This window comes from Pleurodeles waltl, chromosome 5, assembly GCF_031143425.1.
Source record: "Pleurodeles waltl isolate 20211129_DDA chromosome 5, aPleWal1.hap1.20221129, whole genome shotgun sequence".
NCBI classification, from domain to species: Eukaryota; Metazoa; Chordata; class Amphibia; order Caudata; family Salamandridae; genus Pleurodeles; species Pleurodeles waltl.
Window position 1 is genome coordinate 621,265,216 of NC_090444.1, and position 144,179 is coordinate 621,409,394.

The 144,179-nt window shown below is 44.0% G+C and overlaps 1 protein-coding gene across 2 annotated transcripts; it reads left to right on the plus strand.

The window, feature by feature from the left end:
- Positions 1 to 16,068: 16,068 nt before the first annotated feature.
- CYP1B1 (cytochrome P450 family 1 subfamily B member 1) lies at positions 16,069 to 85,431 on the plus strand. 2 transcript variants are annotated; one of them, XM_069234472.1, is made up of 3 exons: positions 16,069 to 16,806; positions 27,975 to 28,981; positions 80,687 to 85,431. In XM_069234472.1, the coding sequence occupies exons 2-3, from the start codon at positions 27,990 to 27,992 to the stop codon at positions 81,273 to 81,275; spliced, it is 1,581 nt and encodes a 526-aa protein (XP_069090573.1). In that variant the 5' UTR covers positions 16,069 to 16,806; positions 27,975 to 27,989; the 3' UTR covers positions 81,276 to 85,431. The 2 variants fall into 2 exon arrangements, with proteins under 2 accessions (XP_069090573.1, XP_069090574.1); XM_069234473.1 differs by lacking the exon at positions 16,069 to 16,806 and adding an exon at positions 17,927 to 19,361.
- Positions 85,432 to 144,179: the final 58,748 nt, after the last annotated feature.

Below are 144,179 nucleotides of genomic sequence, written 5' to 3' on the forward strand. Positions count from 1 at the left end.
TGATTCCGATGCATTGTCCTATGTGGATGATATCTATCTCACTGACGACTCCCTCGACATACATCTAGTGAGAGTCGATCGGATCATTTTGGGATTTGCAGACCTCGGTTATAAATTTAATTTTAAGAAAAGCAAGATAGCCTTTCTTAGTGTATTGTTCCTGGGATATGAGCTATCAAACGAGGGAAAGAGCCTGGCCCCGCACTTCCTAGAAAAGTGTGCTCAACTACAGCCTCCGAACACACTTAAGAAATTACAGTCATTACTGGATTTCTTCAATTTTGGCAGACCATACATTCCGGATTATGAAGAACGCATCAAACCACTTTATGATTTGATTCAGCCCAATTTTTCAAGCAGACGATGGACGATCAAACACACACACATCCTTAGGGACATGCAACGAGACATGCTAGAAGCTAAACACTTACACACACGAGACAATCAAACAAATTTGGTCATCAGAATAGTTGCTGGTGCCCTTGGGTTTACCTACGTCACCTTTAATGAGGGTGACACAGTGCCGATAGCATACAAATCACACTTATACTCAAATGCTGAAAAACGTTTTGCACCTGCAGAAAAGATTCTGACAGCAGTTCAGATGGCCATCATAAAAGAAAGGCCACTTGCCCAGGGGAAACGCATTATTGTTGTCTCCCCGGTGCCGGCCTTAGAGGCTGTCACTAAAGCAAGCGTTCCGAACGCTAAGGCATTACATCCACACTGGATTCAATGGGCAACGTCTCTGACCGCCACTGATGTTGATTATGTATTTGACCCCAGACTTCAGACACAAGAATTTCTCCAGTATTAACAGGAGTACCCCGCTCCTCTAAATATTTTGCCTCTAGACAGTTATAATACTATAATTTATACTGACGGGTCAGCACAACAGTCTGTAGGTACTAAACATCAATACTCGGCAGCTTGCGCAGCCGTGTGCGGAGTGACGGAAGATGGAGTTTTCCACCCTCACAATACCTACACGCAGACCTTAGGGGACTGCACAGCCCAGTTGACTGAGCTTAAGGCTCTTCTTCTGGCACTTGAACATACTGAGGCAGGGAGCCAGACTTTGATAGTCTGTGATTCATATTACTGCGTCCAGTCATACAATGAATATCTCAATCATTGGAAACTGAACGGGTTTAGGGATTCTAAAGGGAACACCATTAAACACAAAATATTGTGGGGGAGGGTGGCTGATCTTAAGGATAAGCTACCATGTGTTCATGTAGTTCATACATTGGGACACCAACGTGTAGGGATACATGTTGCCGGCAATACATTGGCTGATGAAGCGGCCAAAGCATCAGTAGCAATGGCTTCTGTGGCTGCAGTGACTCGTTCTCGGACGAGGTTGGATAATGAAATACTGATTTCCGTTAAAGCTTCGGCTGCAGGCAAGACCCTTCCGAAAGGTTACCCTACAAACTATACTTACCATATCAGTGCACAGAATGTTGCTTATACAACAATTCCTGGGGTTGGGGCTCGAGTGATCCCCAATGAAGACCGGAGATTAGAGCTGATTACAGCTGCACATGAGGGTGTCGCTTCTGCACATGCTGGTATACAGGCAACAATAACAATTCTACAGCAACGATACTGGTGGCCTGGTCTATGCAGATGAACTAAACAGTATGTCCTTTGCTGTGATATTTGTCAGCAGATTGAGGGCTCTAATATCAAACGCCCTCCGCAGACATCCCTCTTAGTGTCAGACAAGCCACTCCAGTGTGTGTACCTAGACCATTGTGGTCCCTTACAGCCTGATGGTGCATACAAATACATTTTAGTGGCTGTGGATTCCTGTTCTAGATTCCTGTGGGTATGGCCACAGCGGACGGCTGACGCCCGGAGTGTTATAAAAGATTTGCTGATCTTTATCGGTACATATGCGGTTGCAGCATTCCATTCGGACCAGGGCCCTGCATTTGCCTCTAAGGCATTCAGGGACACCATGGGGACGATGGGTGTTGAACTCCATTACTCCTCACCATACCATCCCAAGGGAAATTCAGTTGTGGAGAGGCGGAATTGTGATCTAAAGCAGTCCTTAACAGCTCGAGTATTAGGTTCAGGCGGCAGTTGGTTACACCACCTATATGGAGTCCAGAGAGCACTGAATAATCTGCCAAGATTAGCCTTGGGGGGAAGGTCTCCATATGAGGTTCTCTTTGGGATACCTATGTATGTCCCCGATCTTGATGCCCCTGGTATGGTGGCAGCAGAAACACCATTTGACATAAAAGAACGTCTCAGTGTTTTACAGGAGCTTCAACAATTTTGTGATGATAAATCATCTGCAAGTGCTGCCACCTTAGGAATAAGGGAATTGGCGAAAACTTCGACTGGCTGGATTCCTAACGTTGGGGATCTGGTTCGTGAGAAGATCGGTGTGAAAAAAGAGTTCGGTCCATCATACAGTGCACCTGTACCGGTCTTGGGAATAAAAGGCACCAGGACTGTCATCTTACCACAATTGTCCGGTTCTAAATTGAATAGATCCATCACCATTGATGACATCAAATTACACCATGTGGCCGATGCTTCACAGTAGACCAGGAGGTCCCTTGGGTGGTTCCCGATCCCCTCTCACTACCCAACAGGACATCCATCTACATAGTAGGATGAACATCACTGCTACTGACTGTGCAACTATGTTAACTGCTGTTCCAGACACTTCCTCGACCATGGGGAGGGCGGAAAATGAACTTTGGTTGGTTCCAGTCACATCTTCTGTGACCACCCCGCTTCAAGATTTGGCTGTATTTTATACAAACACTTCCGCGGCTAATGACGTTGTCTATCAAGAACCTCCACGAGTGGTTCAAAGTTCAGCGGGTCCTGTGTTTGCAGAGACTTCCTCTGGCTATTTCGTAGACATTGATGATTTTTCTTCGGATTCATCCTCAACTGTGACTAACGAACTTTCAAAGACTAGTAAGCTGGATCGATGGCTTAAAAATAACTATTTGATCTACCCTTGGAACTATCTATGGTTCTGATTGACATTTATTGCATTTTTTTTTAATCTTTTTTTCTTTTTGCTGATTAATGGTCACTATATTCCTGATCGCTCCTCTGTGGAGTCTGTTGATGAAATTTTAACACCACATCATTCTTCCCATTAGGTCTGACGAGATTTGTCCCCTGTAAATATCACAGCTATACCAATTACTGATGGGATTGTGTGGGACAAAGTTCCATTTGCTATATATGGGCCTACAGAAATTATTCAAATACCATACGTGTTCAAAATTTCAATGTCTGATGTTATTACACCTAATGTTGTCTCTGATGATTGGGATGTCCAAACAGTTGATTACATGCTAGCTGAAATGAAGGACTATTCCACTTTTGGAAGTGATGCTGTATACCATTATACAATGAATTATGGGGAAATGTTCTGCTACAACAATTAGGGACATCACTACCTACACCGTGCAACTAGATATAGGCCTCTCTTGAACTACACACAATGGGAACACTGTTCAACACCACAGGTGGGGAGTCCAAAGTATTACAGCAATAAATTTACATACTTTTCTGGGCATGATACAAAGAAAGCAGAGTCGTATTATTTTAAAATACCTCCGGCACAAATTAGAAAACTTTTGCTAACAGATACGAAATTGATTTATTCAGATCCCTTTGTTTCCCGGCTCTCGCTTGAGGGTTACGAATATTGGAAAGATACTATTGACTTGAAAAGTGTATGGGGGACACAAGATTGGCAGATACAGGGTAGGGAGGCTTTGTTTCGAGCATGCCTGATTCCTGTGCAAATGATTTTCTTAAATGACACTATTAAGCAGACATCCTGTCTGGGGTTAGCAAAAATTAAAGAGCTGAACACGCCCAGTATCCCTACTCCGACTAAATTTAAAGATTGGCAACACTTTCTTAATGTCTCAGAAGACAAGCTAGATGCAATGGTTAAGGCTGGTACCTATAATTCTTCACTTTCCCGTCCTGGCGGGCGGTTGGTATGGCCCACCGACACTGATGAGTGTCAAAGGCGTTTCTTGAACTCTTCAGGGGGTTTTTCCATTCACAGGCCAGACCCTCGCTTTCTATCAGGTCAACATACAGGTATAATTACGACATACAGTGTGGGTAAGCTGTGCCAGCAATGGGTGCAGACAAACACGTTGACAGCGGTTAAAAAACACCTGACCACTCTTTCTGACAGTATAGACTTACAGGATTTCCTGTTAGGTCCCAGGAAACAATGCTCGAAACGGTTCTTATATGCTATGTACAATGAGATTTGGAAACTTTCCCACATTGAGGCTGCTGCATGTTTAAGGCAACTAGATAAGGAGAATTTGGAAAAAACATTAGCTGTTGTTGACAATGGCATGAACACGCTGTCCAACAGGATTTATTCACTATCAAATATAGTGTCGTCTGCTATTGATATCACTCAGACTGACTTGTCCCGGTTATATCATGGGCAAACACAGCTACGTTCCATCATGCAGCTGAGTTGGACATTACAGACACTGAAAAGTGGCCACATTCCATGGAGGTATATTAATGGGAGTGAACTATTCACTGCTTTTAATTTTTCCAGGGAACAAGAGACAATGGCTAAAAGGGAGGCTCGTTTCACCCTGCTTCAAGTAGAGAAATTAGATAAGTTGCCCTTCACGGTAGCAGAGAGTCCTTCAACTATCTGGCTCTTGCACGGCATTATTAATTTACCGATTTCGACCTTTCGTTTCTCGAGCTGCCTGAAACATCTTGCAGTGGGACGATATGAGCAGCTAGGAGATAGATTTATTAAGGAAGAGTGGGGGTTGCCCTTTGACTATAGATGTCTGAATGGTGAACAGGAGGTCTTTCTTAGCGGAAGTGAATGTGAGACTGCTGTTCGTCATTCTATGATATGCAAACAGGTGTCTCTTCGCGGTCTTTGCAATGCGGGGGTCGCGAATTTGGCCTGTTTTCTGAAGGGTACTCCAGTCCCCTTGATTCATCCAGTGTTTCATGTACTTTCCAATGGAAGTTATGTTCTACTGAACGATGAAAGCTGTTGCGGCTTGCGACCTGGAATTGCCTACGCAATCTCAGTCACGAAGGTCGTTACGTGTTGTGGACATGTTTTGGTTCCCCCCACACGAGAGATAAAAGTATCTGAAATGTGGTCCCACATAGATACTATTAATATGAACTATGACAAGTTGAGTAGACTAAAGGCGCTATTGTTTCAGAAACAAGTCGCCTTGACATCCGCAAAGGAGACGTATGCTCTTCAGATTGCGAGATCATCAGCCGAGATACAATCCCTTTTAAATACCGATTTCCCTAAACACTTTGGAGAGTTGGTATCCAGAATATTCAATGCTTCAAGCACCACTGGGATTGTTCATTTCTTTAAGGCTGTTGGGTCTGGTTTCGTGTCCATCTTTCAGACCGTCTTTGGAATCATCCCATCGGCCATCCATTCTCTCTTTTCAAGTGTGTTTGGTGGCTTTCCAATTATTTTGGCTTTGATTGGCGGACTACTACTGCTCTTTCTTCTGATTAGCGGTGGTTGTTTCTTTCCAGCAACGCAGAGCAATGGAGCCGCTCCCGCCAACTCCACTGTGCCGTGAGCGCATGGCTCGGATCTTCGGTACACCTTTGCTGGTGGAACTGGAGCTTGACTGGTCGTTGTCATTCCGGCCACTTCTCTGGTGTGTACAACTGGTCTTCCACTGCATATGGTGTCTCTTTGAGCATCTGCCTATGGTCTGTCTTGCTGTTGCACCGACATCTCCTGTGGACCACGTACTGCTGATGTCCTCGATGAGGGTTCATACACGGTCATGCCCCTTGAGACTAAGGTTGCTCCGCGAGGCCACCTATGAGCCTTCTGTTATAAGATCTAACATGGATGAGGACACTGCAGCAAGTATGGATGTACCGATGAATATGGTTCACTTCTGCTCTGTGGATCCGTTTGTCCGCCCAGCACTAGACTTCACTTCGGACGATGTTGGCTCATTTTTGAGGTCCTTGACTGGTGACTTCGATGACATTCTTCAAGATCCTGTGTATAACACATAATTTGATGAATTTGCTTACCATTCCAGATTCCAAATTATGCAATTATAATAGATGTTTGCTATACTTGTCATGGTTGATATTAACATCTCTGTATATGTTTTTTGGACAGCCTTGTTTTAAGGTGTTTTCACACACAGCGATTTTTTGTTATTAGCTTCTTTTATTGACTTGTTTTTGCCTTTGGCTTTTTAGTTCAGAAGAAGCTTTTTTAGCATTTTGGGTTCCTGTACCTTCATCATACCTGTTACGGCAATGGGGAGGGTGTAGTGAATCCTAGTTTGTTTTAATGGGATAGCAGGAGTTAGCTTAGCCGTAGGCTTGTAAACTCGTGCCCCCGTCACCTAGTGACTTTTAACCTACTTAACTTGCTCTGTCTTAGCTCATTTAATTATTTATTTCCACTAAGATGGCTGCCTTGTTTATAGTTAAGCCACTTGTTATGAGTGTTATTATCAGTGTCACTGCGCCAAGGCGTCAAGATCAAGCGCGAAAGACAAACAAACAGTAGGTGTTCACACTTAGGGATTTTCCCTCTCTATACTTTCGAGGGATTGTTGATATTAATTGCCGTCCCAAACATGCCTGTTATCTATTGTTTTAGAATACACCTACGTCAGGAGACCTTGTAGATCTGTATAAATACATCACACTTTAGACAGATAATCAGAGGGATTCCGACCAGAGGGCATCGCCACCATCGCTGATACCGATGCTGCAGTCATCTTGACACTGACCCAGTCTTCGTGTCCCTGCGGAGTCTGAGATAGAGACCTCATTCCAAGGTAACGAGGGTTGGGGGCTCCTCTCATGGACACGGCTTTGGCAGATTAGGTTTAACAAACCCAGCTCTCCTTTAGGTAGGAGGTTAGGCATATTCTCATTAGGGTATTAGGGCATATTCCATCTTATATATACATATATATATATTTCTTTCATATATTGCAAAATGGTGGGGGTCTTCATAACAATGACTCTCTTCTTCACAATACTGTTGCTTGGTATATTCATTATCCTAATCATTGCAGTTCATGCAACCTATTGCAAATTGCAGTTATGTTAAATAAAAACTATTATAACTTCACTGCATCTGTGTTATTGCCTTTTGTTTGTATGAGACATAATATATCTGTGAGAAAAGGGTAATTTCCGTTTAACCACGACAACCCTGATATATCTTACTTTGAGTCCATGCGTAAGCGACTGCCACAAATCACCTTGTACTATTGTGTTTCTGGTGAGGTACTGCTAGTGAGCCGGTAAGGTTTGGACAACAGTCGCAACTAGTTGTGGGAAAAGACTTAGTCACCTACAAACGAAAGTACTGTCATCCTGAGACCAGCAGTCTTGCTCAGAGCAAGAGTCCAAACTACGACAATAGCACACAACTGTCACAAGTGTAGCCTTGTAGCACTCTGAGGACACCAGAATGATGACAAGTGTACTGTACATTTGGTTGGAGTGTATGTAGTTGTAATGTGTTGGAAATGGGAAGAGTTGGGTGTGGTACATGAGTCCCTATCATGTGGTCTGGCCTTGATGCAGGGAACATGTCACTACTAGTATTCATGCTAATATTGTTAGGGTATATAAAAGGTAACAGTATGCTTAAGGCATCATTTATTGAACATATTTGAATCACGAGCCACTACATGGAGAGGATAGCTTGTTCATATATAGATTTCTCAACAGACTCTCCTATATGTACCGATCTTTCTTTAGTTATTTGACATCGCTAGCATTTTGCAATGAATTGGGCTGCAGGCTATAGGGCTGTTTTCAGTGCAGGATAGCTTACAATGATCGAACCATGCCTCCGAGGACCTTTCTAGCAATAGCCACCTGCATAGTAGGGCTGTTGTAAAAGTTTTTACTAGGTCTGATTTTGGTTTACAGCATGGTCCTTCTTGCGTCACTGGCAAATGTTCACATCTGAATATTTCTTTTTTGTCCATATTGAGGTTAAGATGCTTAGCAGTCATGAAGTCTTTTATGGTGATCAACCAGGGAGCCAGCCTTGAGGTGTGATTAACTCCTGAAACTTAAAAATGAATTGTATATAATCTGTTAAACTGATGAGAGTAAGACGTCAAGATTGAAACAAGGTTGAATCAATAAGGTCAGAAGATAGAGGTAGATGTTAAGGAGGGGGTTGGATATGGCTGAAATGTGAGGGACCCAGCATCAAGGTGATAGCTTTCTGAGGTGTATGGCAGCGGCTAGATCATGTAGTTACAGCTTGCCAAAAAATGTCAATCCAATCCAAGTTTTTGTCATGAATACTCATATTGTGGAGTCTAGTCAGTATTGTTCACTGACTGAAAACGTTGAAGGCAGCAGTGTGCTCCATCCACATCTATAGTAAGTACTAGGAAGGTTTCAGTCCCTCTGCGGGTGCAGAGGGCGGACTCTGCATCAGAGATTTGTTTTCTCATAAAGTCCATTGTCTTATTAAAGGCCACCTTTTCTATCAGAATATAAACCTCATTTTCTATCTGTTTTGCCAAGAAGCATCCATTTCGTATTGATCTATAGTTATCAGGGTTGTGTCCAGAGCTGGCTTTTAATTTTAGGAAAGATATGATAAATGAGCATTTAAGGTCAAATGGCATACTACCAGTGGGGAATGGCATTTGTTATTGTCCGTACAGTGTTTACAATGGTTTTGATCACCAGCACATCCTTGAAAATTGCTCTGGGCATGAGTCATTTGGAGCTCTGTTTTATTTGCTGCTTACTTATATTTATTTAAAAGAATGTTCCAGCATGGGAGCTCTAAGGGTCCTTGTTTCAGCCTTCAAAGCTTGTGGACCTAGTTGAGAATGTAGGTTGTTTGATGGCACCTTGAAGCTCAGTTATGTGTGGTCCTTTAACCTTTGACATGGCATGACCCTAAAGCATCAAAATGTGTTAGCAAGGGTTCCCTTTAATCTGTAAATTCTTAAGTATTTCTGAAATCCCCTTTACAACTCAGGAGACAAAAGCGAGGCAGTGATTTTTTGTAGGTATGAAATTGGTGGGCACATGCATGTTTTCTATTCTTCGGTTTTGCCTTCATATTTCGTCAAGTGTGGTGCTGGGGGCTTTGAGGGATGCAAGCTCCTCGGTAAACCATTTCGAATCCCAGGGATAAGTCAAGTGGTGATGTATTTCCAGAGGGTGACTGCGTCGAATGGTTTAGAAGGCTACGAACTGAGCTTTGGAACTGCTGATTCTAAGCAGAAGGTGCTGTTAGGAGCAGGTCTTGAGCTGGTCACAACAAATTCCAGACTACTCAAGAAAATATATTTTTTTAAATGATCTTGTATTGTTGCAGAAAAGAGGCAATTGGAGTTGTGGAATTTCAGTGCTGTCCTGTTGAAAGAAATACCCAGACAGCCACTCCAATTCAGAGTTGAGGTTTAAAAGCAGTTAAAATGCTGCTAGAAATTGTGACATTTTAGTGCTGTGATTTATTTATTTATTTTGCAAAAGGTATGTGTTTATAATTAAGCAGAATGCTGAAGCACCCTTGCATAATGAAATGCCCGTCCAATTGTATAAAGACAGCAGGAGAAACAACCGGAGGGTGATTCCCGGTTTCCTTTCAGAGGTTATAGTAATAAGATGTTAATGGTAATAAACAAGCTTTTCGTCTGAGGCTCTCAGTATGGGCACCCAGCAAAAAACTATCCATTGGATCAGAAAGAAAGTGGAGCCTGGAAATGATGTAGTACAGATGGAACAACTAGGGGTGGAAGATCCGGGGAGGGTGGATCAGCGTGGGGTGTGGAGACATGGGGCAGACATGTAAGCTCATGGTGCAGATGGTTTAACTAACAATGTGGCAGATGACATTTACTTTTACAGTGGAGCACGTCATGGTGTCTGGAGTCTAGGAGGTTCAAACAGATGGTCTCCTGTGGCAGTCACTTTATGATTTTTTAGAAAGGACTCCATACCACTTTGAATACGTGCACTTTGTTGTTACGTTCATAGGTGGTCTGTTAATAGCTAGCCACTCTATGGATTTCACCCAACCATTCAGTGCACTTCAGTGTAGTAGACTGTCAACAATGACGAAGTATGCATAGCTTGGCTACAGTGAGTGAAGCCATGAACCATTGATGCTTACGCATCTCCAGCTCAAGGAGGTCAGATACATCATGAAGAACAGCACGTTGGAGGGAATGAAGGAATCAGAAAAGAACTATTTTGGCCGAGGTGGCTCCAGACATTCACCCAATAATTGGGGAGGGATGGACAAGCCCAGAGCATATGAAAGAGATTACAGCAGTCTACAATGCACTGCAACTCTGGTAATAGGGCAGGAGGTTTGCCCTGCGAAGTTTCCAGGGAGACCAGAACCAGTCATTCAGAATTGTGAAATAAATAAATTTCAATCTGTACTCCTTCAGAACACAGAAGAGCACAGCCGCTAAATCCTCTGATGAGTAGACCTAAACTAGAAGCACTTGCCATGCAAGCCTTGTCACGTTAAGGGCGGGGCCCGAGTGTGGAGTTTTAATGGGGAGCTCATATATTCTAAAAAACCTGCTCCAGCACTGGCCTACCTTGTGTAAATATTGAAGGATGGGTGATCGGGGTAACTCTTCGGATGGTGTTCCATATGTGGTACATAAATAGTGTTATCTGGAGCCAAAATTCTTGTTGTAACACACAGAATTGCTTGAGTAGCCCACCATAAAACAATTGATCTCTTCATTTGAGGCACCTATTGTACCAGGATACCCAGTAAAGTGGTGTCCACCAATATGAAGTGTTGTGTTATGCAATAGTGGGGCCTTGTAGTGCAGAATGTAGGGTTATCCATAAGCTTGTGGGCCTCACCCCAGGCTGTCACTGTGGCCATCAGCATTGGAATCGAAGTGACCGCAGGATTAGCAATGGAGAAATATGTAGGTAGGAAAAGGATACAGCAGTTACGGAGATGGCTTTTCAAGCACACCCATATTGAAGTTTTCAACCAGAGCTAAACAATGTGGCTAGTTGGAACAAATGAAAGGCCAGGCTGTGCAACATTGTGTAAGAGTCATCGGCCATCATCAGCACCTCCTGCCCTACCTGCCAACAGGCAGGATGCTCTGAGCCTAGGTTGGAATCCACTAATAGGATCTAATATCCATCTCTATATGTGCTAGGAGCTGTATGGGGACCCGGAGGGTTATGGTACCCAATCGATAGTCGAATCGTAGCATCACTGTCATCTTCACTGCCTGCACTTTCCCAACAGCAAAAGGCTAAGATGTGTCCACTGAAAGTCCTGCTTAGCATGTTCTATCAGAGGGAGGAGGTTATCCTCTACCATGCGAAAGAGACCCTTATTCATGCGGATTCCCACGTAGTGAAACCCCTTCGATACACATTTGATCTTATAGCCATGTATGCAGACATTGGTGGTAGCTATGGACATGGGGAAGGCCTTGCACTTAGACCAACTGATTTTGTAGCCGAGAGGCAAGATAAATCATTAAGAGGGAGAGTAATGGCAGCCCTCCTGGAGATCGCTCAGTGGTACCATTAACCTCACCCTCCTGGAATGCACAGGTGTACTGGGGTGCAGCTGAAAGTGGGAGGTCCTTTCCCACTTTATAGAACTCCCTGGGAAACCCATCTTCTCTTGGGAACTTGCACTTTGAACGTGAGAATATTGCTCCCTCCCTCTCGTGAATTCCCCTGAGAGGGCGTCGCGACTCTCTTCATTTGGGAAAGGTAAGAGTAGCGGCGCCAAGAAGTACTCAATCTGTGCAAACGTGGTTGCTAGTTCAGAGTTTGCAGGAAAGAGAAAGCCACCCGGTTGACGATGTTGATGTCTCTAGCAGTATTTAATTACTGGGGCACCAGGACTTATTTTTGAAGGCCAGGTCAGCACTTATTTTTCTGCCTCAGGTATTTAACGGGAGCAAATGACACATACGAGAAAGACTGAAGAAGAGAAAAACGAAAAAGCCTCACAAAGGGTGATGGCAGAAAACTGCAGGAGTGAGCTGAAGGGTCGGGGAGTGGCTGTGCATTGATTAAAGGGGCCCGAGATGGCTTCAGGATTACGATGCCTCAGTATTCCCTGCTCGCACATTTAACTGGAGCAGCCACATGTTTCAGAGTAAAGCTTTGGGCGCCGGCACCTTTTAATTTACAAGTTAAGCACTGGTCTCTAGGGTGTAGTGGCTGATGTCTCGGTGCCTCATGGATGGTGGGGGTGACTAGTTGAGATCCCTGTTGCTGCAGTTGAGCGGCAATTAACCCCCAGCCCCCATCTCCTTATCATCATATTAACGCCTTTGGAGTTTGAACAGCGCTTTATTAGCTGCCATGGTGAAAAACGATTTAGGCGCATTCTGCGAGTTCCAGCTGCTTCGGCGCAGCAGGCATGGATGTTGCAGTGTAGCTCTCTATAAGGGAATGGGCAATCGATTTCAGAGTCTCACCCTAGTGCTTTGATGTTGAAGAGATTGGGGCTCCATTTGTTCCAATAAAGAAGGCACCTGGGCTTGACTGTTCCTTTTGGAACAGGATTTAGGCTAATTTCCATGAATTTCACCGCCTGTAGTTGCAAATTGAGCAAAACAAATGATGGATTAGAATGTTGCTTACTTCTCTAATCTTAAAACATTTCTCAAGATCTGGCTGCTTTTCTGTCTTTCTCCAGTCATCTGACATGAAGGCATAAATTCAGCGTTCGCAAGTTTCTTCCGCTAATTCCTTGCCAGGTTTATCATGTACAAAGTCTTTTGTGACGAATATTTATTATCATAAACAGGCGTGTGAAGTTGCAAACTGTTTCTTTCGTCAGGTTTCCGTAATTCCTGCGAACGCGACACTAACGGCTCACAGTCCACAAAGTTTTATGCGTGTGAGTTTTTACATAAAAATCAAAACGTGACATCCCTCTTAAACAGTTGCGAAAAAACATAAGGATCGCCAAAAACATACCTCAATTTTCAAAGTTGCGGTAGAAACAGTTTTAAAATTAACTCGCAAGAACAATTGCACATTATTTAGAGCATCAACCAGCGCTGTTAGGAAATGTTGCTGTTTATGGAAAAACTATGCCACGACTTAAACATAAGCAGGAAAAGCAGTAAACACTGTGAATTACAGGTAAGTTAAAATCAGGGTCCGCATGAACCTTTGTTTGCATAATAAAAACTTTTCTCACCCACCACCTACCAAGTCTTATTTATATATACATTTATATAGCGCCTACTACCCATGTGTGGAGCTCTGAAGCGCGGAGGGGCTAAATAATGATGCAAAGCTTGCTTTGCACCATTATTTAACGCCTGGGTCAGACCAGGCATTAAGGGACCTGTGGACCCATTTCCATGGTTAAACACCATGGAATGGGTCCACAGGAGCGCTCCTCAAGACCCAGGAACACCCCCACCCACACCAGAGGGACACTGGAGGATGGGGGACCCCCATCCCAGATAAGTAGGGTAAGTATAGGTAATTATTTTTTTATTTTTAATTAAAGTGCCATCGGGACCCAACTTGGGGCCCCCTGCACGGCACAGGGTGCAATGGCCTTCCCAAGGGGACACTGGTCCCCTGTGCTGGCCATTGGGGTGGTGGGCATGACTCCTGTCTTTTCAGACAGGAGTCATGTGGTATGGATGGTTTTGTGTCAGAAAATGACACTAGGCTGGTTAGAGTCATCTTTTTTTACTCTAACCAGCCTAATGTAATTTTTGGTGAAAAACCCCCTTCTCCCATACCGCCAGCCCCACCCGGCTAACGTCATTTTTTTTTTAAGCTAGCCCACCCTTTGCACCGGCTTGCACCATTACATAAATATGGTGCCCGGGTGGTGCTAAGAAATGGCTCAAGCCGGTGGTAAACTTTTTGGTGCAAAACTGCATTAGTGCAGTTTTGCACCAAAAAGTGTCAATATGCCCCCTAGTGTTTAACTTATTAGAGAAAGGCTCCACACAGTGTCACGGCAACACCCAGCATGCATTCCCCAGTGGGTGCATGCTGTTGGGTCTATACGAGCAAAGTGCATCAGTAAGTTCTCAAGAGTCCTGATTCACAAAGATTTTGCTTTTACTTACTTGTTCCAGGAGTACTTACTTGTTCTGAAAAAAATTGTAAACCAGGATTAGTCAGGGGTGTAGTTTGGGCAGTATAACAGGGGAGGTGGGGTGGTTGGCAGGGGATCTTCAGATTTTCCAAGAACATGCTGGAATATCTTGTTAAAACACAGTTGCTGCTCATATCACTAATGCATATGACCAGGCAGTGGTGTAGGGAACCCACCCCCCCAGTTTTAGCAGCTTAAGCAGGGGATGCCACTGTTCTTGGTAATCTGGTGACCACATGAACATTAATTGTTTGTTTATGTGATTCTTGTGTCAGCAGGGCAGCAGACAAATGCTAATAAATGAAACTGCTAGGAAATACCATCAGAGAGTGTTGTGGGCTTTCACCTGAGGTACACAAGAAAGGAAACACCTACAGAAATAATAAATACAGGAAAACGCAGCGAGAGGAACACATTTTAAACCAATGAGAACGAGAGAGAAAGACATGGAAGAAAAAGTAAGAATTGGTGGAAAAAATGGGTAGATAGAAAGGGGAAGAAATGAACCGTAGGAGAATGGAAGGGTGTCAGGAAGGTAGGACACGTGAAAGGAAAGATGGAAGAAAAGTGGAAAGAAGAGTGAAAGAATGACTGGGTGGAACTGTGAAAGGATTGAAAGCGTGACACATGAAAGGTTGGATGGAAGAGCTAAATGATTGACTGGTGAACATTTGAATGGATGGAAGGATGGACAGATGGAGAAGAGTGACTGGATGGTTAGAAGATAGACATATACATGAACATATGGACAAAAGGGTGGGCGAAAAGATGGATAGAGGCATGGATGGATGGGGTATTGTGTAGGTAGATGGAAAGGTGAAGGGAAGTACAGATGGTTGGATGAATCGATGGAAGGGTAACTAGATGGATGACGAGTGAAAGCAACTCTTCTAAGAAGCCTTGCATTGGCTCGCTTCGCATGCTCGATCTGATTAGAGATATGTTTCAAGAGGGAGGTATTTTAATTTTCTGGCTACGCCCTTGTGACCAGGCCAAAGACACTGTTAAAGCCAGTGGTGAAACAATTCAGATTCTCTCTCCTATTGATTTGTTTCAGTTGCTTCTTTCACCCCCTCTTACTTTCTTCCCTATCACCGTTCTTTTTCTTCTTGGTGTCTACTTATTCTTCACTTTTATGACATATCTCACTTTCGTTCTCTTACTCTTTGCTTCCCTTCTTTCTATTCACTCCTACTTTCTTATTTTTGCTATGGATTATTCTCTTAGACTCATATCTCAATTTTATTAACATCTCCCTCTCGTTCTCTCTTCTTCCCTTATATCTCTTTCCCTCTTTTTCTCTGCTATCCCCTTCTCTGTTCCCTTCTCCCGCCTTCTCAACTCGTTCTAAGCCACATTCTCCCCATCATGGCATTTGTTCTGTGTGTCCCATTCTCCTTCCCACCTGTCTGTTAGATCGTTTTACATTGCTTTCTATTTTCTCTTTTAATTGGTTTAATTGCTTCATCTCACAACCCCTCCTCTCTCTCTTTGGCAGTTTATTCTACATGGCACTACTGGAAGATTGTTTGCTGCTGCGTTTCGCTCTTGTTGTCCTTTCTAAGTCGTTTTTTTTCTTTCTCTTTGGTTGCTATCCTTTGTATCTTCTTTCATCTTTTTCTAGGCCAGTACTCAGTTTCCTGTATGCCTCTCTTTCGATGTATGTCCTTCTCTTCCAGCCACTAATAACTTATTTTAACTTTTATTTATGTTGCTCATCCTTTCACCCACCTATGCCTGTTGCTCCCTCGCCCGCCCTCCCCTCCCTCACAGTCTCATCTGCTTCTCAAGAGCTGGCGCGCGTGTGTTTAGGCTCCCCCTCCGCTGACGGACCGTTGTCAGGTACTGTTGCGAGAAGGAATGAAAGGGCAGGCCAGGGGGAGCGGACAGACACGCAGATGACTGGATTTTCGTTTCAGCATTAGCACGCAGTCTCTGCATCCTCCGCACGCAAGGGGGAGGTGACTAGCTGCACGTACTAAAGGTTCCTTTTTCTCACTTTTCTCCAGATCATCTTGGACGCTTCCGGCAAAGCATCCCACGTAGATTTATTACTAGCAAGCTGCCCGCGCGGATGGACGAGGAAATAATAAATACAAACAGCCTGGGACGGCGCGCGAGGAGTCGGCTGCAGCCAATGCACACAGAGGGGCCCAGCTGTGACGAGCCGGGCGGGGATTTGTCCAGCCCGGGAGGAAGCTCCCTCGCGCGCTGGCAGCAGGGGGGCGCTATTTAAGTATTTAAGGCCCGGGCACGGTGCGGCGTGAAAAATGTATTCTGAGGGTTGAGTGCAGTTAACTACTAGCATCTACAGACCACCTCCTCAGACAGGACTGTAGACCTCCTCAGGCAGGACTGTAGAACCACGGTGCAGTTACCTGACAGTACACCGGTAGTACCTGCACGGGTCCGGTGGTCTCTCCTGGGGGAAGTGTCCACACGCAGGGTGGTCTGTGTGCGGAGCCTGGCATGCAGGACCCGCTGGAGCAGATCTTCTACCTGCCACAGGCGTGAGCGGCGACTACCTGTGTGGTTCGTGTAATGGACTTCTGCACCTTCTGAGCACATCCAGCGCATTGTGTCTTCTTGCTGCTGCGAAGCGCTGCTCATCCTAGGTCCAACCGTCCAAGACAGCAAAGAGCGCTCCGAACTTTAAACAACAGGTCAGCCTGCAATTATATGAATTAACACCCAACCCCCAACACCCCCGCCATCCTGCAAAATACACTGTTGGTGGGGAAACCACACTGCAATCAAGCACAGGCAGGAAACACTGTCGGATCCCTCTGTTGATAGAACCTCTCGCTTCTTGCACTTTATGGTACCCCTGAGTGAGAAGCAGTAAAAGCGGTACCTTATTTGGATGAGTGAACGAATGATATAGCGCTTTGGTCAGATTTCCATCTCTCGCAACATTTTTTTAAGAAACACTTTGTGTGCAGTTGTTAACTTTAAATAATGCGTTGATACTTTTACAATTGTGTATGCTTTGATGGGTAAAGTGTAATTATTTTGCATTATATTTTCATTTGTGTTTTGGCAAGGAAAGCTTCGCGTAGAGTTTGTCACTATACTGTTTGTTTCTTACCTTCGTAGGTGCACTCTTTGCCCCGGAGTAAGCCAGTGAAACCTCCCCACAGTTAAACTATACCTTGCATGGCTGATATTAGGAGAGCCACATTGTATGTCTAGTTACTGTTGCATGTGTTTTCCTTCCGAGAGAGAGCGCGCACATTGATATATTTCCATTATAATAACTCTTGAGTTGAGCTGGTATGGACGCACTGAGTGCACAGCTGATATTGACTTGCTCTTAAAATACTGTTGTGGAAATAAGCTTTGTAATAATTCTATGATGAGTTTGTGCGATATTGTGGGCATGTCGCCAACTTCAGACTCTGGAGGGGCCAGGATACAAACATTTGCACCACTGCCGAGGAAGTTTGTACCGATTTTTGCACCGACTGACCAGTGCAAGAACGACACTTGTCGACCAGCCAGTGCATAAACATAGGCTTTTGATTCCTATGATGACTGCAGGCGCTTTTGGGGTGGCGAACCTGGGCTAATTCTTAAGTGCACTGGGCAGGGCAAAAGTCAGCACATCATTTTTCGTCACGCAACACTCATTACTTCCTTTCTTGCCTGTTGTTCGGGGCCGGTGATAGGGCGGTGCGAGCGGTGAGGCCGCACCGGGTGCTGACCTGGTTTGGGGGGTGGTGACCTGGGAGGGGGGGTTGCGGTGGGGGGGGGGGGCGCTCTGTTTAGGAAAAGCTTACGAAACTTGCCATCTAAAAGCACCTGCTGAAAAGTTCCTTGTGCGTCCAACCTTCAGGAAGGGGTTAAAATGATAAGGCACCTCTTGTGATTAATGTTCCTGCGAGGGAGCGAGATGGAAGTTTTGTCTAGCAGCAGCTTTGGCTCACCATAAAGTAGCTAGAGGGTTAATGTGCATGCTGCAAAGAACAGAACTATATTTTGTGTGGATTAGTAAAGTCAACCTTCACAAGCCCTTTAAAACAAACGAATGCATGTGGAAGGTGGGATACGGAGATATGAGGGGCACATTTGCTGAGTGGTAGTGAGTGAATCTGAGGAGGTGGTAATGGGGTAGGGGGGCCAAAAGGACTGTTGCACAGGGCGCCACCAGTGCTAGAGCCGACCCTGCTGTTGTTATAGTATCCCAAAGTTATTTGGCCCTCTAACTTGCTTTGCAACTACTTCAGAGCGTTATCTTAACAATCAATTGTGTGATCTCAGTCAAAACACTTTCTCTTTCCTAGTCAATGAGCATATCTGACTCACTTGTGATTATTATCCAAATGCACACATGACAAGGTACACAAGTAACATTTTTACTGTAACTTTGTAGAAAGTGTGTATTTAATTAATTGAGGTCATTTCTGGACAGTTTATTTTTTAAGATGAAGAGCATTTGATTGGGTACTTTGCTGGAGTAGTCAACAATAAAATTAATTGAGCGTATACTTTGCATAGCGCACTACTCACCCATTAGGGTCTCAAGGCGCTGTACACATACCCTGTGAAACCCCCCTCCTGGCTTTTCCCTGTGAGAGCCCACTCCTAGACAGCCCCAGGGTGAATCCAGGCATCCAAGCACCTTTGTGGAGATTAAGCAAGTTATTGCCCAGAGTTACAGAGTGGGACCCATTAATTAGATTAGGCACCTAGGCAAGAATTATCTGGTCCAAGGGAATTGAGCCCAAGACCCACCAAGGTGGAAATTGAACCCGGTCCTGGGCCACTCTAATCATTGTGCCACACTTCTCCACTTGTATTCCTAGCTCCACTAGCTTTCCTTGCAAAACTAAACTTGTTGATTTAATTTATTGCAGTGAAGAGGGCAGGCGGTCACTTTTATTCACAGAGGAGGCAGCATGTTTAGAGGCTTAAATGTGTACGTGTGTTGAATTCTGCTGCTTTTCTGACCATTCAACTACCCCATTTTCCACGTATGATATCATAAATTCATTTATGTAGGGCTACAACCTCGACGAGGAATGAAAGCGTTTTCATAGCGTAGAGGGTGCAGGTAATGTAGTATGCACAGCCCCCAAGGGTTAAGACAGGAACCCCCTCTTGCGCTGGAAGGTGGAGTCAATACCTTGGAGCTATCCCTCTGTCACCGTCATGGAGGGGTCAGTGAGGAGCCGGAAGGCGCGCTCGTTGTGCTGCGCTCTGAGCACATTTACTTCAGGTAACAGCGCGGAGCAGAGCGTAACCTGACGTGTTTTTCTCAGAGGCAGGAAAATTGCTCCCCGGTGGGTGTGTGTGTGGGCTGGGAGGTGTAGTGAATCAACTTATTGTCCGAGAAAGAGGACTACGTGCTTGACCAGTGCACCAGTGCTTAACTTGCAAAAAAAAACAAAAAACGAAGAAACTGCAGGGCAGTGCGGGGGGTGAGGAGGGGGTGGGAGAGGAGGTGTAGTGAATCAACTTATTGTCCGAGAAAGAGGACTACGTGCTTGACCAGTGCACCAGTGCTTAACTTGCAAAAAAAAAAAACGAAGAAACTGCAGGGCAGGGCGCCGCAAAATACCAGTGTTGACGAATGCCAAGTCAGGCCAGTGGCGTAGCTTTCATAGTGCAGCAGGTGCATTGGCACCGGGCGCTTATTTTACCCCCACAGATTGGATGATTTTCTATAAAACTAGGGTATGGTGGAGCAAATTCTTTGCTTGCATTATTGCCCTGGGGACTCCTGCTAAATCAGTGAGCTGCCTAATCTTCATCCTACCCGATACCCCTTTTTTCCACTACCCAACACTTTCTGTCTCCTTATCTCACTCGCACAGGTTCTTTTTTCAAACCCCTTTTCCCCACGTTGGCACTGTATTCATATATTTCGCTTCCTCACGCTTTCCCTCCTTTTGCTGTTCAATCCCTTGATAGCTTCCTTGTGAATGGGCACGTTTTGCAGGACAGCCTACTGTCTTCAGAGCGAAAGAGAGTGCACTGAGGTCATGGTTCTAAAAGCGCTTCAACGCCTTGTCAGGGACAGTAAACGTTGCAAACATGCAATTACGGTACAAAACAATAAATACACATTGACTTCTCATCAGTGAGAGGAAGCCGACCATGGAGTGCTCTTATCACGAGGCAGCGAACATTGACCACTTCCCCTCGCCCCCCCCCCCAAAAAAGCGGTCATTAGGAGAGAGGCGCACCCCACAAACAATATGTTTTAGATAACAAGAACGATTATAGTACGTTATCTGGCGAGAGAAAGGAAATATGTTGTCTCATTGCTGACAGCAAGGAGCGCATTTGAAACCACTGCTTTGGAAGAGAGCAGACATTATTTATACATGTGAAATGGACACAGGACCGGGAGACTAGGAGAGTTTCCAGTGAAGTGGATTAATGAAGATCAGGTATGCGCGCGCCTAGTGATACGCCCACTGCTTAATTTGTATATAAAAAAGTGCCGGTGCCCAAAGCCCTCCTCTTAAACACGCGGCTGCTGCAATTAAATGTGTGAGTACAGAATACCAGGCAGCTAATCCTGAAGCCATTTCAGTCCTCCTCAATCCATTTGCAGCCACTCCCTGCCCCTTCATCTCACTCTTGCAACTTTTTGCTTTCTCCCATTGTGACGCTTTTTTGTTTTTCGCTTCCTCCTTTTTTCCCATACTACTCGCAGTAAATGCTTGGGGCAGAAAAATAAGTGCTGGTGCCCCGCACCGGAAACAACAAGCACAAATTAAGCACTGGATACGCCTCGATTGAGGAGAGACAGTGCAATGTGACCCCCATTAGCGATATAATATATATATAAAACTGAATAACACAGACGAATGGCTAAAGAGGGATGGCTGACAGTATCTATATATAAGTATAATAATTGCTCCTTTTTAATACAACAAAAGGTCTTGGCTAACAATAGACAAAAATTGCAAAAAAATGGGGGAGGAGATTTGGGGGGGGGCAATATATACTGAATTAGCCTGGTGCAGAATTACATTACATTTAACAGTTACTGTCTATATAGTGCATAGAGAGAGGTTTGACTGTAGAGGGAAATTAACACTGCTCCATCCATGTGAGAAACTAGTGGTGTTGTAGTAGAAAGAGAGAGAGGCCAAGTGCATCACGCTTCTAAAGATTGCGCATTAGGGCAATCCTAAAAGGAGTGAGATCATTTACAGAGGCAATCATATGCAGTGAAAACATAAATTAAACACCAAAGAGAGAGCAGGAATCTCTGTGACCTTGTAACGAAAGTTAATGCATCAAGAAGAATCATGCATGCACTAGGTAGCCCTGCATACAGATCATGCATATAGTAATGAAACAGAGAGGTCAAATCCATTTAATACGAAAGAGACTGTCTACATCAAAGCCATACTACAGGCAAAGCATGCATCTGTTAACTGTAGTGGACGAGCATGCATCCAAGTACCCCACAGACAGACCTTACATTGGGTAACCCTATAGAATAGTGGTTCCCAACTGGTGGTCCGGGGACTCTTGGGGGTCCACAAAGCATCCTCAGGGGTCCGCGACTACATAGAAAATTAAATAATATTAACAGATTAGGTACCCAGCTATCAGGAATGACTCAGTGGGGATCCCCGGATTCCAGTAATGCTTCAGTGGGGGTCCCCAGAAGTCAAAAGGTTGGGAATCACTACTATAGAAGGCACACATTAACGTAACACTAAATAGAAAGCATACATCGAAGTTACCTAGCAGACAAAGAGCACACTTCAGTTATCATTAAAGAGAACATTGGCCAAGTATCCACTAAGTGAAAGGATACATTAACCAAATATTGTATACTAAAAATATACATCTGTCTTATCATGTACAAGAGACATACAAAGAGTTAACCCAGTGGTCTCCAACCTTTTGTCTATTGATAGCTACCTATGTTCAGTGAAAATCACCCTGAGCTACTAATAGTATCAGTGTTGTATGTAAGATTGCGTTAGTGCCCATCTTTTGCAAGATTACCAGCAGTGATTACCTCAGTGCATCAAGCAGGGTTGCCTGTAATAATGTGAGTGATGTGCGGTGCCTCACAAATCCTTGATTGATAGATTGATTGAAAGTGATGTTATAGTTAGGTCTGGTAATAATATCTTACTTTGCACAAAAAAAACAACAGAAATTCACTGAAAAAAAGGTTAAAGCCACGTCATAGTTAGGTTAAAATATCAGTTAAAACATAAAGGTTTAAACAAAAAAAAAACTGAAATTCACTAGTAATAGCTAACTGAAGTAACTATAACTCACACTCTTGTCATGCACTGCTTATGACCTTACATATTAAAACACTCATGACATGTTTTATGACATCATTGGTAATATCAATGTGACATCTGAAATCACATTATTGATGAAAACACTGTGCTTTCCAGGGGGTGCACAAATTATAGTTACTCCAGTTATCCATAACTAGTGAATTTCAGTGTTTCATTTGGCGTACGGTGTCAGTCTCACCAACACTGACAAAGGCTGAGTGCCGAACCAAGTCTGATCTTTAGTGCAGAAATAAATTATTTTATTAATATTTACCCCCAAGAGTGCCTATCTTTGGTTCCTGGCAAGGAAAATGTGAAATTACATACAAATATATGATTGTGTATAAAAACACACACACACACACACACACACATTTTTTCACTGAAAAATAAACCAAAGATAAAAGGGACATCATAGTTAGGTGAAAATGTCAGTTAAGCATACCATTTTAAACTAACAAAACTACTGAAATTCCCTAGTTATAGTTATCTCAAGTAACTATAACTCATGCTCTAAAGTAGCTATAACTCAGGGTCCCTGCCATGCAGTGATGTTATCAATGATTTCATAGAATATGTATTGAGTGATGTAATATTGGAGGTAATTAGCTCTGTATGGTGTAGGAGCGAGTTATAGTTATTTTAGAGTATGAGTGCAGAATGTGCACACTTGGAAAAAGGTAAATGCCTCTGAAGATTGTTTTTGTTCAGAAAGTTGCCCTTCCTGGACAAAAACAACCCTACCTACAGCCAGGCAGACATCCAGCACGGCCAAGGGTGCCTGCATTGGTGCAAGGCAGCAGATTGTGCACCAATGCAGGCAGAGAGCAGGAACGCACATATATTGATAAATATGGCAAATTTCTACCCTTTTCCGTTCATGCAGCACAGCAATTTGCCTTACTGTGTTACATTGCGTGAAAGTATAATAAATGTCTTTCACCCCTTGCGCTCACTTGGATAAAATTCCTCAAGTCACATAGCAGATTCCTTTGCGTGTTTTAGTTTCTCATTCCAGTTGCAAGCTACGTCGTGCTTTTACCTGCTGGATGGCATTACATTTAAAGCAATGCTGTGGGTGCAGTTTGCATACCATCGTCACAGTGGCATCTTCACTTATGAGTCTGCATTGGCAGCCTCATGTTGGAACAGGGCCTGATGGACTGAGGTAGCATGGCTGAAAAGTGCAGACGCCCAGTCTTTAGTCTTGCTGGGTGCAAAGAGGTACTCTGGTTTTGAAGTTGCATCCTCTGGGAAGAGTTGTAGTTGATGGTGTGTCTTCAGAAAGTGAGGCCTCTGGGCCAAGCAGTGTTTCTGTTTCATGGCACCTGCAACAGCACCACCAGTCTCTCAGGCTCTCAATGGATTGCAAGACAACAAGTTGATGCTTGCTTGTGCTTAAAAAGTTTTGGTGCAGTTCACAGCACAAACCATGCAGAGCCCTAAGAATCCCCTCACAGCACAAGTCACTCAAGTCAGTCTGCTGTAGCCAGCTTTATGACAGCAACATGATGGGCATCTCCTGCTGGACCTTATCTCCTCCTGCAGGCACTCTTCCCTTTCTCTGAGCAGACAGTCAGGCTTCCAGGCACTAGGCTGACCCTCAGCTCCTTGAGCAGAAAGTGCAGACTTCAGGGGCTATTCCCTCACCTTAGGTAGACAGGCAGTCAAGCAGACACCAGGTCTGATCACACAGCAAGTCTTTGAATACCCTGCAGAGCATTTCACTGCTTGTTCAAAAATAACCTAGAACTAGAACAAAGTGAGGTGGTTTGGATCCTACCTTTCAAACTTTTTCCAGACATGAGATGTGAATCCATTGTGTAAGGCTTTGGAACCAGTTTGGATGGATCCTCTTTCAAATGTAATTTTTATCTGTTCCTCAGAGACAAACTTTGTATAATGTGATGGCTCTCTCAGAAGGTAACAATGGAACTGGCTCCAAGCAGATCTATCCATATCACAACCACAATGACGATATTTAAAACATTTATTCTGCATTTTAATGGTATATTGATGGTAAAAAAGGATTTTAGCATGTATACGATCAGGGAACAAACTTCCAGTAAATCTAAGTATAAGTGGATTACATTTCAGTATGTAAAGTATGTTGATAACTATGGTCATTTGCACAGAGTTTTTTATGTATTATTTTAATCATGAATGATCTTATGAGTTTATAGTAGATGGTATTTATTAGTATGAAATTATTTATTTATATTGCACTGTGTATTGGTTTTGATTAACTATGCATTTAATAAATAAACTTGAACTTGAACAACCACAATGGAGTGTAAGATTTCTGCTTTTAGCTGTCATTAGCCTTCCTAAAAATCAGGGATGGCCAAAAGCTCAAGCCCTACCCAGAAACTTCCTCACCTTGAATATTGAAAACTATAGCTCTGCCCTTTATCTCTACTATCTGGAAATGGTCAGGAAGAACTAAATACCAGCCCTTTGCTTAAAACGTCCTTCAGTGAATTTGTAAAGGAAGCCCTGTCTCCATCTTCTCTCACTTTAGTTTGTGGGTCTCTATCCTTCAGCCACACAATTGCTCGTAATACACTTCCACTGTAGGAGTGTTGCCCTTATCCTCAATCTTGGGCCATACTAAACCAGGGATATCCAAATAGATCCCACTGGCCTCAGTACCCTGACTCATACCACATGAAGAGTCCCACCACCATACCTGCGCTACACTTTCACTGTACCCTTACGCACTTGACATGCACACAAAATGTCAGCAGAAGGTTCTGGATTTCACATAACAGCAGAATTTTACACAAGAGGGATCAGTAGACTGTATTCTTTCTGACCATTAGAAGAAGGCCTGGTCACACTAAACAGCCACAAAACAAGTGCTCTTCCACTGCTGCTTTATGTGATGCACCAAGACCAGGCTCAATGGAACAATGCCCATTATATTGGTACTATTGGTGTATCCCTCCATGTCAGTAATCTGATCCTAGATCTTTCCTTACCAGGGACAGTCCTCTCTGCACTTGCTAAGTGGCTGTGCTTTCAGGGCCAAAGTAATAGCCAGGATTCTAGTTTCACATGCAGTTGGGTACTCAGCAGATGGGTACACACCATTACCTATGCAGGGAACATTCCCATTCCAACAAAACGCAACCTTTTTTATTTTGTAGCTTATACCATACCGCTACCATTGCTAAGGTGTGTAAATAAGACATTTTACTATTACTCATCCTGAAGTAACAAAAGGTGACACAAAATTATCTAATATTTTAGTAGGCATATAGCATGCTTCACACTATTTAGTAAGGTTCATTTATTTATCCATCCCCATAGTGTTTTACCAGTTCAACAGAAGTGACCACGCATTGTGATTTTCATGCAGGATGCATGAGTTCAGAATATCTCCTTTGCTGCATTGAATTTTTCCTGCTGTTAGAATGAGTCCAATTAACGGGAAAAAATAGATTTACTCCCATAGGTTTCCTCATAAAGGGCCTGATTTAGAGTTTGAAGGAGGGGTTACTCCACCACAAAAGTGACGGATATCCTGTCCACCGTATTACAAGTTCCGTAGGCTATAATGGAATTGTAATACTGTGGGTGGGATATTCATCACGTTTGTGACGAGTAACCCCCTCCATCAAACTACAATCAGGCCCAAAGTTTCGTACACATTTCTGATTTTTTAGGAATTCACATAAGTTTCTCAGAGTTAACCTGGGTAGTTGAGACTTTCACAGATTCCCAGGAGTACACCTGGAAAGCTTTTGAGAATTCCAACGTACAAACCATGTCTGCATTGTACCCAGTGTTCAATTGCACATTCAAAAATGCTTTGTGTCACAGCGGTTGCACATAACACGTTTTTCACGATAGAATTTTTTTATTCTTGGAAAAATGATCTCCTTATGCCCCCACCACTTTCAGGAGGGGTTCTTTACTTAATTTAATCTTGAAATGGATTACTCCTGCCTTTGACAGGAGTAAATCTCCTACCGTTTATAGCGTGGGAATGTGAAAATGTAAGTAAATATGCACAAACAGGTACGTTTGTGGTTGTTCTCCAGTGTCCGCTCGGAAATTCCACTCTCCAAGCGAAATTGTACTCACAGGAAAGTGTATAGATGAGCAATTCATTTTACCAGTATAAACTCATGTTTGTGAGTAGCAAACGTGGTTTGACACTCTTAAAAAAGCTTTTGATGCATGAGTTGAATTTCCATAGCAAAATAGCTTCCTGGTAACGAGGGCACATTATGTTAATAAATTATCTCCACACAGTGAGCCATTGCAATAGGGTGTACTCAAAGCACTTTTCCAGTAGGGACCATAAAATGTACTTTCATATTATGTTGCTTGCAGGGGTCCGCCTAAGTAGAAAGCATGGGTTGTGTTATTTAACAAGAATTCTTACATTTTAGGTACCAAGGGCCATATTTATACTCCGTTTGCGCCGAAATTGCGTCGGTTTTTTTGACGCAATTTCGACGCAAAACTAACGCCAACTAACGCCATATTTATACTATGGCGTTAGAGGCGAATAGCGCCAAAGTTCCCGGAATGTGCGTCATTTTTTAGCGTGAACCCCTTCCTTGCGTTAATGATATGCAAGGGAGGCGTTCCCGTCTAAAAAATGACTCCCAGGCCTTTACGTGGTATTTATACTCCCGGGCAAAAGAGACGCCCGGGAGTTGGCGTGGCAAAAAACGGCGCATTTGCGCCACTTTTTAACGCCTGCTCAGGGCAGGCGTTAAGGGGCCTGTGGGCTCAAAATGAGCCCACAGGTGCCCTCCCATGCCCCCAGGGACCCCCCCTGCCACCCTTGCCCACCCCAGGAGGACCCCCAAGGATGGAGGGACCCACCCCAGGGACATTCAGGTAAGTTCAGGTAAGTATAATTTTTTATTTTTTATATTTTTTTTTGGTGGCATAGGGGGGCCTTATTTGTGCCCCCCTACATGCCACTATGCCCAATGACCATGCCCAGGGGACAGAAGTCCCCTGGGCATGGCCATTGGGCAAGGGGGCATGACTCCTATCTTTACAATGATAGGAGTCATGTTGATGGGGGATGGGCGTCGTTAAAAAATGGCGCAAGTCGGGTTAAGACGATTTTTTCGACGTAACCTGACTTGCCCCATTTTAAGACGCCCATGCGCCATTTTCCCCCTACGCCGGCGCTGTCTGGTCTACGTGGTTTTTTCCCACGCAAACCAGGCAGCGCCGGTCTGATTGCGCCGTCTAACGCCATTCCATAAATACGGCGCCCGCATGGCGCTTCAGAATGGCGTTAGACGGCGCAAAACTTTTTGACGCTAAACTGCGTTAGCGCAGTTTAGCGTCAAAAAGTATAAATATGGGCCCAAGAATACATCAATATTTTTCTTGTAGGGATCTTTCTTTTATGAATGTATTGTGATATAACTTCAGAAAAGCTAGTTCTGGTCATTCATTTTATTTTTCTACCTGAAAAGAGCTACTTTTGTGTTACTGGGGACGCTGCATAAAGTTGGAGCAACAGAGAGAATTGATTCCTTTATTTGTTTACAAAGAACTGGTAAAGTGATTTCATCTATTGCTTACAGGTCAGCCCTGCAAGAATGTATGAGGAACTCTCCACCCACTGCCTGGCGCTACTGCTCTCTGCCCTGCTAACCATCTACCTGTGGAAGTGGCTGAGAAGGAAAGATCTGAAAGGTGGGACAGCTCTCCCGGGTCCCTTCCCCTGGCCGGTGATTGGGAATGCAATTCAGTTAGGGAAAGCTCCACACATCGCCTTCGCTGGTCTTGCTAAGAAGTATGGTGATGTTTTCCAGATTAAGCTGGGCAGCCACACAGTGGTTGTGCTGAATGGCGAGCATGCAATCCACGAGGCCTTGATCAAGAAAGGCAAGGATTTTGCTGGACGGCCTGATTTTCTCTCCTTTCATGTGGTTTCAGGAGGCAGGAGTCTGGCTTTCAGTGACTACTGTGAGCGCTGGAAGGTGCACCGCCGGATGGCACAGTCCACCGTGCGTGCCTTCTCCACAGTCAACTTGAGCACAAAGAAGGACTTTGAGCGGCATGTGTTGGCTGAGGTACGTGAACTAATTAAGGTGTTTGCTGCCCAGAGTGTCAATGGTGCCCACTTTCACCCCTCACGCAATGCAGTAGTTGCTGTAGCCAATGTTATGAGTGCTCTCTGCTTTGGTGCCCGCTATAGCCACAATGATACAGAATTCCGCTCTTTACTGAGCCACAATGACCAGTTTGGCAAGACTGTGGGTGCGGGAAGCCTGGTAGATGTCATGCCTTGGTTGCGACTTTTTCCCAATCCTGTGCGCACCGTCTACAGCAATTTCCTTGCTGTCAATCACCGCTTCTACAGTTTTGTTTACCACAAATTCATGCAGCACCAGAGCACAGTATCCAAGGGGATCACACGAGACATGATGGACGCCTTCATCCATATTCTGGGAGGAGGACAAGAACAGACCAATGGTCTGAAGCTGCTGAATAGTGAATACATCCCATCCACCATCACTGATATATTTGGGGCCAGTCAAGACACACTATCCGTTGCCCTGCAGTGGCTCATCCTCTACCTGGTCAGGTAAGGATTTTGTGGTTTATTAACATTTTTAAGTAACACACTTACAGAGACACCTGTAGTGGTCTTGTTGCTATCTAAGACATGCTTCTTACATTCAAGCAAAAAGGCTACATGTATGGTTGATATCAGCAGGGCATGAATCAATATTCGAATATTCATAACCAGAGCAGTATATTTTAACTGTCTGTATGCAAGGCCGTGTGTGGTCACGGCCTTGCATACAGACCTGCAGAGGCCTGGGGAGAGAGCAGGGTGATTATTGACAATGGCTCCATTCCTTAAATTTTCGCCCAAAAACCATTGTCCTCTGGTGGGTTAATCCCCTGGGGAGGGGGCATCAAGAGGGGAGGGGGAGGAAGAAGAGCAGAGGAGCAGGAGGTGAGAGGAGAGGAAAGAGGAGGTTAGGAGAGGGGCAGGGGGAGGGGAGTGGAGAGAGGGAAAAGGAGAGGAGAGGAAAGTAAAGGAAATGAAAGGAAAGGAAAGGAGAGCAGAGGAGAGGAAAGGAAAGGAGAAGAGAGGAGAGGACAGGAGAGGAGACCAGACCAGGCTAGAGAGAGGGGTAAAGGCCGAGGCAAAATGGAGTAGAAGTAGGAAAAGGGGGACAGAGTATTTGAATGTCTTCCTAAATCTCTGTTGAATCAAGTCTCCTGATTTAACTCTCAGGCCCAGTAGAGTCTTTTGTTTATGCAATGTCTGAAACTTGGAGTATGCCTCTCAAATTTAGGAATGGTGGTAGCTGGAAGGTCACTTCTTCATGTGTTTTTCCTTGAACTGTGCCCACAGGGCAGCAGTAGGTGTGATGGACACTGGAAAGTCAAATTCACTAATCTAACTCCAGTCCTAGAATATTTAGGGAAAGAACAAAATTCTCCCAAATGTTCCAGGAGGCATATTTAGTATTCTTACTCCAGTCCCAGAATATTTAGGGTAACTTATAGATTTCCCAACTATTTTTAGGAAGAGCTGAAATGTAGTTATTTTAAATGGAATAAAGTGCTGCCCTGAAGGCACAACCCAGGGCACAACACTAGGAATGCTTGGAAGGTCCCAAACATTGAATCATCACATTGTGTTCCTTATGGTCTAGGGGATTGTTGGTGGCAGAAAGGGGAGGGGTTGCAGGTCAAGGTATAGCAGAACAGTAGAGTCAAGGGGCAAAGCCAGGAGTGAGCCAGGGAGCAGATGTTTGCAGAGTTTATCACCTGGAGTCTCCCCTGGTATGCACTTTACCTATGATTTATACTGTGCACTGTCTAGCAAACCCTAAATGGTCTCCTAAATCTATCTATTTTTTTAGAACAGGGGCACACCAGTGCTATGGTGCAAAACCCATGTTTGTGTATCATCCACACGCTTTGGATGAATGTACATGCAGTATTACAAGGAAGAGGCTTCAAATTTAAGACACAATACATTTTAAAAAATACAATACAACTGAAAAAAGTAGTATAATCAGCATTGATTGTTTTGCACATGGTACATTTTGTGTTTCAGTGCAGTAAATACGTCAAAGTCACAATGACAAGATTAGTAATGCAATACATTTTATAATGACATGATATCCAATTTACCTTGGCCCAGCTTATATGGAACAAGAATTTTAAATCATGCCAAGTACATGCAGGACGTTGTGCAAATTATGTTCCTTTCTACCTCTTGAAAATTGTCCTTCCTCCATAGCCCACTTTGAATAAGAAGAGGCTAATGAAAAAAACGAAACTAATCTGCTATGGACTGATGTCATGTAGAATTGTAGATGAATACCAATAAGAGGGTTGTTTTCCAAGTATCGGTTTCAAGTGGGAGAAGGAGAGAAGCCTGAGTTCTCTATAATGTCACTTTCTAATCCTGAGGTGGGAAATGCCCCACTATTGATTACTACCACCTACAATTTTATGCTATGTTTGCCACCTTCAAGAGCACTGTTTGTAAGCTGATCCCATGGATTAGCTGTGCAGGTGGACAGAAGACTTGGAGCACCACAAACAATGTACAGTTCTTCAGCCCACTACCATCTGCTATAGGTGGTTTCCCTGTAAATTGCATACTAGCACCCTCAGAAATTCTCTATGTAGATAAAATAATTCCTAGCATCATGTATCTCACCCACATCCATCAGCAACACCCAACCTTGCTCTCCCAAATAAAGGAAAAAGTGCCTGAATACCAGCCACCCTCCTCAGCTATTCTCATGATCTTCCTTTTATTCCTAACCTAGTTGCCCATTCACAAAGACATCTATGAGTATGGGAAGTAGTACCACGGAAGCACTCTTATAATACTCTTATGCGTCCTTTTGGATCAGCCCTAAAATGTCCAACTCCATACTAGTAAAAGAGCAAAAAGGCCACTATCCTTTCAATTTGTACTATATGTTTAAGAATATTCCCACTTTAGATTTTTTGGAGGGGAGGGATTAACAAAGGCATGTTTAGAGTACATAAAAGAGTACTATAGGAGTACTGATTCTAAACATTCCAAAATGCCCTTTGTGAGTGGCTCACCCTAATGATTGAGAAAAACTGCTAGCATGTTGCATCATGCCCCATCACCTCTGGTGATCACTTCACACTGTTCAAATATAGAAAGAATACCTGATGTCCTGCAACTGTCGACCATCACCCTATGAGCCTTTGCTCCACTCGCCCACACAAAAGCAATGCTCTGTGCTGTCAATGCAGTAGTTGAGAAAATTTTCCATGCTGACTGTGTCTCAGGCCAAGCCAGTATCAGAGGAGATTGAAAGCCTCTGTCGGCCATAGAGGTGCAGAGATCCATAGCTGGCAAAGGAAAGAGTGGTTGGTGGTGCAAGATTACTTTCATCAGCTCCCTATGCTTCTGGACACTAAATGGGAAGCCAGGAGAGACATCGGACCATCATATGCCATTCCACCAGCTCTCTTGGGTGCCTGGAGACCTGGTAATGATGGCAGATTAGTGTCTGTCATAAATATAGCTTCAGTGTTGCTAGATTTGACTACAGACAGCTTTAGCACTCTGGGACAAAAGCTCATTTCCTAAAAAAAAACAAAAACATAATGAGTATTCAAATAGTGTGGGCAATCCAGTGGTGTCTCTTCTGTCTCTTTGTTGGTCCAGTTAATCTTTTTAGGAGTCCAGAGGGGCAAGAATAAACACCTTCACTCATGGTACTAAATGACAGTGTAACCCATTTGGTTGCACATTAAATCTCAGAGACAAACTTGAAGTTTAGAAAGGGATTTATTACAGACTCAAAGTGAAACTTACATAAATGAGCCTCTGAAACATGGTATGTATGATTATGATCACCATAGGAGAATCAAAACATCGCATATTGTTAAATTTCACTAACATATAAATGACAGATAATTCAATAGCGACAATGCAGAAAACAAGGAAAAGCATATGGTGCTTCGAATTCAGACTCAGAGTTTCCTGCCTAACCATTGAATCTAAGCTCCCTACTATTCTAATAAACTAAAGATGAATATAGAGGAAAGAGTAAGCATGACAGAAAACTTTGGTAGAAGTACTGTTGAGAGATGTGAGTAGCATAAAGCCACTTAGTCTAGGAAAAGAAAGGAGATCTGTCTCTCTCTTAAGGGTCCACTTTAGTCAAGGGGCAAAGGGAATCTGAAGCACTCGCTAACTAAACAACCCTTTAATCATCCTCAGAACCTTCCAGTAGCTGACATCAAACTCAAGGAAGTTTCCACTAGCAACGTATCATTGTGAATTATATCCAATTAACTTTTATCCTATTCTGAACACATATACTTGACCTTGTATTACATCCATGCTGAGGAATTTGGAAGGGGAGTTGCTTCTTACAGCTCCTTGGCAAACCAGCTCACACTTCCTTATCTGTCACCTACAGAGGAAAGAAAAATAAAGCACAAAGAAAACAAGCTTCATGTCGAAATAAAACACAGGAAGCGTTAAGGCCTTAACTCCAGCCTGAACAATGAAGAGGTGCACAGTTTAGTTGTACACTTACAATGCAGATCTCTTAAACATAATAAATGAGTGATTGTAAAATATATAATTTGTTAAAATACTAAGGTATAAATGCATTTGGTGAACATTGTATAAAGACATTTTACATATAACGTCCAATATCTTTACCGAGTCAGGCACTATGATGTTGTGGTCTTTTAATATATGTGTCAGATTAAATGCCTAATTATTCTTCATTCGACAAAGTATAATGGCACGGTCAAGGTTTGCTGTATCAAGCCACCCTCTGATGACGTATCACGTCACCACAAACTATTTTCTTTCTGAAATGAGACTCTCTAGAACCTTAGTGGGTTTTACCAATTTTCGCCTAGATTCTTCCAAAAGCTTCATATCATTGTAATATTTCCAATGTCGATCCTCTAATTCAACATCAGCTCTCTTCCTCATCTTTCCCTTCTGAACCTTCACTCTCTGGAAAACTTTATATCCCAACACCAGAACCACCACCCATGTGAAAATAACCAAGAAAGGCTTCAAGACTAGGCCCACAAATCCACTTCCTAATTTCTCAAGCCACCTACCTATATCAGAAAATCCATCCCCAGTTGCTTCCCGTGCACCTGTTGCTTCCAGTTCCTTCAAGTCTTTCATCAAGCCTGAAATATTCTGTATGTACTGCTCCAAATCTTTACTATTTTCCATGATGTAAGTGCAGCACTTCTGAGCTTTTTGCATCCAACAGACTCCGCCTTCTTTTGTGGGTAACTTATCTAATGCAAGTCTATTTTGCAAAACCATAGATCTGATCTCTGTCATTTCAGAGTTTACAACTAATAAAGCTGCTGCTGAGCTGGTATATAATGTATCCACAGTGGTAGACAGCCTTTCAATCTTTAAGTTATTCAAGATCACTCACACAGATTAAATGAAAGCACGTAATATGTTACCCACCATTTCTCCAGCAGTACAACACATTTGGGTATTAAACCTTTAGTCCAGACAGGATCATTAAGATATTCTACATGATAAATCTTGGAAAAACTACCTTCAAATAACACATACCATACCATCCCTTGGATAGTTTAAAATAGGCACACTTTCCACAAATACAATAAACTCCAGGTGTACCAGTGTCTTCTCCATCCAGTTACAATTTATTAATCCCTCGAACTTCGAAAGTATGTTCACATTCACTCTTTCCCACAAATACATTGTCAGAATCAGATCTTTCCATCCAAATACGTAATCTTCCCTTATGTTTCCAGTCTAAGGCTAATGCAGCTACATTTCCAGCTAACTGATGTTCAATCTCTTCCCTAGTCCATTTATTCTGATTTTGAAAACTCTCATCCAGTTTTGAGCTAGCCTCTAATTCCCTTCTTCAATCTTCAACCGAATTTAGAAACTCCTTCTCAACTTCTGATAACATACATGTTAAATTGTGTCTTTGTGCATAAACTGTGTCTAATGTTATAACAGTTTTGAAGAACCTTGCAATTATTTTTAACTACCAGGGAGCTAGATGTCTGTTCAAATGATAAATTATAGGGATCTCTGAAAGAATCAAACTACAATTTGTTAAATAATATTGATAATGACCTGTACCACAAAACAGACTCAACATAAGGCTACATGAAATCCCATAAGTCACAGGAATGTGATGATAGGTGATACCTTCTGACACAAAGACAGGCAGTTGTGTACATACATAGCAGTCCCTTCCCTTCAATGTGTTGACATATGCATATATTAAATGAAAGTAAATATTTGCAGAATAATCTCTTCTAGATGCATCTAAGTGTAAAGCTTTATCATCTAAATTATGACATTTGCCACTCGTAGGGGATGTCATGGACTGAGGAGCATTAAGGATAGATGGGTTATCTATAGACAAATGCAGTAGGGCTACTAGCACAGTAAGAAGAATAAACAATATTATACCTACTGTGCACCTACATCTATTTCTCAGATTTGGCTACATTACGTCTCTAAATTCAGATCTAAAATTGGGTGGAATGCAGCAGCAACAGAATATCTCTCCATTAATTCCATCTCTGCAAATAGCAAACAAAGTTCAATTTTTATTTTAGAATATTCACAAATCTTCACAAATCTTCATGAGAATTCCCTACCCCTAGTCGGTGTTCTTCTAAAAGGGGCAACCCTTTTTCTTCTTCTGCTTGGGCCTAGGTATTCTAATTTGCCTATCCCAGTCAATATAAATGCCTCTATGGATTACACAGTTCAAACTGATTGATGGAAATGAAAGGTCAAGGTATAGTTCATGCAAAATGTTCAGATCATGGAGGTTCAGTTAAACTCAAACTGTGACCCCAATAACCCCAGAACTCTTTATCTGTGTCATTTGAAAAATAGGTCCACTTAGATGACGAGTACCTCTGACAGGGTACTCTCGTTCTCCTCACAGCCACACTTTCACCTTCACTTTTGCTTAGATCAGAGTACCCAGTATCCCCAGGTATTGTCTGTGGCACCTGTTCTCAAGGCAACATCACATTTCCTCTTTCTTGTCTTCTGGGCCATCGATCTCCAGCTTCAACTCATTTTCTGACATCACTGGGTCCTTCATCAAGGTCTTACTCCAAGCTTGTCTCATTCACCACCATGGGACAAGAACCAGGCTGCTCAACTTCAGGTTCTGCTTCACCAATAACTTGTTCCTGACCTCTCTCAGACCAATCAAGTGCTGTGTCAGGCTCTGTTTACCCCCCACAGCTTGGATAACCAGTTCCGATTGTCTCTCTGAAACCACAGGCGCTTCTGGAACACATGCTATTGTATCAAGGGCACTTCCAACTCTGCGAGTATGGGAAGCATGAATCCAGTTGGGGAGACCTCCACACTTTACAGCAGTCTGGTGACTAAAATCACCTGATATGACCCACACCATTGTGGTTCCAGGCATCTTTACCAGACGTGTTTCTTCACCAAGACCCAGTTGCCTCGACTGAGTTCATGGCACTGTTCCTGATGTGAGGAAGATGTAGATGTTCAAACCTGATGTGACACAGAAGTCACCACATCAGCCAGGCCTTTGCAATAACCAAGGACCATATCATTGGTAATGTTCACTAGCACACTCACAGGACTCACTGGCTGTCTTATCACCCTCCCCATTAGGATCTTTTGTGGAGATAATCTGGTCCTTCAATCGGGTATACTCTGAAGACTTATCAATACAGGAGGCAATGAATCAGGCCATTTCAAAGATGTTAAAGCACACACTTTTGCCAATCTGGATTTCAGCGTGCCATTCACCTGTTCCACAAGACCCGAACCCTCAGGTCTATAGCTGCAACGTAGCTTCTGTTCAACCTGTAATGCTGTACATATTAACCTCAAAACTCATTATTGAAATGAGTACCTCAATCTGATTCCAAAGAAGTTGAGAATCCAAATGTAGGTATTAGCTCTCTTAGCAACAGTTTAGCTATTTTGAGGCTATAATTTCTTCAGGTTGGAAATGCTTTGACCCAATGCAAGAAGATGCACACATTCACCAGGACATATTTCAGCCTGTTACACACAGGCATTTCCATAAATTCCAACTGCTTCCTATTGAAATGTCCTCCTGACCTCCCTGTATGACTCAGTGTAACTGCAGTTCTCTTTCCAGCATTGCTCTATTGATACACATCGGTGTAACTGCAGTTGTCTTTCCAGCATTGTTCTGTTGATACACAACACTCCTGTGACACAGAGCCTCCATCATCAATCTGAATTTCATATTAAACCAGATCTGTCTGAATAACCCCACCATGGCACCCCTACCAACATGAGGAGAACCATGGAAATGTCTAGCCATTGGAGGCAACAAACTATGTGGCAACACTGGTCTACCATCCATCGTAACCCAAATATCATCATCTCTCTTGACGCAACCTCCTCTGACCCAACCTTGCTGTTCCTCCTCTGACACTTCCTCTTGCAACTTCTTGACTTTCTCCCAGGTATCAGTGGTAGTCAACAAAAGGTTGTAGTTAGTGTCATCCATTCCCTCGTTGGTGTATTCCCCATTTAGGGTACAAACATTATGTGCACAATATCTTGCAACCCTGTCAGCGTAGTTATTGCCCAAAGTCACGTGATCGGTGCTAGTACAATGTGCAGGGCGCTTGACCACTGCAACTTGCTCAGGCAATTGTAATACTTAAAGGAGGTATCTTACCTGTTCGCCATTCCGAATCGAGGATCCAGAAGACATCATAAATCCCCTTTGGGACCATAGTTGTCCGAGGCCATGATCAACACCAAAGCCATACTGACTGTCGGTAAAGATTGTCACTTTCAACTGGTTTGAAACACAGCATGCCCTAGTAAGAGCAATCAATTCAGCCACTTGGGCAGAGAATACTCCTTGAAGCCAAGTAGCCTCAACAGCTCCTGAAAGAGTGCAAATAGCATAAGATGCTCTCAGGATAAACATGAACCATCTAAATAGAATAGAGCACAAAAGCAGATTCAGACAATGGTTCATCTCATGTATATGGTCTTGGTTTGGTACACAGTTCAGTGACATCGAGACAGTCATGGTACACTTCACATTCTACATGACTTTCAACATCTGGCACAGGCAACAAAGTGTAAGAGTTCAGGGGGCCACAACATTTGACAGTTACATTCTCCGCTGCCAATATGACTCATTTATACTTGGTCAGACGGCTGCTAATCATATGTTGAGTTTTCATTTTGGTCAACCACAATTCAACTGAGTGAGGCACATACACGGTTAAAGGGTGTCCCATTACAATATTCTCACATCTCTTGACACTTGTGCTGACGGAGGCTGCCTCCTTAAGACAGCCGGGCAATGCAGAGGCAACTGGATCTAATGTGGCTGAAAAATATGCCCTGGGCCTCCTGGCATTTCCATGACATTATGTGAGCACCGAAAGAGCGCAGCCCTCTCTCTCACTACCAAAAAGTTGAAAAGATTTGTCTGGCAACCCTAGAACTGGGTCATGACAGCGACTTTCTCTGAGCTCTAGAAAATAAATCAAGCAATTGTTTTACCAAGGTACCAGATCTGACACATCCATGTGTGTCAGCCTCTGTAAAGGCTTAGCCACAAGGGAAGAGTTGGGGATCCACTGCCGACAGTAGCCCACCGTTCCTAAAAACATCTCTTTTCATGATGTCTGCGGATTCATTGTCAAGATTGCTAAAATTCTTACTTATGACACTTCCCTCACACCTTTTTTTAATGTGATGACCAAGATATTGTACTTCTTTCTGACAGTATTGAAACTTTCCTTGGGAAACCTTATGCTTATTCTCAGCCGGGTTGTTCAACAAAGCAGTGGTATCCTATTTACATGCTTCATGGATATTCAACACCGGCAAAAGGTTGTCGATATACTGTATTAAGACTGAATTACAAAGCTTAACCAAAGATTCTAGATTTTTCTTAAGAATCTGGTTTAAATGGATGGGCTTTCAGGATATCCCTGTGGGACTCAGCACCATGCCAAAATCCTAAACTCAAACCGAAAGGCGAAGAGAAACTGACTATCCTCATACAACATTTTTGAAAAGAACACTTGACACAAAATCGATGACAGGGAACCACTCAGCATCACATGGAATCTTAAACAATGTCACAGCTGGATTTGGTACAGGACAACAAGGGATGACTATATTGTTCAACTTATGCAAATCCTGTACTTCCCACTCAACTTCTACAAGACCATGATAGGGGAATTAGAAGGACTGCCTATGATCTCCTTCAGGATTACCTACTGAATCATAGAATCAATTATGGGATAAACCCCTATAATCATCTCCGGTATCAGATTGTATTGTCGTGTTCTTGGAAATTCAAAATTGGGTTTGACTGTTTTATGGACATACTCAACCTCTTTAATCAGTCCGATATCTTTTCCTGAAAAATCCCACACTTCTATCCTGTCTGTGTCCCCAAATCTGTGGGTAAATCATTAACATTCAACAAAGTGAATATAATAAAATAGAGCCGTCATTTGCCACTTTGAAGGTAGCATCTTCACAATATGTTTGCATCTCAATACCTGCTGGGGGTACAATGGAAGGTACAGTTGAGTTTGCAGAGTAAATCCCTTCCAAAGAGATTCACTGGTCTGAAATCACACAACACAAATCTGTGTCTGTCTTCAAAGGATCCAATTCTCACCTAAACTGATTCAGTTTTCTGGGTTGTGATCTGTTTGTTTGCTACTCCGAGAACTTGGACAAATTTTCCCAAGAGTGGTAGGTTTGGAACCTATACTGTTCTTAAAGTAGAGTAGGTCTAGCACTCATCGCATTTTGTTGTGGCCTTGGAGGTTGGGAAGCCCGCATCATCGGAGCTTGGGCATGTAAAATTTTTGATTTCTTTGTCTCAATGCATTTTGCATCTGTGCTGTGTTAGCATTATGTGATGGTACAACTCTTGAATTTTTAAGTTGGTCAGCCGGATTAAAATGACATTCCCGTTTCCAGTGCCCCATCCGGGTCCAGATGTGGCAAAGGGTTGTCCTTTTCAGACTACTGACATCCATTCCAGTATTAGAGTCAATCGGCATTCCTCAACCCCTACCTTGCGTGGAACTTAGTCCTTGCTGGTATACACCTTGCATAGCACCCACATTGGTCACCACTGGCTGAATCTGACTTGTTCTCTGAGCTTCTTTCATTTCTGCAACCATGACTTTTCCTTCAATTTCTTCCGCTTCATCTCAATCTCATCATAGCAGTACTTGGTATACAGCAAAATTTCATCACTTGACTTATTCTGCCAACAAATCAGATGTTGCTGGATTATCAGACTGATTTCTGGCCTCAACTCAGTGACAAACCTCGACACAAGATGTCCCATTTCCTTAGCTTCCAATATCTAAATCCACTGTACTGTTTGAATGCCTGCACCAACCTTTCATAATAAGCATGGATGGACTCCTTTAACTCTTGAGTCATTCTGTCAATTTTAACTCAATCAACATCTTGGGGAGGCACCTTCCCCTTCAAAAATGTCATACCTGTTGATGTCAGCAATATCTTTTTCACTGAAACACACCTGAGAACGTCTCTGTAAGGCCTTAGCTTTGTTTAAATCCACTTCATATTTTTTTTACAAATTCTGCCAATTTATCGTGAACTTGGCTGCTCACTTGGTAATATCCCTACATATAAATGCAAGCTCATCTTCATAATAGGTCTCTAATTGTTCCAACCTAAAATATCCAACAATCATTGCATCCAATTCTATTGTAAGCTTTGCTACATCTAAATTTCTTTCTTTTGCTGTTGATAGAATTGCTCCCTGACTCATCTCTGTACTCGTATTCTCTCTAGATGGAGGACCTTCATTAAAAAATGTCACCCAATCATCTATCTCCTTCGCACTAATGGATTGGATCACCACATGAATCTTAGCTATAGTATCATTTCCTTGAGCATATTTAAAGACGGGTACCATACGGGAGTCTTATGAGTAGTCACTTTCTGCTAAGTACCTATTTATGTGTATCTTAACAGGTTTAAAGTTGTATCTACACTTACGCCACATGGGGTACTAGCACGTGTGGGAACCAAAGGAACAAACTCCTTAACATCTAGGCTATTTGGAACTCCACCCTGCCCTCTAACAGATTTTGGCACAGTCAGATTGTAAATATTTTACCTGGAGCATTCTGATTTATATATAGGAACTACCAGGCCGATAGTAACTGGGACTGTAATAACCAACAGTACTTGCAGAAGGATTAACTTGCACTCACTCTCTCAAACCTCCACTTCTGGGTTCACAATGCATGTTAGCTGAAATGACTCCCCCGAGACTAGGAGTCTTCTTCGACGGGGCAGTAGAAAAATAATTGGACAATTACCACCAGTATCCTGATTTCCACTCTTGTTTCTGATCTCATTATATGGGGATGGGCGTTCGAATAATAACACATCCAGGAGACTGTCTCCAGAGTCGTCATCACTTTCTTCCGTCTTGTCATCGGGCTCTTTTTGTATCTTCTTCTGTTTTCTAATTGTTTTCCTTACCCCTCTCCCTCAACTACATTGATGGTCAAAGCTGGATACAATCAAACGCATTTTGTTATGTCTGTTCTCCATCTTTTCTGCTCAGCGTCCCACCTAGCAGCCGCATAAGTACGTGTAGCTTCCTTCACCTTACCCAGGTATTTCTCCTTTTCCCTGGCATGAGCAACACATTCCCAAGCATTAAGTGCTTCAAATTGTGCAGGTCTAGGAGGTATTTTAATCTTGTACAATGCCCTCCTCAAGTTTCAATAATTCTCTAATTTAATGTGCCATAATGTGGAAACCTCAATGCACCCTAATTTTCTGTAATCTTGTGCCATTGACCAGGCCACACACATGAGTGAAATCCTACATTAATTACCATATAGTGACCTGGGGTATCTTCTATAGGCTTCTCTTAGCCCTCTATACTGGGGATATGAACATCACCTCTAAATAAATCTTGCATAACTTTAAAGCATTTCATTCTCCACAATTAAATGTCAATAATTACATTTGAATTTCAACTCCGAAACAGTGTTGTATCCACAATCCTTTGCTCCATAACAACTACCAATCACAGCGTGTTAGAAATAGGGTTTATGGTTGGGTAGGGTATGTACCTAAACCAGGCAGAACCCACCACTCTAGTCAGGGCGAGAGAGTTGCACACCCAAGATAACCCCTGCTCACCCCCTTGGTCTCTTGGCATGAGCTGTCAGGCTTATCCCAGGGGTCATGTGTAAAATGTTTGTACAACACACACAACACATGTGACACAAATAAAACACCACAAAAGAAACCCAAGAAGTTAAATTTAAAATAACTCCATTACATAAAACATCATTAGACCACAAATAACTTGTATCAGTACTACTCTGCTAGCACACACAGTTGTCAGAACAGTATACAGGTTACTAGTACTCTACAAAAATAAGCAGTAGTCAGGTAAACATACAGATTGCTGGTGCCCTGCAACACGAGCGGTAGTCAGGTTGTCATTACCACCAAGAATGCACCTGTCAGAATAAATATGATAAGACATCAGCATGAACGCACCTAACGTGAAAATATTTCTGACAGGCATATGTCATTACCAGCAAGGTATTTTAAAACATTTCTATAGCATGTAAAAGCTAGGCATCCGCTCCCCTACAGGCAAATCAGCCCCCGGCACATGCTGGTTACCCCAACAGGATGATCTGGTGCACTTGCACCATTAGAGAGTAGGTAGTAATCTCTCTCCGTGATAACAGAGTATCCAGATGGGAGCCTCCAATGAGGATTCTTCCCCACCTGGGTGGTAGTCCTAGGAGGCTGAGGCTTCTAATTCAACTGATGGGCCCAAAGGAGTAGTGTAGGGGCTCATAGGGATAACACGGACACAGGGAGAACTCTCTGGGTTCCCGTGTCCAAAGTGGAGCAAGGCTGTAATGGCTGTCGCAGGCTCCCCTACTAGGGGAAATGCGGTGTCTGCCAACTTCTTCTCTCACATGGAGGGGACACAGCAAGGCAGCCGCCCATGTCTGCGCGGCGTGGCTGCTGTCCTCCACAATCTGCCACATCCCAACCTCCTTCTCAGATAATTACGATAAGCACGATGAGCCTCCCGGCTCTTGGCATAAGTTGACTTGGGGGGGCAGAGAGCTCCCCCCCCACGTGCAGGTGACGCAAGGGCAGCCACCGCATGTATGCTGCGTAGGTGCTCTTTTCCCAAATTCCAAATGCAGTCTGTAGGAGAGGCATGAGATATGCCACATTCAACTCCTCAGAGCCGGCACCCCTCAGGCAAGCATGTCTTCGCATGGCAGCTTCCCTCAGGAGGGGCGGCACTGGACTGCCCCAGACTGCCCCACAAGATGCTGTTGCTGAAAGGAGGAGGGGGAGGGCCAAACGCTCACCACTTGCGCCCTCAGTAGTGTTCTCGGCTCGAGCCTGCACCTCAGGCCTGGGTAGAGAGGTCCTGCAACAAACAAAAGTCCCACAGTGTTTGGGGCCCTTGGTTCACCAGAAGCTGGCTGTGTCCATAGGATCTGGAGGGTAGACTGTGGCTCCTGTAGATAATGTCCAGCAAGTGCAAACAAGAAAGAAAGTGAACACTTCCACGGGCCTCACAACAGCGCTCGCCAAGCACTAGGATACTAGAGAGGGCCACAGGCTGTGCCCTCCGTGCACGGGGGAGAATAAAAAAAAAAGGAAGCACTTTCAATATGCGGCTGATAGGGACCAGGGGCTCACATCGAACCAGGGAGTTACAAGGCAACTTTGACCCCGTGTTGGTCCCACAAAACCTTGACAATCCAGAGTAGGAAGCAGGCTGACAACAGGACGACATACAGAAAAGCAATCCAGATGAGTCTTTTGGTCCACCCAGCAGACACCAGGCAGCAGGCCAACAAAAGAAAAGCATTCCAGATGAGTCCTTTGTGTGGTCCAGCAGTTCCTCTGGCAGAGTTTCAGTCCCAGTTCCAAAAGTGCTCTGAAAATGTAGGGGACAGCTCCTGTACTTATACTCATTTTGCGCAGCTTCCACAAAGGGACATTAGGGGTTCAAACAAGCACTAACTGGTTCCAGGAGTGCCCCCTTTCTCCTCCAGCACAGTCTCCAGACATCAGTAGGGGTAATCAAGGCCTTTGTGTGAGGCCAGGACACAGTCTTTACAAATGCAGGTGTGCCCCGCTTTACCTCTCCCAGCCCAGGAGGACCTTTCAATATGTGGATGCATTCTAATTACACCCCCACCCACCCTGTGTAGAGGATGTCTGGAAAGTATGCACAATGCCCAGCTGTCACCCTGCCTCAGACGTGGATTGGAGTTGAGCTGCAAAACACCACTCATAAGCACAGAGAAATGCTCACTTTCTAAAAGTGGCATTTCTATAATGGTAATAAAAATTCCACTTACACCAGTAAGAAGCATTTCTCACTACCATTACAACCATACCAAAAATGCCTATGCCACCCTTCATAGATCAGACTATACCACTTAGACATATTTTAGGGCATTTCTGATGCGGCCCTATCACAGAGGCAGCACTCACAGTACTGAGAAAACAAAAAGGCTGTTTGTCACTACTAGGACATGTAGTACATGAAGACATATATACTACCTTTTACGTACACAGCACCCTGCCCATAGGGCTAGCTAGGGCCTACCTTAGGGGTGACTTATGTGTAGTAAAAGAGGAGTTTCAGGCCTGGCAAGAGAATTTAGAAGTCAGGTCCCCGTGGCAGTAAACTATGCATGCAGCCTCTGCGGTAGCAGGACTGAAACAGGTTTGAAAGGCTAGTTCTGTGGGTGGCACAAGCTGTGCTGCAGGCCCACTAGTAGCATTTAATTTACAGGCCCTGGATATAGAGATACCACTGTACAAGGGTCTTACAGGTAAATTGAATGTGCCAATCAGATATAAGCCAATCATACCAAGTTTAGAAGGGAGAGCACATGCACTTTAGCACTTATGAGCAGTGGTAAAGTGCTCAGAATTCTAACATCAACAAAAAAAGGTGAAAAAAATAGGAGAAGGAAGACAAAACATTTGGGGATGACCTTGTAAAAAGGGCCAGGTACAACATAGCGTGACTCCTTATGGCGTTGTCAACCAGTAACAGCACAGCACCAAACCAACCGATCTATACCAGTGCGGCGCACTGTGACGTAGATCTCGCTCCTCGCAGCAGTTCCCCTCTCTCACAATCTGCACACTGACTCTCTTCGCAATATCATACACATGCAGTAAATACAATACAAATAACATTTGTCTGCTCAACTAAAGAATTAATAGTTTCCAAGCACACAAGAAAGTTTCCAAACACTTTGAATGAAACATCAACCTGCAGGGTAGCATCCAGATCAGTACAGCTTCACTCTCCGCATTAAGATTCACTACACCAATCACATCATAGTCACACAGAGTGAGTCCCTATCTTAACTGTGCCGTTGATGACATCTCTCAGCGAGCACAACCTCATAGGAGACAATTTGATTTGGTGTTTTCTGAACCTTTTAAAATTATCTTGGGATATTAGGTCATGTCAGATCCATTAACCTCTTCAACCTCTTTTACAAATCACACTCTCAACACAATCAAGCATCTCCGCAGGACATCATCCAGACTCACAAACGCTGCAAGCTAAATCCAAGCCACTACAATTCGTAATCCAAGCAATACTTACACCTCCTTCTCAAATACAACACTCTTCCACGCTTCCACAGATTTGGCGATCTTCTGCTTTTTGGACATTTGCTCCAGGGACTGGGCTCTAAGCAATAGCTAATCTAGAAGACAGGATTCTAGCTCTCAATACTTCGGTAACCTAACCATCATCACTCTGCTACCATCTGGTCCAGCGGCCTCCTTTCTTTCTCTTTCTAGGGCTGATGAATCTTTTTAGGAGTCCCGAAGGGCAAGGAGAAACACCTTTACTCACAACACTAAATAAAAGTGTAATCCATTTGGTTGCTCATTAAATCTCAGAGACGAACTCAAAGTTTAGAAAGGGGTTTCTTACATACTCAAGCCAAACTTACAAATGAGTTTCAGAAACTTCTTATATATGTATATCCTCACCAAAGGGGTATGATAGCGTCGCACAATGTTACATTTCCTAACATATAAAAGACAGATAATTCAACAACGACAATGCAGAAAACAAGGATAAGCATATGGTGCTTTGAATTCAGACTCAAAGTTTCCTGCCTAACCCTTGAATCTAAGCTCCTAACTATTCTAATAAACTAAAGATGAATATAGAGGAAAGAGTAAGCATGAAAGAAAAATTTGGTAGAAGTCCTGTTGAGAGATGTGAGTAGCATAAAGCCACTTAGTCTAGGAAAAGAAAGGAGATCTGTCTCTCCCTCAAGGGTCCACTCTAGTCAAGGGTCAAAGGAATCAATAGCACTGATTAACTAAACAACAATGTAATCAACCTCAGAACCTTCCAGTAGCTGACATCACACTCAAGGAAATTTCCACTTACAAGGTACCATTGTGAATTATATCCAATTAACTTTTATCCTTTTCTGAACACATCTACTCAACCCTGGATTACATCCAACCTCACGAATTTGGAAGGGGAGTCTGTTCTTAGTGCTCCTTGCTAATGATTCTTGTCCTTGGCAACCCAGTTCATGGTACCTTATCACCTGCAGAGGAAAGAAAAATAATGCACAAAGAAAACAGGCTTCATGTCGAAATTTAACACAGGAATCATGTAGGCCTTAATTTCAGCCTGAACTATAAGAAGAACACTATTTAGTTGTACACTTACAAGGCAGTTCTCGTAAACACAATAAAGAAAGAGTATTGTAAAATATATAATTTGTTAAAATAATAAGGTATAAATGCATTTGGTTAACATTGTAAAAAGACAGTTTACATATACATTCTTCTATCTTTACTCATAAAGGCACTTAGATATTATGGACTTTTAATGCAGCACATTTACATGGATATAGTTTACATGAGATATATCGTATCTATGTAAATGTGCCACATTAAAAGTCCACGATATCTAAGTGCCTTTATGAGTAAAGATAATGTACACACACACACACATATATATATATATATATATATATATATAAATGCTTCATTATGCTTCTTCCTAAAAGCATAATGGCACACCCAAATTATGCTCTATCATGGGCTTTGGATTACTATCTTTCAACCATTGAGTTTCCTGTTTTGTCTTTTTCCATTTTAGGTGCTACGTTGATGGGCTGTCAATCAAGCCAGTGGCATTTTATGGATGTATACCTTCTGCCATTTAGTTTGCATTGTGACTTTATTGCTGGGCTTAAAATTATTTTTTTACTCACCAGCTATTTTTTAAGATGCAGAGTGCTTGGCGACTACCGCACAGTTGCTTCTGGGTGCTTAGTTCCCATTGTCCTCCATTGCCTTGACCAGAATCATGGAACTTCTGACAATCATTTTAACACCTGGCAACAGAGAGGCATTTGAAGCATACTCCATGCCGAGGACCACTCGGACTGCACTATTCTCGTTTTTTTTACATATTTATGTTGGCAGACTACTGCCCCTGGACCACCGCAAAAATATAAATTCACCCTGCTCATTAGCTCATGCCGTCCCGCGATAGGGCTGCTGCTGTGTTTGACACACGCAGTGGCTTGCTGTCATCTGTCGCAGGGTCACTAGGGACTTCTGCATGCCCAAGAGCTTCCTGTCATCTGACACTGATCCACGGAAAGCATTGGGAAAACCAGTTGGCCTGGCTTATTTAGCTGAAAATCCACTGATTTATTTTACATGTGTGTTTTTAGCTGCTTTGACATAAGAGCAGCGAATAACTTGGTTGGAAAATTGATAGTATACACAGGGGCGCCATCCAATGGAAGCCACACACAAACATAGCAGTGCTTCACATTCTACTGCTAAGGTGGTGAAAACCTAATTAATGTGCTTGTGTAAGAAAACATGCTTAATTTTATATGTCAGTCAACCGTTTCTGGCAGCTTATTTGTCTAGGCTTGGCACAGCCTGGAGCCACTGGGCACGGTTTCTGAAGGCAGGGATTCTGTCACGCACTCCAGTCGGCTAAGTTGTTTATGCATGTTGAAGGCAAAATGTAGCTGTGCCTCTCAGAAGGGGCACAGCTACCAATGATGCTGAAGGTGCAGTAGAACTGGGGCCCAAGCCCTGGGGGAACCACTGAACCCTGATAATTGCTATATTTACTACCCCAACAGCAGTCAAAGAGACTATTATCTTTGCTTCTACTGCCACTCAGTAGACAGGTTTGTCTTAAGACTACCATCGTGCATAGAGAAGAAAGCACCGCCATGCTTACTCGCGTTGAGCTATCTCCTCTTAGAGTTTCAATGAGATACGCTCAAGCATTGGGTTCAGTGCATAAAGGTATGGGGCTGTGCACTCAGGGGCATGAGTAGTGATGGCTAGTGCAGATGTGCCTTCCCAATAATAGCAGAGGACTATGATATGTTCATGACTGACTCCAAAATATGAGTGTTGAAAGTTGAAACAACACATACTGCACTTGATGAGTGTACTGCTGATGAAATTAGCAATGTGTACCTGACTCCCTAAAAAAAATAGTGACACTGTGTAAAGAAATGGCTCCCTGTTGCAGTTACCCCCACTTTTTGCCTGATACTGATGCTGACTTGACTGAGAAGTGTGCTGGGACCCTGCTAACCAGGCCCCAGCACCAGTGTTCTTTCACCTAAAATGTACCATTGTTTCCACAATTGGCACAACCCTGGCACCTAGGTTTAAGTCCCTTGTAACTGGTACCCCTGGTACCAAGGGCCCTGATGCCAGGGAAGGTCTCTAAGGGCTGCAGCATGTCTTATGCCACCCTAGGGACCCCTCACTCAGCACAGACACACTGCTTGCCAGCTTGTGTGTGCTGGTGGGGAGAAAATGACTAAGTCAACATGGCACTCCCCTCAGGGTGCCATGCCAACCTCACACTGCTTGTGGCATAGGTAAGTCACCCCTCTAGCAGGCCTTACAGCCCTAAGGCAGGGTGCACTATACCACAGGTGAGGGCATATGTGCATGAGCACTATGCCCCTACAGTGTCTAAGCAAAACCTTAGACATTGTAAGTGCAGGGTATCCATAAGAGTATATGGTCTGGGAGTCTGTCAAAAACGAACTCCACAGCTCCATAATGGCTACACTGAATACTGGGAAGTTTAGAATCAAACTTCTCAGAATAATAAACCCACACTGATGCCAGTGTTGGATTTATTAAAAAATGCACACAGAGGGCATTTTAGAGATACCCCCTGTATTTTACCCAATTGTTCAGTGCAGGACTGACTGGTCTCTGCCAGCCTGCTGCTGAGAGACGAGTGTCTGACCTCATGCGGTGAGAGCCTTTGTGCTCTCTGAGGACAGAAACAAAGCCTGCTCTGGGTGGAGGTGCTTCACACCTCCCCCCTGCAGGAACTGTAACACCTAGCAGTGAGCTTCAAAGGCTCAAGCTTCGTGTTACAATGCCCCAGGGCACTTCAGCTAGTGGAGATGCCCGCCCCCTGGACACAGCCCCCACTTTTGGCGGCAAGTCCAGGAGAGATAATGAGAAAAACAAGGAGGAGTCACTGGCCAGTCAGGACAGCCCCTAAGGTGTCCTGAGCTGAGGTGACTCTGACTTTTAGAAATCCTCCATCTTGTAGAAGGAGGATTCCCCCAATAGGGATAGGAATGTGTCCCCCTCCCCTTGGGAGGAGGCACAAAGAGGGTGTACTCACCCTCAGGGCTAGTAGCCATTGGCTACTAACCCCCCAGACTAAACACGCCCTTAAATTTAGTATTTAAGGGCTCTCCCTGAACCTAGAAATGAGATTCCTGCAACTACAAGAAGAAGGACTGCCGAGCTGACAAACCCCTGCAGAGGAAGAACAGAAGACACCAACTGCCTTGGCCCCAGACTTACCGGCCTGTCTCCTGCCTTCCAAAGAAACCTGCTCCAGCGACGCTTTCCAAGGGACCAGCGACCTCTGAATCCTCTGAGGACTGCCCTGCTTCGAAAAAGACAAGAAACTCCCGAGGACAGCGGCACTGCTCCAAAAGGACTGCAACTTTGTTACAAGGAGCAGATTTAAAGACCCCTGCAACTCCCCGCAAGAAGCTTGAGACTTGCAACACTGCACCCGGCGACCCCGACTCGACTGGTGGAGAACAACCAACTCAGGGAGGACCCTCCGGCGACTCTACGACTGTGAGTAACCAAAGTTGTCCCCCCTGAGCCCCCACAGCGACGCCTGCAGAGGGAATCCCTAGGCTCCCCCTGACCGCGACTGTCTGAACTCCATTTCCCGACAGCTGGAAAAGACCCTGCACCCGCAGCCCCCAGCCCCTAAAGAAACGGAACTTCTGTGCAGGAGTGACCCCCAGGAGGCCCTCTCCCTTGCCCAGGTGGTGGCTACCCCGAGGAGCCCCCCCCTTGCCTGCCTGCATCGCTGAAGAGACCCCTTGGTCTCCCATTGAAAACTGAAGGAAACCCGACGCGTGTTTGCACACTGCACCCGGCCGCCCCCGCGCTGCTGAGGGTGTACTTTCTGTGCTACTTTGTGTCCCCCCCGGTGCCCTACAAAACCCCCCTGGTCTGCCCTCCGAAGACGCGGGTACTTACCTGCTGGCAGACTGGAACCGGGGCACCCCCTTCTCTCCATTATAGCCTATGTGTTTTGGGCACCTCTTTGACCTTTGCACCTGACCGGCCCTGAGCTGCTGGTGTGATAACTTTGGGGTTGCTCTGAACCCCCAACGGTGGGCTACCTTGGACCAAAAACTGAAACCTGTAAGTGCCTTACTTACCTGTTGAAACTAACAATAACTTACCTCCCCCAGGAACTGTGAAAATTGCAGTGTCCACTTTTAAAACAGCTTATTGTGTTTTATGTAAAAAGTATACATGCTAAAGTAATGATTCAAAGTTCCTAGAGTACTTACCTGCAATACCTTTCAAAAGAGCTATTACATGTAAAATTTGAACCTGTGGTTCTTAAAATAAACTAAGAAAAGATATTTTTCTATAACAAAACCTATTGGCTGGATTTGTCTCTGAGTGTGTGTACCTCATTTATTGTCTATGTGTATGTACAACAAATGCTTAACACTACTCCTTGGATAAGCCTACTGCTCGACCACACTACCACAAAATAGAGCATTAGTATTATCTCTTTTTACCACTATTTTACCTCTAAGGGGAACCCTTGGACTCTGTGCATGCTATTCCTTACTTTGAAATAGCACATACAGAGCCAACTTCCTACACACTGGATCTGGACTGTGGTAGGCGCCATAAGCATTTAGCAAATTTCAGCAGCATGCTGAGGCAGTTATGTTTTATTTCCCGCTGTGCAGAGTGATTTTTAAATCAGTCAGTAGTATTCCAGCTAATTAGTACTGCAAATGCACAATACGCCATTAACCTTAAAAAAAGACACTCAAACTTCACTGAAAAGTAGTCTTTAAGCCCTACACTTTTTCAGAGGTGTAACTGATCTATTGAGCTTATAAACTTCCCCTTTGTGATTTATTTAGCCCCAAACGCTAACTGCACATGCCCTGGGGGCATAGATGCAAAGCCCACCCCAGCACCAATAACTGTTCTATAATACATGAAATTCTGCAATCCCTATATAAAAACCCTTCTCAGTTGTTTTTATAATTAGGACTTGTGATGTAACTAGTCACCGATTATAAAGTGAAGACATCAGAATGCAGTTGTAATAACTTATTACAGTGGAGTTCTGAGGTCACAATGCCTGCTGCCTGAGTTGGCAGTGAGGAGAAAGGCAGGTCATGTCACAGAGCATAATTAAACATGGCATTGCTTTTATTTCTTCTGCTCAAGCAAAAAGGAAGTATTTATGGCAACATGTTTATATTTTGCACGTCTTAGGTAATTATAGAAAAGAGAAAATCTTTTTGGATGTCTACACATTCTGAGTTACTGCAGCTTTTGGCATTTTTTAACTGACTTGTTTCAAACTGATTCTGAAATCGTTTTGCAATACAAATCTAAGAGCTTATTTGATTTTGCACTAAAGATTCTATTTTTCATTGCTCATATTTCCAAACATGCTGTCTCTTTCATATGAAAGAGCTACACAGCAAGGATTTAAGTGGTTTGTGAGAAACGTGATGGTGACACCTTTTATTATATGAGGTAAAGTACTCCTTGCCGTACTTGATAAGGATATTGCAAGAGACCTCGGAATTCCATAACATTATAAAGGAACTCGGCCTTCGAGCTTGTTCCTCTATATGGTTATGGAACTCCTCTTTCACTTGCAATGTCCTTATAATATGAGGGGGGGCACTTTATCCCACATGTAGTTACATTGCCATGCCTTCTTTCGTACTGCCAGTGGCTGTCAACACTGGCACTGAACCACGTTAACCAAATCACCAAAAAAGTGCACCTGCATAAGGGATTTGTCTTCTGCTTCCCTTTACACTGTATGGACAAGGAGTGTGGCTAAAAGTGCAGCAGGTGTAGTGGCACTAGAACAGAGAGGCGAAAGGGGCCTGCTGCGTCTTAATATTAGCTGTATTTTACTACCAAAGAGAAGGTAAGGGGGCCAATGTCTTGCTTTTATTAGAGGCCATGACAACCTATCTACATCACGGTTTCAACACTAAACTTTCCAAATAGATTTTGCCAAATTTGCTTCTTGTGTTGTTGCTGTAGCACTATCTGAACTGGCAACCAAATGTTATAAAGAGATGCTCAGACTTCAGAGCGAATATTAACGTGATTCCACACTTCCACTCATATCAACCGACGTACAAAAGTCGGCAAACAGAAAGCTCACGTTTTCCACACATGCCTGAGGAGCTCACCCAATCCAGGTTTGTGTTTGCATCTTGGGACTTCTAGTCACGATTTCTTAACTGGCTCAACCGGCAACAAATCTCAAAATGCAAAGTATAGAAACCTGGATTGTCTGACCTGGAAAACTGCAGAGCTCGGAACAGGTGCTGTTTAGGTTTAAGACTTATGTTTGGTATTGCTTTTGGATTTCCTCACTCGTTTAGCAACGGCTTAAGTAATCCACTCTTCTGCATAAACAACACCGCAGACAATGATCCGCCTTCACAGACAAGTTTTAAATGTTCAGAGTTATATTGGAACCTTGAACACCCACAAACCCCTTCTTGAGGCGTGCTGTAGGCCAAAGAATAACATGGCCAGTGTATCACGGTAGTTTAGAATTAACTTGAGCCATGACCCTGGGAACACCTCCACAGACATTCATGACTAAACTGAAGAGCAATAAAAAAAACGCGTTGTGAAGAAAAGAGTTGGAGAGAAAATACAGGTATTGAAGGAAACATATCCACTAACACAAGTTCATGGGGAACGCTCAGCGGGAGTGGGGTAGAAGTTCAAGAGTGTTGAAAAAGAGCCCGCGCAGCACATTAGAAACGCATGTTATTTTTCCCCTTATGTGACTGCTTCGTGTATTTGCGTGACAGTGAAAAACAACTTGGAACTTGCTCGGAATGGGCGTTACCAGGTGAGCAGCCGTCAGATAGCAGGCCGCTGCTTACCTTGCATGCTTGACTCAATCAAGCCTGTGCCTCTGCACAAACCTTTTGTTGATTCAGGAGTCGAAGTGCCTTTTCAACCCCGAGAGTTGAATAACATGCACATGCCTGGCACGACAATTTCCTTTTCATCCTTTGTTTGCATTTTCTCGAACGGATATGGCTTATCTTTGCATGTTAATCATTTTCACTTGTATTGATTTTCAGAAAGCGGTTATACGCATTAGTACCTTTTGTCTGCGCCAGCCGTCCACTTTTGCACAGGGGTCTCGTGCCCAGACAGGTACAGCAGTTAAGGGTAAAATATCAACCTATAGGATTAGGGGAATAGTAGGCAAAAGGATTTCGTTTGCTTGGTCACTGAGTATGCGCAGAAATAACCACTGTCTGGGTGTGCCTGTGATGTTTTTATGTCTTGTGCAATTACGATGTGCAAAAACTGCTCGCCCACGTCTGGGGTTATTCTGTCCGATGGAGAAGACTGACACGAGCCTCACCCTAATACTTGCTCGGGCATTATAAGTGCATAACAGTAACCACTGTCCTGGTGTGTCTGCACTATTCCAATGTGTTCTGGGGTTATTGTGTGGAATAAGTGCTCACCCATATCGGGAGTTACTCTGTCCGGCGAAAATAATTGGCATGAGTCTCGCCTCAATTCTGACTCCGTCGCTGTGTGCATGACAGTAACCACTCTCCAGGCGTAGCTGTGCATGGCTTTCATGGCTCCTGCGGTTATGTAAGAAGAGCTCATCCATACATGGTTTTGTTCTGTTCAGCGGTGGTAGTTTCCATGAGGTTCACCTCAATCCTTGCTCGGTCACTGTGCGTGCATAGTTTTATCTGCTGTCTAGGTTTCTCCCCGGGCATAATTTTGATGTCTCCTAGGATTAGGTTGCACAACATGTGCAAACCCATGGCAAGAGTTACTCTGTCCAGTGGTGGCAGATGGCATGAGGCTTACCCCTATCCTTGCTCAGTCACTGTGTATGCATAGCATAACCACTACCCAGGTGTGTCTGTGCCTGACTCTAACATGATCTGGGATCATGGCATACACGTGGTCACCAATGCCTGGGCTACGCTAGTCAGTGGAGGTGGATAGCACGAGGCTCACCCAAAACCTTGGCCTGTCAGTGTTTGTGCATACCTATAACCACTGTCCAGCTGTGTCTGTGAGTGATTTTAATGTCTTCCGAGCTTATGCTGTCCAGCACGCGGTAATTCATGCTTGGGTTTGTTCGGTTCCATGGCGGTAGATGACATAAGGTTCACTCTATCATTGCTCAGTCACCCTGTGTGCATATTATTAACCAATGTCAAGTTGTGTCTGTGAATGGCTATGATATCTTCTGGAATTGTGAAATGCAACAAACTCAGTCACTCATGGGATGCCGTGTACATGGAGGTAAATGGCTAAGCTTGGGAATTACCGCTAGGTTTGGTCGATCATTGCCTACCATTAGTATTAGCAAATGTTCAGGTGTGTCTATACATGGTTCCGATGTCTTCTAGGATTACAGTGCGGAACAAGTATGAATGGGCCATAGATTGGACTGTATTACTAAAGCAGTCTTTAAAGTGCTTTGAAGTAGTATTGTGATCATTCCTTTCTGATATAGCTGAATGATTTTGTGAATAAGCAGCTTACCAGGACCCTGAAGTTTCTATGTCTGTTCATGAATTGAAACGTAGTGTTTAGCTGATTTTGGAGTCTTTATGAAATGGACATCTGAGAGTATGTGCAAAGGTGGCTCATATACACAATCATACAGGGTGAGCTGGGAAGAGCTGTGCCACCCTGCCCGGTTTCTCTTTTTTCCATGCTCTCCTGAGTTTTTCTCAGTGGCCTTGACAGTTAAGTTGGTGGCGGTGCTTGCCCAAAATGTTGGCTTCCTTTCAGTTCCCGCAGATATGGCAACCTGTACTACTGTTGTTCCCTGGGTCCAAGCCATGACCTCTGTGCCTGTCTGTGAACTTGGGTTAGTCTACAACTGCTCCATGCCAAATCAATGGATTTCACTCCAAGTTCCTCTTTCTATGTTGAGCTGGGTATTGCCGAGGAGTTAGAGGACTTTGGCACAGTGGTGTAACAAAACTTGAGGTGGGCCCCCAGCAAAGTACCTAGGGGGGACCCCTGCCGGCTGGACCCAGGCAGGGGCCTTTCACCAGTGAACTGTGTACTATGCTGAGGGCCCCCCCTCCAGAGCCCGGTCCCCACCCGCACCGCTGCTGGGGTCTTTGTTACACAAGTGTTTTGGCAGATGATATCTCGATGCAATCCACAATTTAAGGGTCTAGCTGGAAAGAAACCTTAATAGCCTAAGAAGGAGGGAGAGCCCAGAAAACACACTCCAAGCACATTAGAAAAGAGTTAGCTTCGTATACAAAGCTTGTGCTCTGGTTTCCTTTTCATTCCTCCAGTGACCCCCAAAGTAAGCACATAAAGGTCACATCCAGACAGAGGTTGTGCTTCACCTGGACTTGTACGAGGCATTATTCTGCTATGACCTCAAAAGAGGTAGGTTGTGCTGCCTGGGTAAAAAATGATAAGCTTACCTATGACTAAGAAGTCCAGTACAATACTCCAGTAACTGAAGTTGCATGAAGAATACTTACGGGAATTCAGCCATCTAGGAACTTTGAGGGCCATGTAGCTCAGTTGTCCAGAAACAACCAAAAAGCAGCTAAGTGACCAGAAATCAAGGACCTACAGAGACACACTATAGTACAACAAGAGCTGTGAGCTTGAATTATCCCCTACTCATCTGGTACTGTATCTGAGACCAGGAGCATCACCACAGTACCAGCACTAGAGGAATAATAAGATTTTTCCTCTTTACCTCAGCCCTTGTGGTATTTTGACATTGGTTGATTACAAAGTCATTCAAATAATTTCTCTAGACCACATCATCCAAGAGGTTTTTACTTATAAAATAGTGGTTGACTCGTGACTCAAAATTATCTCCTATAACTCAAGTCCTTACTTACAGGATGTTGGAAACAGCCCTTTTGGCAGGGTTATCCCCTAACCTTTTGCCTCTGACCTCCTGCTTTTGACTGTGTGCTGCATTGAGGTTTTGCTGGCTTTAGGACTCTTGGCACTCTACCAGTGCTGACCCGAGCTATAGTGCAAGTGCCCTCTGTCTAAATTTTGTATTGGTGTTTGGCTTATACATGATTGGCATATTCGATTTACTAGCAAGTCCCTAGTATAGTACATCATGTGTGCCCAGGGCCTGTAAATCAAATGCTACCAGTGGGCCTGCAGCACTGATTGTGCCACCCGCATGGGTAGCCCTGGAAACATGTCTCAGACCTGCTGCAGTGTCTGTGTGTGCAGTTTTAAACTGTCATTTCTACCTGGCAAGTGCACCCACCTGCCAGGCCTAAACCTTTCCTTTTACTACTAAGGTAGCCCCATGGGCAGGATGGGGTGTATTTAAAAGGTAGGGCATGGATTTGTGTGTTTTACTTGTCCTGATAGTGAAATACTGCTAAATTTGGGTTTCACTATGGGAAAGGGTAGCCATAGGGTAGCATGGGGATTGCCTTGAAATATCTTTTAAGTGTAATTTCCCACTGGGAGCAGATAAAGATGTGGAGCTTCGGGTCTCTGACCTCACAATTTAAAGTGCATCTTTTGGTGAAGTTGGTTTTTAAGATGTAAGTTTGAAAATGCCACTTTTAGAAAGTGGGCATTTTCTTGCTTAACCACTCTGTGCCTCTGCCTGTCTATGGAATACATGTTTGGGTCAGGATGACAGTTGTGTTGTTTGTGAATTCACTCTAGAAAGGGTGAAAGGGAGCTGCGGTGGTCCCTGCATATCTTGATCAGTCTTCCTGAGCTAGAGTGCTGGGAGGAGCTGACACTTGCATCTGAATATGGCTGTGCCTGTCCTTACACAAAGCAGTCTCCAACCCCCTGTAGTCTGTCTGGGGCCAGGGTAGGAAAGGCAGCATCTTGTGCACTACAAATACTTCTGTTTAAAGGTTGCCTACTTCAAAGACAGAAATGGGTATAAGACCAGGACCTCTGACACCAATCTTTGCACCATTATTAAGCCCCTCCTTCCACCCGTGCGTCATTTTAGCACAGGATGATAAATATGTGGCTATGGGAACAACACCATTTTTTAGATAGGCACGCTTACCTTGCATCTTATTGACGCAAGGTAGGTGCGCGCATCCAAAAAATGGGTTAAACTCCTATATTTTGACATTAGATGTGTCTAACGGCAAAATATAAATATGGAGTTAGGTTTGCGCCTAATTTGCGTAAACAAATGACACAAATTTGGCACAAACAGAATATAAATATGCCTCACTGTGAATACTGTCTCTGCTTTTAACAACAAGGCACCCTACCCTTGAGCCACCTAGGGGTGACTTAAATGTAATAAAAAGATAGTTTAAACTTTGGAAGTACTTTTAATTCTAAAATTAAATTTGGACACAGATTCATTTTAAAACCAGCCTGGCTGACAGGTCTGGCTTTAAAATGACACATTGCACCACAGCAGTGCACACACACATGTATTAAGTCCACTGGGGTCTCTAAACCTACATGTCCCACCATATACTAGGGACTAACAGGTAGGTTGTCTTGGCCAATTAGGATTATACCAATTAGCATATACCTTTAGAGGACATAGCACTGGCCCTGGGTTGGTTAGCAGAGCCCAGGTCACTTTCAGAGTCAGTAACCACCAGTATCAGTCAAAAAAATGGGGGTGATCAGAGAAAAAAGGATGACTTTCCTACACAGAGTATCCGGTATTCATAAGCCTGACAGAGATCCATTACAGTGTGCCAACTACAGGGCAAGTTTGCTGATTATTGTCATCTTTATTACTCTGACTGGTGAGCAACGGTCCTGATGAAACAATTGGCCATATCAGTAGACAAGGAAAAATACTTTTGTCGAATGGGGTGGCTTATTTAAAAATCCAGTTAGGATGGGCTTGAGGCAGGACTTTATTGGGAATAAGCAATGTCTTTATGATGAATCCATGACTAGATTGATCTGCGGAGGATTTATTTCGGACTTTTTAAAAAAATTTTGAGCTGTTCCTGCACTCCAATCTTTTTACTATTAATGCTGGAACCATTGACTGGCACTGTTAGGCAGAACCAAACCATCCATGGCATTACCACACAAGTGGACACGCATAAGGTGAAGTTATACACTTATGATGCATTTGTTACACAAGGTGACCTTAACTCATCCATTCCTGCGCTTATGTCTCAGGTAGCTGTCTTTTCTACATTCTCAAGAAACAAGATTAATTGGTCCAAATGTGAGGCATTGATGATGACCTTCTAAAACTCTACGATGATCACTTCTTTGCAAAATGTACCTTTTAAGTGGCTGCTTAGCCTTATGAAATCTATGAATATTAATAGGAGCTTGGAGAACATTTATGGTAAGAGACAACTTTAGTGTACTGTAGGAGGCTGGACTGGCTTGTAGTGAGTACCAAGGGGTACTTGCACCTTGCACCAGGCCCAGTTATCCCTTATTAGTGTATAGGGTGTCTAGCAGCTTAGGCTGATAGATAATGGTAGCTTAGCAGAGCAGCTTAGGCTGAACTAGGAGACGTGTGAAGCTACTACAGTACCACTTAGTGTCATATGCACAATATCATAAGAAAACACAATACACAGTTATACTAAAAATAAAGGTACTTTATTTTTATGACAATATGCCAAAGTATCTTAGAGTGTACCCTCAGTGAGAGGATAGGAAATATACACAAGATATATATACACAATAGCAAAAATATGCAGTATAGTCTTAGAAAACAGTGCAAACAATGTATAGTTACAATAGGATGCAATGGGGAAACATAGGGATAGGGGCAACACAAACCATATACTCCAGAAGTGGAATGCGAACCACGAATGGACCCCAAACCTATGTGACCTTGTAGAGGGTCGCTGGGACTATTAGAAAATAGTGAGAGTTAGAAAAATAACCCTCCCCAAGACCCTGAAAAGTGAGTGCAAAGTGCACCAAAGTTCCCCTAAGGACAAAATAGTCGTGTTAGAGGGAAAATGTAAGGAAAACACAAATCAGCAATGCAACAACGATGGATTCCTGACTGAGGGTACCTGTGGAACAAGGGGACCAAGTCCAAAAGTCACAAGCAGCTCGGAGATGGGCAGATGCCCAAGAAATGCCAGCGGTTGGTGCAAAGAAGCTCTTACTAGGCTGAAGAACTGTGAATACTGCAGGAACGACAAGGGCTAGAGACTTCCCCTTTGGAGGATGGATCCCCCACGTCTTGGAGAGTCGTGCAGAAGTGTTTTCCCGCCGGATGGACGCCAACAAGCCTTGCTACACGCAAATCGTGCGTTTGGCGTTTTTGGACGCTGCTGGGGCCCAGGAGGGACCAGAAGGTCGCAAATTGGACCTGCAGAGAGAGGGGACGTCGAGCAAGACAAAGAGCCCTCACTGAAGCAGGTAGCACCCGGAGAAGTGCCAGAAACAGGCACTACGAGGATGCGTGAAACGGTGCTCGCCGAAGTTGCACAAAGGAGTCCCACGTCGCCGGAGACCAACTTAGAAAGTCGTGCAATGCAGGTTAGAGTGCCGTGGACCCAGGCTTGGCTGTGCACGAAGGATTTCCGCCGGAAGTGCACAGGGGCCGGAGTAGTTTGCAAAGTCGCGGTTCCCAGCAATGCAGCCCAGCGAGGTGAGGCAAGGACTTACCTCCACCAAACTTGGGCTGAAGAGTCACTGGACTGTGGGGGTCACTTGGACGGTGTCGCTGGATTCGAGGGACCTCGCTCGTTGTGCTGAGAGGAGACCCAAGGGACCGGTAATGCAGCTTTTTGGTGCCTGCGGTTGCAGGGGGAAGATTCCGTCGACCCACAGGAGATTTCTTCGGAGCTTCTGGTGCAGAGAGGAGGCAGACTACCCCCACAGCATGCACAAGCAGGAAAACAGTCGAGAAGGCGGCAGGATCAGCGTTACAGAGTTGCAGTAGTCGTCTTTGCTACTATGTTGCAGGTTTGCAGGCTTCCAGCGCGGTCAGCGGTCGATTCCTTATCAGAAGGTGAAGAGGGAGATGCAGAGGAACTCGGCTGAGCTCATGCATTCGTTATCTAAAGTTTCCCCAGAGACAGAGACCCTAAATAGCCAGAAAAGAGGGTTTGGCTACCTAGGAGAGAGGAAAGGCTACTAACACCTGAAGGAGCCTATCAGCAGGAGTCTCTGACGTCACCTGGTGGCACTGGCCACTCAGAGCAGTCCAGTGTGCCAGCAGCACCTCTGTTTCCAAGATGGCAGAGGTCTGGAGCACACTGGAGGAGCTCTGGACACCTCCCAGGGGAGGTGCAGGTCAGGGGAGTGGTCACTCCCCTTTCCTTTGTCCAGTTTCGCGCCAGAGCAGGGGCTAAGGGGTCCCTGAACCGGTGTAGACTGGCTTATGCAGAATTGGGCACATCTGTGCCCATCAAAGCATTTCCAGAGGCTGGGGGAGGCTACTCCTCCCCTGCCTTCACACCATTTTCCAAAGGGAGAGGGTGTCACACCCTCTCTCAGAGGAAGTTCTTTGTTCTGCCATCCTGGGCCAGGCCTGGCTGGACCCCAGGAGGGCAGCTGCCTGTCTGAGGGGTTGGCAGCAGCAGCAGCTGCAGTGAAACCCCAGGAAGGGCAGTTTGGCAGTACCAGGGTCTGTGCTACAGACCACTGGGATCATGGGATTGTGCCAACTATGCCAGGATGGTATAGAGGGGGCAATTCCATGATCATAGACATGTTACATGGCCATATTCGGAGTTACCATGGTGAAGCTACATATAGGTAGTGACCTATATGTAGTGCACGCGTGTAATGGTGTCCCCGCACTCACAAAGTTCAGGGAATTGGCTCTGAACAATGTGGGGGCACCTTGGCTAGTGCAAGGGTGCCCTCACACTAAGTAACTTTGCACCTAACCTTTACCAGGTAAAGGTTAGACATATAGGTGACTTATAAGTTACTTAAGTGCAGTGTAAAATGGCTGTGAAATAACGTGGACGTTATTTCACTCAGGCTGCAGTGGCAGGCCTGTGTAAGAATTGTCAGAGCTCCCTATGGGTGGCAAAAGAAATGCTGCAGCCCATAGGGATCTCCTGGAACCCCAATACCCTGGGTACCTCAGTACCATATACTAGGGAATTATAAGGGTGTTCCAGTAAGCCAATGTAAATTGGTAAAATTGGTCACTAGCCTGTTAGTGACAATTTGAAAGTAATGAGAGAGCATAACCACTGAGGTTCTGGTTAGCAGAGCCTCAGTGAGACAGTTAGGCACCACACAGGGAACATATACATGCACACCTATGAGCACTGGGGCCCTGTGTGACAGGGTCCCAGTGACACATACATATAGGCCACAAACCTATGAGCACTGGGGTCCTGACCAGCAGGATCCCAGTGACACATAACAAACATACTGAAAACATAGTGTTTTCACTATGAGCACTGAGGCCTGGCTATCAGGATCCCAGTGAGACAGTGAAAACAGTGACAAACACCCTGACATACACTCACAAACAGGCCAAAAGTGGGGGTAACAAGGCTAGAAAGAGGCTACCTTCTCACACAACCCCCCCCCAAACGAAGGACAATAAGGCTAACCTTGGCCAGTTGAGACTTTATTGTCTAAGTGGTGATAAGTAGAGAGTAGCTCTGCAATAGACTGGTTACTCCCTTTATCATCCACTATATGGTTACTTCCCTGTGGGGATGTAAACCACCCTGTTTGAAGTTTTTTAGCTAAGCAACAATGTGAAGATGTATTTTCAGAGTTTCTATCAGTAAGTTTTAGTTTAGAGCAGTGGGAATTGTCCACTGAACCTATTTGTAGTGATGGAAATGCCAGACAGGGATGCTGTCTCAGAAAAGCCATAGCTGGGCAAAAACTTTGTCCATATGGCTGGAAGAGAGAACAGGGATGCTGTTTCTCTTGGGTTGGAGCAGGGCAGGGATGCTGTCCTATCAGCTCCACACTAGGGCAGGGATGCTGTCCTAAGTGTTGTGAGGCAGTGCAGAGTTTCTGCACTAAAGTTTCTCTGGGAGGGTTGGAGGGATGCTCCATGTTAACTAAAATGGTGTTCTTTTTCTCACCAATGTTAGTTATCCCACAGAGAGGTACTTCCACCTCAGGGAGTACAGTTTTGCTAACTGATGATTCCCTTGGAACAGGTGCCACCCCAGGAGAGGTGTCTCCCACCACAGGAATAGTATCCTGAATGGTAGGGTGGTTAGGGGATACTGTGATACCCTTTTTACCTGTTGATGGAGAGGGATCCTGAGTTTTCAGGCCTTCTCTCCTTTGCTTTTTCATTTCACTTGAAATGAGAGGGAACAATTCCTCAGGGATGCCCAGCAAGGCTGCATGGGCATAAAACTCTACATCAGCCCAACCTGAGGCCTCTAGGTCATTACCTAAGAGACAGTCTACAGGTAAGCTAGGTGATACCACCACCTGCTTAGGGCCAGTAACTCCACCCCAACTAAACTGAATTATAGCTAAGGGAAGAAACTTAGTGGAGTTATGGACATCAATCATTTTATACTGTTGTCCAATGATGTGTTGATCAGGGTGCACTAGGTTTTCAGTCACCAAAGTGAAACTGGCCCCTGTGTCCCTGTAGGCCAAGGCCTCAACACCATTTATTGAAACTGTCTGCCTGTACTTATCCATTGTAAGGGGACAAGCAGCCAGTGTGGCAAGGCCAATGCCACTAGGTGTGACAGAAACTGTCTTGGGACTGACTACCCCAGTTTCTACTATGGACCCATAAGTGAACCCAACTACACCCTTTGCTTGACTGTTGCCAGCAGTCCCACCACTAGTACCACTACTGCTAGGGGCACTAGAGCTTGATGTATTAGTGGTGGTAGGCTCAGGGGGTTTACCTGGACAGGACTTATCCCCTGGCCTATGGCCTCTATTTTTACACACAAAGCACCAAGGCTTTTTAATGTGTGCAGGTTGGGAAGAAGAGGAAGAATTTGTTTTATCCCCACCCTCTGAAGAGTGTTTAAGATTTGAAGTGGGATCTTTGGTTTTACCCTTATCCCCATGCTTATCTTGAGATTTTTCACCATCTTTCTTCTTATTGCCATCTTTGTCACCCCCTGTATGAACTTTTCTGTTCACCCTTGTTCTGACCCATTTGTCTGCCTTCTTTCCCAATTCTTGGGGAGAGGTCAGATCAGAGTCTACCAGGTACTGGTGCAACAAATCAGACACACAATTATTAAGTATATGCTCTCTCAGGATTGTGTTATACAGGCTTTCATAATCAGTAACTTTACTGCCATGTAACCACCCCTCCAAGGCCTTCACTGAATGGTCAATGAAATCAACCCAGTCTTGTGAAGACTCCTTTTTGGTCTCTCTGAACTTTATCCTGTATTGTTCAGTGGTTAAGCCATAACCATCCAGGAGTGCATTCTTAAGACCTGTAAAATTATTGGCATCATTTTCTTTCACTGTAAGGAGCCTATCCCTACCTTTTCCACTAAATGATAGCCATAGGATAGCAGCCCACTGCCTTTGAGGGACATCCTGTACAACACAGGCCCTCTCAAGTGCAGCAAACCACTTGTTAATGTCATCCCCCTCCTTATAAGGGGGAACTATCTTGTGCAGATTCCTGGAATCATGCTCTTTTGCAGGATGACTATGGGGAATACTGCTGCTGCCACCATGGGTATCTAAACCCAACTTCTGTCTTTCCCTCTCTATTTCTAAAGACTGTCTATCCAAATCCAGCTGTTGCTTCTTGAGCTTCAGTCTGGTTTGTTCCACTCTCAATCTATTGAGCTCCCTTTCTAACAATCTGTCATCAGGGTGGGTGGGAGGGACATTTCTAGATACAGAGGTATGATGGGAATGAACAGAAGGAGACCTGTCCCTTACAGAGGGCACCCTAACAGCTTGGCTACCAGTATAATGTGAGAGCACACCATCAGTATGGTGTGATTCAACCTCTGTACCAACTATGCTAGACTGTCTAGTAATGGGCAGGCTGAGAAGTTTCTTTCCTGAACCTTTTCCTGGGGGAGTCCCTGGATCAGATTGAGAACCATTAGCTACTTTTTCACCAGATTTGGCACTTATGGCCTTATCCTGTACTCTAAGCATATTAATTAACAGTTCTAAGGAAGGATTCTTCCCTACACTCAAACCTCTCTCTATGCAGAGACTCCTTGCTCCTTTCCAGCTAAGGTGATCATATGCAAGTTTGGACAGTTCAACTTTTTTGCCTGTGCCAGACATTTTTTAGAGAGAGTTAAAGTGATAGACAAAGAGAAAAAAGTTTTCAGAACTTTTTGGAAAGACAGAAAAAACTTTTTAAACTTTTAAGAACTTTTTGAAAGTTTAGAAGTACTTTTCAGCACTTAGAAAAGAGTGAAAAGAGGAAATGCAAAACTTTTTGGCTATGTGTATATACACTGACCTTGTTTTGTATATTTTTCTCTTATGAAAAGTACAATGACAAGAGTGGTAAGTAGTCTCAAAGCACTTATCCCACCGCTGCCACCAATGTACGAGGCTGGACTGGCTTGTAGTGAGTACCAAGGGGTACTTGCACCTTGCACCAGGCCCAGTTATCCCTTATTAGTGTATAGGGTGTCTAGCAGCTTAGGCTGATAGATAATGGTAGCTTAGCAGAGCAGCTTAGGCTGAACTAGGAGACGTGTGAAGCTACTACAGTACCACTTAGTGTCATATGCACAATATCATAAGAAAACACAATACACAGTTATACTAAAAATAAAGGTACTTTATTTTTATGACAATATGCCAAAGTATCTTAGAGTGTACCCTCAGTGAGAGGATAGGAAATATACACAAGATATATATACACAATAGCAAAAATATGCAGTATAGTCTTAGAAAACAGTGCAAACAATGTATAGTTACAATAGGATGCAATGGGGAAACATAGGGATAGGGGCAACACAAACCATATACTCCAGAAGTGGAATGCGAACCACGAATGGACCCCAAACCTATGTGACCTTGTAGAGGGTCGCTGGGACTATTAGAAAATAGTGAGAGTTAGAAAAATAACCCTCCCCAAGACCCTGAAAAGTGAGTGCAAAGTGCACCAAAGTTCCCCTAAGGACAAAATAGTCGTGTTAGAGGGAAAATGTAAGGAAAACACAAATCAGCAATGCAACAACGATGGATTCCTGACTGAGGGTACCTGTGGAACAAGGGGACCAAGTCCAAAAGTCACAAGCAGCTCGGAGATGGGCAGATGCCCAAGAAATGCCAGCGGTTGGTGCAAAGAAGCTCTTACTAGGCTGAAGAACTGTGAATACTGCAGGAACGACAAGGGCTAGAGACTTCCCCTTTGGAGGATGGATCCCCCACGCCTTGGAGAGTCGTGCAGAAGTGTTTTCCCGCCGGATGGACGCCAACAAGCCTTTCTACACGCAAATCGTGCGTTTGGCGTTTTTGGACGCTGCTGGGGCCCAGGAGGGACCAGAAGGTCGCAAATTGGACCTGCAGAGAGAGGGGACGTCGAGCAAGACAAAGAGCCCTCACTGAAGCAGGTAGCACCCGGAGAAGTGCCAGAAACAGGCACTACGAGGATGCGTGAAACGGTGCTCGCCGAAGTTGCACAAAGGAGTCCCACGTCGCCGGAGACCAACTTAGAAAGTCGTGCAATGCAGGTTAGAGTGCCGTGGACCCAGGCTTGGCTGTGCACGAAGGATTTCCGCCGGAAGTGCACAGGGGCCGGAGTAGTTTGCAAAGTCGCGGTTCCCAGCAATGCAGCCCAGCGAGGTGAGGCAAGGACTTACCTCCACCAAACTTGGGCTGAAGAGTCACTGGACTGTGGGGGTCACTTGGACGGTGTCGCTGGATTCAAGGGACCTCGCTCGTCGTGCTGAGAGGAGACCCAAGGGACCGGTAATGCAGCTTTTTGGTGCCTGCGGTTGCAGGGGGAAGATTCCGTCGACCCACGGGAGATTTCTTCGGAGCTTCTGGTGCAGAGAGGAGGCAGACTACCCCCACAGCATGCACAAGCAGGAAAACAGTCGAGAAGGCGGCAGGATCAGCGTTACAGAGTTGCAGTAGTCGTCTTTGCTACTATGTTGCAGGTTTGCAGGCTTCCAGCGCGGTCAGCGGTCGATTCCTTATCAGAAGGTGAAGAGGGAGATGCAGAGGAACTCGGCTGAGCTCATGCATTCGTTATCTAAAGTTTCCCCAGAGACAGAGACCCTAAATAGCCAGAAAAGAGGGTTTGGCTACCTAGGAGAGAGGAAAGGCTACTAACACCTGAAGGAGCCTATCAGCAGGAGTCTCTGACGTCACCTGGTGGCACTGGCCACTCAGAGCAGTCCAGTGTGCCAGCAGCACCTCTGTTTCCAAGATGGCAGAGGTCTGGAGCACACTGGAGGAGCTCTGGACACCTCCCCGGGGAGGTGCAGGTCAGGGGAGTGGTCACTCCCCTTTCCTTTGTCCAGTTTCGCGCCAGAGCAGGGGCTAAGGGGTCCCTGAACCGGTGTAGACTGGCTTATGCAGAATTGGGCACATCTGTGCCCAACAAAGCATTTCCAGAGGCTGGGGGAGGCTACTCCTCCCCTGCCTTCACACCATTTTCCAAAGGGAGAGGGTGTCACACCCTCTCTCAGAGGAAGTTCTTTGTTCTGCCATCCTGGGCCAGGCCTGGCTGGACCCCAGGAGGGCAGCTGCCTGTCTGAGGGGTTGGCAGCAGCAGCAGCTGCAGTGAAACCCCAGGAAGGGCAGTTTGGCAGTACCAGGGTCTGTGCTACAGACCACTGGGATCATGGGATTGTGCCAACTATGCCAGGATGGTATAGAGGGGGCAATTCCATGATCATAGACATGTTACATGGCCATATTCGGAGTTACCATGGTGAAGCTACATATAGGTAGTGACCTATATGTAGTGCACGCGTGTAATGGTGTCCCCGCACTCACAAAGTTCAGGGAATTGGCTCTGAACAATGTGGGGGCACCTTGGCTAGTGCAAGGGTGCCCTCACACTAAGTAACTTTGCACCTAACCTTTACCAGGTAAAGGTTAGACATATAGGTGACTTATAAGTTACTTAAGTGCAGTGTAAAATGGCTGTGAAATAACGTGGACGTTATTTCACTCAGGCTGCAGTGGCAGGCCTGTGTAAGAATTGTCAGAGCTCCCTATGGGTGGCAAAAGAAATGCTGCAGCCCATAGGGATCTCCTGGAACCCCAATACCCTGGGTACCTCAGTACCATATACTAGGGAATTATAAGGGTGTTCCAGTAAGCCAATGTAAATTGGTAAAATTGGTCACTAGCCTGTTAGTGACAATTTGAAAGTAATGAGAGAGCATAACCACTGAGGTTCTGGTTAGCAGAGCCTCAGTGAGACAGTTAGGCACCACACAGGGAACATATACATGCACACCTATGAGCACTGGGGCCCTGTGTGACAGGGTCCCAGTGACACATACATATAGGCCACAAACCTATGAGCACTGGGGTCCTGACCAGCAGGATCCCAGTGACACATAACAAACATACTGAAAACATAGTGTTTTCACTATGAGCACTGAGGCCTGGCTATCAGGATCCCAGTGAGACAGTGAAAACAGTGACAAACACCCTGACATACACTCTCAAACAGGCCAAAAGTGGGGGTAACAAGGCTAGAAAGAGGCTACCTTCTCACATGTACTCCATCAGAAAGCGACTTTCGGTATTCTAGCCTGATCCAAATTACAAATATTAATGTGAGAAAGATTCAAATAAACAAAATGGTGAATGCCCCATGATACTATAATTCATTTGAAAATCCTGACTCGTTTGCTCTGCATGATTAAATGTAAAATTAAGTCAGCTAGGGAAGACCGGAAATTGATGCTGAAGGCCTCAAAACTAGACATGGCTAGAACAGAAGGGGCTTAATAGCGGCACTTATAGAAAACAGTTGGCTTGATTACCAAATGTCTTGTACTACTTACATGCTGTCGGCTTGTTCTGAGACTGCCACAATGGGTTGAACTAGAAAGAGATTTGTTAAATGTTGATGGAGAGTTGGGCTTATACCACACAAGGAAGTCAAGGCTAAATAAACTGGATAACTCATTTCAGACTGTCTGTGCGTATTTATTGCACAATAACCATAACTAAACGTGGAATAAATACAGGTTTCCATCTCAATGCCCCTTACTAGTAAAAGCATGCAACACTTATTGGCGAGAGACAGTGAGCCCCACTGTAAACTGTGCATGTAAAAAATAATTCTCTCAATTTACTTCTGGGTAGCACTGGTAAATACTTTGATAATTTACAACAGGAATTTTACCTCCCTATCACACAGTCTTGGAAATATCAGTAGCTCCTGCATTGTTTCCAACACCAAATCCAGATTTGTGCTGCTGAACTACCCCATTGCCCTAGTATTTTACACTGCTTGCAGCCATTCACAGCCCATCCATATGGACGAAGGGGGCCATGTCCCCTTATGTTTTTTCCAAACTTTGTGCAGGTCAGGCAGTCAGAAGCTAGACATGTGCTAAATGTGCAGGCTCCTGGCTGCCTGAGCTGAAGCTTGCCAGGCTGAGGATTTCACAGCCCTACGGCCAAGACCACCTCTGCCTGGCAAAAGTGCCTCAAGCCACACTTCCTCATGACAAGGGGGAGCATCACTGATTTCTCAGACCTGGGTGCCTCAGTTTTAAGTCCTGGAGTGCCCAGGGCAGTGTCACTTCATCACAGAGCAGGATGGGGTCAGCAAGCCTCACTGACCCCATCCCATGCCGGACGAGTTAGGGATTGCTGCCTTCCCTCATTGGCTGAGGTAAGGCAGCAGTCCCAGCCCTCTTGGGACCTCTGAGGTTTTCCTCTACGGGAGCTGCAGGGTAGGTACATTTTATGTTTTTGAAAGTTTGGTGTGTGTGTGTGTACGTATAAATGTTTGAATTTGTTGTGAGTGAGTGTTGTGAATGTGTGTGTGTGTGTGCATATTTGTAAATGCATGGGAGTGAGTGAGTGTATGTGTGTGTGTCTGTGTGGCCCGCCTGCCCCCTCCCTGTCAAAATTACCATCCACCACTGCTTGCAACTGTGGGATTAATTAAAGGGTACTGTTTCGGGCCTCTGCAGCACCATTGTTGACCTTGCCTTGATGAAATCGACTGCTGACAATGGTAGTAGCAAAATAGGCTTTGACTGCAGTTTGAAGAGGAAGACTGGGATGGCCTTCTCATGCATCATGACCGGGGCTTATGGAGTCCTATCTCAAATTCAGGTCCATATTTATACTTTTTTGGGCCATATTTGTGCCACTTTTTGACACAAAAACCACGCAGTTTTGCGCTGTTTTTGCATCAAAAAGCGGCGCAAATGCAGCGCTAAAAAAGTATAAATATGGGCCTCAATTTCCTCAAGATTGTATATGTAAGATATTGTTCCACAACATGACTACTGGCAACAAATCTGTAGCCTGAATCCAGTGCTGGAAATGTAATCAAGACAACTGATATGTAGTGCATATTCTGTGGGAGTGGCATATCCCGTCACATTAGTCTAACATCTAGGATGAGATGATTTCTCATGTAACGGTTGATGAACCGTTATCCACATGTATAGCAATATTAAATGACACCACTAACATACCCAACATTTCATACCACAACATGAGAGGGTTTTCCACATCATTAGCTGGGACCAAACTGAATATTTTGCTTATTAGGAAAATGAATAACATTGTAACAGTGAGATAGGCTTAAATACATGTTTAGCATGACTTCACATGAAAAAGTCATTTACAATTTGAATGATCATACACCCACCTATTTGGGATACAATTCCTACTTCTTGAAGCTACCTCTTACCATACAAAACATTTACTCAAGGGACATTAGCAGTTTGGAGGCCAGTGGAGCCTTCAGTTCTTTCCTTCTTCACTTCTCTGATCCAGCTCCATTTTTGCCTGTGCTCACCCAAACTTCCTTAATTCTAGGATCTGGTTTGAGAGACACAGCTATACGTGTAGTCTACATGGGCCCCATTGTCATACATAGATCATTATCCTTTGGTGGTATATGCCCAGCCCTCATGTGCGGTACCCAATAATGCAGCTAGCACTCTGCCAGCTATGGAACCAATAACCCCCTACCTGCAGGGCCTTTTCCTCCCACACCCTTCCTGTGCTGAGCCTTTTTTGGCTATTTGGGGTAGTTCGAGCTTAGGCCTTCACAACTGTTTGTCCACATAAGCTATTCATGCCAAATTTGCGTCCTTTTTTTCCAACATCCTCGGGATTCTAAAGGTCCCCAGTGTTTGTGGGTTCCCCTGGAGGAGCCCAAGAAATTAACCAAAATACAGCTAAGTTTTTTTTCAGAAAAATAGGAAAAAACGGCTACAGAAGAAAGCATATGATCTTTTCCCTGAAACTGGCACCAGCAAAGAGTTTGTGGTACTGAAGTCACCATCTTCTCAGCTTTCAGGAACAGGCAGACTTGAATCAGAAAACCAAATTTTTCTACACAAGTTTAGCATTTTACTGGGACATACCACATTTTTACTATTTTTTGAGCTTTTAGCCTCCTTCCAGTTAGTGACAGAAATGGATGTGAAACCAATGCTGGATCCCGGACAGCTAAACATTTCTGAAAAGGAGACAAAATTATAAATTCAGCAAGGGGTCATTTGTGTAGATCCTACAGAAAATAACAGCTGAATTAAACAAATATTGAAATTGAGGTAAAAAAACAGCCATTTTTTTCCACGTTTTACTCTGTAACTTTTTCCTGCAATGTCATATTTTCAAAAGTAATATACTGTTACGTCTGCTGGACTCTTCTGGTTGCGGGGATATATAGGGCTTTTAGTTGTAGGTTCACCAAGAACCCTAGGGTCCCAGAGCCAATAAAGGAGCTGCACTTTACAGTGGGTTTTCATTGTATACCGGGTGTACCTCAATTCGTTTGGTGAAATATGAAGAGTGAAAAATAGGTATCAAGGAAACCTTTGTATTTCCAAAATGGGCACAAGATAAGGTGTTGGGAAGCAGTGGTTATTTGCACATCTCTGAATTCCAGGGTGCCTATACTAGCATGTGAATTACAGGGCATTTCTCAAATAGACGTCTTTTTTACACACTGTCTTGCATTTGGAAGGAGAAAATGTAGAGAAAGACAAGAGCCAATAACACTTGTTCTGCTATTCTGTGTTCCCCTTAAGTCTCCCGATAAAAATGGTACCTCACTTGCATAGGTAGGCCTAGTGTTCGCGACAGGAAACGCAAGATGGACACATCATATTTATACATTGAAATCTGACGTGTTTTGGAAAGTGCCTAGATGTGGATTTTGGCCTCTAGTTCAGCCGGCACCTAGGGGAACCTACCAAACCTGTGCATGTTTAAAAACCAGATACCTAGGGGAATCCAGGATGGGGAGACTTGTGGGGCTCTCATCAGGTTCTGTTCCCCAGAAGCCTTTGCAAACCTCAAAATGTGGCAAAAAAACACTTTTCCCTCAGATATTGGTGCTGCAAAGTTCTGGAATCTTTGAGGAGGCACAAACTTCCTTCCACCCAGCATTCCCCTAAGTCTCCCCATAAAAATGGTACCTCACTTGTCTGGGTAAGCCTAGTGCCCGCAACAGGAAATGCCCCAAAACACAAGGTGGACACATCACATTTATCCAATGAAAACAGACTTGTTTTTTGGAAAGTGCCTAGCTGTGGATTTTGGCCTCTCGCTCAGCCTGCACCTAGGGACATCTAGCAAACCTATACATTTTTGAAAACTAGACACTTAGGGGAATTCAGAATCAGGTAACTTGTAGGACTCCCACCAGGTTCTGTTACCCAGAATCCTTTGCAAACCTCATAATTTGGCAAAAAAATCCCTTTTCCCCCATATTTCGGTGCTGCAAAGTTCTGGAATCTGAGAGGAGCCACAAACTTCCCTCCACCTAGCATTACCCCGAGTCGTCCAAGAAAAATGGTACCTTGTTTGTGTGGATAGGCCTAGTGCCCACAACAGGAAATGCCCCAAAACACAACATGGACACATCACATTTTCCCAAAGAAAACTAAGATATTTTTTGCAAAGTGCCTAGCTGTGGTCTTTGACCTCTAGCTCAGCCAGCACTTAGGGACATCTAGCAAACCTAGACATTTTTGAAAACTAGACATCTAGGAGAATTCAGAATGGGTTGACTTGTGGGGCGCTCACCAGATTCTGTTACCCAGAATCCTTTGCAAACCTTAATATTTTGCAAAAAACACTTTTTCCTCATATTTTGGTGATAGAAAGTTCTGGAATCTGAGAGGAGCCACAAATTTCCTTCCACCCAGCATTCCCCGAAGCCTCCTGATAAAAATGGTACCCCACTTGTGTGGGTAGGCCTAGTGCCCGTGTCAGGAATAGATCACACAATGGTCAATGTTGGTCGTTACATGAGGGCAACTGCTGACCCTGGGGTGATCCATTCCTGATGCAGGCACTAGGTACAGGCACTCAAGTGGGATAGCGTTTTTATCAGGACAGGTAGGGAAACACTGGGTGGTAGGAATTTTGTGGATGCCAGCATATTCCTGTAGTTTGTGTGACAGAAATGCAAGAAACAATTGCGTTTTTATTCAACATTTCACCTTTGCAGGGTATTCTGGGTAAGAAAACTTTGGGGAATCCACACAATCACACCTCTGTGGACTTCCACGGGTGTCTAGTTTCCAGAAATGTCTGGGTTTGGTAGGTTTCCCTATATGGCCACAGAGTCCAGGACAAAAAACGCAGGTGCCTGCCTTACAAAACCAGGTTGTTTTGTGATAAATAATCTTGATGTCTCCACAATATGATTTGGGCGGTGGAATTTGTGGCTGAACTAAATTGTGGAGCTCCTAAGAGAGCACTCTCTCTGTGCTTGCCGCCGCATGCACCTGCTCTCTGGGTTGGGCTAACCCGCTATTGTCCCGCTGCACAGACTGTGCTTGCAAAGGGACAGCATGACTGTCCTCATCACCTCCCTCATAATCACTGGAAAAGGAGTTATTGAATGGGACTCCTTCGACTGAAAAATCACTCCCATTGTCTGTGCCGTTGTACTATCCCTCAGATGCTTTCTCTGTCTCTGATCCTACATCAGAGATGTACTCTATAACCCGAGTGAGGGCTTGAGCCGCAATCATCCAACTAGATGCCATCTCTGCTGCAGGCTAAAATGTTGCTCCAAAACAGTAGCCTACGTAGACAGTCACAAAATTGCTGGTGGATGTGTGTGTGAGATACGTGCAACAGTAGAGGTCACCTTACCGTTTCTTCTTCCCTCAATCAGCACATTCTCTCAAGACACTCAAAAAAGACTCACTATTACTTCACCTTGTCACATACCAATCGTCACAGTCTTTAGCGCCTCTAGCGCCCAGTCCAACAATCATTATTGGTGCTCCCACTCCCATTACCTCCTCCTTCGATTCCCTCACTACCACCCAGCAAAAGTGTCTTTCATCTCTCCACAGACCCCCTCGCCCATATATTTAATTTGTATTATAGCGCAGGTAATGGCTGCCTTTACTAATCTACTCAGCTATTTTAGTAAAATACAGATTTGATCTTTGCAGTAGGCATATAAACCTTCTGCACTACTTTATGGCATCAGAACTGCCACTAGACAAAAGTTAGATCCTTTTGTAGCAGAAACATAATCACAAGACTTGACTTTTTTATTGCTACCTAAAAGCTACAGTTGAAGTATGTGCATTGCAGTGAAGACGCAAGATGCAACTGCAAGAGAACTGTTGGCGAATATATATATATATATATATATATATATATATATATATATATATATATATATATGTTAAGAGATCACTTTTATATGTGGGTGTGGTTTTCCTGGGGGCCAAACGCAGCCCCCAGGGAAACCACACATGTGTTGGCAAAAGTGATCGGTATATATATATATATATATATATCCACAACGCATTGTCAGAAAAACCCTCGAGGCATTCACCTCAGAGTAGAAAAAAACAACGTACCGTGACTCTAGTGCAGTTCCGTGTTTATTGAAAGATCAACAGAAAAATTCTGATGCATTTTGGAGCCTTAGCTCCATGCTCACAGGTCAAACACACACCATGTTTTGTGAATATTTAAATATCTACTTGTTTCCCACTCCACTAAATTGAACATAAACAACAGACTACTACTAACCCTGAAAAAAAAATATATATATATATAGATAGATAGATAGATAGATAGATAGATAGATAGATAGATAGATAGATAGATATAGACATCTACATAGATATGTTTGTATATAGAGCTACATGTTTTTATATAGATCTATATAGAAACATGTCTATAGATATATATTTTTTTTTAATAGTGGCCCCCAGGGAAACCATACAACTATTAAAAAAATGATTCCCCCCACAGGGGGTCACCCTGCTCATGGGCGACCCCCTGTCAATTTCATTTATTTCTTTTTTTGATTTATTTAAGAAAAACAAAAATTAAACAAATGGGGTAAACCTACCCTTTTTTAAAGAAACTTGCCCACAGGGAGGCAGGTGCAGCTTGCTTTCCAAGGGGGACACCCCCCCCAAGTGAAATCCCTGTTGTCCTGTGGGGTTTTCAGGCCCTTGATCGCAGAGGGCCAGGAAACTGGTTCAGGAAGGCCCTTTCAAACAAGGCCTTCCCGAATGCGGCTGCTCCCTGCTCCAGTGGGTAAAACAGATAGTGATGCACTGACGTCACAAACGGGCAAGTGGTGGTACGGGGGGAGACACGGAAGATCTTCTGTGTCTCCCAGGCATTTTCTAAATAAAAAAAAACCCTCCCTGTTGTCGGCCACTGGTCGTGACCCCTACCAGGGAGGTCCGACGCCCGCACTAATAGGGTTAAGGCAACTCGCTAGCTGTGACACCTTACAATGAGCATGACATACTGACGAATATTCTAAGCTGTGGCAGAGATTCTAGCTGTGATCAATGTTTATTGAGGCCATCATTAACATGATGCAAAACACCACATCACTGTTTTATCTGAGAAATTCTTCAAAATTTCCATTGTCCTGCTGTTGTCCGAGTGTTACATCCTAGGAGAAGCATACTGCTTTGTTTACATATTTCAGTAATATCTAATAGATGTAACATAAGTATGGATCTTGACTTTGTATCTCTGTAAAGACATAGGCCCTCATTCTGACCCTGGCGGTCTTTGACCGCCAGGGCGGAGGACCGCGGGAGCACCGCCGACAAGCCGGCGGTGCTTCAATGGGGATTCCGACCGCGGCGGTAAAGCCGCGGTCGGACCGGCACCACTGGCGGGGTCCCGCCAGTGTACCGCGGCCCCATTGAATCCTCCGCGGCGGCGCAGCTTGCTGCACCGCCGCGGGGATTCTGACCCCCCCTACCGCCATCCAGATCCCGGCGGTCGGACCGCCGAGATCCGGATGGCGGTAGGGGGGGTCGCGGGGCCCCTGGGGGCCCCTGCAGTGCCCATGCCACTGGCATGGGCATTGCAGGGGCCCCCGTAAGAGGGCCCCTACATGTATTTCACTGTCTGCTGCGCAGACAGTGAAATACGCGACGGGTGCAACTGCACCCGTCGCACAGCTTCCACTCCGCCGGCTCGATTCCGAGCCGGCTTCATCGTGGAAGCCTCTTTCCCGCTGGGCTGGCTGGCGGTCTGAACGAGACCGCCCGCCAGCCCAGCGGGAAAGTCAGAATTACCGCCGCGGTCTTTCGACCGCGGAACGGTAACCTGACGGCGGGACTTTGGCGGGCGGCCTCCGCCGCCCGCCAAGGTCAGAATGAGGGCCATAGTAGCAGATTTGAGAAAAATGGCACTGAACCCCCCTACCGCCACCATGTCTGTGCGGTAATTGAAATGCTCTGAGCAGGCATTTAAAGTAGCTGCAAAAAATGACGCAGTGGAATCTCTCAGATTCCACTGCACCATTTTTGCTCTCCCCCTAAAGGGTGAACATCCCTTTGCATATATTTCGCACAGGGGATGAATAATGTGGCACAAAGTATTAAAGATTGGCGCAATGCATGCATTGCACCACTTTGTGAATATGGCGCAGCGTTTTTGCCATATTATCATTAGCATTAAAAAAATGACCTGAATGTGGCGATATATCACACAAGGGTCTCTTAAATCTGCCCCACAGCTTTAAAGATACAGCATATTGGTTAAAGGCAACACCAATTTAGTCTAGTAGGAGACCCAGGAGACGCATATATAGGTTGAATGACAGGGGTGCTAGGACTGAGTTCTGAAAAACTCTGAGTGAGCCATGGAAGGGAGTGGAGATGGACTTGTTTATTTGTCTTGCTATGTAGTGACTTTAAGGTAGGACAACAACCATCTCAGAGCATCTTCATCAAATCAAGGGAAGTCTTCAGGGAATATAATGATTTATAGCATAAATTGCTGCTAAATGGTCATGGAAGACAAGCAAACAAGTTTCATCACTGACCAGCATCCTAAGAACTTTATGAATAATTTTCAGCATTGCTTCTTCTGCTCTATGATTGGCCCTAAAGCCAGAGTCCACAACATGTTGCAGTGTTGTAGCTATAAAGGGGAGGTATTTCATTGATCTGAAGTTGTTAAAGTAATTTAGGCCAGTCCAGGGCTTCTGTAGCATGAGTTTTATATGCCTTTTTTGTAAGACAATAGGGTATGAGGTGATAGCTTATCTTTATGTCCACACAGGACCAAGGGCTTCAGAGGAGATATTTTTGAATGAACGTGCAAAAGACTATAGAGTTAAAGGGGAGCTTTAATTGTGGCAGTAATGAGAAATATTTCTTTTGAATATGGCTGATTTTCTCATAGACATCAGCTACATCAGAACAGTGTAGGCTGGACTTTGACGGTATGCTTAGAGAATAAGGTGTGTGCTTGACAAATTCAAACAGCTTTTTAGGATGTTTTTTGTGTGAGCAATCTGAAATGTTAAACATTCATGTTTAGCTCTATAGGTTTTGGATTTGTAGGATTTTCTTTTTGCTAATAGTGGAAGTGCTGTATTTTATAGTCATCTATCCTCAAAATCTATTACTAACCATTTGCCTTCATTCAGTTTATCCAAGAACCAACAAGCAGATACTGTTGATTTTTTAGATTATAAACTGAGTGGGAAGTTCCTCAATGATACCAGACATGGTAATCTGGTAGTCGGACACACATTGTCACCTAATTGGGGAGATAAAAACCAAGTACGTGAGAAGAGAGAAGATCTCTGAGTTTGTCAAACTCAATGTTGTTGGTGACATCCGAAAGTGATACTTTTATTTCTTGGGTTGGAACTTATTCTAGTTTTATCTGTGAACAAGGTAAAGGGTGCAAGTATGTTTTTAGACCAGACCACTGGAAGAGGGTCTTGAATTAAAATAGAGAAGAGATAATTAAGTATAAAGAAGGCTCTTTTTTGAGTGAAACAGGTGCAGTTTTGGACTAGAGGGTAGTATTGGAGGAAAACCATAAATTGGGAGACTGCCAATCTGTATAGATTTTAGTCTCCAAGAAAAATGTTGTCACTATCAGATCAGTCATGAAATGGGTTGCGCTCTGCTCACAGAAAAGGTTGTTATCCACATGTGGGTGGCAAATGACATTGAAACTGGCTCTACTTAGGAAGGGAGACAGGAATTCTGGGATTCGACACTGTAAGGTAGGCAAATTCTAGATAATACTTTTCCTACATATTAGTTAATTCAGGGGGTCAAGGCAACACACTCTCCTGCCTTTTATTACAGTCAAGGTAGAAGATCGATTTGCCATGGGGAAGCTATTTGTTTAGTTTTAGTTATGATGCAAGACTGAACAATGTTTCTGTCAGGAAGAACATGTCAATTTGATGAAGATTTGAGAAATTGCCATTAGGTTTGACATGGCTGAGCAGTTATGGAGGATTCATCTAAAAAAGATGCATAGATGTGATGGTAGGCAATGAGTGAGTGTGTTCTTTGCTAGAATAATTATTTATGACATTTGTGACACTGTGTAGGCATCTGGGGATGTGAATGGTGGCAAATAGTAAAGTAAAAGAAAACCCACCACTTGCAGTAGCGGTCTGGTGGTCGAAGTTGTGAGGTCATGAGGCATCACCTAGTTATCAAGAATTAAGGGTGGTTGGAGATTCCTTGATTTTAGTGCCACCCTCTATTTTACACAGTTTAGATCTATATGAGTGTTGACAGATAACTTCAGTAATAGCGTCTTAAGATTACTGAGTTGATCTTAACATTTAGGTCACAAATACCAGAACGGCATGTCAGATTAAACTGGCTAATTCAGGGTTCATCTATGAAGGTTGCTTTTACATGTGTAGTTTGTTTCTGTATTAGAGCACATATTGAAATGGAGAGAGTTTAAGAAAGGGCATGATGTTGAGGTAGGGCAGATGAATACACTGGCTAAAATGAGGAGGCTGATTTGCCTTTAGGACAGACAATAGCAGGGACATTTAGAACAATAGTTCTTGGCCCCTTTTTTTAAAGTTTGAAATGACCAGAGAAAAATATTATTAAGAAAGAGCACATGGAGAGGGATGTCTGATGAGAGAAAGGTTGACATGCTCCTGCTAGTGACTGAGTGATATTGGAGTAAAGGGTAAAAACTGTGTTGGGTTATTAGTTTATTCAGCCCTTGATCAAAAGAGTTCATGTTGACAAATATTTGCTTCCTAATATCAGGCTTAACATTGTGCAATCAAGACATAGGGCCAGATTAAGGCCTTGATGGAGGGGATTACTCCGTCCCAAAAATAACGAATATCCAGTCCGCCGGTATACAAGTTCGGTAGGATATAATGGAACTTGTAATACAGCGGAGGGGATATCTGTCACATTTGGGACAGAGTAATCCCTTCTGCCAAGGTCGTAATGAGGCCCATAGTCTATAAGTCCTTCAATGTCAAGCACTAAGTTACCTGTTTAGCAGAGACATGGCTTGGTGTGGTGCAGTCTGTAAGTCATTCAAGCGCAAGCCCTAGGTTACCTGTTTAGCAGAGGCATGGCTTGGTCTTTGGTTGTCGAGGTTGCACTATCGGCAGCTTCATCAGCGGTGTAGGACCACTTATGGCGACCCTGCTTCCTACTCGTGCCACCGGAAATAAACAAACTATTTGTTAAGAGTTTGTCTTCAGCAGTTGTGACCTCAGGGCTGTTAGGCAGGTCCTACACTACTGGGCAGGTCCTACACTACTGCAACAATGTTTATTTTGGCACTAGGGCCCCACAGACAGCTGCAGTACAAGCCCATGGGATTGGTCCATAACTAAGGAAGAAATGTTGATCCTAGCTGTGGTGCTCCATATGTCCAGGCAGCAGCAATATGAGTCTCTCAGGTCATGCTGGAGTGGTGCAGGATTTTATGCTGTTGTTCAGGCTTGCTGCTACTTTACAGAGTTCGACACATGATATGTTATGGGAGACTGGGTAAACTCTCACAACTTGGGTATAAGCTTGGATTGCACTTCTGATGTCCGTTAGCTCTTCCGAGTTCCTCAAGTGGCAATCACACATGTGTTTGTTTCCTCTTGGACTTGTTTTCCTATTGCTGGGTCAGATACTCTCCTTCCCTGTCAGAGCAGCAAGAGAGGCTTCTGGGCCCTAGGCAGACCCACAGCTTCTCCAGAAAGTTGCACGAATTTCAGGTGAAGTCTCTCAGCTCTGAGAGACTGACTGCCATGCAGACACCAGACCTGGTCTCACAGCGGCTCTTTGAATACTTCACAGAACACTCCCTCATTGGTCAAAAAGGACTTGGACAGCAGCAAAGTTTGGAGATTTTGGTCCTACTTTTATTCAGGTTTAAAAACCTCCCCCCCCCTTAACAGAATCTACTGACTCACCTTCTTTACTCCACCAATCATCAATTAACAGTGCTCAGGAAGGACTAAAAAGTAATTACCTGGTTAAATGGTCCTCATAGAACTTCTAATGGTAGCTATGACTCCACCTTCCATCACTTCAGTTTTTGAGTCTCCACCCTCCAGCTTCACGAATGCAAACATTTCTCTTCCACTGCTTAGGGAGTTGTATCCCATCCTCCATCTTGTTATTCCAAACCAAGGACAATCCAAACTGATTCCCACTTGTCCCAACAATCAGACTCTTACCATCAGACGAAGTCTTGCTGCCATCTACACCATACATATACTCAGTCAACACACTCAAGCATGGAATGTCATCACAAAGTTCTGGGTGCTACACCTACACCTACACAGTACATTTACATGAATAGGGCTCATAGGCTGCACTCTTCACAACAGAAAATGTTATAATTAGGACTATTAATCCAAAAGTATGCTGCTACCATGGCTTCAGGTCAGCAATCCAGGACATGAACATTAACCTTAAAGCAGCAAAAGAGGGCATGCTTGGTGCAACCCTCAAGGTTGCAGGGCATGTTCTGGACCTCAGCTTCACCATGGACAGGCCTAGGCCTCAGTACTCTATATGGGAGTAATAGCTGGGCCAACAAAAAGTCAATAGACTAGTTTCACATGCAAGCAGGTAAATAACTGTGACTGTGACAAGATTAACGTCCAGTAATGAAGTGTTGTGTTACATGAATAAATAAATTATTCAGAATTCAGCTGTCAACTCACATATTAGCAGTAACATTGTAATGTTAATGCAACATATATGTATTGTATGTTTTACAGTCCCTTGAAATGTAACTTTATTTCTTGTTTTACAGGTATCCAGATATTCAAACTAAACTTCAAGAAGAGGTGGATAAAGTTGTGAGCAGAGATCGTCTACCCTGTGTGGAAGATCAGCCTAACTTGCCTTATGTTGTGGCATTCCTCCATGAGTTAATGCGCTTCAGTAGCTTTGTACCTGTCACCATTCCCCATGCTACCACCACTGACACCTCCATCATGGGATATCACATTCCAAAAGGCACTGTGGTGTTTGTCAATCAGTGGTCCGTGAATCATGATCCACAGAAATGGCAACACCCAGAAGAATTCAACCCCTCAAGATTCCTTGACAGTGAAGGCGTTCTCAACAAAGACCTTACTAGCAATGTAATGATTTTCTCATTGGGCAAACGGCGGTGCATTGGTGAAGACCTATCCAAGATGCAGCTCTTTCTTTTTGCTTCACTGCTGGCACACCAGTGCACATTCACTGCCAACCCAAATGAGAGGATGAGCTTAGAATGTGACTATGGTTTAAGCATCAAACCCAAACCATATTCAGTTACAGTGAATCTGAGGGATGGTATGGGTTTGCTGGATATGGCTGTCCAAAGGCTAGAAACTGATCACAATTTCCAGTGACACTCTGGCCATACCAATTAATAACAAAGGTTAAACAAAGTAATACAAACTTCAGTTGAATGCTGTTAATACTGCAGTGTTGCCTTAAAACTTCAGAGGGATCTTATTTACAAACAGTGACATAAAACAGACTTCAATCCAAATGCAGCAAAAATTCGAAATGTGATGTGACTATTAATTTTGAGGCTCGCTACTGGAAAACACTGCCTGCAGGTGAAAAAGAGAAGCATGTATCTATATTTTACACAGCTATCAAGTTTTTCATTCAGCTTACAAGACAATGAAGATTGGTTTCCATTATGCACACACAGACAGTCTTAGCATAAATCAGTTTTTCAACTGCCCCATGTAATTAACAAAATGTTAGCCAAAGTTTGGAAAGAACAGTTCCAGTGCAGTGGACTCCTGACTTGCAATCCTCTTTTCTGATAACCTAATAGTATTCTTTAATCATGGAGCTGCTTGAGAACTGCAAATGAAAGCTACCATGCACAGCAGCAGACAAACAAAGGCAACCAATGTGAAGAATGTAAATGAAAAATAGGCTATATTATATTTCTACAGTTACTTAGTCGTAAAGTTGTAAAGACCTTGGATTTGAAAGGTGGCAGCTGAGATTGGTAAATTGTTCACAGATAGTTTCTTGTTGACAAATCGGAAGAAAGGTACAATGTATATAGAAAGAAGTAATTAAATTTCCTTGGCATATTAATTCACAATGAGAAAAATAACACACGTATGCCTGATTTAGAGAAACACTGATCAACCATAATTCTTCGAAAAACAGTAGTAATGAAATGTCCTCCATTTATGTTATTTCTTACAAGGTGTGACCAACAAAGGGATTATCACTCATCTGCTATAGGACACCAATGACATTTCCTAAGCAAGAGAACCCGCCAATGAAAATTACACTTATTTAGGAAATTAATTTAAACAATGTACTCTAAATCAGGCACTAAATAATCATGGAAATGTGATTTTTGGCATTCTAAAATAACTGTTTATTCAGTATTTTACATTGAACATATGGATGACAATATGGTTGACATGGCCACAGGGGAAAATTAAAATGGTAGAAAAACAGATTTAAAAGAATTTGGCTACCTAGAACAGACTTTGAGAAAGAGAAAATGTATGTCTGCCTTGACTAAGCATGATATTGTAATTGATTTATGTTTCAAAATTTCACATTTTAGTACATTCTGTTCATGTATTTTTGCTGTCCCTTCATGACAGGCATATATATTCTTGACAAATCCATAATTGGTAGAACATTCTAGATTACTCTCTAATAATGTCAAGATTGGCTTTATTTAAAAAAGTGTAATTTTCAAAAGTCAATGTACAATATACTAATTCAATAGGATGTAAAACATTTTGGTTCAAAAATTGTGTTTTCTATCAGTGATTAGAATTTATCCTGATTTAATGGAGCTTGACTGAGCAATTTCAGAACATCAGAGGCCAGTTGCCATGCAAAGGCAAGTCCTTAGGCCATGTCTGAAAAGTCTGCTATTTTTAAATATCCTTAGAAATCAATGATAGAAGACAACACTAGGTTCTGATTCTGAAAAGTAAATCGTTTTCTTGGATTGAGGATGTGTTTGCTAAGTAACAGTGGTGCTGTGTAATGTCAACTAGTCCCCAATTTCTAATTCCTCTGTTTACACTGTCATTGAAATTCTAGTGAAAGATTGTTTTGAGACCTACAGGATCACCCAGTTGAACCACCATCATATACAATTGGTTTTCAATATATGAAATGTATACTTACATTAAAAAATGTTTTGAAATATCAGCCTTCCTTACCTGTAGGATGCTATAATCATAATGTTTAATGTAATGCTGGAATAACAGAAACATTATGCTTACATTCATGATATATATTCCTGCTAAAGTAAAGATTTTATCATTAAACAATAGTTGGATAGACAGGTGCATTCTGTAAAGCTTGTGTTTTTGCTTTCACATTTACATTTTGTTTTTACAACTAGTGCTGCTGCATTATATATAAACTCTTGTGTTACTTTTTAAATTTAAGGCAAAACATATATTACAGAGAAAAGAGATTGCTTCGCTTGAATCTGTAAAAAGAAAGATGGCAATATAGTATGTTAAGCGAGATAGTAGAAGCAAGTTATTAAGTAAAAATTCCAACATTTTGAGTGCACTGTACATTTTCTGTGATACTGTGAAATCCTTTAGCAAGAAGTAGTTAGACGTTTAAGCTACATGTATTTATGAACCATCAGTTGCTTCTGGCTCTGACTTCAAAACAATTTGCACAAAGACCAACCAAAGTCTCCAGTTCTGTAGGGGGATATTAATACTCTTCCTTCTAAACCTGTATGTCAATTTACGTACACAAGACTGAAAATGATATTGCTTCACAACTTAGGCAGAGACCCGCTGGGCCTGATTCATTTGCTAAACTGGTGAACTCAGAGTTTTATGTTTCAGATAATCTGAAACTAGTACAGGTACATAGACTTCTATTATATTTATAGTGCAACAGTTCTGGTGTGAGGCATATGCTATGTTGTTTTCATTTGCATGCAGAAACATTGTAAAACAAATATTGAAAAGAACCAAGAGGGAAAATATATTTTGAAAAAAATATATAAACATCTTTTGTAAATGTTTAGCCCTCATGTAAAGCTGTGTGTTAATGAAGCCTGGCGATACCAGGCAGGAATAAAACTGATTAATGTCCCCATAAACTAGAAGAGATCTTCCAGCACACCAAAGACAGTGACCACCATAGGCTGGCAGGCTGGCTAAGACTTTTTTTAGAAATTCTTTCCACTATGGCAGTGAAAATATTTTCTGTGATAAAGAGGTGCTGTACATGCAGAAAATAATACTTTTAGCTGGATGGTCTTCAACTAGGGTGGCAAAGGAGGTGCTTCCTCTGCTTCAGCTGCTTTGCAGTCTGTTTGCCAAAGCATAAACATGGCCCTTTCCCTAGAAATGGTGGGGCATGCGTAATGAATAATTCAGGTGCCTTCTTTTCAATCTACAGTATTTTATTATACCAGCGTAACAACTAGCGGGATCAGTGTTTGAAGTTCTACTGAGTAATCTAAGACATTATTTTTTTGTTCATATTTCTTTCATTTAAAAAAAGTATACATACTAATAGAGCTTCTTTTTATTCACAGAGAAGAATCACCATGGTTTGCCTGACATGCTCAGTAGTCAATATTAAAGAACTTAGCCTTTGTCTGTGAATGTTCCTAAATAAATGTATTTTTATATGTTTAGGTCTACATTAGGTCATACAATTTGGGACAGCATTATTTTTACAAATGTAGTTTGTGAATAGAAAGTAGAATTTATCAACTTGTATATGACGTTATTTGTAACACAACAACCACCTGTATGTTTTTTTTATTTAATCTTCTTATATTTTTGTACTATCTACATTGCCTTTAAGAAATACACCTACTTACTACCAAACCTTACCTTTTAATTTGTAACATGTTTTCTTGTTATTGAATGATGTTATGTATGTTTTTCTATGTTCAAACATTAATTTGATCATACAAATAATGTTGTTTGTTGAAATTCAAAATAATGATTTAATCATCAACAAAATACTTTTATGTCATTTGAATTTTTTACCTGAATATTGAATAAAAAAAGCTTCTATGATTTTTTTTTTATTGTTTCATGAAGAATTAAACATATTGTTGTGAAATATGATGGTTTTTGTTCCTGATACATTAGCAACAAAAAGGTACTTTAGGTCCACCTGCTACGTTAAAGGGAGAAATAATTTGTCTGCAAGTATACACCTGGCTTTAGTTCGAAGAACCTCAAGTGTCAATTTTATATTTTTTTATATTTTTAGTAAATCAGAGCATTTTAGATTTCTGGTTATTTGAACATGCTTTTTCTGTTTTTGAAAACGTTGGAGAGTTGCCTTTTTTCATAATAAATAGCTAGAGTACATTGGAGGGTCAGTGCCTATTCTGTGAGGTTTGTTTTCTTGCTTTAATATCCTGTAATTAATTAAGAAAAAAACCTTCATATTAGAGAAAGTCAGCATAAGGCAAGACAAAGTAATGCTGCATATAACAGCTAATATTAGTGTTCAGTTAAGCCATTTGCATTTCATGTTACTTAAGCCCCACTCTGCGTTCCAGAAATAAACACCCGGTCAAGCAGTATTTGGATGCAATGTTTTTTTTCTAGTTAATTAACCATCTTTCATATCAAAGCTAAATTAGTGCTTAGTAACAGAAGAAGGCCAGGCTAAAGATATGTGAGGTTCATCTCCTTTGTCTGGAACAGAAAGAACAGTAAACTTCTTTCTTTAAGTGTTTTCACATATATTGAACCCATGCAGCATTCTAGCACATAATAGGACCCCGCTATTCACTGTATCCTATTAGCATAGAATGGTTATCTGACAAACTATTGCCAATAAAATATGACCAAAACATCAAAAACACAAATATTGACTTCCTATACTTTGTACCATATCTGTGGCCATATTACCCAGGTGCCCTGGGGGCGCAATGGGCATTTGCGCCCACTTTGTGCACCCTGGTGCACATTGGTATAACAAAAGGGGCTGCAAATGCTTGTGTGACCCCTTTTATAATACAGCTAGGGCTGACGCACATATAGTGCAAGTACTATCATTAGACGGCATTCCCTCATTTGCACGGGGGCATGCTCCCATGCAAATGAGGCAATCTCTTAGCCTCTGCTCCCACGCTGTATTAATGACATGGACGCAGAGGCAAACATGCCTTTAGCAGGTGCATTGAAAGTGTGCCACAAAAAGGCGGTGCACTTACAGTGCCTTTTCTAAATGCAGCCTTCTAAAGGATAAAAGTGGGTCCCGTGGACCACACAGACATTCCCTTGCAGGCAGGTACAGTCACTCTCTGCACCCGCTTGCAAGGGGGTTGCTAATTCCTTTTAAAGTGCAGATGGGTGGCAGCCAGTACAGAGAAACACAGAGCAGCATTTAATTAGGGGTGGACTGAGCTTATGGAGTTCTACTATGTGGTATTCCTGTGGAGTTGGCTGAGAACTCTGTGAAATTCTGTGGTGTTCTGCATGTGGGGGAGTGCCGCCTGCCCTACCACTCTGTCCTGAATGCGTCCGATCTCAGAAGCGCTAAGCAGGGTCGGGCCACCCGACCCTGCTTAGCACTTCCGAGATCAGGTGCATTAAGGCCAGGGTGGTAATGGTATGCCTGAGGCAACAAAAGCTGCAGTTTCAGGCCTCTTGTGCTGACACAGCCCACCAGCCTGGAGCCTGCTGCTCTCACAGCTGCACACTTCCCTTCACCAACTGATCTTCACAAACTTGTTAAGTAGGGCCAAGTACACCCCTGCCTTCCACCAGCCTTGCATTCGCTCCATCTACACTTACACACAGTCTCAGACCGCCCGTTCTTTAGAGCCCAGCACAATCAGCAGCAAACCAGCTCACCACCATCAGCCTGGTATTTTTACAAAGTGCCTAGCCTTGCTTGCCACTGAGCTCTAAGGCACTCTCTCAGGCCCCACACATCTCTAGCTGGTGGGGGCTGCCAGACTACCACTCAGCAGCTGATGCTCCCCCGGTCTCCAGCTCTCCCTACTGGCCTCAGCACTTCCTTTCCCAAGGACTCTGGGGAGACATGGGGCCAGATGTAGAAAGGTTCCCTTTTGCGAGTTGCAAATTACGAGTCCCAGCGACTCGCAATTTGCAACTCGCAAAAGGGAATGCAGAAAGGTGTCTCAGACCCCATAGCGAGTCTAGGCACTCACGGGGATGGTGGCCGTGACTGCTTTTCAATAAAGCAGTTTTTATTTTTCTCTTTGCAGCCCGTTTTCCTTTAAGGAAAACGAGCTGCAAATAGAAAAAAATACCGAAACCTTTTTGTTTCGTTTTTTTTCAGAGTAGGCAGTGGTCCATAGGACCTGCCTGCTCTGAAAAAATTATTTTGTGAGCATTCACAAAGGGGAAGGGGTCCTATGGGGACCCCTTCCCGTTTGCGAATGAGTTACCATCCACTTCAAGTGGATGGTAACTGCGAGTTGATTTGCGACCGCTTTCACGGTCACAAATCAACTCTACATCGCAGTGCGACTCGCAAATAGGAAGGGAACACCCCTTCCTATTTGCGAGTCGGAAACACATTTTGCGAGTCGGTACCGACTCGCAAATTGTGTTTCTGCATCGCGTGAGACCTTTTGCTCCTCGCAAATGGCGTTTTTTCGCCGTTTGCGAGGCGCAAAAGGCTACTTACATCTGGCCCATGATCTTTTCAAGTGAAGCTCGGACTAAAAGTTTCCTTTTTTCCAAGCGTAGATCCCCCTCATATGCAAATAGTGTCCATGCCCAGCGCCGGCCCCCATTTGCACATAGAAGAGAAAGTGAAACAAGGGTCTGAACTCATGCAGTCTGGGTCTAGGAACCCCATTATTAGCGGCCTGGCTCTCTGCCTCCCACTGCCCCCTGCTCCCTGGCTGCTGAGTACAGTGAAAGGAGGGAGACCCAGATCTGGAGGTGGCCCCTATGCAGCCCCTCAGCAGCAGCTTGCACCAGCTCCATCCCGGGTTTTGGGCCTAGTCAGCACTGCAGCCCAGTTTTGGGCCACACAGCACAAGCGCAGGCTGTCTAGCAGAGTTTTTGGCCGAACTCTGCACTCCAACGGGAGCGCGGCGTGCAATAAATCCATTAACTCAGCCAGCATGGCGAAGCTCACCGCCCTACTTTTAAGCATCTGCTCCATATTTCTCTTGAATGCACTGTGAGTTCATGGCTTCCCGAGGGCAGCATATTCTTCCTGATAGTCTGTAGTTTCCATGGTTGCACCCGATACACCTGTCCCATGGCACAAACATGTACAGTATAGTGCACCCTATCTGTAGTACAGGCTCTGAAGTGTTTACTTCTATATGAGCTACTCATTTTGCACACAAAAACAGTTACTCAGAGGGCAATAAAAAGTAAAGCTCCCACAATGAGACCCATAACAGTGAGGACAATTGCATCGACAAGCAAATCAGCAAATGGTATAGGTCATTTTAATGGCTCATGGCATTGGGTACAAATGCATTTTTCAGGTTATGAAAGATTGCCAATAACTTCTGACTGAGATTGTTGAATACGCAAGTGGTGTCAATTATTTCCTTCTTTCGATCGAACCAGTGAAACATTGCAGTGGTTGGCTATTGTACTTTGGGGTGGAAGTTAACACAAACAACTAAATGAATTCCAGAAGATGGACTTTTTTCAAAGATAGCTTCTCCTTAATACCCTTGACAGGAGTATCAGAACGCTTACTCTGTTAATCACTCTCAACATATTTGCTGTTGTTTCTATTCACTGGATCACTTTTGGATCATCACTTCACAGCCTGATCTTTCTTCCAGAACTCTGAAGGATGCCACTGCTTCTGGTGACTTCTGTAGTAGCAATGCCGATTTAGTGGTGGACTTGCTTCAGGGGTATTCAGCAATAGCCTTGCTTCAAGAATTTACTCTTGCCCCAAAGTCTGTAGCTGTTTTACATGCTGTCATGGATGCATTACAGTAATCTCACCTTTTATTTTACTGGTTCCTGCCTTAACTTGGTGTTAGGGACCATATAAGAATGAGAGTGAGATGTTATTGTTTCCTATTATATTCACATTCTTTTCATTTGGGAATTTTTGGCTGAATTCACAAGGGATTAAATGAACATGAGATTACTGTGGGCATGTCCAGCCTTATATTTCTTTTGATAATTTATTTATAAGGTGACACGTATAGGGTAACCATCTATTACCCTTAGAAGCCGACACAAATCTTTGGACTCAGATAGGAGTGTGATAACGTCCTAGCAATCAACATTAACTATATCAAATCAATAAATATCACTTTCCATTTGGAGACAGTAATTTATACACACCATGACCTATGTGGCCATGAATCACCACACCAACTTAGTAAAGTTCAAACATTTATTGCCCTTTAAATTAACAATACTAAAATCACGTAAATCAAACGCAAGACCATATGATAAAAATACAAGAATAGCACAGGCTGACCAAACCTTCAAAAGAATCTTAACCTAGACAGAATATTTATCATTAAACATTCAAGAACCACCATGCAGAATAACAACAATAATAGATGAATGATAGAAACAGAATACATTTAGTTATCACGGATGAATTGTTTGCCATCAAATTATATTAAACAGTTGAATCTAGAATTTGACACCCTTAACTATTACTCTAATTTGATAAGTATGTTTGGACTTCACACAAAAAGAAAAGGAGACAAAAATTAATTTGGAAAACATCTGACTATGATGCTAACCAAAAATAGCGGTTGGGTTTCTACAAGAGAAAACATAAAGGCCCATATTTATACTTTTTGACGCAAACCAGCACGGCGCTGGTTTGCGCCAAAAATGTACAGCCGGCTAACGCCATTCCTACGTGCCATGCAAGCGCCTTATTTAAGGAATGACGTAGGGGAAAAAGGGGGTTGTGTGGCAAAAAATGGTGCAAGTCAGGTTTGAGGGAAAAATCATTCCTCAACCGGACTTGCGCCATTTTTGGACGCACAACCCCCATTGAAAGGACTCCTGTCTTAGCAAAGACAGGAGTCATGCCCCCTGGCCAATGGCCAAATTAGGCCCCTCCATGCCACTTTAAAAAAAAAAATACTGACCTCAACTTACCTGTATTTACCTGAGATGGGCCCCCCCAGCAATGGGTGTCCTCCAGGGGTGGGCAAGGGTGGCAGGGGGTGTCCCTGGGGGCAGGGAAGGGCATCTCTGGACTCCTTCCATGGTCAGAGACCATGGAAGTGAGCCAACAGGCCCCTTAACGCCTGCCCTCACCCAGGCGTTAAACAATGGCGCACATCAGGCTGTGCACTGTTTTTTAAGGCCAGCCCCCTCCTGTGCGTCAAAATGACACTGGAGTATAAATAAGGTGCACAGGCCTTAAAGTCATTTTGTGGGCAGGAACGCCTACCTTGCATGTCAATAACGCAAGGCAGTTTCCCGCATCCAAAAAATGACTCACACAGAGGAATTTTGACGTCTGCGGGCTCGGGCATCAAAGTTTAAATATGGTGCACGGTTTGCGCCGAATGTGCGTCAAATGTTTGACGCACATTTGGCGCAAACAAAGCATAAATATGCCCCAAAATCTGCAAGAAAGACAAAAGCACATTTAATTATACCTCTCCTAATTGGATCCACAAGCAGCAATGTCTTTATCAGTGGAGCATCTTCTGTTATTCTTTATTGGCCTTATTGCATATGAACTGACAGAATCATAGACAAAAAGCTAAGGAAAACAGGAACATAATTTCACTAGCTTAGAAAAGTAAAATCTTCCCTTACATCACCTAAGTTTGCTATATTAAATCCCTATAAAGCAACTAGCTAAGCTTCTATTGGTCAGTCCATGGGGTGGTTTTGGCCAGGACCAATTAAAATTATTTCATGTTCTCAGAAGTATCTTTTCTTCATTTTCTCCATTCACGATTGGCTCATTTTCTCCAACTGAAGTCACCAGTTTCTGCAATAAAATACAATTGTTGCAGGTTATACATGAGCACTGAAGACTGTTGTTCCTGGGTACACATTATCTCATCCCAGGAAGACAGATAAATGCTACAACATAAAAACATAACAGATACTAAAAATCTATTTCACTAAACATTTGAAATATTATGTGAGGTCAGCATTATGTGAACAATGAACATTAAGCATTGAGCTTCTAGAAATTGCTGAGATAGAAAATATTGCACAAGCTTTTAAAATGTAGAATTTGCTTTAGGTCTCTTTATGTAGGCCCACATTTAATGAAACATGTAATTCACCGTTTATATCAAATAATAATTTAATTCATTTACAATAGTATTTATATTAAGCCATAATAATATATTATAAAACATTCCTACATTGATTATTGTTATTCATTGTTAAACATACACTGTTTATGGTGTTCGCCATCTTTGCCACTTTACACATTGCACATTTTAAATACACATTAATTTCAAACCAGATTTATAATGCACACTTTATTCTTTTAATTAGTAGTTTAATTCTTTAAAAAAGTATTATTTAACCTTCTATCTAATAATCCCTCCTCTGACGACTTTATGTGTTGTCACAAAATATATCTATTAATACTTGTATTAATACTCGTGAGTCAGCTTAAAGTTTAGTTTGTCTAAACTATCTGTTGTTTGTCGGTTTTCTCCAGTTTTCAGTTTTTCTCAAATCATGAAAGTATTTGCTTCTCATCTTCTCTAGTTTAATTTCTTCCCTCCTCTGTTCATTTTTCATTCTTTGTCTTTTTATCAGTATATACAGTTTGTAAAATCCAATTACACAGATGACACATACAACCACAATCATTAATGGTTTCAATATTTTACCCACAATACCCTAACCAAGTTTACCCAGACAATTTTTCACTTTAGTAACACCTTTGCCAATATTTTCCCATACCCCTGGCTCTTTCAGATCTTTTAAGTCTGAATTTGAATCTGTCAGGCGCTTAATAAAATATCTAATTCCTTTACTATTGTCAGGTATGTATGGATAACAATGTTTCACTTTCAGCATCAGTCAGTCTCCGCCTTCCTTGCCAAAAGAATTTCTAACACAAGTCTGTTCTGGAGAATCATGGAACAGACCGCAGCCATTTCAGTATCCATTTAAATTGCAGCTCTACAGCTCCAGAAAAATCAGTCAGCATGTTATCCACAATAGAAAACAACTTTCTAGATTTCATGGTGTACAGAACAACTCCTACAGAAGGAATAGTCGCTCCAAAATAACCCAGATTATTTCAGAATAAGTTGCTCTTTTCCATCTTGGTCTTTGTAATTAATTCATGTGATGTGTGTCATCTATATTGTCAGTCTGGTTAATCTTTGGGAAGACCACTCCCAATAAAAAATCCCATACCATCCCCTTGGGAGACAAAAATAAGCACTCTTTCCATAGATGTAATATACCCCAGAAGTCGCAGGATTTTGTCCATTTAACATAAAGTCCCATGTATTCTTAAAAAGAAATACATGTCTGCACTCACTCGTTTCCACAAACTTAGTATCAATTCTGGATTGAGGTCTATAAATGCCAAGCTTTCCTTCATGTTGAAAATCTAAAGCAAGCTTCCCTTTTGTTTTAGTCTCACTAAATGCATAGTCATTTCTAAATGTCCTCTTCACTAACCCTTTGACTATTTTCTGCTTCAATGCTTTTCTTCTGTCATCAGTTTGGTCTAGAAAAGATTTTTTTACTGGCAAAAGCAAGCATGTAAGGGTATTTCTATGAACATAAACAGTACCAAATGTTAGTGTAGGCTCAAAGAAACCTCCCACAATATCAATATTTCTTTCCGTTGCTATGTTACTTAATTGTTGATTAATCAGAACAAAATGTACTCTTGGTTATAAAGCCATGTTAGTAAAAGACTCCGGCTAATTCCATATAGTAATGGCAAGCTATGGTAAGTAATTCCTTCCTGCACTGATGATGGAATTTGCGTGCAAATAACATTCTCTCACGTTCATCGTCTCAATATATTCATACAATAAGCAATAGAAAACATTAGAAGAAAGGTCTCCTTGTGAGTTGTCTAAGTGTAAATATTTCTCACCCTTTTTAAACTTATGTAACTTAGAAAGTGTAGTAGTTTCTGAAGAAGGTGTATAATTAGTTTCAGCTTTGCTAGAAATACTCATACACACACAATCAATAACAAACTTACTAATACACATACAATTCACAAACCAATACACATACGCTTACAACACCTATTGTTTTTAACATGATTGTGATTGTTATCCAGGACCTGTAAAGAATCAGAAAGTAGAAGAAAAAGCAAATATTTAGCTATACAGCCAAAAATCATCAATTATTTAGAGTAGCTTTCAGACTTTTCTCCAGAACTTTATCAAAAATAGGTTTAGCAGCTTATCAAAAATCAGTTTTTTAAAAGTCTCTTTCAGTAGATCATATTCTATTGTACAGTGACTATGTAGCATGCACTTCACTTGTAGCATGCAATGTCTCTCTTGTTCAGTTGATAATGTAGTTGCAAATGTCAGTTCAAAAGTAATTTCAAGTTCCAAAACATTGATCTAGAATTTCCTGGTCAAAACAAAATGACAAAAATTCATGTTGCCACTCATCTGTTTTAAAAAATGCCCATTTAGGACCTGAGTATCTTCGACTTGCAATTCTTTTTATCTTTGATCTCCAATTTACACTTATATCTCCTTCACTCGGATTTTCATATGTGTCTGCTCCTGTTGTGTTTGGCTTTTCATTTATAGTTGTTAGTACATCCGAAAACCCTTCATTTGTTTGCAGTTTGGGCCACTTGTCTTCTTTCATAGCTTTCTTTGACAGTGTTGTTTGCAAAACTGGACTTACAACTCTTCATTATTCGGCAGGATGTTTGACTTTGACTTGATGTACCTGCAACATTAGCTAATTCAGGAGGAGTCAAATCTGCATGACTTTGATTCAACTCAACTCCATCCTCAGCTGCTTCACGGAACGTAATTTGTTTCAACTGATATTCCCAATTTTACTCTGGGAGAGTCCTCCTCTGACTTGACTCTCCTGCTATATTTGCTGATGCTTGAGCAACTTTAGGAACTTCTGTTTTATCTCTTAGAGGCGTACCAAGATCTTCACCAGTTTGCACTATCTCTGTTTCTGTTTCCACAGTCTCTCTTCTTGCTCCTTGAGACTGAATAGTAGCTGTGGGTGCTCTCAAGAGCTCTTTTTCATCTTCCAGAGGATAGGGGACTTTTCGAGTGTGGTTGGCATGAATCCCGTTCGAGATCAAAGCACACTTCACAGCAGTTTTAACAAATACAACCTGATAGGGTCCCTTCCACCTAGGTCCCAGAAAAGTTTTTCTCACATGCTTCTTGACGACCACCTAATCACCAGCTCGCAGACTGTGACAGTAAGCTTGGGATGACGGCACGGCTGCAGCTTCCACCTGATGAGAGAAAGAGTGAACCATATCAATCAGACTCTTGCAGGAATCCAGCACCAAGTCATCTGTTACATTCACAAGAGTATTTGCAGGAAGAGCTGGCAACCTCATTGCTCTTCCCATAAGGATTTCATGTGGTGAAAGTCCAGTCTTTTTGTCAGGTGTGCATCTCATGCTCATCAAAACCAAGGGCAAAGCTTCTTGCTATTTCAGATTTTTAGATGCACACAATTTTGCAAGTCATGCCTTCAGAGTACCATTCATTTGTTTTACTAATCCAGAAGCTTCAGGGCGATAGCTACAGTGCAACTTCTGCTCAACGTTTAAGGCTGAACATAGTAAATTTATCATCTCATTATTGAAGTGTCTTCCTCTATGTGATTCTGAAGAGGCCGGAAATCCAAATAAAGAAATTAACTCCCTAAGTAAAAGCTTTGCTACTGTGAGACCATCATTTCTACGTGTGGGGTAAGCTTCAATCCAGTGACTAAAAATACAATCACCAACACATTTCTCAGACCATCACACACAGGCATCTCAATGAAATCCATTTGAATCGTGTTGAATGGACACCTGGTGGGGTGGTATCCAGGTGGTGGATGTGTGCCTGTGGGTGCCCCTAGGCCAGGCCTGTCATTGCACAGTAGGTCCGATGTTGGGCATGGTTCTGATGTGATATTCCTCCTACCTAGCTTGTAGGCATCCACTACTGGGCAGGACTGCGTGGGTCCCAGATATGCTGCAGTTAGCGGTATGTGTCCCTTCCCATGCCCTGATGGCTAGCATTGTTACTGGTAGTGAATTGCATAGTGCATAGGCATGTTCCCTGTGTGTGAGGGTGGTATGTACGCCAACAGTGGTGTTAGTGCAGCCATTGATCCAGTGTATCCTTTGTCCCCCCCCTTTTTGTTTTGTCACCCTGTCCTTATGTGCATTAGCATCATCTGGCGGAGGAGCAGAGGCACTGGTGACGGAGAGAGCTGCATCCTACAGGACCCAGGAGGCAGAGTCGACCGACGCTGAGGGCACCAGTGGGACGGAGGGTGAGGGAAGCACCACGGCGGAGACTGGAGGGGACAGTTCAGACACCGATACCTCCTCCGATGTAAGCTCCCTGGTGGTGGCAGACACGTCTGTGACCACCCCAGCTTCAGGTACATCCATCACCCCCCATACCAGCACCATCCTCCCAGCAGCTCCTTATCGAGTTGCCCGAGCCCGCTTACCCAGGAGGGTGGGCATCACTTCCGCCCCAGGCACCTGAGGCCCTGCACCAGTTAGCCCTGATGCCCCGAGTGAGGAGGCTATTGACCTCCTGAGATCAATCTCTGTTGAGCAGTCAACTATTGGGAATGCCATCCAGGGGCTGGCAGCCCAAATGCAATAGACCAATGCATTTCTGGAGGGCATTCACACTGGCTTGGTGGCCCAACAGAGATCAATCCAGGCTCTGGCCTCCTCTATGATGGCAGCCATTGTCCCTGTTTCCCCTCTCCCTCCTCCAACATCCTCTTCACAACCCCATTTCCCTCAACTCCAACCTATCCCAAGCACACAGGCAGATGAGCATGCACAAAGGACAACACACAAGAGTGGCACAGGCAAACACAAGCACCACACATCATCCCACAGGCACATACACAAACACCATCCAACATCCACTGCCTCCACTGTGTCCCCCTCCTCCTCCACCTCCCTCCCAGTTGCGTCTACACTCACACCTGCATGCACTATGTCCTCATCCACTACCGCCATCATCAGCACACCTAAGAGAACACACACCTCACTGGCAGACACCACCACAACAGCCATGCACACGTCCCCTGTGTCCTCTCCCACTGTGTCTGTCTCCCCCCTCCCAAGGTACACTAACGCAAGCACTCAGACACCCAACAGCTATCCACCTCACAACAGCATCCAGCCCATGCACCTGCACCCAAACACAGCAGACAGACTCCTCCTACAACCACTCCCTTGTCCTCCACTCCCAAACCTTCTCCCTCTTCCCACCCCAATGTCCCTAAGCGGCTTTTCTTCTCCACCACTGACCTCTTCCCTACCCCCCCATCCTTCACTTCTGGCCAGGGTTGCTAAAGACCAGGCAAGCACCTCAGCCACCCAGTCCACGGGCCCAGTAGTGTCCACACCCACTCGTGGTGGGAAAGGATCCAGGGCACTAGGCAGCCTCCAGGAAAGGGTGCCTGCCCCAAGTGCCGCCTGGAAGGGCAAGGACCCCTCCCCAGCTGCTGCACTGAAGGGCAAGGTGCCATCCCCAGCTGCTGCCAAGAAGGGCAAGGAGCCTGCCCCAAGTGCTGCCCTGAAGGGCAAGGTGCCATCCCCAGCTGCTGCCAGGAAGGACAAGGAGCCTGCCACAAGTGCTGCCTGGAAGGAAAAGGAATCATCCCCAGCTGCTGCCAGGAAGGGAAAGGGGCCTGCACCAGGAGGCAGGAAGGACAAGGGGCCTGGTGCCGGGACTCAGTCAGAGCCCCCACTACCAACCATGGTTGTGCAGCCATCTGCAGCTGTAGGGGATGGGCAGGAGCTTCCTCCCACAATCACCACCAGTAGCAGCAGCACCACAACTACCACCAGTGGGCAGCCATTCGAAGCTGCAGGGGATGGGCTGGAGCTTCCCCCCACAACCACCACCACCAGCAGCAGCACCACCACCAGCAGCAGTGGGCAGCCGTCTGAGGCTTCAGGGGATAGGCTGGAGCTTCCCCCCACTACCACCACCAGCAGCAGCAGCACCACCACCACCACCAGCAGTGGGCAGCCGTCCGAGGCTGCAGGGGATGGACTGAAGCCTCCCCCCACCAGTGGCTGCAGCAGCACCACTACCACCACTGAGCAGCTGTCACCACCGGCGGACGTTCTGTAGACCTGCCTCCATGGGCTGTTGTGCTGTCTGCCCCCTGTAAAGGGCACGATGCCCCTTCCAGAACCAGTGGGTATGACACCGACTTACCCCATCCTCCCCAGGATCAGAAGCACAGGGCACGATGCCCCCTCCAGAGCCAGTAGGCAAGTCACCCACTTGAGAGACTGTGGCCTTGCACTCCCCAGGACCAAGCATGTGGACATGTTGCCCCCTCCAGAGCATGTGGGCATGCCACCCACACGAGAGACTGTTGCCTTATACTCCCCAGGACAGAGCAATGGGCATGTTGTCCCCTCTAGAGAATGTGGGCAAGTCACCCACTTCAGAGACTGTGGCCTTGCATTCTCCAGGACCAAGCACAGGACATGTTGCCCCATCCTGGACCAGTGGTGTTTTTCCATCTGCCGGCTTAGGTGCCCCCCGTTACCCATCCCCCTGAGGTGCCTGCCTATTTTCTAACTGATTACCCTGCAGTGTAATCCGTGTTGGTGCAGGAGACAAGTGGGGCCTTGGACTTTGTCATGTGGCCCTGTGGCCCACGCAGATTGAGGACTGGGCAGTGTCCCTTGAACTGTACATATGTATATACTTTTAGATTAAATGTTCGTATTTTTACTGTAGTTATATTATAACACACACTTTCATCTATTCCTGAAGTCCTTGTATTATTCTGAGTGTGTATGGTGTTGGAGGTGTGGGGGGGTGTTGTGCATGTGTGTCACTCTCTTTTTCCTCCCCCTCTCCCCTGTGTGCTAGGCGACTGCACTCACCGTGGTCATCTTCGCTGTCGTTGGTGTTCATGGTGGAGCAGGACGTAAAATATCAAAGGAAAGATTTGTAGATCGGGCTCCATGGAGTCGTGGTTGTTCCCTGTGTCTCCAAAGGTGAGTCATTTCCCTTCTGAGTTCTGCTTCTGCCAGGCTTTTGCTGTCATTGGTACCACCCCGGAAAAGGTGGCGGTTTCAAGGGTATTAATATGATGGGCAGAACATTGACTTCCCCCTGGCCGTAGGCAGATACCGCCGTGGTGCCTGTTGTTTCCACCCTGGTGGTCGGTGTGGTAAAGTGGCTGTCTATCTGAGATCTTTCCGCCATGGTCATTATTTGGCGATAGTTACCGCCAGCCTGTTGGTGGTATTACCGCCACTTTATCACCGGCCACCAGGGTTGTAATGAGGGCCTTAGATAGTTTTATTCCTCATTAAAAGAAATGCAGTTCAATGCGCCAACCCTTGCAACTTGATCTGCAAAGCATTTCCCATTTGAAACAAAATCATTTGATTTCTGGTGTATACTGCATTTAACCACAGAAATCTTCTCAGGTAATTATAGGGCTTGTAACAAATCATGAATTAGATCACCATTTCTAACTGGTGAGCAGAAGAGGTCATGAAACCTCTCTGTGACCGCAACTGCCCAAAGTCGTGCACTACACCAAATCCATATTGATTGTCTGTGAAAATTGTAATTTTAAGCTGTGCAGAAATACAACATGCTCTAGTAAGAGCCACCAATTCAGCCACTTGTGCAGAAAATACTCTCCGAAGCCATGAAGCCTAGAGAATACCAGAAATTGTGCACACATCATATCCAGATTTCAATGCTCCCACATTATCTCTCAAATAGGAACCATCAACAAAAACAATTTGATCATTTTCCTCTAACGGGTCATCCTGAATATCAGGTCTGGATTTTGTGCACAATTCAGTAACCTCCAGTTAGTCATGTTCAACTTATTTCAGTTTCTCAATTTCATTGTCTACTGGGAGCAGGGTTGCTCGTTAAGCACTGTGCATCTCTTCAGAGTAACTTTTGGAGAGTTTAAAATCAAAAGCTCATACTTCATGAGCCTTGCATTTGTCAAACATTGGGTCTTTGTTCGGGTGAGCAAAACCTCAACAGAATATTGAACAAGGACAGTTAAAGTATGTCCCATCACAATACTTTCACACTAAGTGAATGACAAACCAACTGCAGCCAGTCCGCAAACAGCCAGGTAAAACTGTTGCAACTGGGTCCAAAGAAGCAGAAAAATATGCTGCAGGCGATTTACACCACCATCTACCTGTACCAGGCCTGAAAGGGCACAAAAATCACGTTCATGACAAAACAACAAAAATGGTTTTGTGTAGTCAGGCATTCCCAAAGCTGGTGCTCTGCACAATCTCTCTTTCAGCTCAGTAAGAGCTTTCATACAAACTTCATCAAAGGGCACTGGGTCATTTATATATTTGGGGGTCAGTCTCTGCAATGGCTTTGAAATAACAGAAAAAATGAGAATGGCTTTGAAATAACAGAAAAAATGAGAATCCATTGGCAACAGTAGCTCACCATTCCCAGAAAGATCCTGACATCTCTTTATGTAACTGGAGGCTTCATTTGCAAAATAGCTGTAACTCTTTCTCTGGAAACGTTTCTTGCACTTTTTTCTATTTGGTGTCTCAAATATTTCACTCCTTTCTGGCAATATTGTAATTTTGCTAAGGACACCTTGGCCCTCATTATAACCCTGGTGGTGGGTGAGAAAGTGGCGGTAATACCCCCAACAGGCTGGCGGTAAGTTCCGCCAAATTATGACATGGCGGTGATAACTCCCATAGACAGCCATTGTACCACACCAACCGCAACAGCGGAAACAACAGCCACCACGCCGGTAGCCCCCAACAGCCAGGCGGAAGACAAAGTACCAGCCACCATATTAAGACACACTAAACCTCCACCTTTTCCGGGGCGGTACCAACGCCAAACAAAGCCTGGCGCAAACAGAGCTCAGAAGTGAAAGGACCATTGGAGACACAGGGAAGAACCACACCGCCATGGAACCTGAACTGCAAGTTTTCCCGATGATCTTCTACGTTATGCTCGACCTGGAACACCAACGCTGACGAAGACGACGACGGTGAGTACAGCCGCCTAGCACTCAAGGGAGGTTGGGAGGAACACGAGAGTGACACACACACGCACCACACACACCTGACACACACACACACACCATACACACAACCCGCTGCACACGGAAATCAATTTGTCCCAGAAAAATGGCAGAACAATGCAAGGCCAATAGGAATTTGCAAAAGTGAATGTAATTAGATCAACATCAAAATGAATAATTCAGTTTGTCAATCAAACAGATATATACACATGTACACAAAGGGACACTGCCCAGTCCAAAGTTCAAAGGGCCCACATGGCCAGAGGGCACAGTCTAAGGCCAAACTCTAGTCCTGACTACATCCAGATAGTACACTGCAGGGGCATCAGTTTGCCAAGAGGCAGGCACCTCAGGGGAAGAGGGGGTGGGCACCTCAGCCAGATGCAGGACCAAGCCCACTGGTTCTGTAGGGGGCAACATGCCCATTGCCTTGTCCTGGGAAATGCAAGGCCACAGTCTCTGGAGTGGGTGTCTTTCCCACTGGTTCTGGAGGGGGCAACATGCCTATTGCTTTGTCCTGGGGAGTGCAAGGCCACAGTCTCTCAAGTGGGTGTCTTGCCCACTGTTTCTGGAGGGGGCAACATGCCCATTGCTTTGTCCTGGGGAGTGCAGGGCAACAGTCTCTGGAGTGGGTGTCTTTCTCACTGGTTTTGGAGGGGACAGCATGCCCATTGCTTTGTCCTGAGGAGTGCAAGGTCACAGTCTCTGGAGTGGGTGTCTTTCCCACTGGTTCTGGAGGGGGCAACCTGCACAGTAGCCCTGTAGGGTGGACTACATGGCGTCCGCCGACAGTGATGGCTGCACTGTGGTAATGGTTGGAGGAGGCTCCTGGGCAGTCCCTGAACTCACCGATGACTGCATGGTGGTGTTTCTTGGAGAGGTTCCTGGGCAGTCCCTGCACTCACTGATAGCTGCATGGTGGTGTTTGTTGGAGGTGGCTCCTGGGCAGCCCCTGCACTCACTGATGGCTGCACATCCACAGCTAGCGGTGAGGGCCCTGTGGCAGCTGGGGGTGGTGGCGGTGTTTGCCTGACAGCTTCAGCTGGCGTAGAGTGCCTCTTCTCCTCCTGTCCATGGATCGGGATCCCTTACCCTTCCTGGCAGGGGTGGATGGGCTCGTCCCCTCTCTGCCTGGTGGTGCAGGCTCCTTCCCCTTCTCCACAGCTGGTGCTGGCTCCTTTCCCTTCCTCACAGATGGTGCAGGCTCCTTCCCCTTCCTCACAGCTGGTGCAGACCCTTACTGTTCCTCACAGCTGGTGCAGGAGTCTTTCCTTTCATCCCTGGTGGTGTTTGCTCCTTCCCCTTCAGTGTTGTAGGTATGGCATCCTTACCAGCACGTGTAGGTGGTGTCACCACTGTCCCCGTGGACTGTTTGGCTGAGGTGCGGGCTGTGTCCTTGGAACCCTGCCCATACGTGCAGGACGGGGGGCAGGGCTAGGGAAGAGGTCAAGCAGGGCAAGGAAAAGCTTTTTAGGGACGTTTGGCCAGGAGGAGGGAGGAGTAATGGGATTGGAGGATAAGGGAGTAGTTTTTAGAGGTGTATGTCTGCTGGATTTAGGTGCTGGTGCATGGGCGGTATGCTGATGTGAGGTGGATGGCTGTTGGATGTCTGATTGCATGCATTGGGGTCCTTTAGGAGGAGGGGGACAGACACAGTGGGAGAGGACACAGGGGACTCGTGCATGGCTGTTGTGGAGGTGTCAGTGAGGTGTGTGTTCTGCTGGGTGTGGTGATGCTGGTAGTGGACGTTGATGTAGTGCATGCAGGTGTGAGTGTGGATGTGACTGGGAGGGGGGTGGAGGAGGAGGGGGAGACAGTGGAGGCTGCAGATGTTGTCATGTCTGCAGCTGTATGGTGTTTGTGTAAGTGCCTGTGGGATGAAGTGTGGTGCTTGTGTTTGCCTGTGCCACTCTTGTGTGTTGCCTTGTGTGTATGCTCGTCTGTATGTGTGCTTGGGATGGGTTGGGGTTGAGGAGATTGGGACTGGGAAGTAGAAGTTGGAGGGGGGACGGTAGAAACAGGGACAATGGCTGCCATCAAAGAGGAGGCCAGAGCCTGAATCGATCTCTGTTGAGCTGCCAAACCACCATGAATGCCCTCCAGGAATGCATTGCATTGCTGTATCTGGTATGCCTGCCCCTGGATGGCATTCACAATGGTTGACTGCCCTACAGAGATGGATCTCAGGAGGTCAATAGCCTCCTCACTCAGCGCAGCAGGACTCACTGGGGCAGGGCCTGAGGTGCCTGGGGCGAAGGAGATGACCACCCTCCTGGGTGAGCGGGCACGGGCAACTCGCTGAGGGGCTACTGGGAGGGCGGTGCTGGTATGGGGGTGGCGCTGTACCTTCAGCTGGGGTGGTCACAGAGGTGTCCGCCACCACCAGGGAGCTCCCATTGGAGTAGGTATCAGAGTCTATGTTGTCCCCTCCAGTCTCCGCCATGGTGCTCTCCTCGCCCCCGTCCCACTTGTTCCCTCGGCATTGGTGGACTCTGCCTCCAGGGTCCTGTGGGATGCAGCTCCCTCTGTCGCCGGTGACTCTGCTCCTCCGCCAGATGATGCTAATGCACACATGGGCAGGATGACAAAACGAGAAAGGGTGGGAGAGAGACAAAGGATACACTGGGTCATTGACTGCACCAACACCACCATTGGCGTACACAGCACCCTCACACATAGGGAACAGGCCTACGCACTATGCATTGCACTACCAGTGAAATGGCTAGTCACCAAGGCATGAGGAGGAGCACACACCGGCAACTGCAGCACACCTGGGACCCACGCAGCCCTGCCTAGAAGTGAATACTAACAAGCTAGGTTACCTGTATTTGCCATGCAGCGATTACCCTCCTTCAGAGGACCTATGCTACAATGTCTGGCATGGCCCTAGGGCACCCACTAACACGCAACCACCACCTAGATACTACCACCCCACCCAGAAGTTGTAATGATACCCGCTGTACTTAACCCCTTGTGGCTGCTGTGATTCTTTCAAGTGCCCATCCAGCTCAGGGTAGGCTACCGCAAGTATGCGGGCCATTATGGGGGTCAGGGTCTGACGGGCACCCCTTCTTCGTTGGGAGGCCATCCCCACCAGGGCCTCCGCAGTCTTCCATGACCAGTGTCTCCGGTCCTCCCACCGTTTCCGACAGTGGGTGCTCCACCTTCCATAGACTCCCAGAGTCCACACGTACTTGGCTATGACATGCCATAATCCCTTCTTTTGATGGGCACTGACCTGCAGAGGAGATACATACACGAGAACTCCATTAAACAAACAGTCCAGTTCGTCACACACATGGCCCACCATACCCAATCCCATCACCATTCAAACACACATAGGCCAGCTCACAACAGGTACAACGCCAACAGACAATTATCCCACCCCCGCCCAACCTTACACGATGCCTTCACACACATATCCATGCATTCATGCCACATGCATTGTGCCCACAGTGTACGCACCTGTTGGTCTGGAGGACCATACCGCAGTCCATACTGGGGTAGGACCCCATCCACCAGTCGCTCCAACTCCTCCAAAGTGAAGGCTCGGTCCGTTTTCCCAGTCACACGTGCCAGAGTAGGTTCCAGACACAGGTCACTGCAGCACATGCAGTGTAGGTCTTCTCCTGTGGAAGTTCAGGAAACAAATGAGGATTGAGATAGAAAATAGTAGTCAAGTCTGTAGCGGTATACACCGTCACCACCGGCGTAGATCCCCATTGGCCACTGTACCCGATAGGGCCCAATATAATCCAATGAGGAATTGCAAGGCAGTTCACGACCGCCTGCCGCCACGGCGCACAACATCGGCGGAATTACCTCACTTCCACCTGTCTCGCCATACAGGACAGGCGGTCACCAATTCAGGGGGGGTGAACAGGCCTATTGATAATTTTCGCGTCACAGCATAAATAGGCACATACTTTTAAATTACACTGTCCCAAAACATGTTTGTACGATGTGGCCTGCTGTTGTGCTATAATTGTTCAAAATGTGACAGTCTTCTCACTCTTGTGTCCCTTAAATTTCTACTGCTGCAGATGAATGGGAGATGGAGACATACCCCCGTGTACAGATCCCTGGTGGACTTAGCTACACTGGAGGATAGGCACATAATACTCACTTACAGACTGGACAGGGCCACAATCACAGAGCTGTGTGCCCAGTTAGAGCATGACCTGATCTCAGCTATCCGTCATCCGATTGGGATACCCCATCTTGTACAGGTTCTATCAGTGCTCCATTTCCTGGCAACAGGTTCTTTCCAAGTGACAGTGGGCTTGGCAGTAGGAATGTCATAGCCAATGTTCTCAATCGTGCTGGCAAGAGTCTTTTCCGCCCTGGTAAAACACATGTGCAGCTACATTGCTTTCCCCCAGGTGGAAGATTTGGCTACTGTGAAGGCCAGATTTTATGCAATGGGACATATCCCCACTTTTATTGGGGCGATTGATGGTACACATATTGCGTTTGTTTACCCCCCCGGAAGAATGAACAGGTGTACAGGAATCTTAAGAGTTTCCACTCCATGAATGTGCAGATGGTGTGCCTGGCGGACCAGTACATTTCCAACATCAATGCTAAATATTCAAGGTTGGTGCATGATGCCTTTGTCCTGAGGAATAGCAGCATCCCAAATGTGGTGGCCCAATTACAGAGGCACAGGGTGTGGCTTATAGGTGAGCCTTGGTCCCCACCCATTGTATGTTGGTGTACGCCTCTGCTGTTAGCGAAATAGGACAGTGTGTGGCTAAATGTTGTCCCTCAATATTTGCAGGTGACTCTGGCTACCCAAACCTATCGTAGCTGCTGACCCCTGTTAGGAACGCCAGGACAAGGGCGGAATAATGTTATAATGAGGCACATCCAGAAGGATAATTGAGAGGACCTTCGGGCTCCTGAAGGCCATGCTCAGATGCCTCCATCTGGCAGGTGGATCCCTCTGCTACTCATCTGAGAAGGTCGACCAGATAGTAGTGGCATGTTGCATTTGCACAACCTGGTCCTCCAACGGCATGACACTTTTCTGCAGGAGGAGGACACTGGAGATGCCCCTGTGGCAGCAATGGATCCTGAGGACAGTGAGGATGAGGAGGCAGAGGATGAGGATGTGGACAACAGAACATTAGTGATCCGTCAGTACTTCCAATGACACGCAGGTGAGACAGTGCAGCTTCACATTTCTTTGATTATTGATGTATTCTGTGTGGCATTGGCATACTGGCATTACCCACTTGTTTCCTCTACTTACTGTCACCTATGGATTATCATTTTACAGATGTTGGTGATATGACAACAATGTCATGATGTGATCGCAACAGCCAGCAACAGGTCATTCATTCTATGCTCTCCCTATGTACAGTTAATGTGCAATGGATGTAGATGTTTCAATCAATACAAATTTGTAATACATGAAATACTAGTAGTCGAGTTTTATCCAAGAGTGTTTATTGTGGTGCTAAAAAGGTCTAGGGTATTGTTCCGGCCTGTTTGTAGCACAGGTGCAGTGTCTAAGGGGACGTAAGAAGGGGAGCAATGGCAGTTCAAGGTGGACAAGGTGACAGAGTGGGACACAAGGAGGACAATCAGAAGAGTCTCATTTCCTGGAGGTGGTCCTGGCAAGTGTCTTTGGCTTCTGTCTGGGTCGCAGGGAATGTTTGCCTGGTGGTTCACCTTCTGAAGGGGGAGGGGTGCTGGTGGCCTGTGGGCCCTGTGGCGGGGCCTCCTGGCCACTAGCGGCAGAGGAAGTGGAGGGCTGTTCAGTTGGCTGGGTAGTGGTAGGGGCCCACTGGTGTGCTGTTGCCTCCCTCATGATGTTGGCCATGTCTGCCAGCACCCCTGCAATGGAGATCAGGGTGTTGTTAATGGCCTGAAAGTCCTCCCTGATACCCTGATACTGTCCCTCCTGCAGCCCCCTGTTCTCCTGCACGTTGTCAGGGATCTGGCTCATCGTGTCCTGGGAATGTTGGTAGGGTCCCAGGATCTCAATGAGTGCCTCCTGGAGAGTTGGTTCCCTGCACCTGTCCTCCCCCTGGTGCACCACAGTCCTCCCAGTGTCCCTGTTGGCTTGTGCCTCTGTCCCCTGAACAGTGTGCCCACTGCCACTGTCCCCAGGTCCCTGATTTTCTTGGGTATGAGGTGTGACCTGGGGTCCCTGTACAGGTGAGAACACTGCTGATTGATGTGTCCTGGGGACAGAGGTGTGGGTATGCTGGGTGGGTGCTGTGGTGTTGGTTCCTGATGGGGGAGGCTCTGTAGTGGTCTGTGAGTGGGCTTGGGTAACCGGCTGACCAGTGGTCCCTGATGGGCCAGGTAGGTCCTCCAGATCCTGAAGTCCAGAGTTACTGTCATCACTGGGGGCCTCTTCCTTTGGGGGACTGGATAGTGGTGGCACCTCCTCTCCACTGACATTGGCTGGGTTACCTGTGGGGATGCAAGTGATGTATTATGCTTCAAGTGTATGACATTTGTACTTCCGTAGCTTCCCGTCTATGGTTGGTGTTGCCATGCCAGCTTTTGCTTGTGTATGGTGATGTATAGGGGGATTGTTAGTTTCCCTATGCTGTACATGCTTTAGTGATGGGTGTCCATGCAGTGCTGGGAGGGCTGTCCATGCATTGGTTATGGCATGCAGGGCTGAACATTGAGGTTAGTCATATGTGTAGGTGCAGTGTGTGGGATGGAGTGGAGTGATGGGAGGGAGGGGGTGTGATGGCATGGAGATAGATATGGGGGTGATAAGTGTTAAATGTTGACTTACCAGTGTCCAGTCCTCTGGCTACTCCAGTGAGTCCCTCAGGATGCAGTATTGCCAGTACCTGCTCCTCCCATGCTGTAAGCGGTGGGAGAGGAGGTGAGGGTCCCCCGCCAGTCCTCTTTATGTCGAGCTAGTGCCTTGCTGCAATTGAACATACCCTCCCCCGTAGGTCGTTCCACCTCTTCCTGATGTCGTCCCTTGTTCTTGGGTGCTGTCCCACCGTGTTGACCATGTCCATGATTCTCCGCCATAGCTCCATTTTCCTTGCTATAGATATCTGCTGTACCTCTGCTCCAAAGAGCTGTGCCTCTACCCTGACAATTTCCTCCACCATGACATTTAACTCCTCCTCAGTGAAACGGGGGTGCCTTTGCGGTGCCATGGGTGTTGTGTGATGTATGTTGGTGAGGGTGTGTTTGGTAATGTGGTGGGGTGTGTGATGTGGAGTGCGTGAGGGGTGTATGGGTGTATGTGGTGTGTGTGTCTAGCTGTCTCCTTGTTCTTCTTCTCAGTCTCCTGCCAGTAATTGTTGTTTGTAAAGGGTTGTGAGTGATGTGGGTGTGTGTTTTATAGTGCCGTGGGTGAGTGGGTTTGGTGTGTGTATGGGTGTCAGGTGTGTATTTTTTGTATTGGCCATTGTAGTGTTGTTTTGTATGTGGAAGACCATTCTGAGCGCGGCGGTATGTACCGCCAATGGTTTACCACAGTTGAATGTCCGCCATGGTGATTCATGGCTCTTATGAGATTGGCGTTGCTTTGTTGGCAAACGGTATGGGTTTTGGGACCGCCAGTTTATCATTGACCTTTGGTCTGGCAGATTTGTGTATGTGGCTGTCTTCTGTCAGATTGGTGTGTGTGTGTCATAATATGGTGAACGGAAATCCACCACTGCAGCGGTACATTGGCGGCCGTCAGCGTGGCAGTAAGTGGGATTTACCACCAGTGTCATAATGAGGGCCTTTATGTCCATTTTAACCCAAATGATTCAACAAGGCAATAGTATCTTGCATGCTTCCTTTGTCTTTGGAGCAACCAAAAGATCATCAATATGCTGAACTAATGCTGATTTAAAAAGCATTTCCAATGGTTCCAGATTCTTTTTCAACAACTGATTAAATATGGACGGATACTCTGAAATGCCTTATGGGATTCTACACCAAGCATATACACGATTGCAGTAATTAAAACAGAAAAGAAATTGACTATCCTCATGAAGAGGCACTGCTGGATTTTGTATCACTGGACAACACTTGACCACTATGTCATTATTTTCCTCAAATCTTGAACAACTCTAAATTTCCCACTTGTTTTTCACAAACCTGTAATGGGAAAATTACATGGGCTGCTCACCACTTCTTTCAGAACTCCCTGCTTCACAGAATCTGCAATTACAGGAATAAGTCCTTCAATTATATCTGGTGTCATATGGTACTGAGGAGTTTGCGGAAAAATTGCATTAGGTTTGACTGTGACTTTAGCCAATTTAATTCCTCTGACCTGACCAATGTCTTTTGCAGAAAAATCCCAAACTTTTAATGTAGCTATACCCTGTAAGTCATTGGAAAATCTTGTACTGTAATGCAGGAGTGAAACAAATGAGTGGAAGTTACTATTTAACTGAATCACCATCATCCTCATCATCACTATTCGTCCTAGAAATTCCATCATTTGTACAAGTAATGGAACATTTTGTTTTGCACAACAAATCTCTTCCCAGTAAGGAAAATGGACTTGAGTCACAGACTACAAATTTGTGCAAACCTTCAAAATTGCCCATTTTAAAAGGAGCCGGTTTAGTAATCTGTTTTGTCAGGAATTGATTTGCAACTCCTACAATTTGCACTGTTTTCCCAGAAAGTGGCACGTTAGAAACTTCTGCAGTTCTTACTGTAAACCGAATAGCTCCTTTATCAACTTGGATTGAAACCTGACAATCCATTACTTTTTCATTTACATAAGGACCCTTTTGATCCACTTCTAATGAAGCTGCTAATACACATCCTTCTTCATTCGAACTCTCACTCATCACTTCATCATTTGATTCATCCTCACTATGAAGTGTAAATTGTTGTATTGTCTGATTACTTAGATTTAACTTTTGATCTGTGTTCTGCTGAAGAAGCATCATCTGCTGCTGTACAATTGGAGCTTGAGGTACCTGCATTTGTTGCTTTGGTATCATTAGTATTTGGGGCTGTATTTGCTGCGACTGTGGTACCTCAAATCTTGGCACCTGTATCTGTTGCATCGGTTGACAACTTTACTTGTGCTGAGGAGTCTGCATCTGATTGTTTGAATTCTGGACATTTAAATTAGGACCCCTTATTCTCGGTCCTCCCAAATTTGGAAAAATATTTTTTCCATTCATCTGCGTGACAACACCTTCCTGTACAATCGTTCGACACTCCTATTTCCAATGACCGAGGCTTCCGCAAGCATGACAAGTTAACATCCTTTTCATTGTCTGCATATCACCTAGATTGACAATAGTATTCAAATTGATGCCACGGTTTCCATTTCCATTTCCACCATGACCTCTACATCTTGCCTGACTCTGATTTTGAATCACCTGCATGTTTCCCTGTTTCAGAAAAAATCCCTGCATTCCTGATTGTGTCGCTTTAGTGTGCATCACCATCGCTTTTTCCTTCAATTTCTTCTGCTTAATTTTAAACTCATCACTACAGTATTACGCAAACTGTAATACTTCATCAACCGGTTTTGCTTGCCAACAAATCAAATGACTCTTATGCATCTGGCTAATTTCAGGTCTCAACCATCCAACAAATCTAAACACAAAATGAATCATGTTTTTGGGCTCAATTGTTTTTGTACCACTGTAATGTTTAAATGCTTGCAACAATCTCTCATAATAATCATGTATTGACTCTTTTGTTTCCTGTGCTGTACTATTGATTCTTTACCAATCAATACTTTTAGGTTAAATTCTCGTTTTAAAAAATTCAAACACTTTGTAATAGTACTTCATTACATCAGGAGATGGTACTCCTATAACTGGATCTCGTGGAGGCTCTCTTGTTGGACAGTCAGCACTCCCCTTGCATTCCACCCACAAATCAGCTGAAACCACTATTTCTACCAAGGTATTTAAAGCCTCCCACAGGAATTTTGCGATCTTCACAAATCTATCTGTTTGCTGGTACCATTCCACTGGCTTCTCTCTCAGTCTTGGGTCGTCATTTGTAAATGACAAAATATATCTCCTGCTCCAAGGTACATGTACATAATTCCCTCCAGGAATTTCTCTCACCAGTAATATCTTTACTGGATTATCAGTCTGCTGCAAAATAGCATTTGTAGACTCCTTTTTCTTCTGATCTCTTTTCTTTACCCATCTGCCTTCCCATTTGTCTAATGTTCCCCATGTTTGAATATTCTGGATTAATTCTTTAATATGAATGTTCATCCCTGGTATTCTTATGTTCTCAATATCTTTTGAATCAAACTCTAATCTGTAACTTCTTTTCAGTGGCTTTGATGTCTCAAATTCTACTTTATATTTCTCTGCAAGTTCTGCTAATTTCTGGTGTACAAATCCTGCTCTGTTTGTAACAATTTTACACATGAAACATAACTCATCTTTATTATATGAGTCAATTCTATTTAACTCAAGTGTTCCCTCAATAATTTCATTTAATTCTAATTTAAGTCTTGCCAGGTTCAATGAATTTCCTTCTTCAGCATTTCTTTTTGCTCCACTCAGTTTTTTCAACCAGTCTGTTAACTGTTGTGCTGTCAATCCTTGTAATAAAACATTATTATTTACATTAGGCACACTCTGTGGAGTAATACATGGAATCTCAGGAGTCATCAAAAACAAATTTGAGTTCAAATCTGACTTTCTCAAATTCTGTAAAGTCCTAGGATAATTAAAGTCAATCAGTGGACGTATCTTGTCAAAAGTCTGAATCATTGAAGACATGACTCCGGCAGTAACATTGAGGGGCATATTTATACTTTGTTTGCGCCGGATTTGCGTCGTTTTTTTTTACGCAAATACGACGCAAAACTAACTCCATATTTATACTTTGGCGTTAGACGCGTCGAGCGCCAAAGATCTTTTGAGTTTGCGTCATTTTTTAGCGTGGACACTTTCCTTGCGTTAATGATATGCAAGGGAGGCGTTCCCTACTAAAAAATGACTCCGAGGCATGTGCGTCGTATTAATACTCACGGGCAAAAATGACGCCCGGGAGTGGGTGGGTCAAAAAAAATGACGTCTACCCTCGTTAGCGTCATTTTTTAACGCCTGCCCAGGGCAGGCGTTAAGGGACCTGTGGGCTCGGAAGGAGCCCAGAGGTGCCCTCCCATGCCCCCAGGGACACCCCCTGCCACCCTTGCCCACCCCAGGAGGACGCCCAAGGATGGAGGGACCCATCCCAGGGAACTTAAGGTAAGTTCAGGTAAGTAATTATTATTATTTTTTTTTTGTGGCATAGGGGGGCCTGATTTGTGCCCTCCTACATGCCACTATGCCCAATGACCATGCCCAGGGGACATAAGTCCCCCTGGGCATGGCCAATGGGCAAGGGGGCATGACTCCTGTCTTTGCTAAGACAGGAGTCAATTCAATGGGGGTTGGGAGTGAAGAAAAATGGCGCAAATCGGGTTGAGGCGAAAAATTTGCCTCAGCCTGACTTGCCCCATTTTTTGACGCCCAAACTCCATTTTCCCCTACGCCAGCTAACGTCATTGAATAAATATGGCGCTTCAGAATGGCGTTAGCCGGCGTTAAATTTTTTGACGCACAACTGCGTTGGCGCAGTTGTGCGTCGAAAAGTATAAATATGGCCCTGAGTCTCTCTATTTCTGCATTTGAGTTACAAATATTCTGTACATTACTCTCATTATTTCCCTGGGGAAACAATGGTACAACAGGGCCAATGGTAACAGGTACTGTTAGTGCTTCTGGACTTTATTGAACATTCTGACTTCTCAAGTAATTGACTCCAGAACTCTGACCTGACAGCATTGAAGAATTTGACTGTGATATTGTCACAGGTGTATACCTCGGCATAGTCTGAACTTGCACTGGAGCTGTTGAACTAGGTGAATACTTCACCTGAACCATCACTGGTTTCTGATAAATCTGTGGTATCTGTGATGATTGCACCACTGGCACTGTCATGCTCAGTGCAGAACATACAACAGGAATTGTAGGATAGACTACAGGTAGCTCAAGTTGAGTCATAGGTATGAGGGTAACTGTGATTGTAGGAATATTATTTGTAACCTGTACTTGACTCTGTGTTACTACAACTGGTACTGGATCACTTGAACCAGTACTAGTACCTGGACTTGTCTCTTGTGCTGCATACAGTGGAGGACCACTTCTCAGTAACTGCATTATAAATTCATCGTCATCTGAGTCATTATCATAAGCCAACGATTTCCTAGCTTTATCTGAGTTCGACTCATCTTCTTTAGAAGAGTTCTTATTCTTTTTCTTTGTCTTTTGTCTGACACTGTTCTCTTTCTCTCGTGTAATTGCAGGAAACATTTTAATTCCCTGTAAAGTTTCAGTTCTCCAAAATTTGTGCTCATTGTCCCACCTTGTCTCCAATAAAATCTTATCAACTTTTCTCATTCTTCTCTCAAATTTTAATTTCTCAATTTGTCTGGCAACTAACTCCCAAATAGCTAAAGCTTCAAATTATACTGGTCTTGGAGGAGGTTTTAATTAATATAGCACTCTCCTCAAATTCTCTAAAATTCTAAATTGAAAAGTTCCCTTCCTTCTCTGTAATTTTGCACCATTGTTTTAACCAAATACATGCTGCGGTGCCTTTCACTTCAATTACAATGCATGCAGTTGTTCTTTCTGGCAGGGGCAATTTCTCCTACTTTAACTAGAATAAAAGAATCCCCCTTAAGCGCACTCTTTTAATGCTTTGACATTTTTCATTTTTACTTTAATCTGGCTTAAAACTACAATTTAAATTCAAAACAGGAAGTAATTCAATCCCAAAATTCTTGTCGCTTGCGTCTCTCAACCACCAATGTTGTCCACCAATCCGTTTGCGACTCCTTCTCACCAATTGATCAATCCCAGCGTGGACCTAGTGAAGTCACACTCACACACACAGCACCTGACAAAATCTTGCCGACTCGTCTCCAAATTCAATTCACACAAAACTAAAAGCACTGGAGAAAAATCAACACACCACCTTGTCTGCTTGCTTACTACAGGTATGGAACACAATCACTTTTGGAAGCTTCACAAATATTTTGATTGTGGCTTTTAGCTCTGACAACTACTCATTCGATCTTTGCTTTTTCTGATTCGCAAGTAATATTCGACCAGCAAATTTCGCTCTTGACCAATACTTGATACTCCTGGTGCACGCAGGAATCACCAATATATGTCAAACTAACGCTCTTTTTGAAACTTACTTTAGGAATACTATTTGTCAACCACATCCGATTGACCAACTAAACAGACAAGTTACAACAACAACAACCAAGGCCCTGATTTATACTTTTTGCCGCAAACCAGCTTTAGCGCAGGTTTGTGGCAAAAAGTATAGCGCCGGCTACCGTCATTCCTAGATGCCGGCCGGGCGTCATATTTAAAGAATGACACTAACCAGCGCAAAGGGTAGTGTAAAAAAAATTGACGCTAGCCGGGTGGGGGTGGCGGTATGGGAGATGGGGATTTAGCACCAAAAAAGTACACGACGCTGGTTAGAGTAAAAAAAAATAATTACTCTAACCAGATTAGCGTCATTTTATGGGGCTAATCCTACCATGAGACATGACTCCTGCCTTAGGAAAGGCAGGAGTCATGCCCACCACCCCAATGGCCAGCACAGGGGACAAGGGTCCCCTAGGCATGGGCATTGCACCCTGTGCCACGTATGGGGCCCATTTCAGGGCCCCCCTGGCACTTTAAAAAATAAAATTCAATACTAACCTGTACTTACCTGTACTTACCTGTACTTACCTGAGATGGGGTCCCCCATCCTCCGCAGTCCCTCTGGAGTGGGTTGGGGTGTCCCTGGTGCCTGGGGAGCGCACCTGTGGGCTTATTCCCTAGTGTACCACCATGGAAATGAGCCCACAGGCCCCCTAACACCTGCCCTGACCCAGGCGTTAAATAATGGCGCTAAGCAAGCTTTGCACCATTATTTAGGCCTGCCTCCCTCCCGTGCACCATTTTTGCACCGGAGTATAAATATGGTGTTAGGGCCATAGAGTCATTTTTTTGTAGGGGAACGCCTACTTTGCATCTCATTGATGCAAAGTAGGTTTCCATGTCCATAAATTGACTTGAACTCCATACATTTTACGCTAGACGGGTCTAGCGCCATAGTATAAATATGGAGTCAGTTTTGCACCAAATTAGGTGAAAAAAATGATGCTAATCCGGTGCAGACAGAGTATAAATCTGGGCCCAGGTGTCTCCTACACTTGTATAATATTCTGGAGTCTTAGAGCACACAGGGTCCGCATACGAACTACGTGGAAAATATTTTTAGCACAAACTGCCACACCCAATTGAAGTACGATGACTACCCTACATACACCCTTTGGAGTATACACTCTCCCTAACAGACTACATTGGAGGACACAAACTCCCTACTTCTCTCAAACATCACAATTCACTGGCGATTTGCTAAAGCACTGCAAGAGCAAACTCTATCCCAAACACAAATTACACTAGGAACACTGGGAAAATCTCCAAACTAGCATTGCAAAAAACAAATAGAACTCAAACAAGCATTGGCAAAGCCAAATTTCAAAATTTCAAATTTTCAACAACCACTGGTAAAACCAAATCTCCCAATTATTTCTAAATGGCATATAACTAATAAAAACAGGACAATCCCTTCCGAATGAGATGAAACCATCATCTGCAGTTTGATAATTTATTTATAAGGTGACACATATAGGGTAAGTATCTGTTACTCTTAGAGGTCGATACAAATCTTTGGACCCGGATAGGAGTGTGATAACGTCCTAGCCATCAACATTAACAATATCAAATCAATAAACATCATTTTCAATTTGGAGACAGTAGTTTATACACACCATGACCTATGTGGCCATGAATCACCACACCAACTTAGTAAAGTTCAAACATTTAGGGGGTTATTCTAACTTTGGAGGAGTGTTAATCCGTCCCAAAAGTGACGGTAAAGTGACGGATATACCACCAGCCGTATTACGAGTTCCATAGGATATAATGGACTCGTAATACGGCTGGTGGTAAATCGGTCACTTTTCCGTCACTTTTGGGACGGATTAACACCTCCTCCAAAGTTAGAATAACCCCCTTATTGCCTTTAGATTGACAATGCTATTATCACGTAAATCAAACCCAAGACCAAACAATAGTAGATGAATGATAGAAATGGAATACATTTAGCTATCATAGATGAATTGTTTACCATCAAATATATGAAACAGTCAAATTTAGAATTTGACATCCTTAACTATTACTCTAATTTGATGAGCATGTTTGGACTTCATGCTATAATCACGTAAATCAAACCCAAGACCAAATGATAAAAATACAAGAATAACACCGGCTCATTGAACTTTCAAAAGAATCTTAACCTAGACAGAATATTTATCATTAAACATTCAAGAACCACATGCAGAATAATAACAATAGTAGATGAATGATAGAAATGGAATACATTTAACTATCATAGATGAATTGTTTACCATCAAATATATGAAACAGTCAAATTTAGAATTTGACATCCTTAACTATTACTCTAATTTGATGAGCATGTTTGGACTTCATGCAAAAAGAAAAGGAGACAAACATTAATTTGGAAAACATCTGACTATGGTGTAACCAAAAATAGCGGTTGGGTTTCTAAAAGAGAAAACGTAAAAATCTACAAGAAAGACAAATGCATATTTGATTATACCTCTCCTAATGGATCAGCAAGCAGTGATGTCTTTATCAGTGGAGCATTTTCTAGTCTTCTTTATTGGACGATGACATAATAGGGAATCGTTCAGTATAGTTTGGCCTTATTGCATCTGAACCGACAGAATCATAGAGAAAAAGCTAAGGCAAACAGGATCATCATTTCACCAGCTTACAAAAGGAAAATCTTCCCTTACAGCACCTACGTTTGCTATATTAGGTCCCTAGAAAGCAACCAGCTAAGCTTCTATTGGTCAGTCTATGGGGTGGTTTAGGTCAGGACCAATTGAAATTATTCCACGTTCTCAGAAGTATCTTCTCTTCATTTTCTCCATTCATGATTGGCTCATCTTCTCTCACTGCAGTTACCAGTTCCCACAGTAAAATACAATTGTTGCAGGTTATATGAGCACTGAAGACTATTGTTCCTGGGTACATATTATCCCAGGAAGACAGGCAAATGTTACAACATAAGAACATAACTTTACCACAGTGAGCAAGTCACACAGGATACTGAAAACAGGGTGTAGTATGAGGAAATGGCGCTCAAAGTACTAGTCTGTCAGTATAAATATTGGGGAAACCCCACAAGGGAAACACCCAACCCTCAGAGGTCCTAAACCTCACACTAATAATATATTGCACAATGGGGTGACCCCTAGAAAAACACTGATAACAAATATTTAAACAACTCGTAATGTAAAAATATCCATCAAAATCTCCTCAAGTACATAAATGTAATAGAGTGACCCAAAACAATATTATGAATATAGAACAACGGGAAAAGCGGGAAGAAAACTGTAGCAATAGTAGTCCATAATTATTCAGATAACGGATATAACCAACTTTCGGTTACGCTTATTAAAGCAATTAGTCCACGGTATTTGATGAAAAATGTTTAATTGTTGAGCAATCTTTGATCCAAATTGTTCATATGTCCAAATTCAAGCCACATTCGGGTTACAAGATGTTCAAGCCAACACGTGTTTCGTCTTTGGGAGTGAATAACATCCCTAAACGACTTCTTCAGGGCTAAAAAATCATAGATAACACACATGAGTAATGGCCAATATGCTCAATTGTCAAATAACATATACGTGCACCCAAAGTGTGCATGCATAACCCATAAGGGAGAAATTCATTATCTAAAAGTGTATTATGCACCCCAAAGAGCAAAAAGTGTAAAATGTCTACAAAAGGAAAAGGACAAACCTCTCATGTAAAACAAATAAAATATATAGTCCATATCCTTAACAAAAAATCTTTTTGTATATGTCACCACTGAACTACCTGTAAACCACATAACACCACTAGTATATCAATCCACATGCATTTAAATTATAGTGTACACCAAACACCAAACAAAACCATGATTTAAATTATGTTACTATACCTTACAGATCCAAAAAATAATCGAGAAATAAACTGTCGATCCAGCAATAATAAATTGTCCTATAGATTATTTCAACATCTGATATTTCCACTGCTGTCAAGAAAAACCCACAATGAATATCAAAATAAAATAAGCCAACACATGGGTTTCATCATCAACTACACATACATATCGTATCCACCATATTCAAAAATAAACAGAATATATTAAGAAAGCGCTTATTATTAATCAATATAGACTTAATAGTCTCTAAAATTCTGTGACGATCTGATTTGAAATGTACCACCTACTAAAAATCAAATAAATGTCTCATCCATCAGTTAACCTGCTCAAAATCTTATACTCAAGTCTACCGAGAACACTCACGTCTCAATTTCGAATTGTCAGTATACAAAAAGAATCACCGGCATCTTCCGTCTCCTGTTTCATGTACGTCTAGCGAGTACGCTGACGCGGCGCGTATCGACCCGGAAGTTAAATACACTTCAGGGTTGGTGATACACCATTTCAGAAGAAAGGGAATAGGCATGGAAATCGGACTAATCACGTAAACGATCCGATTTCACACACTTCACAATGCCTACATTCCACTATTAATAAATGACTACCGATAATATAGATACATAAATGCAACCCTTATATAGTACTTAAGAAAAAAGAATAATGTAAAAAAAGGGGAAAAATTCACTATATCATATTTCGAGAAATCACCATATTAACTTTTTATAACGACTACATATATATAGCAACACACGTTAATTAACAACAATAGATAATATGTGATTACTATGAGGAACCAAAGAAAATAAAATAAAAATATAAGAACAAATCAATAATAGTAACCCCACTATTATTAAAAGAATAGACAAATGAGAATTTTGGCTCAGCACTCATATACATTTGATAATGTTAACAAGTAGAAATATTATATAGTACATAGAATATTACATATAAATTAATATACAAACAGTCAAAAATTTAATGATTAATCACCCAAAAAGAACTCTAGTTCTCTATCAGTATTAAGACCAGTTTCAACAGTCCTCAGTCTCATTATCCATAATGCCTCCTGTTGGCGTAAATATAACTCTCTATTGCCACCTCTTGGGTTACGTACAATGTGTTCCAGACCAAAAAATGTAAACCTCTTTTGAACTACTTGTGTAGAACATGAGACCATATGGGTCACCAGGGGATATCTCATATCCTCATTTTTAAGTGCCCGCATGTGTTCGCTTATTCTAATTTTAAGTGGTCGTATGGTGCTGCCCACTTAGATTTTTGAACACTTACATCGTATTATATACACAACATAATTGGAATTGCAATCCATAGTAGAACATATTAAATATGATTTGTCCTCATGATGGTATTCTTTTAACTTATGACAGGCCCAGCGACACACTCCACATGCGCCACATCTGTAGAAACCAACTTCTTTTTGAGATAACCAAGTTATTTTAGGAGGGATAGTCGTGAAGCTGGGACTTAAAAGATTTCTCAACGTTTTACCCCTACGAAAGGATGTCTTGATTGGCCCTAATGCAATATCCTTAAATATTGGGTCCTGTGAAAGTACTTTCCAATGTTTGAACATAAATTTTTGTAAAATAAGGGATGCATCAGTATATTCAGTGATAAACCTAACTGTATCACGTGCCTCTTTAGACTTATTACGTTCTATAAGTTCTAATGTTGTATTTCTATCTAAGTGCTGTGCTCTATGTCGAGCCTTCTTAATAATTTTATTCGAATAGCCACGCATTGTGAACCTCCTCTCCATGTCGTTAAGTTGAGCAATAAATTCATTATCTAGACTACAGTTGCGTCGAGCTCTTAAAAATTCACCAAAAGGAATTGCTGCAATCTGATGTTTGGGATGAGAACTGGTTGCATGAAGGATGGAGTTACAAGCAGTTGTTTTACGAAAGAGTCTACTATGAATTTTATGTTCCATAATAAAAAGTTCTACATCTAAAAACTCAATCTTTTCATCACTAAATTGATAAGTAAATCTAACATTCATGTGATTAGAGTTCAGAAAATTGCAAAATTCTACAAGTTTTTCTTTGCCTCCAGTCCAAATCATAAAACAATCGTCTATGTAGCGTCCCCAAAATAAAATAAACGTCTGCCAAGCTGCAGCACCAGGACCCCAAATCCATGACTGTTCAAACCACCCCATAAATAAGTTAGCATATGATGGAGAGAACTTCGAGCCCATGGCTACACCTTGATTCTGTCGATACCAAATGTTATTAAATAGGAAAAAATTATTTTTAGTGATCACGTTGATCATGTCTAATAACATTTTAGTATGTTCCCATAGATCCGCAGGTCTTCTGTTCAAAAAATATTTTAAAGCTTCCAAACCTAAGTCATGATTAATACATGTATAAAGTGATACAACATCTAAGGTCACCAGAAGCATATTACTGTCCCACTCCACATCACTTAGGATACTAAGAATGTGTGTGGTGTCCCGAATAAACGAAGGGAGATTATGTACCAATGGCTGCAAAAAGCAATCAACATACTCCGAAAGTTTTTCTGTCGGGCCCAATATACCCGATATTATAGGTCTTCCTGGTGGAAATGGTGAACACTTATGTATTTTAGGTAGAGTGTACAAACATGGATACCGAGGGTGATGTACCTTCAAGTATAAGTATTCATCTTTATTAAGTAATCCCTTATGTTGCCACTCCAATAGATTTCTGTTAATAGTACACATAAGCATAAAAATGGGATTATGTGGTAATTTCTCATAACAGGACACATCACTAAGCTGTGATACAATTTCGTTGTCATAATCCACCTTATTCATAATGACCACATTTCCACCTTTATCCGCAGGTCTAATGATAATATTTTTATTCTGTCTCAATTCTTGTAAAGCAGTGAGTTCTTCAATCTTTAAATTACTGGATATCTGTCGAGATTTATTCTTGATTAAATATTTGTCATAATCCTGACACACTGCATCAAAAAATTTGTCTAGAGAATTGGAAGCTAGAGATCTAGGAGTCCACCTAGATTTTAATTTGAGACCACTAGATATACTTTTATCCGAAACAATATCAAGATCATGTAAAATTCTCGCAGTAATATCAGGGTCTTCATCTCGTTCGACTAAAGATAATAAAACTGCTGTATCATGAATATCCTCAATAGACAGATTACTGGAGGAGGATTCAATTGTCTCAGAGTGCGTCAACCTGCCTGGGTTATTATGAAAATGTTGTTTAAGTTTGAGTTTACGTACAAATTTAAATAAATCAATTTTGGATCTACAAGGGTCACCAAAATTTGTAGGACAGTAACTCAGACCTTTTGATAAAAGGTTTTTGATCCCTGTCGTTAACTCCAGACTAGATAAATTCACTATATTAATTAGTGATGTATTTTCAGAGTTCACATTTTCCTGTCTCGAGATCTCGTCTTGACGCCTTCCAACTCCTTTGTCATATTGCCCCTTTCCTCTACTGCCTCTCCTAGTCTTTTTGGTTGTCCCACCTCTTGGTTTAGAGCATTTCTGCCTCGTCTCATCCTCATTAGTTCCACTAAAAAATTATTGCCACTTGAGGTAGTGTGAGCCAAAGTCCCAGCTCCACACTCTACATCACTGTCACTAGTTACCGAGGTGCTAACTGACGATGAGTCAGAAGACTTTGATATTCCTGAGCCCCGAAGGGGCCCCATTGTGTGAAACAGATGATCATATTTAGAAGCAAAAGTAAAAATTCTACCTGATAAATAATCTCTCTCGTCCCGCTTTAATTTGCGCGCTTTTCTTTGCATTATTTCCTCTTGATGTTTAAGTAAGATATCTTCCAAAATTTTGTAATTTTTCTCGGTAGCTTCTCTAAGATCCAAAGATGTAATTTCCTGTTCTAGAGTACTAATTTCAATTTGTAATTGACTCACCTTTCTCTCTGAGTTAATAATCAATATATCCATGAGTTTCATTGAACTCGCTGTGAGTTCCTCTTCCCATAATACCAATAAATCTTCATCCAGATCATCATATGTGGGAAATATTTGAGACCTTAGGCCTCGAGGAATACGATTAAGTTTCTTATATTGTTTTAACGTTATTCCATCCCACCATTTAGATAATTCATTTTTCTTGATTCTCTTTAATTTAATAAATTTGCTCCTGAGGCCTTCCTTTGGTATAGTGCCCCCCGATTTATTAACAAGCATACCTCCCTTTGCTAAATTACTGAATAGTTCCTCTGCTGCCTTATTTCTATCCATAATGAAGTAAAATTGTTCAATAGTACCTGTGCAGCCTCCTCTAATGCAAACAATACTGAAAACAGGGTGTAGTATGAGGAAATGGCGCTCAAAGTACTAGTCTGTCAGTATAAATATTGGGGAAACCCCACAAGGGAAACACCCAACCCTCAGAGGTCCTAAACCTCACACTAATAATATATTGCACAATGGGGTGACCCCTAGAAAAACACTGATAACAAATATTTAAACAACTCGTAATGTAAAAATATCCATCAAAATCTCCTCAAGTACATAAATGTAATAGAGTGACCCAAAACAATATTATGAATATAGAACAACGGGAAAAGCGGGAAGAAAACTGTAGCAATAGTAGTCCATAATTATTCAGATAACGGATATAACCAACTTTCGGTTACGCTTATTAAAGCAATTAGTCCACGGTATTTGATGAAAAATGTTTAATTGTTGAGCAATCTTTGATCCAAATTGTTCATATGTCCAAATTCAAGCCACATTCGGGTTACAAGATGTTCAAGCCAACACGTGTTTCGTCTTTGGGAGTGAATAACATCCCTAAACGACTTCTTCAGGGCTAAAAAATCATAGATAACACACATGAGTAATGGCCAATATGCTCAATTGTCAAATAACATATACGTGCACCCAAAGTGTGCATGCATAACCCATAAGGGAGAAATTCATTATCTAAAAGTGTATTATGCACCCCAAAGAGCAAAAAGTGTAAAATGTCTACAAAAGGAAAAGGACAAACCTCTCATGTAAAACAAATAAAATATATAGTCCATATCCTTAACAAAAAATCTTTTTGTATATGTCACCACTGAACTACCTGTAAACCACATAACACCACTAGTATATCAATCCACATGCATTTAAATTATAGTGTACACCAAACACCAAACAAAACCATGATTTAAATTATGTTACTATACCTTACAGATCCAAAAAATAATCGAGAAATAAACTGTCGATCCAGCAATAATAAATTGTCCTATAGATTATTTCAACATCTGATATTTCCACTGCTGTCAAGAAAAACCCACAATGAATATCAAAATAAAATAAGCCAACACATGGGTTTCATCATCAACTACACATACATATCGTATCCACCATATTCAAAAATAAACAGAATATAATAAGAAAGCGCTTATTATTAATCAATATAGACTTAATAGTCTCTAAAATTCTGTGACGATCTGATTTGAAATGTACCACCTACTAAAAATCAAATAAATGTCTCATCCATCAGTTAACCTGCTCAAAATCTTATACTCAAGTCTACCGAGAACACTCACGTCTCAATTTCGAATTGTCAGTATACAAAAAGAATCACCGGCATCTTCCGTCTCCTGTTTCATGTACGTCTAGCGAGTACGCTGACGCGGCGCGTATCGACCCGGAAGTTAAATACACTTCAGGGTTGGTGATACACCATTTCAGAAGAAAGGGAATAGGCATGGAAATCGGACTAATCACGTAAACGATCCGATTTCACACACTTCACAATGCCTACATTCCACTATTAATAAATGACTACCGATAATATAGATACATAAATGCAACCCTTATATAGTACTTAAGAAAAAAGAATAATGTAAAAAAAGGGGAAAAATTCACTATATCATATTTCGAGAAATCACCATATTAACTTTTTATAACGACTACATATATATAGCAACACACGTTAATTAACAACAATAGATAATATGTGATTACTATGAGGAACCAAAGAAAATAAAATAAAAATATAAGAACAAATCAATAATAGTAACCCCACTATTATTAAAAGAATAGACAAATGAGAATTTTGGCTCAGCACTCATATACATTTGATAATGTTAACAAGTAGAAATATTATATAGTACATAGAATATTACATATAAATTAATATACAAACAGTCAAAAATTTAATGATTAATCACCCAAAAAGAACTCTAGTTCTCTATCAGTATTAAGACCAGTTTCAACAGTCCTCAGTCTCATTATCCATAATGCCTCCTGTTGGCGTAAATATAACTCTCTATTGCCACCTCTTGGGTTACGTACAATGTGTTCCAGACCAAAAAATGTAAACCTCTTTTGAACTACTTGTGTAGAACATGAGACCATATGGGTCACCAGGGGATATCTCATATCCTCATTTTTAAGTGCCCGCATGTGTTCGCTTATTCTAATTTTAAGTGGTCGTATGGTGCTGCCCACATAGATTTTTGAACACTTACATCGTATTATATACACAACATAATTGGAATTGCAATCCATAGTAGAACATATTAAATATGATTTGCCCTCATGATGGTATTCTTTTAACTTATGACAGGCCCAGCGACACACTCCACATGCGCCACATCTGTAGAAACCAACTTCTTTTTGAGATAACCAAGTTATTTTAGGAGGGATAGTCTTGAAGCTGGGACTTAAAAGATTTCTCAACGTTTTACCCCTACGAAAGGATGTCTTGATTGGCCCTAATGCAATATCCTTAAATATTGGGTCCTGTGAAAGTACTTTCCAATGTTTGAACATAAATTTTTGTAAAATAAGGGATGCATCAGTATATTCAGTGATAAACCTAACTGTATCACGTGCCTCTTTAGACTTATTACGTTCTATAAGTTCTAATGTTGTATTTCTATCTAAGTGCTTTGAGCGCCATTTCCTCATACTACACCCTGTTTTCAGTATTGTTTGCATTAGAGGAGGCTGCACAGGTACTATTGAACAATTTTACTTCATTATGGATAGAAATAAGGCAGCAGAGGAACTATTCAGTAATTTAGCAAAGGGAGGTATGCTTGTTAATAAATCGGGGGGCACTATACCAAAGGAAGGCCTCAGGAGCAAATTTATTAAATTAGAGAGAATCAAGAAAAATGAATTATCTAAATGGTGGGATGGAATAACGTTAAAACAATATAAGAAACTTAATCGTATTCCTCGAGGCCTAAGGTCTCAAATATTTCCCACATATGATGATCTGGATGAAGATTTATTGGTATTATGGGAAGAGGAACACACAGCGAGTTCAATGAAACTCATGGATATATTGATTATTAACTCAGAGAGAAAGGTGAGTCAATTACAAATTGAAATTAGTACTCTAGAACAGGAAATTACATCTTTGGATCTTAGAGAAGCTACCGAGAAAAATTACAAAATTTTGGAAGATATCTTACTTAAACATCAAGAGGAAATAATGCAAAGAAAAGCGCGCAAATTAAAGCGGGACGAGAGAGATTATTTATCAGGTAGAATTTTTACTTTTGCTTCTAAATATGATCATCTGTTTCACACAATGGTGCCCCTTCGGGGCTCAGGAATATCAAAGTCTTCTGACTCATCGTCAGTTAGCACCTCGGTAACTAGTGACAGTGATGTAGAGTGTGGAGCTGGGACTTTGGCTCACACTACCTCAAGTGGCAATAATTTTTTAGTGGAACTAATGAGGATGAGACGAGGCAGAAATGCTCTAAACAAAGAGGTGGGACAACCAAAAAGACTAGGAGAGGCAGTAGAGGAAAGGGGCAATATGACAAAGGAGTTGGAAGGCGTCAAGACGAGATCTCGAGACAGGAAAATGTGAACTCTGAAAATACATCACTAATTAATATAGTGAATTTATCTAGTCTGGAGTTAACGACAGGGATCAAAAACCTTTTATCAAAAGGTCTGAGTTACTGTCCTACAAATTTTGGTGACCCTTGTAGATCCAAAATTGATTTATTTAAATTTGTACGTAAACTCAAACTTAAACAACATTTTCATAATAACCCAGGCAGGTTGACGCACTCTGAGACAATTGAATCCTCCTCCAGTAATCTGTCTATTGAGGATATTCATGATACAGCAGTTTTATTATCTTTAGTCGAACGAGATGAAGACCCTGATATTACTGCGAGAATTTTACATGATCTTGATATTGTTTCGGATAAAAGTATATCTAGTGGTCTCAAATTAAAATCTAGGTGGACTCCTAGATCTCTAGCTTCCAATTCTCTAGACAAATTTTTTGATGCAGTGTGTCAGGATTATGACAAATATTTAATCAAGAATAAATCTCGACAGATATCCAGTAATTTAAAGATTGAAGAACTCACTGCTTTACAAGAATTGAGACAGAATAAAAATATTATCATTAGACCTGCGGATAAAGGTGGAAATGTGGTCATTATGAATAAGGTGGATTATGACAACGAAATTGTATCACAGCTTAGTGATGTGTCCTGTTATGAGAAATTACCACATAATCCCATTTTTATGCTTATGTGTACTATTAACAGAAATCTATTGGAGTGGCAACATAAGGGATTACTTAATAAAGATGAATACTTATACTTGAAGGTACATCACCCTCGGTATCCATGTTTGTACACTCTACCTAAAATACATAAGGGTTCACCATTTCCACCAGGAAGACCTATAATATCGGGTATATTGGGCCCGACAGAAAAACTTTCGGAGTATGTTGATTGCTTTTTGCAGCCATTGGTACATAATCTCCCTTCGTTTATTCGGGACACCACACACATTCTTAGTATCCTAAGTGATGTGGAGTGGGACAGTAATATGCTTCTGGTGACCTTAGATGTTGTATCACTTTATACATGTATTAATCATGACTTAGGTTTGGAAGCTTTAAAATATTTTTTGAACAGAAGACCTGCGGATCTATGGGAACATACTAAAATGTTATTAGACATGATCAACGTGATCACTAAAAATATTTTTTTTTCCTATTTAATAACATTTGGTATCGACAGAATCAAGGTGTAGCCATGGGCTCGAAGTTCTCTCCATCATATGCTAACTTATTTATGGGGTGGTTTGAACAGTCATGGATTTGGGGTCCTGGTGCTGCAGCTTGGCAGACGTTTATTTTATTTTGGGGACGCTACATAGACGATTGATTTATGATTTGGACTGGAGGCAAAGAAAAACTTGTAGAATTTTGCAATTTTCTGAACTCTAATCACATGAATGTTAGATTTACTTATCAATTTAGTGATGAAAAGATTGAGTTTTTAGATGTAGAACTTTTTATTATGGAACATAAAATTCATAGTAGACTCTTTTGTAAAACAACTGCTTGTAACTCCATCCTTCATGCAACCAGTTCTCATCCCAAACATCAGATTGCAGCAATTCCTTTTGGTGAATTTTTAAGAGCTCGACGCAACTGTAGTCTAGATAATGAATTTATTGCTCAACTTAACGACATGGAGAGGAGGTTCACAATGCGTGGCTATTCGAATAAAATTATTAAGAAGGCTCGACATAGAGCACAGCACTTAGATAGAAATACAACATTAGAACTTATAGAACGTAATAAGTCTAAAGAGGCACGTGATACAGTTAGGTTTATCACTGAATATACTGATGCATCCCTTATTTTACAAAAATTTATGTTCAAACATTGGAAAGTACTTTCACAGGACCCAATATTTAAGGATATTGCATTAGGGCCAATCAAGACATCCTTTCGTAGGGGTAAAACGTTGAGAAATCTTTTAAGTCCCAGCTTCACGACTATCCCTCCTAAAATAACTTGGTTATCTCAAAAAGAAGTTGGTTTCTACAGATGTGGCGCATGTGGAGTGTGTCGCTGGGCCTGTCATAAGTTAAAAGAATACCATCATGAGGGCAAATCATATTTAATATGTTCTACTATGGATTGCAATTCCAATTATGTTGTGTATATAATACGATGTAAGTGTTCAAAAATCTATGTGGGCAGCACCATACGACCACTTAAAATTAGAATAAGCGAACACATGCGGGCACTTAAAAATGAGGATATGAGATATCCCCTGGTGACCCATATGGTCTCATGTTCTACACAAGTAGTTCAAAAGAGGTTTACATTTTTTGGTCTGGAACACATTGTACGTAACCCAAGAGGTGGCAATAGAGAGTTATATTTACGCCAACAGGAGGCATTATGGATAATGAGACTGAGGACTGTTGAAACTGGTCTTAATACTGATAGAGAACTAGAGTTCTTTTTGGGTGATTAATCATTAAATTTTTGACTGTTTGTATATTAATTTATATGTAATATTCTATGTACTATATAATATTTCTACTTGTTAACATTATCAAATGTATATGAGTGCTGAGCCAAAATTCTCATTTGTCTATTCTTTTAATAATAGTGGGGTTACTATTATTGATTTGTTCTTATATTTTTATTTTATTTTCTTTGGTTCCTCATAGTAATCACATATTATCTATTGTTGTTAATTAACGTGTGTTGCTATATATATGTAGTCGTTATAAAAAGTTAATATGGTGATTTCTCGAAATATGATATAGTGAATTTTTCCCCTTTTTTTACATTATTCTTTTTTCTTAAGTACTATATAAGGGTTGCATTTATGTATCTATATTATCGGTAGTCATTTATTAATAGTGGAATGTAGGCATTGTGAAGTGTGTGAAATCGGATCGTTTACGTGATTAGTCCGATTTCCATGCCTATTCCCTTTCTTCTGAAATGGTGTATCACCAACCCTGAAGTGTATTTAACTTCCGGGTCGATACGCGCCGCGTCAGCGTACTCGCTAGACGTACATGAAACAGGAGACGGAAGATGCCGGTGATTCTTTTTGTATACTGACAATTCGAAATTGAGACGTGAGTGTTCTCGGTAGACTTGAGTATAAGATTTTGAGCAGGTTAACTGATGGATGAGACATTTATTTGATTTTTAGTAGGTGGTACATTTCAAATCAGATCGTCACAGAATTTTAGAGACTATTAAGTCTATATTGATTAATAATAAGCGCTTTCTTATTATATTCTGTTTATTTTTGAATATGGTGGATACGATATGTATGTGTAGTTGATGATGAAACCCATGTGTTGGCTTATTTTATTTTGATATTCATTGTGGGTTTTTCTTGACAGCAGTGGAAATATCAGATGTTGAAATAATCTATAGGACAATTTATTATTGCTGGATCGACAGTTTATTTCTCGATTATTTTTTGGATCTGTAAGGTATAGTAACATAATTTAAATCATGGTTTTGTTTGGTGTTTGGTGTACACTATAATTTAAATGCATGTGGATTGATATACTAGTGGTGTTATGTGGTTTACAGGTAGTTCAGTGGTGACATATACAAAAAGATTTTTTGTTAAGGATATGGACTATATATTTTATTTGTTTTACATGAGAGGTTTGTCCTTTTCCTTTTGTAGACATTTTACACTTTTTGCTCTTTGGGGTGCATAATACACTTTTAGATAATGAATTTCTCCCTTATGGGTTATGCATGCACACTTTGGGTGCACGTATATGTTATTTGACAATTGAGCATATTGGCCATTACTCATGTGTGTTATCTATGATTTTTTAGCCCTGAAGAAGTCGTTTAGGGATGTTATTCACTCTCAAAGACGAAACACGTGTTGGCTTGAACATCTTGTAACCCGAATGTGGCTTGAATTTGGACATATGAACAATTTGGATCAAAGATTGCTCAACAATTAAACATTTTTCATCAAATACCGTGGACTAATTGCTTTAATAAGCGTAACCGAAAGTTGGTTATATCCGTTATCTGAATAATTATGGACTACTATTGCTACAGTTTTCTTCCCGCTTTTCCCGTTGTTCTATATTCATAATATTGTTTTGGGTCACTCTATTACATTTATGTACTTGAGGAGATTTTGATGGATATTTTTACATTACAAGTTGTTTAAATATTTGTTATCAGTGTTTTTCTAGGGGTCACCCCATTGTGCAATATATAGCAAGTCACACAGGATACTGAAAATCCACATTAATATATTATAAAACATTTCTTAATTGATTATCGTTTTTCATTGTTAAACATACACTGTTTATGGTGTTTGCCATCTTTGCCACTTTACACGTTGCACATTTTCAACACACATTAATTTCAAAATTGTTTTTTTTTTATTTGGGGTTGTGGTTTGGAAGCATGCATACATGAAGAGGGAGGGGGAGAATGGCCCACCTCCTCAAGCCTCCAAGAGGCCCCAGGACTCCATCTCCTGGGTCTGATGACTTAAATAAAGGGGAGGGAGCATGCTGTCCCCCTCCCCAAGCCAGGAGAGGCCCGGGGACCCTAGCCCCCAGGGCGCGCCTTTTAGGCAGAGGGAAGGGAGCCATGTAATGGCCCCAGGGCCATCCCCTGGGGCCAGCTCAGTGATGGTGTCCCGGGGTCCCAAACCCATGGGACACCGTCTATTTCCCTTCCTGTGGACGCTGCAGCGAATGGGCATAGAAGTTGTCATTACTGATACAATATGTAGGATAAGTAGTAGTGCATGGAGCCAGCACAAGTTATAGTTACCTTACAGTGTGAGTTATAGTGTTGTGTGATAAGTATAACTATAACTGTTGAATTTCTATGGATCTCTGTTTCTAAAATCTGAAACTAACTATAACATACCTCTAATCTTTGGGTTTTTTAGTGAATTTCTAAGTTTTCTTTAATTCTATTTTCTAAGTATAACGCCCGTTTAAAGTTTGGTTTTCCAGTGAATTTCTAAGTTTTTTTTTAACATTAAGTAATATTAAATTACATTACGTGAATCCATCATCCACTGCTCAAAGCCTTCAGCCGTGTGCAGTGGGGCTGGGCCACAGGGCCTGCGGCCAAACCATGCAGACACCCAACTCCGTGACATGCACAGCCTTTGGTCGTGCACGGCGAAGGTTGGCGTAGGGCCTGGTCATGGGCAACCCCCTGTAAGCATCCAGCACATGGCCTTTGTATGGCACCCAGCACATGCCCCCTAGGCACACAATGGGTATGAGGTTTAATTTCTGTGAAATGAGCATCGGTGCCAGAATGGATCCTCATCTTTTTATTGATCCAAGCAGAGCCAACTCTACCCAACTCAAGTACTTTCTGCTGGCTAATTAGTAATGGCTACCTCATTGGATAAATGTGTAGTACACATTCTACTACACCATTGCGTAAAGGACCCAGAGGTAATGCCTCCAATGACCATGTCTGGTATATTTGTGGCAATGTGAGTGTTCTTCAAGACTACTAAGAGGTGAATCACCACCAAACAAGTGTACTTTCACTTCATTAAATAAAGTAAGTGCTTCTTTGTTTGATAGAGATGTGCTCATATTCCTCTGCATCAGAAATGCTTGAAGGGCTTATTGGTAAACTGTCCATCAAGCTAGAAAAAGGGGGAAGAGCCATACATACCACTAAAGGAAAGGGGCGGGGCCACCGAACAGAGCTTCATTTTGGGCATCTGCATATGGAAAGTAATTAACTCAATAAAGGATAGACTCTGCTCTCACCAGCAGATGACAGGAAACATCCACTTATCAGAGTGACCAAAATATAGCTTGCCCAGCAATTTACATAGACTGCGGGGGAGCCTCAATTCCACTGCAGTGTCATTGCTGCCGCACGAAGGAAACAGCATGAAATGCTGCTTCCTGCATGTGGGGCAATTATTTCATCTTTTTTTCTTGCTCAAAAAGTCTGCTTCCAGCGAGCAGGAGCAGTTTTGCTGCTCCCGCCAGCTGGGGGCAAACTTACAGTTTGCTCTTGCTTGGCGGGAGCTGTCATAGCACCGCCAAGCAACAGCAAACTACTATGTCCCGAGGGTGGGCACCTCAGGACATAGGAAGCCGGCCCTGGCGGAAGGCAGTCCTCAGCGCCATTATTGGCTCCAAGAGGGAACTGCATTGCCCTCCTCCTTTGTTTTTTAGGGCCAGCCCCAGGGAGGGGGTGGTCCCCAGGGCTGAAAACAACCTGGGAGAGGGGCCATGCTACCCCTCACCCCTTTATATTGTATTTATGGCCTTGTCGAGGTCATGGTCCCCGGGGACCTCCAGGGTCAAGGAGGGGAGCTTGCGTGGCCCTCCTCCAATTTTCCATTGAGGCCCTGGGGAGGTGGTGGTCCCCAAAGCTCTTAAGAGCCTGGCGAGGGGGGGGGTCTGTGAGGACCCCCCTCTAATGTATTCATTAAGCCCCCTGGAGGTGGTGGTCCCCGGGGCACTTACGAGCCTGAGGAGGGGGTTCAAATGGCCCCTATGTAATTAATGAATAAAGCCTTGGGAGGTGGTAGTCCCTGAGGCTCTTAAAAGCCTTAGAAGGGGGGCCACATGTGCCACCCTCCATAAAAATTACCCCTGGGACCTCGCCGGCCCAGGGACTTAACTTTAAACAAGCGCGGGAGAAGACACTTGTTTTTTTGTAATTTTCCCCTAGATTTGGGGATCCTCCGCAAATTTCGCTGTGAAATGTTTTGAAAAAAATGCTTTTTGGTCTAGGCGGAGTCTCTGGGGGACCTCAGCATCAGGCCTAGGGGGTCAGGGTATTCTTACCCTGCCCCTTTTTCTTTATTTTTCACTTTGTTTGGGGATTCCGCTGAGTCCGAGTCCCAAAATGGCTGCCAATGCTTCCTTGTTGAAGTGTTGGCAGCCAATCAGATATCAGCATGGTGACTGTCGGCTCTGCAGAGGATCCACATCCCTAGATATCTATATTTTTTAACTTTAAATTTCTCCGAAACTACTGAATGAATTTACACCGAGTAACAAAAAGGGTGCTTTCTGGACCATGATCTAGCCTTTGGCCAAATTTGGTTTATTTTATCTTTATGGGATGTAGTCGAATATATATATATAAAATTGATATCTCCTAAATTTTTCTAAGACTGAAGGACTAAATCATAGGAGACAATGGGGGTCATTACAACATTGGCAGTAAAAGCCGCTTACCGCCGTGCAGAAGACCGCCAATACACCGCCGCCGCCGTGGAAATCCGTCACAGCTATTATGACCCACATCTAGGAATCCGCCGAAATTCAGACACCCACACAAGTCCGCCACACCAAAGGTCAGTGATAAACTGGCGAAAACAAAACCTCCACCATCACGCCAACAGAAACACGCCCATGCTATTATGACCCACGAATCCACGCAGCGGTTTTCAACCGCGGTATTCTATTGGCGGTACACACCGCTGCGCTCAAAATACATACACATCTCCAAAACACCGCCACATTGGACAATTCGAAATACACACACCTGATACACATACAAACACCACTCCCACACAATCAATACTATATAAAACACACACCCACATCACCCACAAACCCCTACGACCGAACATTTTGACGAAGGCCAGAGAGACTGCACAGCATAGACAACCCCACCACACAGAGGCACACAACACCATCACCCACACTACATCCACGCACAAAACACCACACACCACTACATATCACCACACTCATCACTACATACACCACCCCACACATCACCTACACCACCCCATGGCACGGCAAAGACACCCCAGGTTCTCGGAGGAGGAGCTCAGGGTCATGGTGGAGGAAATCGTACGGGTAGAGCCACAGCTATTTGGATCACAGGTGCAGCACACCTCCATAGCTAGGAAGATGGAGCTATAGCGATGAATAGTCGACAAGGTGAACACAGTGGGACAACACCCAAGAAATCGGGAGGACATCAGGAAGAGGTGGAACGACCTACAGGGGAAGGTGCGTTCCGTGGTCTCCAGGCACAACATCGCGGTACAGCGGACTGGAGGCGGACCCCCACCTCCTCCCCCACAAATAGCAACATGGGAGAAGCAGGTCTTGACCATTATGCATCCTAAGGGCCTCGGAGGAGTCGGTGGAGGAATGGACTCTGGTAAGTCAAATCTTAACTATCATGTCATCCACCCTACCTGCATGCTATCACAGACCCCCACCCTCACCCCCCCTATCACTCCAACTCCTCACTAATGTACTAATAACACAAACCACCCATCCCAACACCAAGCCCTGCATGACACAACAAAGCATGGACACCCCTCACTAAAGCATGCCCACTGTACATACCCATAACACCCCCCCAACCATCATCACACAAGCCCCCACGCAGGAATGCTAGCACCGGGGTACACGCTCACCCACCCATTGCACACCATGACACACACACATGCAATAATCATGCTTTTACACCCCTGCAGGACCACTACCCAATGTCACCAGACAGGAGGGTCCAGACATCTCTACCCCACCCACAGAAGAGGCCCACAGTGATGACAGCAGCTCTGGCCAACTGGATCCAGATGACCAGCCCGGACCATCGTGGGCCTCGGACAATCGGTTCCCCTCGCACACGCACAGCCCACCACAGACCTTCCACCCTCTGGAAACACCAGCACAGCACCCACCCAGCGGGCCCATACCTCAGTCCCCAGGACACTTCAATCAGCTGTGTGTCCACCACCACAGGGAACCCAGGATAACCCACCACCCCAACAACAACAGGGACCTGGGGGCAGTGGTAGTGAGCACACGGTCCAGGGGACGGAGGCCCAGGAACACAGGGGAACTGGGAGGGCTGCTGTGCGACAGGGGGCGGACAGGCCAAGGGAACCCACTCTCCACGAGGCCCTTTCCTCCATCATGGGAGCCTACCACCACTCCCAGGAGACGATGGCTACGGTCCTGGCCAAGTTTCAGGAGACCCAGCGCCTGCAGGAGGAACAGTATTTGGGCTTCAGGGAGGAACTCTGAACCATCAGCTCCGCCCTGGGCACCATCGTAGGGGTGCTGAAGGAGATACTGAACACCAGGAGGGACACCGTGGCACTCCAAGGGGCCCCTGACACTAGCATGGACGATGAACTGCCCACCACCTCCGCCGGCGCTGGTGGACAGGACGCCACGCCACAGGACAACCACACCAGCACCCCACCCCCTGCAGACGGAGAACCACCCCGCAAGCGGTCCCTGAGATCCAGGAACAGGACAGAGCACAATGGCAAGACCCCCGCCAAGAAATTAGACCACCCTGATTGTCATCCCAATGTCCCACTTTGTAACCCTATCCATATTGGAACTGCCCCAGCTCCACTTCCTATGCCCATATGGGCAGTGCACCTCTGAGACTAATAGACTGGACTCTTCCATGGACATTCCTCAACCATCACCCCTCACCATTTTACCACCCCCCTCCAATATTTAGCACTTCAATAAACACCCTTGAAGCACAAAACAATCTGGAGTCAGTCTGTGATTTTGAAAATGTGTATTAGCAATGACAGTGACAAAATCCGTTCTCAAATGTAATGTCAACATACCTATGTCACACATCACAAGTCCATGAGGAATGTAAGCAGATGACACACGTTGGTAGCCACACCTGTGAAACCGTAAGGGAAATGTACAACTCAGTTACCATATACTGGTTGAAATTGACAGACAGGATAGAGTTAGAAGTGTGAAAGTACTTGTAGTAGGCAGGAATGTGTTCTCACCTGTGTGTCCCTGGAAATATTGCTGGATAACTGAGTCCCTGTTCTCAATGTCTTCTTCCTCTGCTTCCTCTTCATCACTGTCCACAGGCTCCACAGCTGCCACAACACCGTCATCTGGACCATCCACCTGCAGAAAAGGCACCTGGCATCGCAAAGCCAGATTGTGAACCATACAGCAGGCGATGATGATCTGGCACACCTTCCTTGGTGAATAGAATAGTGAACCACCTGTCATATGGAGGCACCTGACCCTGGCCTTCAGGAGGCCGAAGGTGCGTTTGATCACACTCCTAGTCTGCCCATGGGCCTCATTGTAGCGTTCCTCTGCCCTGGTCCTGGGATTCCTCACTGGGGTCAGTAGCCATGACAGGTTGGGGTAACCAGAGTCCCCTAATAGCCACACACGGTGCCTGTGGGGTTGACCCATCACATGAGGGATGCTGCTATTCCGCAGGATGTAGGCGTCATGCACTGAGCCAGGGAACATAGCATTTACCTGGGGATGTACTGGTCTGCCAAACATACCATCTGTACATTCATCGAATGATAACTCTTCAGGTTCCGGTACACCTGTTCACTCCTGTGGGGGGGACCAGAGCTACATGGGTCCCATCAATGGCACCTATGATGTTGGGGATATGTCCAAGGGCATAGAAGTCACCTTTAACTGTAGCCAAATCCTCCACCTGAGGGAAAACGATGTAGCTCCGCATTTGTTTCAGCAGGGCAGACAACACTCTGGACAACACGTTGGAAAACATAGGCTGGGACATCCCTGATGCCATGGCCACTGTTGTTTGAAAAGACCCACTTGCAATGAAATGGAGCACTGATAGCACCTGCACTTGAGGGGGGATCCCTGTGGGATGGCAGATAGCTGACATCAGGTCAGGCTCCAACTGGGTACACAGTACCTGGATTGTGGCACGGTCAAACCTGTAGGTGATGATTAAACGTCGCTCCTCCATTGTTAACAGGTCCACCAGCGGTCGGTACACTGGAGGATTCCGCCATCTCCTCACATGTCCCAGCTGACGGTGCCTAGGAAGGACAACAGCGACCACAGAGTCAAACAACTCAGAGGTATGTACCCACAGTCTACACAGAACACGAAACATAATCCAAAAAGTTGTCTGTATGTGTGTTGAGTCCAGGCTTAGGTATGTGTGATGCAGTTGAAAATGAAGCCATGTGGGCCCCTGAAATGACGGCTGCCTGACCTCTAAAGTGGGACAATGGGATGTGAGGTAACTGCGCTGGCGTTGTACACCGTCGCGGTAGGCGGCCGAAGACCGCGGCGCAATGCTGCATTGGTTAACATTGGACCCTCTGGGTCCCAGGAGCCAATGATGAAGTGCGCCGGCGGTGATGATACGCACTGCCGTGGACGTCACCGCCGCGGACGTGACCGCCATTTTCTATCTGTTCAATCACTCGATACCTGATCTTCGACAGGAGAGGACCTACACTGCAAGTGCTGCTGTGACCTCGGTCTGGAAGAGACAATGGCTGCTGCGTCTGGGGAAAGGGCCCCTGCCTTCACTGCTCAGGAGTTGGAGAAGCTCGTGGACTGGGTCCTCCCCAGTACACGCTACTCTACGGTCCTCCAGACCAACAGGTAAGTACACAGGGAGCACGTTGTATGGGCTATGCCTGTGTGGAGAGGGCTGGTTGTAAGAAGGAAGGGGGCAGAGTTCTGCGTGCATGAAGGACTGTGAATGCATGTGCCACATGGCAAGGGTAGGGATGTGGGCCACTCACTTTGACGGTGCAGTTGGTAATGACTTCTCTTCTTCCCCTGTACATGTCATGTAGGTCAGCGCCCACCAGAAGAAGGATATTTGGCGTGCCATCGCCAAGGACGTCCCAAGAGACGGAGCACCCACTGCCGTAAAAGATGGGAGGACATTCGGTGCTGGAGCAAGAAGACAGCGGAGGCTCAGCTGGGGATGGCCTCCCAACGTGGGAGGGGTGCCCGTCGCACCATGATCCCTCTGATGTTCCGGGTCCTGGCGGTGGCCTACCCTGAGTTGGATGGGCGCTTAAGGGCATCACAGCAGAATCAAGGGGGTGAGTACAACATCATTCTGCGGACTTTGCGCGCAGAGAAGGTGTCTGGGTGGGGGAGGAGGGCTGTGGGTTCCCCTAAGCCAGGGCGAGTTCCGTAGGCTAGGCCCCTCCGTAATGCAGGCCATGTGGCACTCCACCCCACCTCTGTAGAGTGGCAGGTACAGGTATACATGCCCCTGTGTCATCTATGTGTGCTGATGTCCACCAAAGCCATATAGGCCACATCCCAGGAACTGCATCTGTAGAGCCCAACAGCGCTGCGTAGTTCAGGGGGCTGCTGTGTCTATATTGTCCGCCAACGGTAGCGGTAAGCCATGCACTCAACCTGTCTTTCTTCTGTCGTTCCCTCCCCCTTTTTGTGCTCTCCCTGTTCTTGTGTGCATCAGCATCATCAGGCGGAGGCACAGTGGCACCGGAGCACGAGGGAGCTGCATCCCACATGGCCATGGAGAGCCACACCACGGACTCTGAATACACCAGTGGGACGGAAGGCGAGGAGAGCTTCACGGCGGTCACAGGATCAGCAACCAGCGACACGGACTCGTCCTCCGATGGGAGCTCCTTGTGGTGGCGGCAAAATCTGTGCCCCCCACTTCTACAGGTACAGCCGCCACCCCCGTACCAGCACTGCCCTCCCAGCAGCTCCTCAGCCTTCGCCCCGTGCCCGCTCACCCAGGAGCGTGGGCATCACCTTCGCCCCTAGGCACCTCAGCCCCTGCCCCGTCACCACTGCTGCCCTCAGTGAGGAGGCCATTGACCTCCTCAGGTCACTCACTGTTGGGCAGTCTACGATTCTGAATGCTATCCAGGGTGTAGAAAGGGAATTGCAACACACAAATGCATTCCTGGAGGGCATTCATTCTGGTCAGGCTGCCCTTCATCGAACTCTGCAATCTCTGGCCTCAGCACTGATGGCAGCCATTGTCCCTGTCTCTAGCCTCCCCCCTCCAACTTCCTCCAACCAGACCCAATCCCCTGTACCCCAGCCTATCCCAAGCACACCATCAGCCTGCACACACGTCAACACACAAGGGAAGCTCAGGCAACCATAAGACCACACATCCCACAGGCACTCACGCAAGCATCACACACATACAGACACAGCAACATCCACTGCCTCCACTGTGTCCCCCTCCTTGCCGTCTCCCTCCTCCCTCCTAGTGTCGTCTACACTCTCACCTGCATGCACTACCACTACAGCCACTAGGTACCGCACCAGCACACCCACCACCCCCACTACCATTTACACGTCCCCTGTGTCCTCTCCCAGTGTGTCTGTGACGCCCCCTCCCAAAGTACACAAACGCAGGCACACACCCACCCATCAGCCATCCACCTCACGACAGCCTCCAGTGCATGCACCTGCACCCAAAGCCACAAAAGTTACACCTCCTACAACCACCTCCTCTTCCTCCACTCTTCCTCCAGCTACCCGTCCCAGTGCTCCTAAGAAACTTTTCCTGAGCAAGCTTGACCTCTTTCCCACCACCCCCCCCTCCAATTCATAGGTCCTGTACTAGCACCTCAGCCAAAAAATCGCCGGTACCAGTGGTGCCTGTTAGAGGTATGTGGAGTGCACCGGGCACCAGGGCAGCCAGTGTGACACGGAGCCACAGCACAGCCAGTCCCCCCCCGTGAAGCACCAGAAGTTGGACAGTGGCCGGCGGGAGAGGGGGATGACTCCAGCCGGCAAAGCCACTCACAAGGGTCCCAGGGGGAGTGTCCACACAGCTGTGACTCCTCCCAAGATGGGGAAGGGGCAGAAGAAATCGCCAAAGTCTGGGAAGAGCAGCACGGCGGAGAAGACCGCCAGAATCCCCGCTGTCCAGGAGGCCACTGCCAGCCCCATTGTCACTGGCCAGGAGGCCACCGCCAGAGTCAGTGCCCAGGAGGGCAGCCCCATCGTCACTGGCCAGGAGGCCGCCGCCAGAGTCAGTGCCCAGGAGGGCCCCAGCAGCCACAGCCCCGCTGGGGAATGAAGGACCGCCAGCCCCAGCCCAGCTGGGCAATGAAGGACCGCCATGGCAAGCACCGCTGAACAGGGCATGCACCGCTGAACAGGTCATAAACAGCAAAGTCAAGTCAAGCACCGCTAAACAGGGCACAGACCACCATGGCAAGCACCGCTGAACAGGGCACAGACCGCCATGGCAAGCACCGCTGAACAGGTCAGAAACTGCAAAGTCATGCACCGCTAACAGGACAAGCACCACTGAACAGGGCACAGACCGCCATGGGAAGCACCGCTGAACAGGGCACAGACCGCCATGGCAAGCACCGCTGAACAGGTCAGAAACTGCAAAGTCAAGCACCGCTGAACAGGGCAAGCACCGCTGAACAGGGCACAGACCGCCATGACAAGCACTGCTGAACAGGGCACAGACCTCCATGGCAAGCACCGCTGAACAGGTCAGAAACTGCAAAGTCAAGCACTGGTAGCCCATGTGTGGCAGGGGCAGTGACGGAACTGGGACCGTCACGGGGAAAGGGATGCACTCTGGGCACCAGTCCCATTCCAGAACCAGTGGAGAACAGCATCCACTCCGTCTGTCCTTAACAGGAATGAAGCACTCTGGGCACCAGTCCCCCTCCAGAACCAGTGGAGAACAGCATCCACTCCGTCTGTCCTTAACAGGATGAAGCACTCTGGGCAACAGTCCTCCCCCAGAACCAGTGGAGAACAGCATCCACTCCGTCTGTCCTTACCAGGATGAAGCACTCTGGGCACCAGTCCTCCTCCTGAACCAGTGGAGACTGTTATCCACTTGAGAGACTGTGGCATTGCACTCCCCAGGATGGTCCAGTGGGCAACCCACCCACTGTAGAGACTTGAGAGACTGTGGCTTTGCACTCCCCAGGATTGAACAGTGGGCAAACCACCCACTGTAGAGACTTGAGAGACTGTGGCTTTGCAGTCCCCAGGATTGAATAGTGGGCAAACCACCCACTGTAGAGACTTGAGACACTGTGGCTTTGCACTCCCCATGATTGAACAGTGGGCAAACCACCCACTGTAGAGATTTGAGAGACTGTGGCTTTGCACTCCCCAGGATTGAACAGTGGGCAAACCACCCACTGTAGAGACTTGAGAGACTGTGGCTTTGCACTCCCCAGGATGGTACAGTGGGCAACCCACCCACTGTAGAGACTTGAGAGACTGTGGCTTTGCACTCCCCAGGATGGTACAATGGGCAACCCACCCACTTGTGAGACTTGAGAGACTGTGGCTTTGCCCTCCCCAGGATACATCAATGGGCATGGAGCCCCCTCGTGGATCTGGCATGGTGCAGTCATGCGGCTGAGGTGCCCCCCCTTCCCTTCCCCCTGAGGTGCCTGTTGTATTTCTATCTGATGCCCCAGCATGTGTTCTCTCCGTTTTGATCAGGTATCTGATGTGGGCCTCGCCCATGCATTTTGGGGCCCAGTGGTCCACGAACATTGAATGGTGCATTACCTGCACTACTAATCGTGATGTATATTTTGTTGAACGTGTATGTTTATCTGTATATATTTGGTTACTGTATTTTTATATATTACAATGGTTGCACTCATTTCCTTTTGTCTTTGCATTCTTCCAGGCGGTGTGGGGGTTGTTACTGTAATGTTTGGATATGCATTGGTGTGTGTGTTGTAGTGGGTGAGGGTCGGGGTGGGGGTGGGGGTGTTGCCTGTGTGTGTCCCTGACTTTTGCCTCCCCCTACCCTATGTCGTAGGTGCAGTACTCACCGTTGTCTTCGGCGCCGGTGTTGATGATGGTCGTACAGGAGCAGGAAGACTATCGCAGGGAGTATTTGGAGTTTCGGTTCCATGATGTCCTCCTTCCTCGTGGAGTGTGTAGAGGTGAGCGTTTTCCCTTTGAAATGGTTGTTTCCGCCGTGTTTTTATCAACAGTGAATCCGCCCCGGAAAAGGTGGAGGATTGGTAGGTTGTGATACTGTGGGCGGTACTTTGTCTTCCGCCTGTCTGTTGGCGGTGACCGCCGCGCTGTTTGTCTGTACCGCCGTGGCGGTCGGAGTGTTAAAGTGGCTGTCTTTGTTGGCGGTTTCCGCCACGGTCATAATTCCCTTTTTTTTTTTCACCAGCCTGTTTGCGGTCTTACCGCCGCTTTAACACCGTCCGCCAGGGTTGTAATGACCCCCAATGTTTTTAATTGATATGTACTTGTTTTCTTCAGTAAGCTAGTAAGCTTCTCTCCTGGCTTTATGCGAAGTTTGCAAAAGCATAAATTCGATATCCAGATTTTTTTGCGAGTTAAATGAGTATATATATTATTATTTTGGACACATTCCTTCAATTCATAACCTACCATTGCTCTGCCTTCCGCTGCTTTCGCTAATTTACACTTGTTCATGGGTAGTTAATTGATTAGAGTTCGCCCGTGGGGTTGACCTAATAAATGTTGAGGAAGTCTGTCGTTCGAATGGTCAGCTTGAAAAGCTAATAGGACAGTGGAAGTAGCAGGGATGGATCTTAATGACACCACAGCCAGAAGAAGGTGCAGAATGGAACGCACACCTGAGTCGTGCACACATTTATTCAGCAGTAAATTTAATGTATCAGTTCTCATTACCACTTGACACTGGATGGTAAGAGATGGGCAATTTCTGTTTTATTCCCAGGATCTCTCATTAGTTTGCAGTTTCTCTTACAATGAACATTAGTAATACCAATAGGTATGTCTTATAAACGAAAATATCTGTTGTGAACTCCAAACATTGCCTAAGGCGAGTGGTCATTCTGAACAAGCGGTTTTAGGTCTGGAAAGAGGTAGTCTTTTACGGATGTGAGACTGCTTCTGATGGTATGTAGACGCTACTCCGCAGGGCATGGGAGTGCTGTATGCAAAACAAGACTGGTAGTATGTGTGGAGTGTAAGAATGCTTGCAATAGTGTGTGGCTAGTAAACTGGTAGGGTGTCAGGGTGCTTCTGATAATGTGTGACTGCGAGATTAGAAGGGATGTGAAAGTGCTATTGGTATTTAGGATTATTTATTCTTCCAACATAAGGGTTTAAGAGTTCCGTTATATTTTATTGAAAGCAGTAGCTGAAGTCATGCAGTTTGCGTATTTAACAGTGGTAGAGTTTCAAACAAATCTGAAGTAATTGTTTCTAAGTGGAGTTCTCTTTCTCTGATTCACAGCCTTCATCGTCTGCTTTCTCTAAAGAAGCTGTCCAAAGATAGGAGTTGAGGGATTATTGACCCAGGGCATTCATTCTTTTTGTAGAACGCTTGCATCATGCTCACAAACCATCTTGCATGTAACATTGAACTCATCATGTGCTCTACTTTCATCAAGGATCGGATTTGCAAGAGAACAGACTCAGCGCCCAGCCCCCCAGACCTTTAGTATTCATAGATACTCTTTGCTCCCAAACTCTGCCTCTGATCTCCCATGAACAGCCCACAACAGTTTCTAGCAGCTGCTGTTCCTGGCTGGCAGCCTTTCTAGTGCACCCAGCATGAAGCCACTCCAGCTTCCCAGTGTGGATGTACACAATGTGCACATGTGCAGGAAAGTGGCCTACATAATAATAGTGCCTGTGTGCTACAGTGAGCTTGAAAGGAGTATCAGTTTGCCATCAGGCAATATCACTACACTATGTATTTGCCAAACAGTGCATACATATGCGTGCACTGCTTAGTGCCATGCAGAGTGCCATACTCATGCCCATAATAAACAAGCAACACAGCATAGACCCCACCGTCCTTTTTCTTCACCCACTGGGATGGAGGGGTGGCAGTCCTATGGAAATTCGGGCAGTGCTGAAATCAATACATTACATAGTCACTGTTGGGAGAAAAGCAGCCACTTTTGTGTGCTTGGACATTTATTACTTTTTCTAATATGCACTACCCACAAGTCCACTCGATATGGTGCTGCATCATTACATTTTGGAAGTAGCAGTCATCTTATGATGAGTAGGCTTCCAAAGCGCTTCACACCTTGGGGCATATATAAAAAAAAGTGGTGCTGCACATAGAGGAGCACCACTTCTCTTGCGCCCTCTACCACCCCCGCCCCGCCGCCACCATGTGTGCTTCATATTTAAAATACAGCGCACCATAGCGCAGGGTAGGGGGCAATAGCGTCATTTTTTATGACACTATTGTTGTACTCTGCAGGAGTAGCGCCAACATTTTGCTGCTACTCCTACAGAGTACATAGGGACCCATTGTAAACAATGGGGTGCCCTCTTTTAACGCCTGCCCTGAGCAGGCGTTAAAAGTGGCAAAAAAACATGACGCAAGGAAATCTATTAGATTTCCTTACTCCATTTTTTTGCCCCCCCCCACCCTAACGGGGGAATGCCCCCTTTGTTACAGTATACTCGGCCCAGGCATAATGTAGCACAAAGAGTTACAAAGTCCACTTTGTAAATATGGCATGGGTATTTTGGCCATCTAATGAAATATTTGGGTAAAAACAATTACGCTAATGTGTCGGTAGATGGCGCTAGGGGCTCTTAAATATGTACCCATGTTTTACTGGGCTTGCTACTACTGGAATACTCACAATGATTTTCTTGATGTTTTTGCAGCAGAAGCTGACACTGCAGCTCCACTGGAAATTGTGGGCCCAGCTGGGGCAATAGAGGAATGGAAAGTAGCAGGGCTGGTTTCTTCAAGGACAGTAGCCAATTACAAGGTATCTCATTGCAGTTCATGTGAGGATATGGAGAATGGTTTGGGGTGGACCTGGTGATCAGAGGTAACTAGAGTTCACATTTGACAATAGAAATCTTTTACCAGTTGTGTTCTGAGGCCGCTTCACTATTGGGCCAAAGCTGAGCACCTGTAACACCAGTGAACAGAGGGTCAGACTCCTGACCCGGGCCCTTAGGCCCTGATTTATACTTTTTTTGTGCCGCATTACTGTCATTTATTGACGCAAAAGCGGCGCAAACTTACAAAATACAAAGCTGCACAAACTAACAAAATACAGTTGTATTTTGTAAGTTTGCGCCGCTTTTGCGTAAATAAATGACGGTAATGCGGCGCAAAAAAATATATAAATCAGGTCCTTAATTGTTGTAAACACTTACCCTCCGTCCAAGGCTCTGACTCTTGCATCACATGAACAGCCCCAGAACAGTCTTAGCATCTTCTCAGTCCAAGCTTACTCAGGAGGATGATGTGTGTTAGAAATTTTGAACTCCACAGAGCCCGCAATAACACTTAATAAACTGTCGCGTTAGAAGACAGAATTTTAATTCAAGCAAAACTAAATGCTACACATATTAAAAAGTAGGTTATGAAAATCAGCTCTCTCTAATCACTCCTGCAGTAGAGATTTGTGCAAGAGAGTGAACATGTGTACAACCAACTTTAGACCTCTGACACATATTGACATTACCATACACATTAAGTTGTTACCCTTTAAAAAATATCCCTCCTTTATATTTAAGCTCGAAAAATAATTGTTC

What these genes read in the sequence shown, in the direction of transcription:
- CYP1B1 (XM_069234472.1), top strand. Translation starts at nt 27,990, where the DNA reads ATGTATGAGGAACTCTCCACCCACTGCCTGGCGCTACTGCTCTCTGCC. An exon ending in CTCATCCTCTACCTGGTCAG is followed by an intron (nt 28,982 to 80,686) that starts GTAAGGATTTTG and finishes CTTGTTTTACAG; the next exon opens with GTATCCAGATATTCAAACTA.